Source organism: Salvia splendens, chromosome 3, assembly GCF_004379255.2.
Source record: "Salvia splendens isolate huo1 chromosome 3, SspV2, whole genome shotgun sequence".
NCBI lineage: Eukaryota > Viridiplantae > Streptophyta > Magnoliopsida > Lamiales > Lamiaceae > Salvia > Salvia splendens.
Window position 1 is genome coordinate 33,226,349 of NC_056034.1, and position 128,395 is coordinate 33,354,743.

Consider the following 128,395-nt stretch of genomic DNA (forward strand, 5'->3'; position numbering starts at 1 on the left):
AATCAGCCCAGAAGCGGTCGTTGGTGACAGATGAGGAGTTTGATTCCATCTTGAACCAAGTAGGCCAAGCAGCGGAAGCTACTGCCTCGGAGGCTGAGGGTCTAGACCTCGCTTCGAAGGCAGTAGGCATGAGCGAGGAAACAAAGGGAGTAAGTGAACCAGAAAGCCCGGCATACCAGCTGGAAAAAGAGGAGGACAATACGATTACGGAAGCCAAGGAAACAGGAACAGAGACAGCAGAACCAGAGGTAGAAGCATCCACCCTAGTGGCACCTCAGGTAGTAAAGCCGATTCCCATAAGACGGAAACTGGTAGTGAAGACAAACTCCAAGGCAGAGCCGGCCAAACCGCAAAGGATATCGCAACGTTGTTTGGGTAAGTGGGCAGCTAGTAAGGTGAAGCCGAACACAGAGGCAGATCCCGTGGAGATCTCGAGTGAAGAAGAAAGGACCACTCCCACAAAACCTGGGGAGGAGCCTTTACCTGTTACCGACCTAGAGGATACTGCAATGGAAACCAGAGCGGTATTTCCAACACTGAGTGGCCAAGGTGAAGAGGCTGACGGGATGGCTGAGGGTCTGGACCTCGCATCCAGGTCAGTAGGCCACAAGGAGACCAGTCCTACTATCCAGGATCCACTTTCAACACAAGCTGAGAAGGAACCCGAAGAAGAGAAAGACATAGATGACGGAGAGGAAGTTAGATACCGTGAAGAGAGAAAACGAAAGGGGAAGGCCCATATGAAGAAGAAGCCCAGCAACAAGAAGCCACGTACAGTAAACACTGGCATAGTCATTACTGAGTCAGTTCAGCGAGTCCAGGAACACCGGAGGGAGCGAAGTGATAGCGAATACGCTGCCAGCGAGGAATCAGCCTCCGACAGCGATATCTCTTTGGAGGATGAGGAGTACGCAGAACAACAGCTTCAGAATGATCATCGAGAGTTAGTCCACCCACCGGTAGAGAGACTGAGGTACCGGCGCTGGATAGTGGACCTTACTGATGATCTGGTGGAGGAGATGAAGCTTTTCGACTCGAAGGAGCTACAGAAAGCTTTCGATAGCAAGGATGAAGGGAGTAAGCAGGTGAAGAGCGGAAAGGTACTTCACATTCCTTCTTTAGATGAGTTAGATTAGCGAAGGAGTTTTTCACGACCTTTAGGTTTAAGGTCACCACTGATCTAGATGAGGAATGTATCAGTTTTAGGCTGTTTGGCGGAGAGATACGGATGAGCTTGATTGAGTGGACCGTGCGTCTGGGAATGTGCAGTTTAGAGGAGGCCATAGGGCCTGAGTGAAGAAGTAGGGAGCGGGGAATTGCCCGCAGACATGTGGAATTTGAGCCCCAGGAAGCCTGGGAGGAACTTACTCATCCTGATGCAGGGCAATTCCAGTCCACTATTTCCCGCTCTGTTCATTTCAACAACCCAATTCTGCATCTTGTACAGCTTTACCTGGATTTCAATTTATTGGGGCAGTCGAACTCCGCTGTTAGGACATCGATGACGGAGTTATATCTTCTCTGGTGCGCCAAGCAGGGAAGGAAGTTGCATCTGGGTTTTTGGACCGCCTACCAATGCCATCTAATTGCCACCCACCCAGAGAGGAACCTCACTCTCTGCCATGTCTTGGGAGTGTTCGTCAGAAACAACATCATCATCACGGAGGCCGAAGATTTATCCCACCAGATCATGGTGGATCCTCCTGGTCTTTTTGATACACCTTTGTTCGTCCGAACGAACACCGTTTACATGAGGCAGGGCGCACCCCAATTCTACGCAATGGGAGAAGAAGCTATACTGACTGGGAGATCAGCAGCAGCCAGGGAGGAAACAACGCAAGAGCAGCGTCAAGAAAGGATAGAGAAGGCTGTGGACGAGATAGCGGAGGAAAACAGACAGATGAGATCAGAAATGACACGGTTAGCATCAGTAATGGAAGGGATCCTGAAGGAGTCTGCAGGACAGACGAAGCAGAGTCAGAAGCAAGAAGCTTTGGAGACGATTATTACCAGGCTAGGAGAGGAAAACCACCGGTTGATAGCAGAAATGGCCAGGATGGCGTCCGTGATAGACGAGATATTGATGGAGTTAACACAACGAGGCCAAGAGGAAGCTGTTGAACCAAGTGGCCATGGAGGCCGAGCTAATGAACCACGAGTATCAGAGGAGGTATTAACCAAGACGAAAGCAGCAGAGCAGAAACTAGAGGCGAGACAAGAGGACGGAGATGCCGAGGAGTCGGCCGAGCCTGAAGGAAAACAGTCCGAGAATAAGGAGGAGCAACCGCAAGAACCACCTGCACCACAACCTGCCCCGCGAAGGAGCAGGAGGAACAAGTGACCACCACCCCACCTGACCAGTTAGTTTTCTTTTTATTTTCAGTTTTTAGTTTTTCGTATTTTAATTGTGTTTTGTTTTTTTTAGGTAGTATAATTTCTGTTTGTGCGCAAACCCCATTCATAACACTTAGCCTATTTTATAGTCTAAGTGTGAGAAGTTAAGGGTTTGTCTTTTTGGCGCATGTGTTTGTGTTTTCTATTTTCTTTTTTTTCGTAAGCATGTTGGCTCACACTTAGCCCATTGCATGGCCTAAGTGTGAGAAGTTTTGTATATATATGTGTTTTGTTTGTTGGTTTCTGTTTAGGTTTTCAAACTCTCCCACTTAGCCCATTCCATAGTCTAAGTGTGAGAAGTTTTAGTTTTAATATGTTGGAAAAGAGGGGACGTAATGACCAGTATGATGAATGTGTATATGTGTAGTCTGTGTTTGTGGTTGTGTTAGTGTCCTGTTAGGTATAGTTTTTTTATTTTGTGTGTTGATTGGGCTTAAAACTCAACTGTCTTGAGCTGACGGTGAGGGGAATTGAGGGAAATAAGACATGCTGGAAAACAGAAACCACCCCCCTTAGTACCTCCTAGCCAGGATAGATGATGCGAGTATGAAAGAAAAGCCCATACTTAGAGCCAAACACGAAAGCCCTCTTAAAATGTGAGTTATAAGCTTTAAGTGGAACCACTTTCCACATGTTTAGAAAAGAAAAGAGCGGCTGCCACAAATTGCCTAGGGTGAAGTGACTGCGTGTAGCAACACTGAAGGCAGTAGGAACCCCCCCCCCAAAAAAAACCACCTTTAGAACCTCTTTTCTAACTCTTTATACCCAGATAAATACCCCTAGCCACTGGGACTGTGTGTGTGCAAGGCATGAAGCGAATGAAGCTTACTGGCTAGAAGGGTGTACAAGAAAGCAGAATCCAACTGGACAAGAAAGTTTGGAAGAAAATCGGCCAGGGAGTCATCCCAGGCCCAAAAAGAAGGTATAAGGGTGGCGAAGCCACGAGAAAGAAAAAAAAAGAGAGAAAAGATGAAAGAAAATGGTCAGAAAAAAAAAACTCGGCCACACAAAAAATGAAGAAGGAATAAGGGTGGCGAAGCCACAAAGATGCTACTGACCAATTGGAGACCAAAGCCAGAAGCACCAACTAAGAAAAGCAACTAACCAGAGGCCCAAATGCACACAGTTCCTCCACATCAAATTAAAATAGAAGTTTTTTTTGAACCTTAGAGCCTTAGGAACATCTACCCAAAACACTACAAACCAATAGCCCCGTTACAAGCCTTTAAGCCCTTTAGTAGCTGCACGTGAAATCTAAGTCCGAAGCAATTGTGGTTGAGCACTATGAGAGAACAGTCCTAACATTCCCGGAGAGGTATGAGTGACTGAGTGAACCTAGTGTTTGGCCGAAGGTTTGGGCGATCTTGACGAGCGGATATACTGACTGGGAGAGAAAGGGGGGGTGGCAGAAGTTCAAGGCTGTCTAAGGCCGGATTGCACCTGATCCCGAGGGGAGGGATGGTTGAAAATATAGCCCAATCTTTGTGTTTAGTCTTTCTGTGTTCGTTTATGTGTTTTCTTTTCTGTGCTTGTTTTTGTGTTTTTGTTTTCTCTTTCCGTTGTAGTCTAGGGTCTAGTTTAGGATTGAGTCGGTCAGGGGATTAACCAGGCTAGAATTCGACTTAATTCTTTTCGTTTGTTCTTCACGCTTGAGGACAAGCATGTGGTAAGTGTGAGCAGTTTGATAAGTCGTATTCTAGGCCTTGGTTACTGGTCAGTATGATGTGCAAAATTGATTATATCTGCAAAAACAGTTGCTCAAAGTGTGCAGGTTAAGTGTTCTAGCCAGTAGGGAAGTTCCGGAATGTTCAGGTGAAAAAGGGCGCCAGCATGATCTCATACTGATCAGTATTCGTGCTGAAACGGCTTGAGATGGGGAGGACGGATAGCTGGGACGGATTACCCACAATTGAGGGCAAAGAAGTCAACTTGCAATGAGGATTTACCCTAAAATCAAGGGTAAGCCTCCCTATAAAAGGAAGCCAGGGAGGAGAGAGAAAAGAGACACATTCACTCATTCACCACCATCTTTAGGTAGAGAGTTCTCTCGGTAATACCAGTCTTTCAGCCGTGTCCCGCTTCTTGCCTCGCCGCAGCCATGATCACCTGACGCCCTGATGTTCCCGGAGTAGCAGTCATCCTTATTCCAGCCAGCAAGATCATAGTTTAGGAGTTCCATCGCCCGGAGTGGCAAAACACTTTTATTTCGCTTTCGTAGTTTAATTTACTTGCATTTTCCTTACGTTGGATCTTTGCTGCTTTTGAATTTCACTGCTTTGAAGTATTTTGTTGAATATCCGAACAATGTTTAATGCTATGAAGTTGATTTCTGTTCAGTTTGTCGAGCTACTTTCTTTTCCTTCTGCCTAGTTAGCTTAGATCTAGAGTTTCTGGTCGTTTTGAGTATCGAATCGTGTGTTTCCAGTTAGTAGTTTATTTCTTCGAGTTAGCATAATCTGTTTACTTTTATTTCATAGAGGTTTGTTTCATGCAAGGTGCAGTTATGTGTTTCTTGTCTTCTTCCATGCTGATCAGTAGGCGGGATTTCAGTTTCGATGTTTGATTTTCGATTTGGAATTTTTTATTGTAGATCTGTGTTCGTGAGTTATTAATCTGTGTTTTTATGGTGCTGAATCTGGTTTGTTTTCTGATTTAGTTTGTGTTTGTTGAAGAAGATGATGTCCATATCCAAGTTTGGGACCACTTTGCTTTTTAGATGCTCTTTACTTTTTGTCCTTCACCTTTAGTACACCCTGCAGATCTGTCAGCCTAGTCACCACAACTAACACTTATTCTCTGCTTTTCTGTTTAGCCTTTTATAGAAACCTAGTACTTTCCGCATATTTTCTGTTACACCGCATCCACCATAATTCCACGTACACCACTACATGTCGACCACCATTCACCCTTCCTAGTCAGTAGGACACCATCTTAATTTCCCGTCTAGGTAGAGACTCAACCCAAGCGTGGTAGCTAACCAAACCATCCAGAATATCACCACAATAGTTTTAACGCACCATCTCTGTGAGATTCGACCCCTACCTTCACTATACTACCCAGTAGAAGAGGGTTGAGGAATCTTTGAAACCAGGGTCTAGGCTTAGTTAGGATCTCTATCCTGACCAGTAGGATATATCCTTGCTTGAACGACACCTACACACCCTGCTGCTCTTTCAAATATCCAAAATCCATCTCACAGGGTTAATACTAGAAAACCGAGCAAGAAAAGTGGGGGAGTTTGACAACAATACAGACATGGTGGTAGAAAGTAAATCAATTGGAAGACGAGAACCTAATGAAACATCAATTTGATATGTAAAACCTATCATAGGAATTATTTGAGTGAATATGTAGATAGAAAAAAAAGAGAAGTACTGGGGACTTTTTCACGCCAGATTGAGAGAATGAGATTAGTAATTTAATTCTTCATTCTATTTATTGCTTAATAATAATAAAAGACTCCATACATATTTATAATATTTGTGTTACAAAATGATCTCCTATAAACTAGGAAAGTAAATCAAATTAGGAAAAGTAAATCAAATCATAACAATTAAATAATAAAACATAAAATAAACTAAATAATTATGCAGAGAGATTATCAATTCCCTTCCATAATAAAGTAAAAGTCTAGATCCCTACAATAGCCCACTGCTCAATTTTGGGCTTCATTGAAGAAGGTTCCAGATGTCCAGAAACTTGAAAACCCTATCACTTGGGCGTTGACAAAGATGCTAACTCAAAAATAACAATTGACAAGTTACAATTATATCTGCAAGTTATATCAACAAGTTCATATGACCTATTCGATTTGAAATATCTATTACGTTTAATTAGGGCTAGCAATTTTTGATACGACACGAATTCGCACGAAATTAACACGATACGAACACGCATGTTTAGGATTTGGGTCCTTATAGGGTCAACCCAATAAGAACCCGAAGATAACAGGTTGGGTCGGGTCGGGTTTGGGTTATACGTTAGAAAAAAAAATATTTTTATTAATTAAAAAATTATTAAACTTTAATTTTAGTTATTTTTTTTGATTAAAAAAATATTATACTTTAATTTTAATTAAATAAAAAAATATTATACTTTAATTTTTTTAATTAATAAAATATTAATTATTTTTTATGAATTTTAAAAAAATTATACTTAGATTTTAATAAAAATTAATTTTTTAGTTATTTAATTTTATTATTTAGGTTTAATACTACTCCCTCCGTCCCATTCAAGATGGTCACCTTTCCTTTTTTATTTATCTCAATCAAGATGACAACTTTCTAATTTTGAAAATAACATTCTCTCTCCCCTTTGCTCTCTCTTCATTAAAATATTCAACCACATTTTTCATCTCTACTTTATTTCACCTAACAACACTTTCTAAAATCACGTGCCACTCAAGAATGTGGTCATCTTGAATGGGATGGAAGGAGTACTATACTTTAATTTTATTATTTTGATCAAGAAAATAATTATTATTTTAATTTGGTAATTTTTTATTTTATCATGTAATATCATGTTTAAATCGTAGAATATCATCATGTTTTAGTCGTTATCGTGTCGTGTCAAGCTAACTTATTATCATTAACAGATGATTGACTTTTTTTTGTACACGATAACACGCACGAATCTGACATGAACCCGTTGGGTTGGGACACGATAAGAACCCGATGATTTCGGGTTGGATTGGGTCGATAATGGGTTGACACGATAATGACTCAATCGGCACGATTTGACAGCCCTAAATAATTCATAAAATTAAATATTATTATACTCTGATAATAGTTATACTTATTTTCCTCAAACTAAAATAATAATCAAAATATAACAAAAAACACTATAATCCACTTTAAGATTTCCTGATTAGATGCAATATCTAAATGCAAAAATTTGAATTATTCTCAGCTGTTTAAAGAGAAATAAGAAAAAAACTGTTCCCGGCGTCCAAAGAAGAAGGAAAAGCAACGGCGCAACAACTCATTCATGCTTACTCCCAAGAGAACTGCAAATGTACGCAGCCTTCATATTTCTACTTCTTCTTAATTGCATCTATGTGTTTTTTAGTCTGATTAACTTTGCCTATATTTGTGAATGTCTGATGCTTATGTGAATGATAAAATGCAAACCAAGATTGTGCTTAATTCTGTTATTTGGGTGTAAAATTGTAACTCGGTAGCAGGAATCACACCAGAAATTTCGTTAATTGGATCGTAACGGGTGCAATTTCGTTTGGGCAGAAGAGCTCACGAAGAAAACTTTGTACTATAATTGTAAACCCTGTTTTACGTTTTGATAATCAGCCTACAATTTAACCTAATATACTGATAGGACTAGCTTTCCAAGGATAATTTTCTGTTTTTGAGCAAGCTTGAGTATAAAAAAGTGGGATGTAAAGGTTAGGAAATATGATTTTTTCTTCCCTCATCAGTGGATGATGTATGGAATTTCCTTTATGCAGTTGGCATTATTGTTTATGACTTCGACGATTGTCCGGACATTATTATCAATGAAATGCACGACACACTGCAGGACTTGGCTTGCTGGTATATACCTGGCCATCAGTGCGAGGTAGATCAATTCTTAACTTCTTGTAATTCATGTTTTCTTGGATTTCAGCACCTTGTGTTGCTCTTCTTTTTTCTAATCCATTTTTCTTTTCTCTTGGTAGAAATTATGCTGAAAGGGGGTATGTGTGTGATTGTTATGACTTGCAAAAGATATTTAGTTATAAATTACTATGTTTTAATGTATTTTATTTCAAATAATACTGTAGATGTAGTTTACTTAAAATATTTTTTTTATATATAACATAAATCATACTACTAAAAAATAGCTTAATATATACAATATGATTTCTTTTTCTTATGTTTATATGATAGTCAGTAACGGTAACTGGTGTTTACGTAACTATATTTATTTATGCTGCATAGGATGCTTAGGTGCCGTTCGGTCGGGATTAAGTTGTGGGACTATTTTAGTTGGAGGGATGTGACAATGACTTATTATCATATGATTATCCATCTAGGACTAAGTTGTGAGATTCAATCTCATGAACCAAACATAATACAAATTCAGTCATGAGAAATGATCTTTCAAACCGAACATGCCTTTAGCGTATTTGAATTCAGAAATATTAGAATGTGGCCTTATAGTTTGTGATGGGTCAAGTTTTGCAATTGATTGGATGGACACAATTTGGATACTCTATTACATGTTTACACTTCATCTTATATTTGTTTAATTTATATGTTTGATTTACATTTTACAGCAATATAGATCAACATCATATAAATCAATAGGCAAAACTATGCTAGTAATTACAAGGCTGTCTTTGTAAACTTTTTTTCATATCAATTCTGTTATTTTATTTTCCGCAAAGGTCTCAACCATCACATATTTATTTAGAGTTATCACCTCAAAAGGAAATTAGTGGTGGTAATCACCATGCAATATCAACAAATCTCTTCTCAAAGGGAGGAAAAGTGCTGTTAAAAACTAGTGAAGGAAAAAGAGTCTGGTTTAGAATACCTGCATGCTGATTTTGGCAGAATGGAGTTAAGCTTATGAAATATATTTTTTATGTCACTTCCAATTTTCAAGAGCTTAAATTCCCCTGCCAAAATCTGCCGCATGCCTTTGACATTTGAGATTTAAAAAAAGAAAAGAACTTCTCTTTATAACAAAGAAAAAGGCATGTTTGGGTGGTTGGTTTTGGTTAAGATCTGATGAAATCTAAGCCAGTTTTATTTTTGTAAAAGGCAGTACAAGAATCTCGTTACAAAAGAGTGCTCATCACTTTTGATCTTTTTTCTTTCAATTTGCAATTCAATTTCAGATTGGCGAATTTCGTTCTAAGCCTTTCCTCAAGATTTTCAACTTACATTCTTGTAAATCTTGTTGCCATTTCCATCCTCATGCATTCCTCTTGTTGACTGGGTTTCTTTTCGTATTGTCTTTGAATCCTAGAGTTTGTCTTTCAGCTTTTGTTATATGGTTCAAGAAAATATTTGCTCTTGAACCAAGATCCTTTTGAGTGCTTTGATTCTTCTTCCACGTGATCTTTTTTTCTTTATATAAAAACATCTGAACTTTATTCTTCAAGGGCTACCCCATTTTTGAAAGATTCTGATCTTTTTCCTGGAGAACTAGGTGAGAATAGTTTCTTCATCATTGTACGTTATTCCTATGGATAACATTACAAATATGTATATATAAGATTCTCATTTGAACATATTCCGCTATATGTATAATAAGTACATGCATATGTTTGCACGTGTGCATGCATTTGAATCGTTAACATAGGGGTGTTAGGAAGGACAGTGGATTTTAACAAACATGAGTATCATCATTATTTAGTTAAATTGAATAAGTAACTAGTATTAATGTGGATTTCTCTTTGTATCTCCAGATACAAGGCTAGTTGTTTATACACCTGGGGATGGCTAACTACCGCACAGTGATGTCCGAATCAGAGATTACTTCACTAAAGGACGCACTTTGTGCTCAGCAGAAGCTTCTGCAGAAACTTTACATTGAGTTGGATGCAGAAAGAGAAGCTTCTGCCACTGCTGCTAGTGAAGCTTTGTCTGTGATATTGCGTCTACAAGGAGAGAAGGCTGCGGTAAAAATGGAGGCGGAGCAGTATAAGAGATTGGCGGAGGAGAGGATGTGTCATGCCGAGGAATCTTTTGCCTTAATTGAAGATATGATCACTGAGAAAGAAATGGAGGTGGCTGAGTTAGATTATCAAGTCCAAACCTATAGGTATCAGTTGATGAGCATGGGTTTCGATGTTCCTTCTGCTGATGATATGAACATTCCTGAAAACCTATTGCATAGAAACGAATGTGTATCCGGAGAAACATGCCTTCACTTGAAATGCAAGAAGGCTCTGCTCGACTTAGAAGGTTCCACTAATGTAGATGTAGATGTAATTTCTAAGCCTGTAGAGGAGGAACAGTCGGGCCAGGAAACAAACGAGTGTTCCTCGTTTGTCTCAGGTTCAGAGAGGAAGGTTGATGGTTCAACTCATGAAGGCATGTTTTCTTATGCCGAGCAGATAAAGGAGTTAGAGGTTTTGGTAAAAGATATGACAGGAGCTAACGTAACAGGCTCTGTTAGTGAAGCCCTGACTCCAGCCATTTCTAAAAAGCCAAGTCTAGCAAATCTATCTTCATATTCAGGAGATTCATCACAAGACACTAAAGCTGTTCATTCCCCTCGTCCTCCAATGGTACATGATGTCTTTGAGGTTCCGCAGGTTGACCAGTTACCCATTTCTTATGAAGCTTGCAAAGCCAGTGAGATCCTTGAGATCCGAGACGAAGCTCAACCATCAAGCAAAGTTTGTCAAGCTAGCCAAGATCTGGCTCACCCCGAATCTGTCAAAAAGATTGCCAAAAACGAACCAGACTGGCTGAAGAAGCTACTGGACTCGACTAACCACGACAAAAATCTATGTAAACCAAGTGATGTTGCTGCTATTGATCGCGGGATTGTCCAATCTACAGCAAGTGCTGATGTTGCTTTTGTCCAACCAAAAACACAAATTAATGTATCTGAATCCAATTTAGATCAACTTCAGAGGAGTCCAGAGATGACGGCTCAATCTACAGAGAGAGAAGAAGAGCTGATACTGTTGAAAGAGATCTGGAAGAAACTAAGTTTGTTACAGGATCAGATTGCCATTCAGAAAGTAAAAGTGAAGAAATCTTTCCCAGCAGAAGAGCCATCCTTGCAACCTCTAGCTGAGGTACTCATTTCTATCATATCTTCACTGGACATTCGCCGTTTCTGAATAAAAATTTTACCTTGTTTTCTGGTCCACTGATGATGCAGATGATGGTCTCCTTTTGGCTTTGATGAAGCAGTGAATCACAGAAATCTGACATTCACATTCAGACATCTCTATGTTAGAATGTCATATCTTTCTCTATTCTACCTCACCAACATCTGATATGTTTGTAAAAGAATCTTCACTTACAGTATTGTAGTCCAAGGCGGGGTGGATATCTGCCCAGCTGAAGAAGCGTATTGCCAGTTCACTTGTACAGATTCAGTAGTATCCACCCTTATTTTTTTTCTACTTACAGAAGAGAGTTCATTTCTATTTTTCACACTTTCTGATGTATACGCCTGTATCTGGAAAGTGTTTTTGTTGTTTTCAGCCACGATATTTGGGTTGCTGTCATACGATGTAATTGTGTAACACCCGTTGCGTTACAAAAGATGCTTGTTTTATACTACTGATGATAGTTTTCCAGTTTCCGAATTGGTTATTCACTATTCTTGCTGCTTTGTTTTTGGTTTTTCTGTTGGTTATGTCAGGTTTAAAAGATTGATATTTCTGTTTGAAAATCTAGTTCATATCTGGTTGAATTTTTTGCCAAAAGCACCCCAAAAAGGCAACTTTAAAGAGAGTCTACAATGTACACAGAATACTAGGAGTAGTATTTTAGTGTTGATCGTTCAATATCTGTTATTTGCAAAAGGTAGAAACTCCAGCCTCAATTCCCCCATATCCTAGTCCGACAGTATTGTTAGGGGTTTTTCAATCAAGATAGGTAATGGCCCGCTAAGGAGATGACCGTAATCCACTGTCCTGTCAGAAGCCAACCTCCCAAGGCCTCACACTTGTGCCTGGGAAATGTTGCAACTATATGACAATAGTGGGAATCAATCCGTGACAATTCTTGCAATTCTGTCCCTCCAGAGTCAACTGCACTCACCTTGTGGGCTGATCGTTCAATATCTTTGTTTCGCCATTATGTTGCAATACATTTTCTTAGGCGAGGACTAATTCATTTACAAATATGATATAAAATGACATTTTTGCTTTTATTAAAAAGTATGAATAAGTTTCTCATATTAATATTGATAACTAATAAGAAGCTAAAATGAGGATTAATTATTTAATGAGAAGGTAAATGGAAATCATTAATCAATCAACTAATGATTAATTAAGTTAAATTGATTATTATGGTTTCTTAAAGAGGCCAATATGGATATTGTGATTGATTAATGAAATAGTTAGTTATTTAATGATCACTACAGAATCCATAGTTAACAGTGATAATGGGGGATTGAACTCTATTTTCCACTATGGCAACAAAGTCATGCAAGTGGCAGGACTATAGTCTATAGTAGTAGTACTTGGTTTATTTTCAGTCACAATAGAAACCAGTTGATTTCAAAAAGCAGTTTACATTGTTGTGCGGAGATTTGTTAATGTTCATTTGGGATCTTACCAGACAAAAAGGTTAGCATAGCACCTACTTCTTAGCTATCGAGATACAAACACGCCTATGCTGGTGAATATTATAAAAATTTCTACCTAAATTTAATTTCTATTCCCTATGTTTATAAAATAATACTCCCTTCATCCCCCAATAATTGTCCACTTTAATTCCGGCATGGATTTTAAGTAATGTAAAAGAAAGTTAGATGAGTTATTTTATTACACAGCTTTGATTAGACATTAATTTTCGATGATTACACAGTTATTTTTACAAAATTGAGAAAGTGAAAAGGTTATTTTATTAATGTTAATAATTAGGAGTGGAAGTGAAAAGAAAAGGCAGAGTTTATGCAAAACAATTTACACAGCTTTGATTAGACATATTTTCGATGATATATGAATTAATTCCATCATACTCGTAACGTTCACAAAAATAGTCTCATTTATGGATGACATGAGTTTTAATAAGAAATTGATCAAGTGAGAAAGAAAGAGAAAAATAGATAAAATATGAGAAAAAAGAGAAAAAATGGTACATTATGATAGAGAAACTTTCTAGTTTAGAAATGAGACTTTTTTTATATTCAAAATGGCAAAATAAGACTACTTTTTGTGGAGACATGGAGTATTTATTAAAGTAGTAATCCGTATATATATTTATCTATACAATTTTTATAAATTAATAAAATAGAATTGTAAACCAATGGGTTATTGGAAGTAGTGCCTCTTAATTAAGCCTTGAAATGTGGTGGGATTGTTAAATACTTGTCCAATAAAAGGATTAAAATCTTGATAAAATTAGATTTAAACCTCTTATACTAATAAAATATCTGACTATTGGAAGGAGGTTAGGTTCTCACTAAATGTGATGATCAATAGAGAGAAAGGCAAGGTAATCTTTGCAGAAGCTAACAACCATTTTATTTATGGACATTTTGTTAGGCTTATAGATTTTTCTGTTGGAAAGACTCACCAAAATCCTCCACAAACACTATAAAGATGACACACCCACCATTGAAAGCTTAAATAGTTTGTACCATAGCTTAGCGGAATAATTATTTTGTATATATAATGTAATTACTCTTAGCTTAGCAAACCTCAAATTCGTGTCATAGGGTGCCAAGCAGATAATGCTTAGTCCAAAATTTATGTTTAAATAAATATATAATGATGTAATCATGGTAATTAACTTGATAGAAATTTATAATTATAGTTAACAACATCTCATTTTATTTACAACTAACATTATTCATATTGTCCATCTCTCTTACTTTACCAATTGTACATTAAAATTCGTGCGAAACAAATGTTTATATATACTTTTAAGGGACAGAATAAGTATTAATGTTATAATAAAATGTTATGAGAATGAGTTAATGAAATGTGAGGTCTTTTATAAAAAATAATAAAAAAGATGTGTGACAAGTACTAGTAGACAGACCGAAAAGGAAACTAGTGACAACTATTGGCAAACGAGGAAATATAAAACTAAGTATTCTCTTCGTCCCATGTTATTTGAGACATTTCATTTCAGCATGAGATTTTTAAAAGTTGTGTTTAGTGGATTTAATAAAGATAAAATAAAATAGGTGAAATAATAAATTAGTAGGATAGAGAAGAAATAGTAAAGTAATAGAGATAAAAAAGTAAGTAAAATTAGCTCTTTTTTTAGCCATAAAATGAAATAACTTAAATAAATTAAGACAATTGTCAACCTATAATATAATTGAAGTAATTTGGGATGTAAAGAGTACTATAAAATAAGTCTCAATTCCAATAATTTTTTAATATTATACCATACCAATAATATTAAGTTAAATTATGTTTTTTGGTATCTATCTTAACAATAATATTGCCAGTCACACAGTGAATCAGTGGCTAACCCATCATGATTCATGATTATATAACCTCTTCCTCGGCCAATATCTATGCTCTAGAAAGCTTAATAGTAACACTAAGTATAATCATTAAAAGGGATCATCCAATTAGAGTGTGTATGTCTTTTATTAGCATCAGCTCAAGCACTACGCCCTACCTTTTTTGATACATAAAAATTTGTAAATATATGCGTTCTTGTAATAGTGATACACTTTCTCCCTTCATTATTACACGTCTAATATTTTTTTATGACTGAGATATTAAGAAATATAACGGGTGGAAATGTTAGTGGAATATGAGTTTCGCTTTTATACAATAGTAGTAGTATTACTTTTATAATAAAATGTCAGTGAAATAAGTTAGTGGAATATAATAATCATATACTCCATTCGTCTACGATTAAGAGTCTCGTTTTTTCATTTTGGTTCATCTGCCAATAAGAATTCAATTCACTTCTACTTTAAATAAGTAGGTTCCACATTCCACTATTCTTTTCCACTTATATTCCATTATGAAACTTATATGAAAAAGTGAGACTTATAATGTTCGACTATTTTTTTAAAGTCTGCACTAAATTCAAATGTGCCTCCTATGCGTAGATGAGACGAGGGAGTACAACAAAAATGGAAGGAATATAAGATACTAAAATAACAAAACGTTTAATCGAATACTCCCTCTATTTTCTAAAATAAAAATTCTTTCTTTTTAATCTATTTTAGAAAAATGAAACTATTCATTTTAGGAAATGAGCTCCATAATCCACTAACACTAACTTTACTATATTTTCTCTTCATCTTTCTTACTTTACGTATTTTCTCTTCATCTTTTTTTATTTTAACAATTTTACATTAAAACTCATACCATTTTCAAAATTTCTATTTTTAGGCAAAGAAAGGAGTATAAAATACTCCTTGTATCTACCATTTAAAGAACTATTTTGTTATGTTGGGTTGTCCACGATTTATAAAACCATTTACTTAATTCCACTTTTTGTATGCGAACTCCACATTCCACCAAGTTTTTTACACACAATCTAATAAAACTAATACTTTAAATGAGCCTCACAATCCACTCACTCTCTCTCTTTTCATTTTTCTTCTCAAAATTAAATAATTTCTTAAAACATGTATCGAATCAAAGATAAGGCTATTTAAATGATGGACGGAGGGAGTAGTATTTATGTTAACCGAACTTTTTTTTTTTTGGAAACGGGTGAGGGAGGATGTTTGTAAGGGGGGTTGAATTTGAACAGGATGAGAAGTTAGGCAATCGAGGGAGAAAAGGGCTTGACTGCTTGATTTTAGCAATTTACTAAACATTAATCAACAAATGCAATGATGATTAGATTATCAACTTGATGCAATTCAAACACAAGTGGATTGAGCAGGCAAAAAGTTTTATCAATTCATTTGTGTGCGTGTCACGTACGGGTATTAAAACAAGTGCGTGTGATATTATTATTCTTCAAAAATATTTCTATGGGAGTTTAATTTTCTTTAAGTATAATTCTACCATATGAGAAAAGATCTGCCCATAATTAATATGGGGGTTTGTGAGCGACTAAATCATACGTACACTACTTTCCTTAATTTTAGAATTTTACAAACAGAATATAATTTCATTGCATCTATCTGCATGTCAGCAATATTATTTATTTTCTTTTATAACTTTTCTTTTTTATCTTTTTAGTTATCGTATTTTTATTTGTTTTATATACTCCATGTTTTCTCCTAGGTTTTTATTACTCCATAACTTTCAAAGTGCCGTCTCTCTCGAGGAGTGCTAGCATAAGGTTAGTTTTTAAGCCTTGGTCTTCATATATGCTTGGAATTTCTTACATAATTTACATGTTTTTTAGTTTTACTTGTTTATATCGTATATGCTTGATTAATTTTTTTAAATAGTTTCATGTTTTAATTGTCTCTTGACTGAATATACTTCTAATGATACCAATTAGGAACCACCAATTAAGAACCTCTGGCTTATCATAAAATTATCAATTTGTGTTTTTTAATTGTTTCTATTATTTTATTTGCTTACATTAATTTTTTGAATGTATTTTCTTAGTGTTTTGAGTGAAAATATGAACGATCAATTATATATTCCTCAAGTTGCAAATGATCGAAAGCCATAAATTGGAATGAAATTTGAATCAGTAGATGATGCGTTTGAATTCTACAATCAGTATGCACGTGAAGCTGGTTTTAGTGCAAGATATAGCAATAGCAGAAAGAATAAGATGACAAACGAAGTTGTTTGGAAACAATTTGTATGCTTTAAAGCTGGTCAAACTGATGAAGCTCGTTCAAAAAATCGACCACCAACTGGTGGTCCGATTCAGATAAGAGCTCGTGGTGAAGTTAGAACTAATTGTAAGGCAAAGATTTCCATTGTCAAGCAACAAATTGGATCTGACTGGAGTGTTAGCGTCTTTATGGAAGGTCATAATCATGGACTCTCTACTCCGTCAAAGGTTCATTTACTCCAATCACACCATAATGTTTATGCTATGAAGGGACTGTTGACTTAACAATTTTCAGAAGCTAATATACTAACCTGTCAACAAATGCAACTACTGGAGATGGAGTCTGGGGGGCTCGAAAGTGTAGGTTGCACAGAAAGAGATATCAGGAATTTAGAGAGAGGATTAAGGGATGAACAAAAGGGGATCGATGCTGAAACTCTTATAGAATTCTTACTTCCGAGAAGGAGAAAAATTCATCATTTTTCTTTGACTATGAGACAGATTCAGATCATATATTCAAAAGATGTTTTTGGGCAGATCCTAAATCAAGGAGGGCTTATGGAGCATTTGTGATGTTGTTGTGTTTTATTCCACTTATAACACTAATAAGTATGGAATGATTTTTACACCTTTCGTAGGGGTTAATCATCATCATCAAACAATAGTTTTGGTTGTGGATTTCTAAGTGATGAGAAGACAGAATCGTATATTTGGTTGCTTAATAAGTTTATGGAAGCTATGCCAAGTGATGCACCAAAAGCAATCATTACTGATCAAGATCCAGCTATGACGAAAGCACTTGCACAAGTACTGCCAGAAACAGTGCATCGTTATTGTTTGTGGCACATATTGAACAAATTTCCAGAGAAGATTTCTCCAGTGACTTTCCGAGATCATTATCAGAGCATAAGGAATGTTATTAAAAATTCAACATCTCCCGAGGAATTTGAGAATGGATGGAAAGAGGTTATTAGATGTGCTAACTTAAAACAAAATAGTTGGATATTGTTAATGTATGAAATGCGGCATAAGTGGGTTCCGACATATTTTAGACATGTATTTTTTGCTGGGATGTCAAGTAGTCAGAGATCAGAGAGTTCACATTCATTTTTTAAAAAGTATATCTCCCACAAGAACTCATTGATAGATTTTATCACACGATTCAATCGGGCACTAAGATGTCAAAGACACAATGAGTTAGTTGCAGACCATGTTGACATGAATGAGCAACCAAAAATCAAAACAAATTGGCCGATGGAAGCTCAAATGGTTATAGTCTACATGAAAAAAATGGACGGAATTTCAAGATGAAATTAGTCAAAGTCATGGTTACTTTGTGCAACAAGCCTATACCAGAGATGATATTGTGATTTATAATGTGATGAGTTTCCAAAGTAGTTCGTCTTCAAAACCAAGGCTACTGATACATGATAAAAATAGTGACCATATCTCATGTAATTGTGGGAAATTTGAGTTTGATTGTATTCCGTGCAGGCATATGCTAGCTTTCTTCAGTGTCAACCAAATTTTTGAACTACCTGACAAGTATATCCTTAAGCGATGGACACGGGAAACAAAGATTGATGTTGCTTATATATTAGATGATGAAAACTGCAATGATGATCCAACAAGATTTTTGATATCACGACGAGCCAAGTTATCTTATAAGGCCCCAACACTAATTGATTATGCATCTTTGACTGACGAGGGGACAAAGTTTTTGGATGAACAACTTGATTACATACATGGTAAAATCAAGGAGATGGGTATTAGTCCAACAACTATACACGGAAGTCAAACAAGGAAGAGCTTAGATATAACCAAAACCATTGGTGATCCTTCTAAGATAAGATCAAAAGGATGTGGTAAGCGAATGTTATCATCAAAAGAGAAGTCAATTTTAAAGACTAGGGCTTGTCGTGGCTGTGGACTATGTGGTGCATCACATGATAAACGTAATTGCCCAAAGTTGCAAGACATGTATGTGAATTATTGTTGAGTTCCATTATTTACATTGCTTAGTTGTTTTAATGACCAATAAATTTAATTTACTATATTTGCTCTCATCTTTATATTTTAGATCAGTTGCAGATGACCATCACGACATTAGTGAATATGCAAATGAAAGAGCTTGATGTCCATAGCTAGTGATTTTTTTTATTCTATTTGCTTAGTGTTGCTAAGACAATATTTTAACCTTTTGATGAGTTTATTGTATTGAAACAGATTTTATAAGAATACATCTTATTTTTTCATAGCACTTCGTGGTATCTAATTAATTTCATCCTTTCAAAGCCTACTGCATTCAAAATCTGAGTCCTTAATGATTTTTCTTCCAAAACTTTCGCAATGCTAGTTTAAAGTAATTGGAAAACTAGTTTTACATTGAGACATTAAATCTCATTTAAATCATTAAATTGAAAAAGTAGCACTATTTTTTAAGATCATCAAAATTAAAGAGTAAAATAAAAAAATGATGTTATTTTATTTGATCAGAAACTAGCCATGAAATAGTCTAGTTTAGGTGAAGAAGAAAGTTAATTAGGAGTAGTATTCATGCGCCAGTAGAAAGATAAAGAATGAGAAGGGTCAAATCCATAAAGGAAAGCTATAAAAGAAAATAAATAATATTGCTGACATGGAGATAGATGAAAGAGAATTATATTCTGTTGATTCTAAAAGTTAGGAAAGCGGCCTACGTGTAATTTAGTTGCTCACAAACGCCCATATTAATTATGCAACATATATTTTCTCTCTACCATATATCCTACATAAAATCTTCAAATATTCACATGGATTGATACTAGGTCTGATAATTTTTCAGACGAGACTGTGTGAAAACCCAATATGAATCTGTACAAAATTAATAGGTTTGGGTAAACCTTATTAGGTTCGTATTCATATTGATTTGATCCATTAGGAACCCGACAATTTGGATTGAATTCGCATTGGGTTGGGTTCAGGCCACTCATTAAAACTTAATATTATCATTTTAATTATGTTTACTCCTTTTACGAATATACTACTCCATCCGTTTCCTAATAATAGTAACTTTGGAAACGGCACATTTTTTAATACAAAATTGGTAAAGTAAGAGAGAAGAAGAGGAAAAATAGTGGAGTAAGTGTTAGTGGATTGAGTCCATTTCCTAAAATGGAAAGTTTCTATTTTTAGGAAAAAAACCAAAAAGGAAAGAGTTTCTATTTTTAGAGAAAAGAGAGTATATATTTCTATTTTTAATTTTTATGTTTGTGTAAATCAAGTTTATAAACTTTTTACTCACGTAATATCAAGTTTTAATTGTGTAAATCAGATTCGTGTAACATAAGATTTTAATAATGCAAATCTAGTTTGGGCTGTTATTAGCTTATTATTGTGTCTTGTCAACCCATATTACATCGTATCGTTAACGGGTTCATGTCATGTACATGTCGTGTTCGTCGTGTTGAGAGTTTCCTAAATAGGCCGAGTTCAGGAGAGTCCTTATTAGGCTGGGTCACAAGTTGACCGATAATGACCCAACCAATTTGATTTGGCACCTAATAGAGGGTGGCGTTTAGATAAAGAAGCTATTTTTATAAAATCGAATAACTAGGGTTTTCCAAACCCTAAACTAAATCACAGCTAGCACTATACTTAATTAGATTGTGCGCTTCAATATTCTTGTGGTAAATATGCATGCAGTAGTAAATCTGTAAATAGGAGTATTGCGTTATATCTTGCTTACTTAATTAATCATGAATGATTGCCTTGTGCACTCTGTCGTTTTAAGTACAAGTGAGTTGGGTAGTTCCAATCTTCCGCCACCCAAATCAAATTAGATTTAATAATTAATTAATGCTCTTAATGGTAGGCTCAAACAGCCAATTAAGAGACAAAGTGCAATTCCACTCATAATTAAGCTCGTTATAAAAAACTTATCCCTGATTAAACAAAGATTAAGCTTCTCATTTGCTGATAGTAACGCATAATATATGAACAATAAAATATACTTTCTCGGGATTTCAACAAAAATGTTTATAAATGATAATAATAATCAAGAAAAAAAAGTCTCGATCATCATGTGTAGTGTATCAAAAATGTTGGTGTAATTTAAAAGAAAAAGAAAAAGAAAAGAATCAATCAGTGTGTTCAATAAGTAAGGTTGAGGGAGAAGAAGTAACATAGTGTTTAAGAAGAGTGATCTCATGCGCCACATCCAGCATACTAGGCCTAGCAGAAGGACTATACTGGGTGCAGATTAGGCCTAACTCTATGAGCTCCAAAACGACGTCGCTCCACACCTTCCTCTCGTGGGAGGTGAGGGCGCGTGGCGCCATCCTTGCTACGGCCTCATCCACCATCGGACCGAGCTTGTTAGGGTAATGGCTCTTCACCCATTCATGCATGCTCGACCCCTCCTGGAACAGAACATCGGTCGGCCTCTTCCCCATCGCTATCTCCAGCACCAGAACTCCGTAACTGTACACATCCCCCTGCGGTGAAGCATGCCTTCCCATCCCATATTCTATTCCACAATACAATTATAATTAGAAAAAAGTTATAGTAAAATATAACAAACTAACTAACTAACTAACCAGGAGCAATGTAGCCAACAGATCCACATAATAGGCCATGAGTGGAGTCGTAGGACGCTGACTCATCGACACAGTTGGCTGCATTCTCATCAACGCCTTTGACAAGTCTGGCTATGCCAAAATCCGCTACTAGAGCGGTCATATCGTGATCGAGGAGTATGTTGCTAGGTTTGAGGTCGCAGTGGACGACCTTCACCGGGGCGTAGTGGTGCAGGTAGGCCATACCCTGCGCCACGTCGCAGCATATGCCTACCAGAAGTGGCAGATCCAATTCCATTCCCTTCTTCATTCCATCTGCAGGATACAGATGGTCCTCCAGGCTCCCGTTGGGCATCAACGGGAGCACGAGGGCCTTGAAGTCGGGGCCGCTGCATGCCGTGATGATCCTGATCAAGTTCCTGTGCCTCGTTCTTTTCAGAACCTGGCACTCCCTCTTGAAACCGCCCCTCATCTCCCCTGCCGTTTTCGGGTTCAGAACCTTGACCGCAATCCTCGTGTTGTCTTCAAGAATGCCTTTGTATACCTGCCCGAATCTGCCCGACCCGATGAGGCTGGAGCTGCTGAATCCGCCTGTTGCTTCACCCAGTTTCCGGCGAGAAATTCTCGGATACTTGATCTCTTCTCTAGCTTCCTCCTCATCCATGACCGCCGCCGCCTTGGCACTGACCACCCGCAGTTGCAGTTTCCTTCTCATTAGTAACGGAAATCCGACGACGCAGAAAATGGGAGTGATTAACAGGGACAGTAAAATCGCCATCAAGAAATGGCGAGCTCGTTTCCTGCGGCAATTTCTCATCCCTTCGATCGAGCCGCAGAGCTTTTCATTTCCAAGGAAGGATTCCACCGTGAGCGACGCGAACGAGCCCTTACTTGTCACGTTCCCACGGAAGCTGTTGTAGGAGAAGTTGAGCAGCTTCAGTGAAGCAGAGGCCTGCAGAGACTCCGGTATCTCCCCGGTCAGGCGATTGGAGGAGACGTCGATTTCCCGGAGATAAGGCAGGCTGCCTATAGCCCCGGGGAACTGCCCCTCCAGCGCGTTGTGAGACGCGTTGAGGGTTTCTAGAGCGATGCAGCTCCCCAGCTGCGAAGGCAGGGCGCCCGACAAGTTGTTGTTTGACACATCAATGGCGAGCACCATGTCCATTTTGCTCAGCTCCAAAGGGATGTGGCCGGTTAAGATGTTGCTAGAGAGGTTCAAATACAGCTTCAAACTGCTTAAACCGGCAACCTCAGCTGGGATCGTCCCGGATATTCTATTGCAGGAGAGATCAAGAATTTCCAAGTTGATGCATTTTCCGAGGCTGGATGGAATGTAACCGGTCAGCTCGTTTTCATAGAGGAGAAGCCTTCTGAGCTGTATCAGGTTGGCGAAGCTCCCCGGGATTGCGCCTTGCAGCTTGTTTTTGGAGAGGTCGAGCAGTCCCAAATGCGGCATGTCGCCTAGGGAGGCCGGGATGGGGCCGGAGAGGGAGTTGTTCGACAGGTAGAGGCGCTCTAGCTTCGCCATCTGGCTTAGCTCGGACGGGATGGTCCCGTTCATGAGGTTGCTCGAGAGGTTGAGCAGGGTGAGGTTGACGAGGTTGGATATCTGAGGAGGGATTTCACCGTGGATGAAGTTCGTATCGAGATTGATCTGAACAAGAGCAGAGAGGTTGCCGATGATAGGAGGCAGAGCGCCTCCGAGGTGGTTCCCGGCCAGGTTGAGCTCCTGCAAGTTGGGGGAGGAGTTGTTGAGAGAGGCGAAAAAGGGTGCGAGGTTGGTGTTTCCGTGGTGGCTGGAGAAATGGTTGTATGATAAGTAGAGGTATTTCAAATGTGGCATTCTGCTTAAGATTGTGGTGGGAAGCTCTCCCTCAAAGTGGTTGGACTCCAAGTCGAGCCACTCGAGTTTCGTTGAGTTTGATAGCGATGGGGGGATTTCTCCGACTAGGCCATTCGACCAAAGTAGAAGATACTTGAGTTCAGAGAGCGCGCATTGAGGGAGTTCCCCGTTGAGGGAGTTGTTGGAGAGGTCAAGGTATTGTAGCGAAGACGAGGCGTTGCAGAAGAGTGAAGCAGGGATTTCACCATCTAGTTTGTTGCTGCCGAGATTGAGGTAAACTAGTTGGTTTAGTGATCCCACTTGGGAAGGGATGTTTCCTTGGAGGGAATTGGATGAGAGGCTGAGCTCTTTGAGGCGGTCGAGGAAGCCTATTTCGGGCGGGATCTGCCCACGGAGGAAGTTGCCGGAGAGGTCTAGGATCTCGAGCTGGGAGAGGACAAAGAGGGCCGGGGAGATGGTGCCCCGAAGAGACTTGTGGCTTAGGTTGAGCTCCACAACTCTGTTTTTGGTCATGTCGCACCCGACCCCCGACCATTCGCAGAGGGGTAGGTCGGAGGCATTCCAATTTGCTAGGGCATGTCCGGGGTCGCTGGTGATCCCGGACATGAAGGAGAGGAGGGGGACGCGCTCATTTAATACTCGAGCATCGTTCGCCGAGTGTAACATGTACAAGACTATGGCTGAGAAGAGAATAGAGAGTTTGGAGAAATCCATGGTAATTAAGATAGGTTTGGATATGGAGGGATTGGTGAAGAGAGAATGTGGCAAGAAATCACGCATCTCAGAGTGTTATAAGGTGGTGTGACAAATGGTTGAGATGTCCAATGCCAAGAAGCAAAGGCCTATTGTAATATTTTATTTATTATTTAAACTTAGATTGATGCCTAACTGCCGTTGAAGGGTGAATGAGTGAGTATGTTTTGGTTGACAATTGAGAATTGAACACGTGGGAACTGAAGCGTTAAACGAGTTTGGGTGGTTTACATGTCATTAGGCCTGATTAGTGGAGAATGAGTTGTTAGATTTGGAGATAAACTAGGTTTTAATCACGCTTAGTCGGGTTTTAGGATAGGATGATGTGGGAAAGCTTTCACTTCTTCATATCTATGTAGATGTAATTTGGTAATTAAATGAATTGACCTGTTTTGCTAGCTGCTCGAGTTAACCATTTCCTTTTGGCAATAAATGAATTGGTCCTAGAATTTTATTTGCAAATGTAGTTTTTATGGTTCCCGCTATGCTATCTCTTTTATATACTATCACTACTTAAAAATAAAAATGTTTTAAGTGGTGAGTTTTAATACAAAATAGGTAAAAGTATAGATAAAGAAAATGATTGAATATTATTAATAAAGAATAAATTTTATTTTATTAAAGAGAACGTTTTTCTTAAATAGAAAATTTCTAATTTTAAGCTACAAGACCAAAATATAAATAGCTGTTAAAGAATTTTCATTAAAACGTGGGATGAATTTTTTCGAATGAGTGGTTTAGTCATAGGAACACAATCCAATGGTGGCCCTATGTATGAGATTCGCCAAGTTTATTTGTGCCTTTTATAATCTTTTCAATTAGACTTAAAGACAATGAATTAGCATACTAATCAAATTAATTAAACTAGACGAAACTAGTACATATTGCCCTACACTAATGTCCAAATAAAAAATACTCCTGCAGTCTCACAAGAATATGCACTATTTCCTTTTTACTCCGTCTCACACACTTCCGAATTTGGAAACTCTTTTCTCTCTAATGAGGTGGGCTCATTTCCCACTATCAATACTTTAATTACTTTTTATCTCTATCTCTCTCTTACTGTACTAATTTTGCATTAAACATGTGTAGAACCCAAAGTGCATGTTCTTTGGGACAGAGGGAGTATATATTAAAATGAAAATACAACATGTCAACATACACTTGAACGGTTGAACCCAAACTATGCATTTTTCGTTTATTCGGAATATAAAAGTGTACTCCGTATTTATCAACGCCGACAGAAGTAAACCCAATACTTTAAAATTGTTTACAAAAACAAATGGGCTAAAGCATTGAGATTGAGGCATGTGTTGGAAAATTAAAATTGAGTAACAATATGTCAATATAGAAAGGCAAGTTGACACCTTAATACTAATCAAAATGACTACTTGATGATTGCAAAGATTTCATCACCAAAAACAAAATTATTCTTGTGGGTTTCGGCCAAGTTATAGACTATGCGCAGTAGAATTTGACCTCAACAAGCATATATTTATATTCTAAATATTTGTGTGTCAAGTCAATTAACTATTCCCGTGCTTAACTAATTAATTAAGTTTATAGTTTTGATAATATTAATAATAATATTATATAGGGCGTCGCGGCTAACCTCCGCTGCTTTTTCTTCACATTTTTCATAGTTTTGAGTTTGCTTGACAATGTAGAAATCAAATATCCATACACAAATCAAATGATAACTTTATGGTTTGACACATATTTTAATGCATAATTGGAAAAGTAAGAGAGAAACCGAAAGAAATTTTTTTTGAAGTATTATTAGTGGAGAAATAGTCTCACCTAGAAAGGAGTTTCCCAATTAGAAAGTTCATACTTTTTAGAGACATGACTAAAAAAGGAAATAGTTCATACTTTTCATGGATGAAGGGAGTATAATTTAAAGATATAATAATTGGAAAATAATTTCATAACTTCAATTTGAAAATATTATTGTATACAATGTCATTCTTTATACGTACAAGTTTTCGTGATTTTAGCAATGTCAACATAATATATTAAACATATAAATCTAATGACATGAGTATGTCAAGTTCTCGAAACCTGGGACCATTGGCCTCAGGCATTAACCAATCTACCGCTTGGACCACTCACACACACAGAATAATAAACTGTGAGTATGTCAACACAATTATACTATTAAAATTGTACTATGAATTTTATTGATATTTTATGATATATATGTTGACAATCAATTGATTATCGAAAAATATGAAAATTTAAATAAATATCAAATTTTATATTGTTAGAAACTGTTAAATTACATTTAATTTGACATATGTTTTGTAAAAAAAATATTTAAATCGAGATAATTATATGGATTTAAAGTTTCGAGATATTTTTTAAAGTAAGATAATGGTTAGTTATAACTAATGCTCCCTCCATCCACCAATAATAGTTCCAAAATGTTATTTTCGCCCGTCCATCTGCGAACAATTATCCCATTTGTTTTTTACCACTTTCAGTATTGGATCACATTTAACTATAGAAGTATAAAAGTAGAATCCACATTCTACTAATTTTTTTCATTCACTTTCCATTACATTTCTTAAAACCCGTATCAAATCAAACTGGGACTATTATTGGCCGACGGAATAAGTAAAATTCAGTTTCCAATAATATCTCAACTGAGTACTAACATTGTTTACAAACCAGGTTGACATCACATAAGATTTAATCTTAGCCGCCTAATTTGAGACCTGACGGACTGAAATTAGTTCTAGTTAGTAATTACTTATCACCCTAATACGACCATATAGAAATATCAAGAATTATTCGGCCTTAAAATTAAGTTTTATAAGAAATATGTCCTAATTCAAAGTTCAAACTCATCCAACTTTTAATTCAAACGACGCAAAACTAATCGAAAGCCTTGGGACACGATATTGGAGTGGTAATTAGAGTTTGTAAAAGAAGCTCAATTTGCAATTATAAATACACAAATTGACCAACTTTTTAAGTAAAGTGCAACTTTTTATATCTAAACAGAAATTTAGATCTCAAGCTGATCTATATATTTATCATAATTATGTTTCATGCGTGACAACTTTGAAGCAAAAAAAATTGAAAACAATCGTTAAAGACAAGGAAAATGTGCCTACTTATCACGATCGATCAAATAGTGCTAGAGGACTAATTAAGCATTAACAGAATAAATTAATCGTAATATCCATATACTGTTGTCGATTAATTAAACGGTGTGGAACTAAAGTAAAGGGCATTAAATTTACTAAATCAATATTAAACAAATGTTCGAATCATTAAGAAATGGAAATAAGACCATGTACATTGGTGCACTTTTTAATTAATCTGAAAAAGTTTATGATTTTGCACTTTGCAGTAAAATGCATGTGAATGTGATATGTGTGGAGTCAAGCCTAAAACCTCACAATCTACTAAAATTGGGAAACTTCTGTGAAGCTGAATGTCAAAATAATTGAATTTAATCAAATTTAATATTAACTTTTTTTAATGTAGCCGGTCCTTTTGGATAAATCTCCTCTTTCGTGCAATATATACCCACATAAAAAAAATAATGGAAAAATATATTTAGAACATTTTATTTTATTAAATCTTTTTATTAGTTTTTGTTTGATTAAGTATTTATAGTTATGCATTTTGTTTCACTAGATTCTTTTATGGTTTTTTATTTCAGTAGGTCATTATACTAATGCATTTTTTTTATTTAAGTTATTCTTTAATTGGATCTTTATTTAATAGACTTCAGAATTTAATTAACTTTGCTTGTGTTGATTAATTTTTTTTCTAATTTATTTTGAAATTAATTTAGTTGATTAAATTCTCAACTCCATTAAATAATTATCCGACCATATTAAATAAAAGTATAAAAACTTCTTTAATCAAAATTCATTAGTATAACAACCTAATAAAACAAAAAAAATAAATATAAACAGACTTAATGGAACAAATAAAAATCATACAAGGGAAGAATAAAACAAAAAAAATTATAGAAAATTAAAATTTATTAGTACCGAGACCTCTAGGTGTGTTTTGCCAAAAATAAAATTTAAAATTCAAATGTGACATTCATGTCTAAACTCTAAACCCTTCATATTTGTGAGTATATTATTCTGAATTAAATTGACGGTTGCGTTAGACAAGCATTTTCAATCATATCATATAGCATATGAGACGAGGGTTGTCAAGAAAAAGACAAAAAAACATTTCAGACTCAGGAAAATGTACAGACTGATAAAAATATTTTCTTGAAATGAGTTTTGTGATATAATCCATTGAAGTCTTTTCATGTGATATAATAACGGCATGATTAATTATTTGGTGTTTGGGCAGTGCAGTGAGAAAACATACTTGATTGGCCACTAAATCTAAACGATTTTCCTTTGAGAAAGTCAACGGAAATTCTTGGTCTGAAGTTAACTAAAAACACATGATACACCTACTTTATAATAGGATTATGTCGGCACCTTTCGGGTTACTTTCCACGATTTTTTTTTATGAAACAAAACTGTTCAAACTATTGAAGAATGGTGAGCTGAACAACAATAACGAACCACGAAAAGCTCATAGAGAAACCTGCCTTAAATGAACTACCTCAAACAACATAGCTCACTCAAACAGAATGAAACAAAAACAAAAAAAAAAAGGTCCGAGGGCAACCAAGGTATACATAGACACGACACAACACAACACCTAAAAGAGAAGACACCCAAAATAAAGTGAAGCTGGCAACCAAGGTATACATAGACACGACACGACACAACACAACACCTAAAAGAGAAGACACCCAAAATAAAGTGAAACCAGACAGAAAAAAATCAAGAAGGAAGTGGACCGCCGTTGAAAAAGTTTGATTACTTGCTTTATATCTACATGGTCATAAATCTAAGACTAAAGTTCTAAAATGGTCCTTAACATATTACATTTTTTTTTATTTTGGTCCAAAACATTATCTTTTGAATTATTCAGTCCCTCACATTTGAAATCGGATCACATTTGGTCCATTTTGGACGGATCCGTCAAATTTTTGACGGTTTTAATTACCGGGTCACAAATCCGTCACTAACTGGGAGAAACTGATCCGTCACTAATCCGTCACTAATCCATCACTAACCCGTCACAAATCCGTATCATATATATAATATCCTCTACCCCAATGACTCTGTTTCATGAAAGGTTCGACCGAGGAATCCTCTGTTTCAAATCGCATTCCATCTATCTTCTCCTCCGGAGACAAGGATCCCGTTAATCTTCTCCGCTGGAGAGGTGTTTTCATCATTGTTGCGTTCAACTTCTTCTGCTCAGCCTCGAGCGCCCTCACCACACTCTCCAAGCACTCCTCTGCATCTCCGGCCAAGCTCCTCGGCATCAAATTCTCCGCCACTTCCGCCGGCGTCATCTCCACCTCCCCCAACAACCTCTCGATCCTCGGAAACAACTCATGCCACTCCACCCCAACGTAGTTCTTCGCCAAAACCTTAAACCCTTCAAAGCTGCAATACGACAGCTCAATGTGCTTATCCATCCTCCATCTCCTTATCAACGCCGAATCCAACTTCTCCACATAGTTGGTCATGAAAACAATGATTCTCTCTCCTCCACAAGCAGACCACAACCCATCTATGAAATTCAACAGCCCAGAAAGAGTAATTTTGCTGCTCTTCGTCTCATTCTCCTCCATTCCCATCAGCACCTGGTTGTTCTCCTTCTCTCTCCTCTTCACTCTCTGCCCCGTGAGGTCGATTGAGCAGTCAATGTCCTCGATCACGATCACTGCCCTGCTGGAGGTCGCGATCAGGAGCTTCTTCAGCTCCGTGTTGTCCTTTACCGCCGTGAGCTCGAGGTCGTAGACGTAATAGCCCAGGAGGTTCGCCATGGCAGCAATCATGGTGGACTTCCCCGTCTCGGACGGGCCGTGGAGGTGGTAGCCCCGCTTCCACGCCCGCCCGATCTTGTTATAAAACGCCTCCCCCTTGCTGAACGCCAAGAGGGCCTCCACCACCTCCCGCTTATTCGATCCCTCACATTTGAAATCGGATCACATTTGTGACGGATTAGGGACGGATTAGTGACGGATTAGTAACGGATTTGTGACGAATCAGTTTCTCCCAGATAGTGATAGATTAGTGACGGATTTGTGACCCGGTAATTAAAACCGTCAAAAATTTGACGGAACCGTCCAAAATGGACCAAATGTGATCCGATTTCAAATGTGAGGGACCGAATAATTCAAAAGATAATGTTTTGGACCAAAAAAAAAAAAAAACGCAATATGTTAAGGACCATCTTGAGACTTTAGTCTAAATCTAAATCCAAAGAAGAAGAAGCACGATAGTGTGTTACCCACCCAATCAAAATTTATAATGAAGCAAGAACCTTAAGACCATCTCCAATAGTACTACTCCCTCCGTCCCGCTTTAGCAGTCCCGGTTGATCAATTTCGGGTGTCCCGCTTTAGGAGTCCCGGTTGAACTCGGTGCATAAAAATTGATGTCCACTACATCAATTTATTTATTACATCATTTAAAGTGGGACCCAACCTCCACTAAATCATTTATTTATTACACACTTAAAAGCAAAAAAGTAAAAAAGTTGTTTGAAAAGTGAGACCCAACCTCCACTACATCATTTATTTATTACACACTTTAATACCCCTTAAAACATGTGCCAGACTCAACCGGGACTGCTAAAGCGGGACGGAGGGAGTATAAGTTAAAACTTATAGTGTTATACAAAAATGCATCTAATGGTACTGCAAAATCATCCTATATTATAGATTTTTAAGTAAAATATACATATCTTTAGATTTACACTAAAATTATACCAAAACACTTTTCTGATTATTATTTATTGCATTCAAATTCCAAAATCATTCTCTATTTACTAAAATAGGAAAAGGGAAGGAAGAGACATAGAAATTCAAGAAAAAACTTACAGAAGAGAAAAGCAGAGGCTATGGAAAGAAGAGGAAAATAAGAAATACTAGTAATAATCTAATTAATTTTATTAATATTTGGTTACTTATTGAGTAGAGGGCTAGCCCATATTATCTTTGACTGTATTAGTATAATAACCGTGATTCATAAAAACTAAACAAATTTTCAACCAAATTTCGAGCGGCAAACAAATTAAACTAAATTAAAAATATTACACATTCAGCAAGATCCTACTTCATTTATTTATAAATGCAATATACAATATCACAAAAATTAACAATAGATTATTTTAAATTCTTTGCAGTTGCCTTGATGAACGACATTATTTTACATATCAAGATAAAAATCTTTAAAAGCCTTAATATAGGATTAAAAATTATTTTAATTTTTTCGAACCACCAACGTATGTGTGGCATGCAAGGAATTATCACGTATATGCAAGTATTGAAGCTTGAAAATCGGAAAGTTGTCTAAAAAAGGGAGAAAATGGTTTGCTACAATATCTATGGTTATAATGTGGAGTGAAATTGGCTATAAAAAGTGTCGTAGTTTTAGACATTTTTCATTGAATGTTGGTCAAAATGGCCGGAAAAGGATCTCTTGTGGTTGTGTTTGTGATTTTGGTGGTGGGAGGTGTGCAGGCTAGGAGGCTTGTTGGAGTTCAGCCTGATGTTTCTAAAAACGAAGGTAACAATGGTGGTGCCAACGATGAAATTGGTGGTGGCGTGGAAGAAAAGGGAGGAGTTGATGGTGGTGTGGGAGCTGGCATTGGTTCCGGTGTAGGATTCGGCAACAACATCAAAGGAGAGAAAAATGCAGGCGGGAAAAAGGGAAGCGACGCTGGTGGTGTTGCTGGAGCTGGCGTGGGTGCTGGTGTTGGGGCTGGAATTGGTGCTGGAGCTGGAGCCAGAGCTGGAACCGGAGTCAGAGCCGGAGTTGGAGAGGGAGCTGGCATGGGTAGTGGAGGCAACAGGAACCGTGGAAGTAAAGATGTAAGTGAGGAAAAACGAGGTGGCACTAGGACTGTCGGAGTTAATGATATTGGTGCGGGTGCTGGTAGGGGAAAAGGTAAGCGTGATGCTACATTATTAGACAGCAAAATCAGTGACATTGGGTCAGGTGGTGGAGCTGGGGCAGGTGGTGGAGCTGGGGCTGGTGGCGGATTTGGGGGCGGCATAGGTGGTGGTATTAGTGGTGGAGCTGGGGCTGGTGGTGGAGCTGGAGCAGGTGGTGGAGCTGGAGATAATGCTGGAGCTGGAGCTGGGGCTGGTGGTGGAGGTAATGCTGGAGCTGGAGCTGGTGGTGGAGCTGGAGGTAATGCTGGAGCTGGAGCTGGTGGTGGAGCTAGAGCTGGGGGAGGAATAAGTGGTGGTATTAGGGGTGGATTTGGTGGAGGTGGAAATGTAGGTGATGGAGCTGGTGCTGGAGCTAATGGTGGAGCTGGAGCTAATGGTGGAGCTGGAGCTAACGGTGGAGCTGGAGCTAACGGTGGAATCAGTGGTGGTGTTAGTGGAGGTGGAGGAATAGGAGGTGGCGCTGGTGCTGGTGGCGCTGGTGCTGGTGGTGCTGGTGCAGGAACTCAGGGCCGTGCTGGTTGATTCAACTGAACAAACCACCGCTCTAAAGAGTTTCACATATTTTTCCCTTTAGTTATGTATTTCCCTAAGTAGTCATTTTATAACCTTTTTTTTTGTTGAGATAAATGCATTTACTTGCAACCTCGATTTGGAACAAAAATTTCAGTTCTATTTCTGATGTAATGTTGTACCAGTGGTAGTAATAAAATGTTCTTGTCAAATCCTGCGACTTAGCCATCTATCTATACAATGATACTATTATAAATATGTTACTATGAAACTATATATATATATAGATGATCAAAATAAAAAATGCATTTAAATCCAGAAATGCAGCCCAAATCTTGGCCTTAGGATTAGATGATCTAATGGTCAATAATTAACCAAAAACACAGAAGGTCATAATTAACCAATTTTAGGTCATATTATAATATTTGAGTTTAATGTAGGTCATGCTTTGTTAGCATGACCTAAAAATTAACTAACTATGACCTAAAAGTGCCCTACGTATGATATTGTTATGCGTTTCTGTATTTAAATCTAGTTTTGCATAGATCAAAACCCTATATACCTATATATATATATATATATATATATATATATATATATATATATATATATATATATATATATATGGTCCCCTTATTCCCACAACACCTTCTTAGTGTAGAACTAGAGACTAAATATTAGCCAATGGATTTTAATCTAGTGGCTGAGATTAGAGATCCTACATCATAAATTTGAATTTCATCCTGTGAATTAAATTGTTCATCCAAAGGGCATGTTAGTCATTTCTTAATGTGGTCAAATATGGTAAAAATGATGGAAGCGTTATTCACAGCATATGGAATTATGGTAAAATCTCTCCCATTCCACTTCCGCCGCGACGTTTCAGCTTCACCCCCATTCTCTTCTCCGCCGTTTCACTACACCATTTATCAACCCTAGTCCTCTGGCTTTCCTCAACACTAGTCATCTACAGATTCTCACCATGGTGGACACGAGGCAGAGCAAATTGAACGGTATTCATTGTCGTAAAAAATAGTTACAGTCTACCAAATCCATTCGAACTAATCTCGTTCATTTTTGTTGTAGATGAGCGGTCGTTGCGTTCCAAAACTGCATCTGATCCCGGTGAGTTTAGTTCTTTCATTAATTTAGTTCAGAATCTGTGATTTGAAAATCGCGTTCCAGAACTTCAAATTAGGTCATTGAATGTGGTAAATTTAGTTCAGATTCTGATTATCGTTTTTCTTATAATCAGTACCAAGACATTCATCTGGAAAAATTACACTGCAACGCCCTCTAAAAACCAAACCTAAGTCTACCCCACACCTGTTTCGACCAAATCTTTCCGGTAAGCTAACCCCAATTCTAGAATTTATATTTTGTTCACAGTTTCAATTGTATTTAGTTCATTAAAGTTCTTGTTTTTAATTGAAACTTGGATAAATTTGTTCGATGAAGTATGTTGGAATAATGTTAATGAACCTATCAACTTATAAGATGAAATATGTTCAGATTCTGAAGTATCTCCAAAATTGTTGTGTTGGGTGAAGGTTTTGTAGTTGTGATATGAATGTATACGATTATAAGCTGAAGTCTTGCCAACATTAGATGAAGAGTTATGCATTTATATTTTGTTCACGGTTTTCAATTTTGTTTAGTCGATTAAAGTTCGTGTTTTTCATTCAAACTTGGGTGAATTTGTTGGCTGAAGTATTTTAGAATGTTGTAATTGAACTGATCAAAGTATAAGATGAAGTATCTTCAGAATCGGCTAGAGTCTGTCCAAAATTGGTGTGTTGGGTGAAGGTTTTGAAGATGTGATCTAAACGTTAACAATTAAAATATGAAGTCTTGTCGACACTAGATGAAGTAGTATGTATTTATATTATGTATTCTGGTTAACGTTTGCTAATGTATTTTTTGTTATGATCTATGTGTCATTTAACTTGATGTTTGGTGATGTATTTTACTAGATGTGGAATGATTATTTGGTAATGTGGACTTGTTATTCGATGAACTGTTGTTTTGTTCTCTTATTGTGATTATTTGATGTTTTTCTGTATTATTTATAGGATGAAAATGAGAATGATTTAGCTGAGTTTATTTAATTATAAAATGAAATCTTTTCTGCATCTGATGAAGTATTTAATTCTGATTTGTGTCAGTTGGTGGATTGTGAATGATTTATGTGTGTGATATATGAAGTTTTTGTATGGTAGAAATGATGAAAACTGGTGGCTCGCCGTTAATATGTGGTGGAAATGATGCACCAGGGAGGAATCAGCAAATGATAATTACACCACAATTAGAAGGTTAGTCGGGCAATCGATTGTTAGACCAAATTTTAGGTTCGCATATTGTATATAATGATGAATTAATTATTTAATTAGCTGAAGTATCTCCTAAAATCCATGTATGCGGTTTGGGAATAAAGTGGTTATACATTATTGTTTATTATCTGATAATTTCAGGATCTTCAAAAGTTGATGGATAACGAGCTAATAAAGAAAGAAGATCAAAACAGAACAACGACAGAGTACAGAAAAAACTAGCAAAGGATTACTGCAGAGCTTGAGGGTCAAATACTGTTCAACTTTGATGAATGCAATATTCAGTCATGAATGCCTCAACAACAAGCGCATCACTACAAGATACTACGTAGAGGAAAGCAAAAACAAGGACATTGATGTTGAAAAGATGATAGCATGTTACCTTAAGAAGAAGTGATATTTCGATATTTGAAATCGGAACAGTTTTTCCCACATAAACTGTAAACCGAATAGTCTAAATCATCATTTGGTTTTAGCTTAAATTAACCAAAACTGGTATATTGTGTAGTACACTTATTAGAGATTTTTATTAGCTTAAAGAATATATTATGAATTTTTTATACTGAGGGCGGCGGAAACATGGTTTTACTATGAATTAAACTGACTACAATATGAAAAAACATTTTATGAGTTCAATAAAACATAAATGATAATATAAAGAGATCACTCTATATTAAAAATTATTCATTCTGTGTAGATATTTATTCATCAAACCATCAGATTAGTTCATCCATCCAAAACGTTATTTGAATAGACTAACTAATTCATTTATTATGAAACTATATTCATCGAAACAGAAAATGTATTCATCTAAGAATAATATAAAGAAGTTAAAAAACTGAGACAATACATCAAGCCATGTTAACATGAAGATTAGAATCGTGTAAATATTAGAATCGTGTGAATATAATGCAATCATATTAACATGTGTGAATATTTTTCAAGATTGAAGTGGGAATAAGAGGGCATTAAAATCGTGTGAAATCATTTCCAAATTAAGTTGTCTGAAATCAAGGTAAACACATTAACTGCCAAGGTTACAATTACAAAATCAGCCCCACACGTTAGTTTTATAATATTATAATACATGTTGACAATATTTAATAATATTTGAGAGAATTAATTATGACCATAAGATTAACAAAATGGGTGGACATGGTTTGTTCTCTAGTTCGGTCATTAAAATTGGTTTGACATTGAATATAATCATATATATATATATATATATATATGTATATATAGAGTAGTGATCTAGAGCAAATGCCCCTTAACCAAATAACTAGAGAACAAATCATAGCCACAAGATCAAAAAAATCAAGGGCTAGTATTAATACATGTCATTTTTTAATTTAAGGAGAAATTAGTTCCCTCAATCACAAATTTACTCCACAATAACAATGCGGTGATATAATGGTCATTGCACATCCAAAATTAGGCTACGTCATTGGCATTTGAAAAAGAAACTGCGTTCTTCTCATCTTCTCCTCTTCCTTCTTTTGCAAAATTAGGCGGAGAGAGGACTACGAGGAGGAGATCTTCGATGTCGTAGGCGACTTCTCTGGTCTCGGCGATCCAGTTGTGGATTCCTTTGTCGATTTCATGCCTGGCGTCGGCGATCTCGAGGATGGATTGCAACTACCGGAGCTTCATTTGGATCACCTCGATTCGGCCGCCGAGCTCGGGGATGTGGCGTGCTTCGTATATTAGGAGCTCGCTGAGGCTGCGTATTACACAGAATACGACGTATTCCGCTATTGTTGGTTGGGGATTGATACAATTCAACTGCCGATTTGATTTTTGAGAAAATGGTTGTGTACTGCAAGTTGACTTTGAGTTGATGCCCAACCATGTTGAATTTTGGACTATATTATTATACTATTGCAAGTTCATATATTCAAGTTTCAGGAATTTGGAATGGTGATTACTAGTTGAGATTGCATTACATGGCAGAATGTTAATTGAATTTTTCAAAACTTTTATACTCTCAGATACCATGCTGATAGTGATATGTTTTGTAAATAAGAGTGAGGTAAAATCATGCTAAGAGTGATGTGTTTTGTAAACAAGAGTGAAATAAAATCACAATAAGAGTGATGTGTTTTGTAAACAAGAATGAAGTAAAATCACAATAAGAGTGATGTGTTTTGTAAACAAGAGTGAAGTAAAATCAGAATAAGAGTGATGTGTTTTGTTAACAAGAGTGAAGTAAAATCAGAATAAGAGTGATGTGTTTTGTTAACAAGAGTGGAGTAAAATCATGCTAAGAGTGATGTGTTTTGTAAACAAGAGTGAAGTAAAATCATGCTAAGAGTGATGTGTTTTGTAAACAAGAGTGGGGTAAAATCAGAATAAGAGTGATGTGTTTTGTTAACAAGAGTGAAATAAAATCAGAATAAGAGTGATGTGTTTTGTAAACAAGAGTGAAGTAAAATGAGAATAAGAGTGATGTGTTTTGTAAACAAGAGTGAAGTAAAATCACAATAAGAGTAATGTGTTTTGTTAACAAGAGTGAAGTAAAATCAGAATAAGAGTGATGTGTTTTGTTAACAAGAGTGAAGTAAAATGAGAATAAGAGTGATGTGTTTTGTAAACAAGAGTTAAGTAAAATCAGAATAAGAGTGATGTGTTTTGTTAACAAGAGTGAAGTAAAATGAAAATAAGAGTGATGTGTTTTGTAAACAAGAGCGAAGTAAAATCACAATAAGAGTAATGTGTTTTGTTAACAATAGTGAAGTAAATCAGAATAAGAGTGATGTGTTTTGTTAATAAGAGTGAAGTAAAATGAGAATAAGAGTGATGTGTTTTGTAAACAAGAGTGAAGTAAAATCACAATAAGAGTGATGTGTTTTGTAAACAAGAGTGAAGTAAAATCACAATAAGAGTGATGTGTTTTGTTAACAAGAGTGAAGTAAAATCAGAATAAGAGTGATGTGTTTTGTTAACAAGAGTGAAGTAAAATCATGCTAAGAGTGATGTGTTTTGTAAACAAGAGTGGAGTAAAATCATGCTAAGAGTGATGTGTTTTGTAAACAAGAGTGAAGTAAAATCAGAATAAGAGTGATGTGTTTTGTAAACAAAAGTGAATTAAAATCAGAATAAGAATGATGTGTTTTGTTAACAAGAGTGAAGTAAAATCAGAATAAGATTGATGTGTTTTGTAAACAAGAGTGAAGTAAAATCACAATAAGAGTGATGTGTTTTGTAAACAAGAGTGAAGTAAAATCACAATAAGAGTGATGTGTTTTGTAAACAAGAGTTCAGTAAAATGAGAATAAGAGTGATGTGTTTTGTAAACAAGAGTTAAGTAAAATGAGAATAAGAGAGATGTGTTTTGTAAACAACAGTGAAGTAAAATCACAATAAGAGTGATGTGTTTTGTAAACAAGAGTGAAGTAAAATCAAAATAAGAGTGATGTGTTTTGTAAACAAGAGTGAAGTAAAATCACAATAAGAGTGATGTGTTTTGTAAACAAGAGTGAAGTAAAATGAGAATAAGAGTGATGTGTTTTGTAAACAAGAGTGAAGTAAAATCACAATAAGAGTGATGTGTTTTGTAAACAAGAGTGAAGTAAAATCACAATAACAGTGATGTGTTTTGTTAACAAGAGTGAAGTAAAATCAGAATAAGAGTGATGTGTTTTGTAAACAAGAGTGAAGTAAAATCATGCTAAGAGTGATGTGTTTTGTAAACAAGAGTGGAGTAAAATCATGCTAAGAGTGATGTGTTTTGTATACAAGAGTGAAGTAAAATCAGAGTAAGAGTGATGTGTTTTGTTAACAAAAGTGAAGTAAAATCAGAATAAGAGTGATGTGTTTTGTTAACAAGAGTGAAGTAAAATCAGAATAAGAGTGATGTGTTTTGTAAACAAGAGTGAAGTAAAATCACAATAAGAGTGATGTGTTTTGTAAACAAGAGTGAAGTAAAATCACAATAAGAGTGATGTGTTTTGTAAACAAGAGTGAAGTAAAATCACAATAAGAGTGATGTGTTTTGTAAACAAGAGGGAAATAAAATCAGAATAAGAGTTATGTGTTTTGTTAATAAGAGTGAAGTAAAATCACAATAAGAGTGATGTGTTTTGTTAACAAGAGTGAAGTAAAATCACAATAAGAGTGAAGTAAAATCAGTAATAATTTGCACAAAGAGTGAGGTAATATTGTTAACAAAACTAGTACTTCAAAATTGGTTAAGTGGCGGATTTTAATTTGAAAATATTGGATTTGGAATTAAATGAATAGAAGTAATAAGTGAGTTTGATTGGGCACGTCAAGGCGTCGATCCAATTCTGAACCTAGCAATGTTTCCAATTTAACTATGGTCCATGCATAGCATAATACCCATCTTTCACAAAAGCATCTACAAGTACTACATATTCAGTCGATAATTAATTATCAATCTAAATTAATTAACTCCCTAAATAGCGCAATGTATGATTTATGATGCAAACATTAGCATATACAGTAAACCCAACTGTAATACATCCCTCATTTACTCGATCGTGTTATGAAAATTTATTAATTATCAAGGATCATTACAATATATTTCCTGTATTTAAGTTCCCCACCTCAGATACAAATATAAACTGCAAGGGGACTTGCTCCACAGTCAAACCCAAATTTTACAGAAAAAATTGAAGAATAAAGAGTACAGGAACTGCCAAGCATTCAACTATTAAATTCACCCTATCCTCTGCAACCAAACACACCTAATTTCATCACAGATCATGGAATCGCGATTTGGATGAAGTGATCAGATTTGGAAGGAAATTTGGAAGGAGATTTGATCGCAGATTTGGAATGAGAAAGAAGAAAACTGCGTAATTGATCGCAGGTTTAAATCTCAAATGTAATTTCCAAAAATACCCTTCTCCTATTTTATATTATTAAACTAAATAATATTTGTTCCATTAAGATGTGTGGCTGAGATTTGTTCTCTAGTTATACACTTAAGATTAGTTATATCTTGATCACTAACATATATATATATATATATATATATATATATATATATAGGGTTTTGATCTATGCAAAACTGGATTTAAATACAGAAACGCAGAACAATATCATAATTAGGGCACTTTTAGGTCATAATTAGGTAATTTGTAGGTCATGCTAACAAAGCATGACCTAAAACGATCTTAGTATGACATTAAATCCAAATATTATAATATGACCTAAAATTGCTTAATTATGACCTTCCGTGTTTTTGGTTAATTATTGACCATTAGATCATCTAATCCTAGGGCTGAGATTTGGTCTGCATTTCTGGATTTAAACACATACTTATTTTGATCATCTCCCTATATATATATATATATATATATATATATATATATATGCAACAGCCAATTCTGGATCTCTTCCTACTTCAACTAAGGAGCTCTAATCACAAAATACAGTTAAAACAATCATCAGAACGCTCTTAAACATTACCCGTTTTTCGTGCACCATGGATCTGCATATCTGTCTCACTGCTCCGTACATGCTCGATTTGCCAAGTCAATAGTAAACAAATTCGATACCTGAAAAACAGAAACGCATTCTAAGCTGAGCCAATAAAGAGTTGGAAAACGAACTCATGCCGGAAACTTACTACTGCAAGAATCACATTCCCATCTGCTTCATCCACAATGACCACTTCACAGCCTCCAGAAACATATCGTTCTTTTTCAGTGCGGTTATAAGGTTTGTATATGTTATCCTGTCAGGTTCAATTCCGTTTCCTCTCATCTCCTTAACCAAACCAACGGCCTCTTCAACCATCCCAGCAATGCCATATGCTTTTATTAATGTGTTATAGCTGCACAAATCAGGGCCAATTCCACGCTCTTTGAGTTCCATTAGCACAGCTGCGACCTCATCAATCCATCCTCGCTCTCCATATATGTTGATCAAGATGTTGTATGTGTAGAGGTCAGCACAACCTATAGATGCCTTCATCCTCTGCAAAACATCTCTAAACTTATCCATTTCCCCTTCTTTCCCGTAGACGTCCAACATGCAGTTGTAGGCTTCAAGAGAAACTGAAAAGCCATCAAAGTGCATTCTCTTCACAGCAGCTGACATATTGCTTAAGTATTTATTTTTCCCATAAGCAGCTATGATCGTGTTGTAAGATATAACATCAACCAAGCCTCGCCTCTTAGCTATCCAAAATACCTTTCTTGCCTTCCCAAACAGCTTGGATTTCCCATAAGCATTCAACATTAAGTTGAAGGTAACGGTGTTTGGTGAAAATCCTTTCTGTAGCATTTCATCGAATAGCCTTGAAAGTTCGTCAACCGGCAACGCACGTGCACAGCAGTTTATCACACAGTTGTACATTTCCTCATCCCAACTTTCATCGTTTTTCAGCACTTTATAGTACAGATCTGCCAATTTTCCAGCCTTGCCACAACGCTGATAAATGCGAAGTATGTCACGAAGAAGATAAACATCAGGCACAATATTCTCCTCTTCAGCCATCAAGTCAACAACCACACAGGCCTCTTCCAGATTCCCCGATTTGACATACATTCTTATAACAATGCTGAAGGCTACCATGTCAAGTTTGACATCTGAACTTTTCAACTCAATATAAAGTCCTTCAGCTTCTGAAAACATGCTCATTTTGCTGTAAATGTCTATCATTGTGCAGGAGATATTCAAGTTTGGCTTGGCAGATTTTGGCATGTGGATAAATATCTTGATGGCGCTCTCCAGGCGTCCCAAATCTTTGCACAAACATATTAAGAGATGGTACAAATTGTCCTCAAATATGAGATCGTCCCACTGCTTCTCTCTTAGAACTTTTAGAGCATCATAAACCAAGCTATTTTTTACGTAAGCCGTTACAAGAATTGCACAAGATGTCTGGTTTTTAAGAACGTGATCATACATGGGTCCTAGCAAAATCAAAGACATCATTTCCACTCTATTAGCCTTCTCATACGTCTGTAGAACAATCCCGAGAATGGAGGACTTTGAACAACCAATATCGATCATGTCATCAACAGTTGCAATAGCACCCTCCTCATCTTCATGTTCAGCTTGCAATCTTATCAATGTATACAAGTTTGAAGTGCTAGGCTTAAAACCTAACCTCTTGAGCTCGTTATAGTAAAGCTTCACCTTCTTATAGCCACCTGCTCGACCCCAACCTTCAATCATCAGCCTATATGTTGTCTCATCAGGTATAACACCAGCATCTTTTAGATCACGGAACAACTGCTCAGCTCCATCCATTTTTGAAACTTTGCCATGCCCAGTGATCATCGTGTTATATGCAATTACGTTAGTAGAAAAACCAGATTCTCTCATTGCATAAAACACTTGCTTAGCCATGCCCAACTTGCCCTGCTGGCAGTAAGCATTGAGCAGAACTAACCTATTATCATGATTTAAAACAACTTCATCTTCTTTTAGGAAACCAATAACCGCTTCAGCTCTTTCATACAATCCCATGCGCGTATAAATTGTAATCATAGCTGAATAAGCAGAATGACACACTATCTTCATCTTCCTCATCTGTAAAAACGTACACTCCGCCTCCTCAACAACCCAACCTTTCCGGTATAGAGCCATCAGCATCCCGAAAGTAGCAGCATTCGGTTGAACCCCGCAGTTGAGCATCATCCTGAACCACCAAGAACCGATTTCCACTAGCCCATTCTTATAACAAGCATATATAAGGGTATTAAATATCTGATAAGTAAGCTTGCAGCCCGACTCGGAAACCATCTCCTTAATCATGACCTCTGCACCATCCCAATCCCCTTTTCTACCCAAAACCCTCAATACCAAATTATAAGCAGTCAAATTCTTCTTCAACTTCCCTTTAACTTTCATCCACTCAAAAAACCTCAAAGCTTTGCTATCATTGCTTCCCTCAAGCAGCTCTAAGATCTGATTGCAACAGTCTAAGCTCAAGTCGGGATCAAGAGCATTGAAATCTAACTCAAACGCAGTTTTAGAATCGAAAGTATTTCCGAATTTTTCTTCACACTTATGCTTTTTAGCATTCCTTTGATCACCCAAATTATTTTTGCTCTTATTCCTCAATGCCTTCCCACCCCTGAAATTCTTCCAGATATTCACCCTCACTCTATCAGAATCCCCATGAAAATTTTGGCCTTCTAAAACCAGATTATCATCACCGGCCACATACTTCTTCACTCTATCCGACCAATCACCGTCCAGCTTGGATTCAGATTTATCCAAAAACTCATTTTCCAACCTAGAAACCGTAATGTGTTTCAATTTACAAAATGGCTTTAAAAAAAGTGCTCCCCCATTTGTAATAAAAATGCCCGAATACACAGTATATGAAGCAAAACTGAGAGAATTAAAAGAACTTAGCTTCCTACTCTCATACGAGCTGTTATCAGGAGAAATTAGGGGCTTCAGGGAGGCCATGGACTAGAATGGCCCCTAATTAATTCTTTGCATTTACTGAGAAATTAACTTTGAGAAGAAGCCTTCAGCTCAAATTTGAAAGCAGAACCTGATTATGAAATTAATTCAGCTTCGAAGAAGTGGATTCAAGCTGGAAAAATCGTACCTTGTAGCAAAAAAAAGTAGACTATAGAGAGGATAATGGAAGCTGAAAGAAGTGGAGGAGGAGAAGCTCTGTTTTATTTAACCATGAAAATATATTCTCTATGCCTTAGGAGATACTATCGGCCACTCTTTTAACCATTTTAGCTCAATATTTTAATTTCAATTTTACTCAAAATAAATAGGTTCAATATTATGTTAGCTTATTCCTCTCACATGTCATTATATAAGTATTATACTTCCTCTATTTTATTAAATATGAAACACTTTTTCATTTGAATTGTCCAATATACTTTTTTAAAATTGAAACAATACTATTTTTATTTTGTTCTCTTTCCACTTAATTCACAAAACAACACTATATAAAATTTTGTGTCAAATGCTTGACATTTTAGTGTAACTAAAAGGAGTATAAAAGTTTGATATGCATTATTACACTACCATTTTCAACTCATATTTCTTAAAATAAATGACGAAGAACTCCTAATTCCAGATGGAAAGAGTACTATGCAGTGTTTTTTTGTACTGTATTATATATTTGTGAGGCGGTGACCATGGCACCATTAATAAGAACTAAAGAGAAGGAGGCGACTTAGATGTGTTGAAGAGAGGGCATATGCACATGAATATGTAGATTCAACTAGAGATGTCCACAATTCTAGAACCGCCGCGGTTCGAAACCGCCAATTCCGGTTTTGGAAATTACCAAACTGGAACCGAACCGCGAGGATGTTTCGCGGTTACGGTCCTTGTGCAATACATATTGAAGAGGTGGACGAAAAGGGCAAGACAAGAAGTTCATAATAATGATTGTGGTTTATGCTCCTTAGATTTGACAATGTCAAAAACTTATCATTTGAAGGAGTTGATACGCCAATCTTTTGACGTCATGAGCTTAAGTGTCCATGACGTTGAAACCGTCAAAATAGCAAAAAAGAGACTCCAAGAGCTTGATGTTGAGATTAGAAATTATGCATCCCTCTTGTGTAAGAACGATAGCCACACCTTGAGAATTGAGGATAATGATGTCCCTCAAAACGGTTCAACTCGGATTCCTGATCCTCTTAAGAGAAAGTCAAAGCGAGCGATTGTTGGTTTCTGGGATTACAAGATACAGCCGGGCGTAATACAACCCAAAAGAAGGAATACAAGAGGGGAAACTGAACTGAAATGAAATTACAATTGAGAAATCGAAACAGTAACCGTGAACAGTTGTTTAGCCGAGTCGAGGAGGCCTCTTTCCGCAAGACGAGATACGCCCCGGTAGTGCTCTCGGTTTGGCGTGTCATCCCCAAAGATAAAACGGTTGCGTCTCTGGTGAAGCAGCACCGCAATCAACAGAGCTCCGGCGAATTGGATGGAGGAGAGAGCAGAGCTTTCGACAGAAAAACAATGCAGAGAGAGGGAGATAGCTTATGATGCAAATGCTTGTGAATAAAGCCCTAAACCCTAAAGCCACCATGCAGGGTCAACCAAGCCATGAAGGCTCATCATGGCGCATTCGTAACCGTCGGCGGTTACAAGCTTGTGGCAGGAATGTGTCTTACGCGTGTGGATTTCTCACGTGGCAGCCGTGTAGGCTTTGACTGTGCCACGCTTGACGATGTGTCAAGCCACTTGGATTGCTGACTCAGCGGCGGTCTAAAAAGATTACTACGGGTCCAGACCCGAGACCAAAGACCACCCAAAGACCAATTGCCAAGATCCAAGATCAAGACCGAGGCCCGCGACCACGACCACGACCACAAGCACAGGCTCGGGATCGGGCTCGGGCGGGCGGCGGCGGCGGCGGCGCGCGCGTGTGCGCGCGTGTGGGCTCTTCCACCCATCTTGGTCCACTATAATTATTAAGTAACATAAAGTCACTTAATTTAAGCACATTAAAAGATGTGTCACTTCTCCAATGTGGGATAATTAACACTAGTTAATTATTCCCTAAGCTCAAACTCCAAGCTTTAATTAAAAGCTAATTATGCCCAACTTTAATCCACTATTTCTCACTCACCGAAAATCAGATTTGAGAATGTGAATATACTATATTTATCTACGTAAAATGTAGATCGACGCTATATCATTTAATTTCACAAAATTAGATGTCTCGTCACTTTTATTATTTGGTCAAAATCAATTGACCGGGCATATGTTATTCCATGATTTCTACAATCCCCCACATGAGTGGAAATAGCCAAATGCATATGCATGCAGACACAAGCTCAACCCTCAAGAGGTATAAGCATAAGGATAGGTAGTTTTTGGCTTTGAACCCTCCATAGTCGACACCATCGGATACACAGGCGGCTTAGTAGCGCGATGCTTTGAACTAATCCCCCACGGCGTGCACCGAGACAATGGTGTTAACGCTTAAACACCTCAACCTCATCCGTTCTCATGTTTTGTGTCCTTTGCGGCCTTGGACACCACTTTGGGTTAATAAGTGTGTTATTTGAAGCGGCCTCACTTTACACTTATATAGGTGATTCCTAATCGAGTATCTTGTGTTACTCGTTCTCCTTGAGAACTCAATCTCCTCGAGATCCTTTAGGAGTCATTAAAAGTCACAGACTTAGCCTCACCACTAGGCAAGCTTTCCAACACTCTATTGCTCTCTAGGGAATAGATATAGTTGAGTGTTTCTCATGAACTCTCATAACTTAGTTGTCCCTTTGAACCAAGTTCTTGGGATCTCCAGTCATCATGGTTGGGTTACCACTATGATAATTCTTTAGTTTGTGGATTTCAAACCCATTCCCTCTAGCAACTTATTCATTTGATCATGGTTTAACCCTTTGGTTAGCGGATCCGCTAGATTATCTATGACTTCACATAGTCAATTGTAATCACCCCTGTTGTGATCAAATGTCTCACGGTGTTATGTCGTCGACGTATATGTCGAGACTTACCATTATAGAAGCCATTGTTTTCCCTTCCAATAGCCGCTTGGCTATCGCAGTGGATCAGCACTGGTGGCACTGGCTTAGACCAACATGGAATATCTTCAAGGAAGTTCTTAAGCCACTCGGCTTCTTCAACAGCCTTATCTAAGGCAATGAACTCCGATTCCATTGTTGATCGGGCTATACATGTCTGTTTTGTGGATTTCCACGATACAGCACCACCCCCAATAGTAAAGACGTATCCACTTGTTGAAAGTGAGTCTCTATTGTCGGATATCCAATTTGCATCACAGTACCCTTCAAGTACCGGGGGGTATCTCGAGAAGTGTAGCTCATGATTTTGAGTATGTTTTAAATATCTCAAAACCCTCACAAGAGTTCTCCAATGCTCCTTGCTTGGATTGCTCGTGTACCGACTCAACTTGTTCACGGCACAAGCAATGTCAGGTCGATTGCAATTAGTCAAGTACATAATGCATCCGATGACCCGTGCATACTCTTCTTGTGCAACGGGCTCGCCTTTGTTCTTGCTTAAGTGAACGTCGAGTTCAATTGGAGTCTTAACCGGCGCGCCATCATAGGCTTTGAATTTATTCAATATCTTCTTAACATAATGTGATTTTGTTAAGATGATTCCATCAGACGTTCTTAGAATCTTCATTCCAAGAATTACATCGGCTAGACCCATGTCTTTCATGTCAAAGTTTCTCTTTAACATGGCCTTTGTATCGTTAATTAATTGAGTGTTGCTACCCAAGATTAACATATCATCAACGTATAGACACACTATAACATGGCCGTTATTAGTGCTCTTGATGTAGACACATTTGTCGCACTCATTGATTTTAAATCCATTTGATAACATCACATTATCAAACTTCAAGTGCCATTGCAATGGCGCTTGTTTCAATCTATATAGAGACTTTACGAGCTTGCATACCTTTTTCTCTTGTCCACGTACTACAAACCCTTCGGGTTGCTCCATATAAATTTCATCTTCTAGTTCACCATATAGAAACGCGGTCTTTACATCCATTTGATGAATCTCAAGATTGTGCAATGAAACAATAACGAGAAGCACTCGGAGAGATGTAATCCTTGTTACAGGTGAATAGGTATCGAAGAAGTCATGTCCTTCCTTTTGTTTAAAACCCTTTACTACTAGTCGGGCTTTATACTTATCCACTGTTCCATCGGCCTTAAATTTCCTTTTAAGTACCCATTTGCAACCTAGAGGTTTCGCACCTTCAGGTAGATCTACCAACACCCATGTGTGGTTTATGAAAATTGAATCAATTTCGCTTTGAACAGCTTCTTTCCAATGTAGTCCATCTGGGCCATCGAAGGCTACTTTTATAGATGTCGGTTCTTCATCTAACATAAAAGCAATGTAGTCAGGACCAAATGTTTTTGGTGTTCTGACCCTACTACCACGTCTTAGTCCTGTATCCTTTGGATCAAGCCTTGCACGCTTGCGCGATTCAGGTTCCTCGCCCGCTGATTTAGAACTAGTGACTTCTACTTCAATTCTTGTCTTAGAATTGGTTAAGACTTTTTCCTTATCTTTGCAAGGAAATGTATGTTCGAGAAATACAACATTCCTTGACTCAATTGTTGTTCCTACTGTAATAGTCGATATTTCAGACTTGTGAACAACAAATCGATATGCACTACTATTAAGTGCATATCCAATGAATATGCAATCAACCGTTTTAGGTCCGATTGTAACTTGTTTGGGCGGAGGAACCATCACCTTTGCCAAACACCCCCACACTTTGAGGTATTTGTAGGATGACTTCCTTCCCTTCCACAACTCATAAGGAGTAACATCTTTTCCTTTGAGAGAGATTTTATTCAAGATATAGTTGGCTGTCAAAACAGCTTCCCTCCACATGTTATGTGGTAATCCTGAAGTCAGAAGCAGTGCATTCATCATCTCTTTTAGAGTTCGATTTTTGCGTTCTGCAACACTATTAGATTGTGGTGAATAGGGAGCAGTTGTTTGATGAATTATACCACTTGCGTTGCATAACTCCTCAAACGGGGCTACATATTCGCCTCCTCTATCGCTTCGAATCGTTTTGATTTTACAACCAAGTTGATTCTCAACTTCGTTCTTATAATTTTTGAACACTTCTATTGCTTCATCTTTACTTCTTAAAAGATAAATGTAGCAATACCTTGTGTAATCATCTATGAAAGTGATACAATATTTTTTACCACCTCTAGTTTGCACCATCTTTAAATCACATACGTCCGTGTGAATTAATTCAAAGGGTTTTGTGCTTCGTTCAACCGAGTGAAACGACAACTTAGTCAGTTTTGCTTCAAGACAAATTTCACATTTATCTTGGGTATCCACTTCGTTAGCCTTTAGTAAATCTAAATTCACTAATCTTTTAATGGCTTTTGAATTTACATGTCCCAATCTACAATGCCACAAATTTGAACATTCAGTCAAGTAAGAGGAAGTAGATGTTTTATTATTATTAGCCAATGGCTTTGCAACACTGCGAGTTGCCACACTGAGCTTGAAAAGTCCATCGGTTACATAACCTTTTCCGAGTGACTTTCCAAACTTGTACAATGTAAACCTATCAGACTCAAATACAAGTTTAAACCCCTTATTAACTAGTATTGATCCTGACACTAGGTTCTTGCGGATGTCCGGGACATGCAGTACATCCTTCAAAGTGATAGTGACGCCAGACGTCATCATGAGAATCACATTGCCAATGCCGAGAACTTCGGACGATGCTTGATTCCCCATGTTGATCTTCCTTCCTTCAACCGCAGTGTAGGAGGCAAACTTGCTCCTATCTGAGCAGACAAGAGCAGTAGCGCCGATGTCGATGTACCAGCCACCCTTGTTATCAACAAGGTGTTAGGATTGGTATACTGAAAAGCATATTTCGAGCATGTTGCACGGATAGAATTGCTTGTATACAATAAACTCTACAATCCACTTTTAACCCAAGGCGAGAAGAAGTAATTTTATCACATTGGTGTTTGCTTATGTATTTATAAGATGTTTCTCAAACATTTAAATGTATAAGAAGCAAATAAGTCTAATTCTTCTGCATAGTAGACTGGTCGTGAACGACGTTCACAGAAGGTGACGCAGTCGGTCCTTTGTAGAAGAGAAATAGAATTTCACAACCTAGATAGGCTTTGGCTACCTATCGTGAAAGGTTGCAGTGTCAGTCCGCATGTTTCCTTACCTTAGGAAATAAATGACACTGGTGTGGTATAGCACTGAAGGATCTAACAGTTGAGATAAGTCTTTCTTGCTATTTACTGAAAGACGAGGTCTCGGTGATTGTTATTTCTTAATCATTGTTGACATAACATTGAGCATACGATATTGATTATGCACTACTTTGATTTATCAAATGGTTCGGATTTTTCGCAATCCAAGAATCCTGATATCTTGGGTAGTGGTGATCTACGTCTAGAGGTGCTAGTATTGTTATTGCAATGAATCGCGTGCTGAGTGAGTCCAGTTTGATAATATCCTCAAGAGGTGTTCGAAAAAGGTTTTATTATTCAGAAACCCGGCCGGTTGGAATTTATTCCAGAATAATAAATAAAGATTTTGAACTAGACAACTCTTGGAAAAAGATATTAATTAATTAAAGTCAAATAGCAGACTTAAATTAATTAATGGATATTTATATCTTAAACACGGGAAATAATAAATTAAAGAGGTAAAGCCCGGATTACTCGTAATTTAGGATTGGACGGGCAGTCAATATTATTATACTATAGTGGATGATAATAATATTCTATTGGACTTGTACTAAATTGGGGCTCAATTTAATTAGTAAAAGCCCAACAGGTTTGGCCCAAGTCCAACCCCCATGGATCCCTAATCTGGCCCATTATAACTCAATATAAAAGGAGATTAGAAAGGAGATTTAGCGTGAAAAAACCTCATAATTTTCGTGCTCCCCTCTAGGAGTGGACGAAAAATCAGTTTTTGAGAAAACTGATATTCTGTCTTCTTTCTAATCAAGCCCTTTTTGAATCTGATAAGCTTTGCCCACCCAAAGGCCAGATTCTGAGTTCGGGATACAAATTAGAAGATTCGTGGTTGAGTACGAAGATCTTCATGTGGAGAAGGCGCAAGCAATCGTCGATTCTTTAGAGAATCAGATCGATAATTCTAAACCGTAGGAAATTCATGAACTAGGTTTTAATTCCTTTTACATGAATTGTATGCGTTCTTGTATGCCATTGATTGTTTAACATGTAGATAATTAATCCCATAATCGGTCAAATAGATCCATATGTATGATTTATTTGTGAATGCATGACTTCTGCTGTGCAACGGGCACCAAACCCCAGCACAAGGTTAACTTCTTCAGTGACCACAAAAATGAGGTCGTTTTCATCCCAGTCTTTGAACTCCTTCTCAACGACATGGGCCGCCGGCTTCTTCTTCTTGCTGCGGCACTCCTTGGTAAAGTGGCCAGTTTTGCTACACTTGAAGCATTCGCCTTCAACTTTCTTTGCAGGCTGCTTTCCCTTCCCTTTATCCTTTTGACTTGGGCGAGGGCGTTTGTTGGAGGGACCTCCCCGTTCCAACAGATTGACTTTGGCTTCAAGTGGGCTAAAGCCCTTGGCCTTTTGGTCACTTTTGCGCACATCAGCCTCAATGCGCAATTTCACGATCAAGTCTTCAAGGATCATCTGCTTTCGCTTGTGTTTGAGATAGCTCTTGAAGTCCTTCCAACTAGGAGGAAGCTTGTCGATTTAAGGAGAATCAATTCTGTCGATTTAAGGAATCAATTCGTGAACTAGTGTTTTGATTAACAAATTTGTTTTGTTGGTAATCATTACACATAATTAAGTTTTAATTGACAATTCTCCACAACATGTACCTGAATCATTTTGCATTCATAAAACCGTAATGATTACATTAAATCAATGATTGTGCATGAATCAAATCGCGGTGATTGCTTGTTGCTGTTTCGACGACCTGGATTTATCGGATGTCCGCACGGCTTTGTGCGAGAGCGATTTGGATCAGACTGTAGCGACGCTGGGCAGGGCGAGAAACTGGACAAGTTGCGGTGCCGGGCAGATTGCTACTGCCTACAGCAGCGACGTTCCGAAAGGCAACGTCGAGCACTCCAGCAACAGTTGCGGTCCGAGTGGGAGCTCATTGGTGGCGTCTCCAGGGCTCGTGTGGGCGGTTCCCAAGCTCGTGGCGCTGCGTTGAAAATTTTTCAAATTAGTTAGGGTTCCTCAACCTTATGAACTAATTTGGAGAAAATATTCAAAATTAGTTAGGGTTTTCATAATCCTAGGAATTAGTTTTGAATATATTTCAAGATATAATTTAGAATAAGATTTGACATATCTTAAATGGATTATCTAAAATTTATTTTTAATTAAATTATGGATTAATTTGGATTTTATCCTTATTTTATGGATTTAGATATATTTAATTATATCTAGAGAAATCCTAGATAAATTTGGATGAATAATTAAATTTATTTCTGTCATATGGATTTAGATAGAAATCGAAACAGTAACCGTGAACAGTTGTTTAGCCGAGTCGAGGAGGCCTCTTTCTGCAAGACGAGATACGCCCCGGTAGTGCTCTCGGTTTGGCGTGTCGTCCCCAAAGATAAAACGGATACGTCTCTGGTAAAGCAGCACCGCAATCAACAGAGCTCCAGCGAACTGGATGGAGGAGAGGGCAGAGCTTTCAACAGAAAAACAATGCAAAGAGAGGGAGAGAGCTTATGATGCAAATGCTTGTGAATAATGTGTCTAATGCAGTGGAATGACTAGCCTATTTATAGGCTAAGCCACCATGCAGGGTTAACGAAGCCATGAAGGCTCATCATGGCGCATTCGTAACCGTCGGCGGTTACAAGCTTGTGGCAGGAGTGTGCCTTACGCGTGTGGAGCGTGTGGATTTCTCACGTGGCAGTCGTGTAGGCTTTGACTGTGCCACGCTTGACGATGTGTCAAGCCACTTGGATTGCTGACTCAGCGGTGGTCTAAAAAGATTACTACGGGTCCAGACCCGAGCTCAAAGACCACCCAAAGACCAATTGCCAAGATCCAAGTCAAAGTCCAAGTCCAAGATCGAGATCGAGACCGAGACCGAGGCCCGCGAGTACGAGCACGAGCATGAGCACGAGCACGGGCACGGGCTCAGGCTCGGGCGGGCAGCGCGCGTGTGGGCTCGTTCACCCATCTTGATCAACTATAATTATTAAGTAACATAAAGTCACTTAATTTAAGCACATTAAAAGATGTGTCACTTCTCCAATATGAGATAATTAACACTAGTTAATTATTCCCTAAACTCAAACTCCAATCACAAATTCTTTGAAAGATCACTTAATTTAAGCACAAATTCTCGAATGAAGAGTGTCATAGAGAAGCGAAAGAAGGGCTAATATTTGAAGGGGAAAAAACCTTTGCAACAATTTCATGGCATAAATCCCACGAACCAAACACCAATGTGGAGTACAAATTTTCAAATGAATCCAAGCCACCAAAATATGGTATGTGTACGTATATACCATAGTATTTGATTTCTTTGATGATATAATTTTATGATACATCATCATATATGACAATGTTCAATTTGGTTATGCCTAACCAATCTCATTTACTTCATTATTGACTCAGGTATATTTTTTATAGTAAAACGATATATTATCCTAGGTTTATAATATGCTTTAGTTTATCTCTTTACATACCCTTGTTGGTTTTTGCTCTGGAGGAATATCAAAGTGTGGCAAGTGTACCTCAAATCATGTTCCCCGGTGATTGTCCCCCTTTAATTTATCTCAAGTTGATAAAGATAATTTGAATTGAAAAAAAAATTTGATTTCGCTCCCATTGTTGGATTACAAAGAAAACATTTTGAAAAAGAGTTTATGATCATTATAAGCTTGAACTATTCTATTATTTGTATCTTTTATTTGTGAAAATATTTAATGTGTTAACTATTGAATACTTTTGATATGATTAAACTTTTTTTTTGTTGGTGATCAGTTTGAGTAAGTAGTTTTTATTTATTTTTATTTTATTTTAATTGTTATGTACTGCGACGAGCATTTATTCTATTTTGTTTCTATAGTTTTTATGGTATATTGACAAATTTTTAATGTAATAAAAATATTTTTTGGATCATGTTATTATTACTAAGTACTCCTATCTTTATATTTTAACATAGAATACAACAATTATTAAGTTAACATGCTATAGACAAATAAAATAAGAATTATACTATATTTATCATTCATATTTAACGTGCTGCAGAAAATGAAAATAAGAAGTATATTAGTCTATCAAAATTTTAATATATTCATCGTTTTAACATTGATTCATGTAAGATAAGATTTCTAATTTTCATAATCAATTTCTTATGAATAATTCCAAAATAATGACAACACAAGCTTTAATTAAAATTGATAAATTTATCTTTGTTTGTGTTGTAGTTGATCAAGATGAAAGACTCCTCCTCAACTACTATTGAGGAAAGACATGAAAATTTGAAGATATTATCTAAAACTAAGAAAAGAAAAATATCTAAAATTTAGAATCATTTATATATATATAAAAAAATTAATTATGAGAGTTTATTTTCGAAAGCCTTGTGGCCCGAATAGCCCGATAGGTTAGCCCCAAACCCGGTGGATTAGAGTTAAGTTTGAAAATTTACTACCTGAATAGCCCGCACCTAGAGTTGTTAACTGGGCCAGGCTGGCCCAGCTCAGCTTGGCCCAAGCCCGGTCCACTAGTGAAATAAAGCGGGCCTGGGCTTGGCTCATTGGTTGAAATGAGCTCCAAATGGCCCATTTTGTAAACACAGACCCAGGACTATCTGAAGCCCAGTCTAGGTTTGGCCCGGGCCTAGGCCCATATGAGGCCCACCTTATATAATTAGTGCTTTTTAATGTAATTAGGTAATTAACTATTAATTATCTAATTAGCCGCTGGCGATGGCACAATAATATCTTGAAGTAAGACATTATTCGCCAGTCAAGCCGGCGAGTGAGAGCAGAAGCTCAGCTGCTGCGTTCCTCTGCTACCGCAGTCCATGTGGTCGTTAACTTATAATAGATGATGGTCGCCGTTGATGGGTGATGAAACCAGAGTGCTTTGCCTGAATGACGACGCACGCACCAGTCGTATGGCGGTCGAGAAAGAGACGACGACTGCCTAGAGTTCGTCAATTGTGAATGTGGGGAAACAGTGAGATAATGTGTTTGAGAGGGAAGATAAGGGGTATAATTGTAAATGTGCATCCATTTCTTGATGTAATAATTGAATCGAGAATTGAATATCACCTCATTCGGCCGTTTTATTTATGGCGTTATATGAAAGGAACAGTGCAGGCTTTGCCTTAACTAGTTTTACCACCTGTGCTATGCACGGGCGAAATTATCTTCAGAAAAAAATAAAATATATATTGTTGAATTTTTTGCAATTCAAGAATAAAAACTATTGAAATATTGCATAAATATGATTATTAACATTTCAAAAAACATACTTTTACTTCTACATATATCAATCTATCGATCCACTATAACGGAAAGACATGAGGGAAAGAAATACAAACATCCTTCAAGAATGTTTGCTTTTATAGAGAAAAAAGTAAACAGTTATTGAATTAAATAATAAAAACTATTGAATATTTTGTAAAAATTGATTATTAACATTTCAAAAACATACTTTTACTTATACACCTATCAATCTATCAATCCACAACAACGGAAAGACATGAGGGAAAAAAATATAAACAGAATAGGATATACAAACAAAAGATTGCGAAATACTAAATACTAAAGTAAATAAATAAAACAGTTTGAAAATTAAATAGTTCATTATAAATTCAAACAACAAAATACAGAATTCAAATATCTTCTTAACAAAAACGTTACAAACATCTCTCTAACACCAGTACTTCATACATTTTGAAAGACTTCTTTGTATACAACGTTAATAGTAGAATCACTTGTACTATCAATCTCATCGCCACAAACTAAAATCTTCAATCCTTCACGACTTGTGACTCTAGATATAACAACATAAAGTTATCCATGACAGAAGACCGGTTTTTTAAAAAATAATCCAACATGGGTCAATGATTGGCCTTGACTTTTGTTAATGGTCATTGCATATGACACAGCGAGAGGAAATTGGCGTCGTTGGAATTTGAAAGGTAGCCTTGGATCAGATGGTATCAATGAAATTCGCGGAATCAAAACCTTATCACCAAAATTATGCCCACCCAAGACACGGGCCTCCAAAACATAATCACCTAAATGGGTAATTATCAATCTGGTGTCATTACACAAACCATTAGAATGATCTATGTTTCTTAACAACATCACATGAGTTCCAACTTTCAACATCAATTCATGATTAGGGGTACCTGAACATTTCAAATTATTCAAAAATTCAACGGAATGAATCTCAGCAGAACCATTCGAAGTGCAATATGAATTTGAAATGCTATCAGAGCTCAAATATACCCCCCCCCCTTGAGACTTATCCATTGAAATCATGAATTGGTTAACCTCATCAACAACATCAAGCATGGGAGAAAGTATAGCACGATCATGCAAACAATTGCTCAACTCTTCAGAATCCATATAGGAAGGGTATATGTTTTCAACAATGGTTTTAAGAGGATCTCCAGCATTAGACAAAACAATGTCAGAGGAAAGATCAATTACGACTTCACCATCATTCGGACCACCAACAACTCCATCACCTATAGAAGCAACCCAAGACGAAAATTCCTTCAACTTAAAAGCTTCAACAGAAGATTCGACACTCAAAAGTCTCATGTTTTTGGTCAACCTCAACACTGTACAACTCCTCCAAAGATATGATGAGTTAATGGTGGCATTCACAACATTTTGCCAACTCCTTTTAGGAACAACATGTAAAATTTGCCTAAAATCACCACCAAAAACTATAGTTTTCCCACCAAACGGTTTGTCCATACTCATTATACATACGAAGAATATCTCTAAAAGTCCTATCAACGGCTTCTATGCAATGTTTGTGAATCATAGGTGCTTCATCTCATATGATAAGTTCCGACTATATGATAAGCTTAGCAAGAACACTTCCTTGTTTTATATTGCACATAGAATCTTCATTAACATTGATAGGAATCTTAAACCGTGAGTGAGCAGTTCTACCCCCAAGTAACAATAAAGAAGCCATGCCACTGGATGCCACATTTAACACAATACCTCCTGTCGAACGAATCCCTGTTGACAAACACCTCCATATAAATGTTTTTCCAAGACCTCCATAACCATAAACAAAAAACATTTTTCCTTTAGTAGAATTCATAGAGGACATTATGGTATCATGAACATGAAGTTGCTCATTAGCGAACTTTGAAAGAAATTCAAAGTGTTCTCTTCCTAAAGCTTCACGATCATAAGACAACTCATCGCTGATCAATGTATTCTGAAATGTTTCAGAATACTGCGATTCTGGATACGACATACCATGATAGTCACGCATACTTTTACCAACGTTCATTAACAATTTCTCAATGTCAGCCAACACAAAATTCTGAATTTCATCATCACTCAACACCAAATCTGGAGTAGGAAAAATATGTATGTAATTTTTTGTTTATAAAACATAAAAATTTAAAAAATACAACAAAAATATTTCAGTTCAAAAAGAAGCCTCAACAATTCCACTGACAATAGACTTACAAATAGCAATCTCAATGAATGGGCAGATGACCAAAAAGAAGCCTCAACAATTCCATCAATATACTCCTTATTGTCATCCAACAATCCTAAAGCGAAGCACGTATCTCTAAATGTATCATGTCGAACACCATTAACAAATCTAAGATCCTCATAGCATGTAGCTCCCTTAACGACATTCAACAAACATCTCAAGTAATACATATCACCAGATCCGGGAGCAACATAAAACAACCTCCCAACCGAATAACGTTGTTTTTTAGGTTGCCAATGATCCTTCTTCCACACAAACTTGGTTGGAAACTCACTATATGTCAAAGTTCTCCCTTCAGAATATACCTTATTTGCCTCCATCCAACCTAAGAACTTACTCTCATGAATCTTCCTACGATTCAAGACGTTATCCAAAGAATCGGCCTCATAAAAAATGACATGTTGTTCATTAGGAAGATGAAAACTCAACCGTTCAACCGAAGGATCCTTGTATTGAATCTAAAACCCAAAAGTTCTCCAAGCAGCTTCACATGCTGATATATATCTACACTCATAATACAAACTAACTTCATCGAGATTTTTTTCAACGCCATCAACACCAAATTGGAAAAAAGTCGTCGTCACCTATCATAACCCTAATGTACATATTTGAACAAATACTTGATTGAATGGGACTGATTGCACCGCTCAACATTAATATGACCACCATATTTCACAAGGAGAAACCGATTGTGAGGCACAATATTTGTTATCCAAAGAAACACCATCCTTCAACCGAACCCGACCATTATCTCTACGCATATAAATGGGATAACCATCATCATCAAATATTGTATCAGCAACAAATTTCTTGGGATAATACTTAGTACAACGTCCATCACGCTTGCAAGTGGATGATTTTCTAACCACACCACACGGACCATGCATCATAAGTTCCCTAACGCACTCATAATAATAAGGATCAATCAATGGATTAGGAATTTTAGCAAATATAATTTCATCAATGCTTCGAGGATGAGGTTGCTTATCTTCATTGCTTAAAAAAAGCAAAATATTTGCATGAGGCAATCCACGTTTCTGAAACTCAATGGTGTAAATAACTGCATCACAAAAAATAAAAAGAATATGGCTAAATTATAAAATAATATCCTTAAATTCATATTTAATAAGACTTTAAAAAATATAAAAATGAACCTGCTTTAACAGCTCCAGATATTTTCATAGTCTTAACATCCCTTATGAAACATCCAACTTCACTTTAAACATCCTACTAACGATATCATGGCGATCATCTAATTTTAGACCCCTAGACCCAACAAACCTCTGAATCTCAGGTCACTTAGGATTGCAGGTAAATGTTATAAAAAAAATTGGATATCCAATCCATCTACATATAGCCATCGCATCTTGATAATTCTGAATCATATACCAGGCACCACCAACAAAACTAGAAGGCAATATATAACACGTTTTCCATGTCTGGAACTATCGGTTTCACCACGTAGAACGACCTACTCTAACCCGCTATAGATTTCAGTACGCAATTTCATTTGTTGTGTTCAAACAAACGTTAATCGCCCAGATTCAATCATAGTGTATGCATCCACAATAAATTGTTGATACAGTCGCTTACATACAAAATAATAGAACACTCAGCAACTCTATCATGCATGTGGTATGAAAAAAATTCTTCAGGGCTAACCCTCTTTCTATTGCTGGATGAGGATGTAGAAGAGTCAGAAAAACCTATAAATTTTGTATAACCATCCTCCCCATATGGAAACAACAACGGATATTGCAATGCAAGATAAGAAGGATGAAATTCACTAATACGTTGAAGATTTCCTGACTGTATTTCAACAATAATGTCTTTATCACCAAATGCATGGTCAAAATCGCCAACCACAAGCATGGCTACCTCAGAAACAGAAGGTATGTTATAAGTCCTTCGATCCCTACCTCTTTTACCAAGCAACCTCAATTTCACAATTGGTGGACTATCTTGATTGATCATTTCTTTAGCCAAACAAAATGACTTCACCAACACATTATACTCATCCAACATAAATTGTAGGTCACATAGCCCTTACCAGTTACTTAAAAAAAAGTTAAAGGTGAATTACAAACAACTCAAATCAAAATCAAAATGTAAGAAAAGGTCAACTTAATATTTGAAAAAATACCTCTACAATATCATCACCAAAGAGTAAATCAGACAACTTCACATTAGAATTCAGAACTTGTGATCCAATGTTCAGAGGAACATGCTTCTCAACAATTTCTAGGTTATTGCAAACTTTGTTAACATAATATGGATATCTGCGATAATCATCCTTGCTATTCTTGCTTTGAACCTTAAACAACACCTCTTGACCCAAAAGCAGCTCCTCAATTTTCCTAGGAATATATTCCATAGCAGAATTCTGTAATACAACAAAAGCCACTCATGATTAAAGCATACAAACCTATAATCCTGATATATATTAATTTGACTGATTTGAATTGATTCTTTTATTACTTCCATATTACTTCCAATCAAATCAATCACCCTTTTTCCAATAAGTTGAACAACTTCTCTATCCCACAACAAAAGGGATGCATTGCTTGTATCATCAACAACGTTGACAACAAACCTGAACCTAAATAAGAGAAATAAGATGTTAAACAACAACTATTTCAGACAAAAAACAGAAGGCATAAGAATACCTTTTCACGGCAACATCAAAATTCTTGATGCAGAAATCACACCTAAACTTCTTGTCATCCAACACTCTAACTTTCTTAACACGGTTTTACATGCTAGATAATACTACTCTCCAAAATGAGACTCAATTGATTCAACTTTGCCAAAAATCCAGTAGCAGCCATCCTATTTACCAAGATCAGAAATAAACTATTCCATCATTAAAAAGAAAGAATATTGTATACAGTTGTTGATCAGTATTTATAAACAAATAATTTATAAAGGATATCTTTCAATACCTCCAAACAAACAACATCACTAATAGACTTGACAGCAAAATCATCAAACTCCCTACTATGCTTGACTCCAGTTTGATCCACTGACCCTTGTGCAATGAAGGTATATCAGTATAGTCTCAAAGATCAAAAGCATCAGACCTACAAAAGTGTATAATATTCAGAAAAATAGACAGTAATATAGACTTTGAAAAATACCATACCTGTTCCTAAACTCCTTGACTTCAGCTACATCAGCATTGATTAGAATCTTGGATGCTTGATAATGAGTGGATACACACCAATCTCACCTGAAAATATGACAAACAAACATTATAAATTAAGTTTCAAAATATCAAAGAGAGTATATAAATAAGATGGAAATACAACCTTTGAAAACATTAGGCTAACAAAACTGAACAATGATTATAGGAACAGTCCCTTCAGCGTTTTTCAATTGAGACAAATAAGAATCCACATTGGAATCCCAAATTGTACACAATATCTTATTATGGCCGTTCAGAATGAAATAGAGTCAGTTTCAAAAACAGAATCTAATATAAAAAATGAAATGCAGGGGCAGTGAGACTTACAACTCATCACTTATTTCAACCTCAATCAACCTATATCTATTCTGCTTCAAATCTCTTCCAGGGGGAGTAATTACACCAATAATATCTGCCAAATTAAAAATGTAAAACTAAATAAATGAACCAAAAGATTGTAAATTAAAATGTTGCAACAGAATATATAATAGAACTTATACCAAAAAAATGTCTGATCTTCATTCTCATTGCTTGATATATCAGCAAATGGTTTAAAAGAAAACAAATTTGCTGGAAAACCAACATCTCTGATTTCATACATCTCTGTTCTGAAATTAATAATCAGTCTAAAGGTGATTAGTAGCTTTGTTTCTAAGGGTGTAAACCCTAACAAAGAATTTTTTTATATAATAGATGTCTCTTTCATAAAGTTTGTGTTTCAGATTCTATAGCACTTTTTTGGGAAATATTGCTTGAATGAATGTACCCTGAGTATTAAAGAAATAAGCTGTCAGATATGTGTGAAATGATAAATAGAAGATTAGATGTCTTCCTCTTTATTTAACAGATACATAATTTTAGTAATTTAACAAAGTTAACTAAACATTTATATGCTTTTAGTCATTCATACCTTTGAATCATGAAGAACACATTCTGAATTGATATCTTTGTTGTCATCATGTAGACCTCCAAAGACACGAACACAACGAACTTTTATGATAGAGTTTGTAATGGCAGTATGAAGATTCTGCACCAAGGTAACATAGGGAGCCATAGTTCAACAACAACCTGTTTGAGACAAAAATATAGATTTTAGTAAAATTTACAAAAATTTTAATTAAAAATATCTCTATTCTTATGCAGGTTCAAAAGATTCCAAAAATGGGAGGAGAAGGAAAGGAGAACATAATACTTCCAAAGAGGTCAGTTAAAATAAACTTAACCTAAGATACAATTTCAGAGTATGACCAATTATGTAGTAAAGAAGCTTTGCAATAACAGTACAACCTATATAATGAAAGAAACAACATATAAGATTAGCATGAATATATGATTACTAATAGAATTAGCTAATGGTTAGCCATTGTAATTAAATAGATAAATACCAAAACAGGAACATTCTAAATAACTTCTTTTGCAGATACTGATGATTCCACATTTGGAGCTTTTCAACAATAATGAAAAATGACATCTAAGAAGTGTCGAGAGAACAAAGCTTCCAAACAGGTCAGTTAAACAATATTATACTGCATCTAGTTCAAAGGTGTATAAACATAAAGTATAAGCATGTAAGTTACTCTAAACTCCACTAAAATGCAGATATATCCAGAGAGTATAGAGAGAGTATAAACTATACTAAAAAGACTAAACAATGGTGCTGCAACATATCTTTAATGACTAATGCATATAGCATGTAAGATTCATCTATAGATGATATTAGAGGAATGTATAGAAGAATTACACTAAACTAAACTAAACTGCAGATACATCAAAGAATATCCAGAGAGTATAAACTAAAATAAAAAAAGTAAAGAATGGTGATGCAAAGAGAACTGGAAGTATGATGGTACGAAAAGATGAAAGATGATTATTATTAGAGAAATCAGAGAGAATAGACTTAGATGAAAGAGTCAGATACCAAAAGAAGAATGAAAGTTTATGATGGTGTGAAGTATGTTGCAGGGTGAGTAAAGAAGAAGTAGAAGAGGATATATATATGAGTTCATTTGCATAAGACAGCAGAATAAAAAGAAATCAGATTTGGAAAACAAACATAATCATTGGTACGACCTTTCAAATAACAAATAATAGAAAATAAAAGATAATAACAAAAATTTAACTAAAAAATGTGCAAAAACGAATCAAAAACAATGCTCAAGTTTTGAAATAGGTTATTTATTAGAACTGCTATATAGGAATATAAATAATGTGAATTTCCATGCATTGTGTATTAAATACAGATCCCATTAATTGGCCCTACAGACAACCCTATGAATGACTAATATATTGTGTTCCCCTATTAATATTTGCCCTATTTTGCAGGAATACCAACAAAAAATAGAAGAAAACCTAAAGAGAGAACAACCACCTCTTATTTTCACGGTAGAGGAGAGAGAATCTGCAACAAATACAAAAAGAGACACCTAGAGGATGCACGCTGAAAGAGCAGGTTTGTGCATGTGTCGTTTCAAGCAAAGGGTGTATCCTACTGATCAGTATGGAAGTCCCTGCTAAACCTGAACCTGGTATCAATAATTCCTCAACCCTCTTCTACTGGGTAGTATAGTGAAGGTAGGGGTCGAATCCCACAGAGATGGTGACGGTTGGAGTCATTGCGGTGATATTCTGGAAAGGTTTGGTTAGCTACCACGCTTTGGGTTGAGACTTATCTAGACTGGAATTTAAGGTGGTACTCTACTGAATAGGAGGTGGGAAAGGTGTTGGACAGGCGGCTGTGTACGTGTGAGTGGGGAACATGATGTTTGGCTAATAAATGTGGAAGGTACGAGTTTACTATAAAAGGCTAAACGGAATATCAAAGGAAAAGAGGTAGTTAGTTGACTAGACCTGCAGATCTGAAAAGTAACAGCTGAAAAGTAAGGACAAAAATAAAAAGTTGTTAAAAAGTAAAAGTGGTCCCAAACTTGGGTGTGGATGTTATCTTCTTCAACATGAATAAACTCAGATCAACAATCTCAGATTTCATGAACGAGAAACACATATTAACAAACTTCATAGCTCAGATCTACAATTAAAACTTCGAATCAAAAGATCGAACACTAAAACTACAATTTTGCTTACTGGTCAACATGCAGGGTGGCAGAAATCACGTAAACTGGGTTTTCACACTTAACTAATTCAGATCTAAAATCTAACAGTTATCTAGACTTGCAAACTCAGAGAAATTAACTACAGAAGTTAAAACATGCGATTCCACACTGGAAATTACCGTAACAGCTAGATCTAAGCTATCTAGGCAGAAAGAAGCGAAAACAAACATGAACCGATGCTGGAAAACAACTTCATAGCATTTAGAAAACGTTTGGATCACAACCAAGACTTCAAAATAAGCAAAATACTGGAAATGCGAAAGATCCAACGTAGAGAAAACAAACAAGATTAACTAGAAAGCAAATAAAGATTGTTTTTGCCACTCCGGGTGATGGAACTGCTAACTACGATCGTGCTGACTGGAACAAGAGAATGGAACTCCGGCGAACTGATGATCTTCAAGTGACCATGGCTGTGGTGAGGAACGAGACTCTGGACTGGGCTGAAGGACTGAACTACCGAGAGAATTCTACCTAAGAGTGATGATGATGAATTCGTGCATTCTCTCTCTCTCCAAGTGTCTTCCTTTTATAGGGAGGCTTACCCTTGATTTTAGGGTAAAACCTCATGGCGAGATGACTTCTTTGCCCTTAATTGTGGTTGATCAGTCCCAGCTATCCTTCTTCTCCATCTCGAGCCATTTTTGCATGCATACTGGTCAGTATGTAATCGTTCTGACGCCCTTTTTACCTGAAGTATCTGAAGCTTTGCCTACTGGCTAGAAACAATTGAGCAACTGTTCACACTTACCACATGCTTGTCCTCAAGCGTGAAGAACAAACAAAAAGAAGTAAGTCGAATTCTAGCCTGGTTACTCCCCTGACCGACTCTATCCTACCCTAGACTCTAACTATGACGCAAAGAAAAACACATAATAAAGACAAACACATAAAAGAAAACTAAAACACTTAGACACATTAACACAGTAATTGGGCTATATTTTCAATCATCCCTCCCCTCGGGATCAGGTGCAATACGGCCTTAGACAGCCTTGAACTTCCGTCGCCCCCCCTTTCTTCCCCAGTCAGTATATCCGCTTGTCAGGATCGCCCACACCTCTCGGCCAAACACTAGGTTCACTCAGTCACTCATACCTTCAGGGGGAATGTTAGGATTGCATTCTCTCATATTGCTCGACCACAATTGCTTCGGACTTAGATTTCACGTGCAGCTACTGAAGGGCTTAAAGGCTTGAAACGGGGCTATTGGTTTATAGTGTTTTGGGTGGATGTTCCTAAGGCTCTAAGGTTCAAAAACTTCTATTTTATTTGATGTGGGGGAACTGTGTGCATTTGGGCTCTTGGTTGTTGCTTCTCTTGGCTGGTGCTTCTGGCTTTGATCTCCAACTGGTCAGTAGCTTCTTGTGGCTTCGCCACCCTTATGCCTTCTTCATTTTTTTGTGGCCAAGTTTTTCTGACCATTTTCCTTCATCTTTTCTCTCTTCTTTTTTTTTCTTTCCCCCTTTTTGTTTCTTTCCCCCTTTTTGTTTCTTTGTGGCTTCGCTACCCTTATACCTTCTTCTTCTTTTTTGGACCTGGAATATCTCCCTGGTCGATTTTCTTCCAAACTTTCATGCCCAGCTGGTTCCTGCCTTCTTATACACCTTTCTGGCCAGTAAGCTCCAATCGTCTCATGCCTTGCACACACAATCCCAGTGGCTAGGGGTGTATATCTGGTATCAAGAGTTAAGAAAATGGGTTCTAAAGGTGTTTTTTTTTTCTTTTTTTGGGAGGGGGGTTTCCTACTGCCTTCAGTGTTCGCTACCCGTGGTCACTTCATCTTAGGCAGTTTGTGGCAGCCGCTCTTTTCTTTTCAATATATGTGGAAAGTGGTTCCACTTAAAGCTTATAACTCACATTTTAAGAGGGCTTTCGTGTTTGGCTCTAAGGATGGGCTTTTCCCTCATACTTGCGTCATCTATCCTGGCTAGGAGGTACTAAGGGGGGTGGTTTCTGTTTTCCAGCATGTCTTATCTCTCTCAATTCTCCTCACCGTCAGCTCAAGACAGTTGAGTTTTAAGCCCAATCAAAAAAAAAAAAAAAACTAGACCTAACAAGACACTAACACAAGCACTTAAACACAGATAACACATATGTACAAATGTCATACTGGCCAGTGCATTCCCCCTCCCACTTCACAATGTCTATCCTCAGATGGGGCTGTGAAGTGGAAAAAGGTAATGGCCAGTATGGTTAACGCACAGAAATACCAAAACTCAACAAAAACATACTTATACTATAGGCTAAGTGGGAGAGTTTAAAAATCTAAACAGAAACCAATAAAACGAAACATGTATATACAACAAACTCCTCACACTTAGACTATAAATAGGCTAAGTGTGAGTTGGCCTGCATACAAGAAAGGAAAACAGAAAAAAAACACAAACACATGCGCCAAAAATAGCAAACCCTTTACTTCTCACACTTAGACTATTGCGTAGGCTAAGTGTTATGAAAGGGGTTTGCGCACGTACTACACAGATTATACTACCTAAAAAAACAAAACACAATTAAAATACGAAAAACTAAAAACCGAAAATAAAAAGAAAACTAACTGGTCAGGTGGGGTGGTGGTCACTTGTTCCTCCTCCTCCTTCGCGGGGCAGGTTGTGGTGCAGGTGGTTCTTCCGGTTGCTCCTCCTCATTCACAGACTGCTTGTTCCCAGATTCTGCCGACTCTTCGGCGTCTCCTTCCTCTTGTTCCGCCTCTTCTTTCTGCTCTGCTTCTTTCGTCTCGGTTAATACCTCATCTGATACTCGTGGTTCATTAGTTCGGCCTCCATGGCCACTCGGTCCAGATTCACGGACCAACTTTCCGGTTCCCAACTCTTTCAAGATTCCTTCCATCACAGTTGCCAAACGGCTTAACTCCGCTCTTGCTCTTCGATTCTCTTCCGCCAACTCTTCCACTGTCTTCTCTAGCCTTTCCTGTCTCTGCTCCTGATCTTGTGTTCCCGGATGTGCTACAGATCTCCCAGTCGGTATAGCTTCTTCTCCCATTGCGTAGAAACGTGGTACGCCCTGCCTCATGTAAACGGTGTTTGTTCGGACGAACAAAGGTGTATCAAAGAGACCAGGAGGATCCACCATGATCTGGTCGGATAAGTCTTTGGCCTCCGTGATGATGATGTTGTTTCTGACGAACACTCCCAAGATATGGCAGAGATAGAGGTTTCTCGCTGGGTGGGTGGCAATTAGATGGCATTGGTAGGCGGTCCAAAAACCCAGATGTAACTTCCTTCCATGCTTGGCGCACCAGAGAAGGTATAACTCTGTCATCGATGTCCTAACAGCGGAGTTCGACTGCCCCAACAAATTGAAGTCCAAGTGAAGCTGGACTAGGCGTAGGATTGGGTTATTGAAATGGGTTGAGCGAGAGAGAGTGGATGCAAATTCTCCATAGGCTGGGTGAGTTAACTCCTCCCATGCCGCCTGGGGCTCAAATTCCACATGTCTGCGGGGAAATCCCCGCTCCCTACTTCTCCACTCAGGCCCTATGGCCTCCTCCAAACTGCACATTCCCAGACGCACGGTCCACTCAATCAGATTCATCCGTATCTCTCCGCCAAACAACCTAAAACTGATACATTCCTCATCTAGATCAGTGGTGACCTTAAACCTAAAGGTCGAGAAAAACTCCTTTGCTAATCTAACCGGGACACTCGGATCTCCCTTCTCCAACAACCATTCGAATCCTAACGCGTGCAAATAAGAGAGAAACTGCTCGCGGGCACCCAACTCATCTAAAGAAGGAATATGAAGTACCTTTCCGCTCTTCACTTGCTTACTCCCTTCATCCTTGCTATCGAAAACTCTTTGTAGCTCCTTCGAGTCGAAAATCTTCATCTCCTCCGCTATCTCGTTAGTGAAGTCCACTGTCCACCTCCGGTACCTTAATCTCTCTACCGGTGGGTGGACTAATTCCCGATGATCATCCAGAAGCTGTTGTTCGGCATACTCCTCATCCTCCAAATAGATATCGCTGTCGGAGGCTGATTCCTCGCTGGCAGCGTATTCGCTATCACTTTGTTCCCTCCGGTGTTCCTGGACTCGCTGAACTGACTCAGTAATGACTATGCTAGTGTTCACTGTACGTGGCTTCTTGTTGCTGGGCTTCTTCTTCATAGGGGCCTTCCCCTTTCGTTTTCTCTCTTCACGGTATATAACTTCCTCTCCGTCATCCTTGTCTTTCTCTTCTTCGGGTTCCTTCTCATCTTGTGTCGAAAGTGGATCCTGGGTAGTAGGACTGGTCTCCTTGTGGCCTACTGACCTGGATGCGAGGTCCAGACCCTCAGCCATCCCGTCAGCCTCTTCACTTTGGCCACTCAGTGTTGGAGAGACCGCTTCGGTTTCCATTGCAGTATCCTCTAGGTCAGTAACAGGTAAAGACTCCTCCCCAGGTTTTGTGGGAGTGGTCCTCTCTTCTTCACTCAAGATCTCCACGGGATCTGCCTCTGTGTTCGGCTTCGCCTTACTAGGTGCCCACTTCCCTAAGCATCGTTGAGATACCCTTTGCGGCTTTGGCTATCTAGCCTTAGGTTCGCCCTTCAACACCAACTTCCTCTTGACGGCCTTCGGTTTTGTCACCGGAGGTGCCACTGGGTTGGGTACTTCTGGTCTTGCTTCTGTTTCTTTTGCTTTCGTTTCCTGTGCTTGAATAGATGTATCACCCCTCTCTGCTTCTGGCTGGGGTGATTCCGGCATAATCTCTTCCTCCCTAGCTTGGCTTTCCGAGCGGTTTCCTTCTTCGGCTTCTTCACTCTCTCCTACTGCTCGTGATGCGAGGTCTAGCCCCTCAGCCACCACGGCAGTGTCATCTTCCATCCGATTGACATCATCTAAAATAGCCTGAAATTCCTCATCGGTCATTAGGTCTTGCTTCTTGGCTAATTCGTTCAGATCTATCTCCTCCCTCGCCACTTTTCGGGGAACGACTCCCGCCGTCAGCGTTTCCTCTGACTCTACTGCTCCCTGTAGGCTCCCCTGTTCCTGACCTTTCCTCGCTTCACGTTCTTCCGAGTCGGAATCGTAATGAGCTGAAATGGGGTCAATCTCCATTGAATCACTGTGTTGTGGAGTTTCTGAGGGTTCCGAGGACTTAGGTGGTGGGGTAGTCGATGGAGCTTCTCTTTCTGGTGGAATTCCGGAGGAAGTCGCAATCGGGGTGGGGAGTGTTGCTGTAGATGGCACAATCGGTTCTGAAGGATTTTCTCCGATTACTCTTTCTTGTCCCCCGATTTGACTCAAACCGGCCAGCGCCGCCAACCAATCCATATTGGGGTCCCACTGTCGAAGAAACGCCGCCATTGCTTCCAAGGAGACCATTGTTGGCGCTTGAGGAGTCGGCTCCGATGGTTGCGGTTGCGGTTGTGGGCTCGGCGGCCGTTCTTCCCACGGCGGTGGTGATTCTGGTTTTTCTTCCCTACGGGTTGAAGTGGGTTTGATTTTTGTTGCGAATGCTTTCCTTCCCATGGCTTAGATCTGTGTAGTTCTGGGTATGAAGTGGGGGTTGGTGTTTGTGGGGTGATGGTGGAAATTTTGCAAAGAGAAAAGTTGCAGAGTGAAATTGTGAAGTGAAAATGGGGGAGACGGCTGGTTATGGGTTGGAATAGGGCAGTTGTGGGTTTGCAACCGGTTATAGGCGGTTCCAAACCGCATCGTTTCGAGGGAGAGGCGGTTGAGAATACTGACTCCTGATTGGTCGGCGTGTCCACTCTCTCGGCTCACGCACCCCTTCCAGCCGCTGCCACCCTGCAAAAGCTGCAAAAAGTCCACAAATTCAAATTCGTCCCTTAATGAATTCCCCCTATATTTCCTAGATTAGAAATAAAGTAAAAATGACACTTAAATAAAATAGGAGTTTCACCAAAATGGTATTCTGATGGTCAGTACGTACTCCCAATTAATATTTGAGGTTTGAAAAATATTTTTGGTTTTTCTTAAAACTAACTAGCATGCAAAGGTTCAAACCAATTAACTACCAAATATGTACCATATTTACATCTTCCTTAGGAAAATTGGAATTCTACTTAGCCAGCATATGTAAGTTACGCTGAAAAGAGCTAGCCCAGTGGAATTCCAATCCCTATCCTACCGGTCAGTATGAACCCTGAGTGTGTGGTCGCAGTGGAATCTCATCCACCACAGCCACATCACTGTTGTCCCTAAATACTTTTAGCCTATGCCCATTCACAATAAAAGATTCAGAGTTAGGAAGACTCCCTGAAATTTCTACTGCTCCATTGGAACGGAGTGAGGTGATGACATAGGGCCCTGTCCATTTCGGTTTGAGTTTCCCAGGCATGAGCTTCAGTCTCGACTGGAAGAGTAGTACTTTCTGCCCAACATGGAGATCCTTGGTCCTCAGATTCCTGTCGTGCCATAGTTTGGTTCGCTCCTTGTACCACATGGCTGAGTCAACGACTCCAATCTAAATTCCTCAAGCTCCTGCAACTGCAGCTTCCTTTCCTGTTCACAGGCTGTAGCATCCATATTCACTTGTTGTACTGCCCAGTATGCCCGGTGTTCAATTCCCACTGGTAAGTGGCACATCTTTCCAAAAACAATCTGGTACGGGGACATCCCTATGGGGATCTTGTAGGTTGTCCGATATGCCCATAAAGCATCTTCTAACCTTACACTACAGTCCTTCCTAGAAGGATTGACAGTCTTCTCCAAAATCTTCTTTATCTCGCGGTTAGAAATCTCCGCTTGACCGTTTGCTTGTGGATGGTAGGGGCTTGATAGTCTGTGGTGCACACCGTATTTTTCATTAAGGCTTCAATTGTGCGATTACAGAAGTGTGTACCTTGATCCGATATGATCGCCCTTGGCACTCCGAATCGGCTGAAAATGTGACTCTTTAGAAACTTGGCCACCTCCCTTGCTTCACACGTGCGTGTGGACTTGGCTTTTACCCACTTGGAGACGTAATCCACTGCAACCAGGATATACAAATTGCCATAGGACGAAGGAAACGGACCCATGAAGTCCATTCCCCAAATGTCAAACAATTCACATACAATTACCGGAACTTGGGGCATCTCGTCTTTCGCAGATATCCCACCGGTCAGTTGACAGCGCTCACAACTTCTGTAGAACTCGTACGCATCCTTGTTGAGGGTTGGCCAATAAAAGCCACTATCCAGAATCTCCCTTGCCGTCTTCTTGGATCCGAAATGTCCTCCACATGCTAACGAGTGGCAATGGATCAGAACGTCCCTTTGCTCCCAGTCAGGAACGCACCTCCTTATCACTTGATCGGATCCCACTCTCCAAAGATATGGGTCGTCCCAAAAGTAGTATTTTGCTTCACTCTTGATCTTCATTCTTTGGGCCTTAGTAATACTCGGTACTTCTGGAAGCTCTCCAGTCACTAGGTAGTTGGCTAGGTCTGCATACCATGGTTCTTGCCATACCTTTTCTTTTCCTTTTCATGTATCGTACTGGCCAGTAAGATTCATCACTTCTTCCCAGTCAATCTTCCTGACCTCAAAAATTACCTCACATAAATGCTCTTCTGGAAACTTGTCGTGCACCTCTTCACTTTTTTCCATCTTGCGCTATTCTACTTAAATGGTCCGCCACCTTGTTCTCGACTCATCTCTTATCTTCCACTGCCCAATCAAATTCTTGTAACAAGAGGACCCATCGGATCAAGCGGGGTTTGGATTCCTTCTTGGCAATCAGATACTTAATCGCTGCATAATCAGTATAAACGATGACCTTGGATCCCAACAAATATGGCCGGAACTTTTCGAAAGAATACACCACTGCCAGCATCTCTTTTTCAGTGGTATCATAATTCCGCTGGGCTTGATTCAGTGTCTTAGATGCATAAAAAATTACGTACCTCTTCCCATCGATCTTCTGACCCAGTACGGCTCTCACTGCATAATCGCTGGCGTCGCACATCACTTCGAAAGGGTAGTCCCAGTCAGGAGCCCGTATGATAGGTGCGGATATCAGCTTTTCCTTGAGAAGGTTGAAAGCGGCCTTGCATTGCTCATCAAAGACGAACTCCACTTCATTCTGAAGAAGTCGGGTAAGGGGTTGGGCGATCTTGGAGAAATCCTTGATAAATCTTTGATAAAACCCGGCGTGCCCTAGAAAACCCCTTATCCCCTTCTGATCAGTAGGGAACGGTAATTTGGATATAACATCCACCTTGGCTCGATCCACCTGGATTCCCCTCTTTGAAACCACGTGTCCTAGAACAATCCCCTCAGTGACCATAAAATGACACTTCTCAAAATTCAAAACCAGACATTTTGTTTGACACCTTTCTAGAACTATGTCCAAATGATGAAGGCAAGAGTCGAAAGAGTCTCCGTAGACCGTGAAGTCATCCATGAATATCTCTATGCAGTCCTCAATCAAATCGGAGGATATGCTCATCATACATCGTTGAAAGGTACCTGGAGCGTTACATAGGCCGAAAGGCATGCGTCTGTATGCATAGGGAATGGGCAAGTGAATGTAGTCTTATCCTGGTCCATCCGCTGTATCCATCCAAAAAGCAAAAGTACTTCTTACCAGCTAGCCTCTCCAACATTTGGTCGATGAAAGGCAAAGGGAAATGGTCCTTCCTCGTTGCATTGTTCAGCTTTCGGTAATCGATGCACATTCGCCAACCCGTGACTAGCCTCGTCGGGATCAGCTCATTCCTCTCATTTTGAACGACTTGGATTCCCGACTTCTTTGGAACCATGTGGATCGGGCTGACCCACACACTTTCCGGCACTGAATAGATAATCCCTAGCGACAACAATTTCAAGATTTCCTTCAATATTTCTTCTCGCATGTTGGGGTTTACCTTTCTTTGGGTATCTCGATGTGCCTTTGCTCTATCTTCCAGCCTAATGTGGTGCATGCAGACATTGGGGCTTATTCCCACTAAATCTGTAAGGCTCCATCCAATCGCTTTCTTGTTCTTGCTCAGCACAGTCAGTAGCCTCGCCTCTTGTTCCTTTGTAAGGCTGCTGCTGATGATCACTGGATATGAGTTCTCCTCTCTGAGGAAAGCATACTTCAGATTCGATGGCAGTTTCTTCAGCTCGACTTGGGGTGGAAGTGTGTCTTCGGGTAGAGGGTTTCTTTCAGCTTCTCTTTCTTTTTCTAATTCTCCCCCTGGGGGTTCCTCTATACTGACTGGTAGCTTGGCCCCTGCGGCTCCAATAAATTCTGATTTCTGGCAGAAGTCCTTATTTGCTCCCTCTATCTCTTCATCGGTCAACCCTTGGCTACTGATCAGATCACACCATGCAGCGGCTTCTACGTCAGCTTGCTCATACACATCTAAAGCTTGGAGTTTCTCCTGCAATAGTTCGGTCTCAAGAAAATCTTGGACTAAGAGGTCAATCACATCAACATAGCATACATTTTCAGAATCAATAGGCTTTTTCATGGCCTCATTGATATCAAAAGTAAACTTCTCCCCATGAAAATCAATGCAAATTGTTCCCTCAGCCATGTCTACTATTGTCTTGGCCGTCCTCAAAAATGGCCTTCCTAACAATATGCCACTAGATTCCCTAGCCTCGGACTCACTCATTTTGATCACATAAAAGTCAGCAGGGTAGGTAAAATCATGCACTCTAACCAACACATTCTCTAAAACACCCTCAGGACTTATGCATGACCTATCAACCAGTTGGATCAACACCCTAGTACTCGACAATCTAACTCCCTTCAATCGGTTATAGATTGACAAAGGCATGACATTAATAGAAGCTCCAAGATCACACATTGCATGCTCGACTTTCACATCTCCTATAGTTATAGGCAAAGTGAACATACCTGGATCGGCCCTCTTGGGCGGTAGCTTCTCCTGCACAATTGCAGACGCGATCCCTTCTACCATGATCTTCCCATCCTCCTGGGCTTTCCCTGCTATGAATTTCTGAATGAATTTCCCAAGTGGGGGTAGCTTCACGGCTTGGAGGAATGGTATGGTGACATCCAATTTCCCAAAAATCGACAAGTAGTCCACCGGGTTCTCCTTTTTTCTTTTTGTAACAAAGCCGAAAGGGAATGGTTTCTCCCCCTTTTTCTCCTCTACCGGTCCCTCAGCAACCTTCTTGGAATCTTCGCTTTATGTTCCTTCTGGGCATTTTGCATCCTCTGCATGACTTCGTTGTGGGATTGCAACTCGCCCTTGATACCTTGCTGCGACGCGAGCAATTCTCCCATCATGTCCTCCATGGACCTCCTCATCACTACTCGAACCTAAGTCAGACAAAGCCGTCGACAAGCCGGATCGAGTGGTTACGAGTATAGATCCTCGCTGAAGTATCTTCGGCCTCCACTGGTCAGGAGGCGAGTTGCTTCTCATAAATTGAAATAAAAAGAAAGAGAAAAAGTTATCCACAATATATACGCCAAAGTATCACGCACAATAGCTACTAATAACGCCATCCTTCCCCCGCAACGGCGCCATTTGAAAGAGCAGGTTTGTGCAGGTGTCGTTTCAAGCAAAGGGTGTATCCTACTGATCAGTATGGAAGACCCTGCTAAACTTAAACCTGGTATCAATAATTTATTAACCCTCTTCTACTGGGTAGTATAGTGAAGGTAGGGGTCGAATCCCACAGAGATGGTGACGGTTGGAGTCATTGCGGTGATATTCTGGAAAGGTTTGGTTAACTACCACGCTTTGGGTTGAGACTTATCTAGACTGGAATTTAAGGTGGTACTCTACTGACTAGGAGGTGGGAAAGGTGTTGGACAGGCGGTTGTGTACGTGTGAGTGGGGAACATGATGTTTGGCTAATAAATGTGGAAGGTACGAGTTTACTATAAAAGGCTAAACGGAATATCAGAGGAAAAGAGGTAGTTAGGTGACTAGACCTGTAGATCTGAAAAGTAACAGCTGAAAAGTAAGGACAAAAGTAAAAAGTTGTTAAAAAGTAAGAGTGGTCCCAAACTTGGGTGTGGATGTTATCTTTTTCAACATGAATAAACTCAGATCAACAATCTCAGATTTCATGAACGAACACTGAAACTGCAATTATGCTTACTGGTCAACATGCAGGGTGGCAGAAATCACGTAAATTGGGTTTTCGCACTTAACTAATTCAGATCTAAAATCTAACAGCTATCTAGACTTGCAAACTCAGAGAAATTAACTACAGAAGTTAAAACATGCGATTCCACACTGGAAATTACCGTAACAGCTAGATCTAAGCTATCTAGGCAGAAAGAAGCGAAAACAAACATGAACCGATGCTGGAAAACAACTTCATAGCATTTAGAAAACGTTTGGATCACAACCAAGACTTCAAAATAAGTAAAATACTGGAAATGCGAAAGATCCAACGTAGAGAAAACAAACAAGATTAACTAGAAAGTAAATAAAGATTGTTTTTGCCACTCCGGGCGATGGATCTGCTAACTACGATCGTGCTGACTGGAACGAGAGAATGGAACTCCGGCGAACTGATGATCTTCAAGTGACCATGGCTGTGGCGAGGAACGAGACTCTGTACTGGGCTGAAGGACTGAACTACCGAGAGAATTCTACCTAAGAGTGATGATGATGAATTCGTGCCTTCTCTCTCTCCAAGTGGCTTCCTTTTATAGGGAGGCTTACCCTTGATTTTAGGGTAAAACCTCGTGGCGAGATGACTTCTTTGCCCTTAATTGTGGTTGATCAGTCCCAGCTATCCTTCTTCTCCATCTCGAGCCATTTTTGCATGCATACTGGTCAGTATGTAATCGTTCTGACGCCCTTTTCACCTGAAGTATCTGAAGCTTTGCCTACTGGCTAGAACACTTAACCTGCACACTTTGAGCAACTATTTTGCAGATATAATCAATTATGCACATCATACTGACTAGTAACCAAGGCCTAGAATACGACTTATCACACGCCTATAAACCTCTTCAAATCTGCAACCTAAATCAGAATATGTCAAAAATAAGAGGAAGAAGAAAGGATACAAAATACATCTCATATGGAAGGAGAAGGAGAGAGAATAGAAGAATCAATCATTACAGAAAGAAGTGATAAGGTCTATTTCATTCATCGGTTTAGGGGTAAAATGTTGCGAATCTTCTTTTCTTTCCGCTTCTAGTTTAGTTTTTCCTTTCCTTGTTTCTAGTTTAGTTTTCCAGTTCCAAAGATAGCTTAGTTAGAGAGATGGTCAGTTAGAAAGAGAGCGACCGAAGGGAGCGCGACAGAGTCGTCAATATCTGTTCGGCGCCGTCTCAATTTTCCGACCAAGAGTTTCACGGCTGGATTCACTTTCTTACTTTCCAGTTTTAGCTGCTTAAGTTCAATTCTTCGTTGTTTCGTAGTTAAAGAATAGTTCTTGTTTTTGTATTCCGCATGATCACAATTCTGTTTTAAAGCATTGAGTATAAAAATCGTAGTTATTTTGTTTTCGTCATCTTGTTTATTGTTCCAGTTTAATCCAGCTTTAAAGTCTCTGATCCATTGTTTAATCATGATGAATGGCAAAGTGTTTTGTGTTTTCGTAGCAAGCCTAGGTAGTTAAGTCCTTTTCCAGCATGATGAGTTACTTGATCCAGTAGTTAGTTTACATTCCGTCTAGCGTAACCCAGTAGTTTTAAACTCCCAACTCAAAGTGAGGCAGCAACCGACCCATGTTCACTACTCACACACTCAACGCATCGGTTTCTCTGTGGGATCGACCCCGTACTTGCCGCTTTACTGTTACAGTAGTGCAAGTTTGGGAGTTATAAATATTTCTTTCGGTGGAGCGAGAGAGAACGTCTTGATTAAGTGGCAACGACATTTGCTTACTGATCCACTCGGTTCGGTTATCTTCCATATAGCTTGATCCAATCATCGCGTCTAACTCCATCCCACCAAAAATGGCGGTTGCAATGGAGACATGGTGTTATTACATAGGTGCAAATAGTTTTATTTCCTTCTTTTCTAATTTGTTCTTCTTTACTTTTATGAGAAGGTACCACCGGGGAGGACACTGGAATCATCCTCTCATATACAGAGATACAAACGCTCATTGGCGAGTCCAGGAAGCCGGTGTTGTTACCACCCGTTACAGAGCCGCATTAGAAGCAGTAGCCGCAGAACAGCTGACCAGTGAGGAAGAGGGAGAACAACCCACGCCACCTAAACCACCACCATTTGAATAAGCAGAAGCAGATATGGCCCTCGTCGATAATGATTCAGTAATTGGCTCCCTGCATGCCCACGATGAGAAGGAGCCCACCCATGCCATCGCTATTACTCCAGGAATGCGGACGATCGCAATCAAACCAGGGCTGCTAGCCGTATTGTCAAATTTTTATGGCATCTCGAAGGAGTGTCCTTACGCCTTTCTGGAAGAATTTTGCAGATATTGTGATATTCAGCCCGTGCCGGCTGGATCCACATACGAAGATTATAGGCTCAAGGCTATACCCTTCATCTTGAATGGCGACGCAGGAGTCTGGCTATCGAGGTTGCCAGAGGGATCAATCAGAACACGGGCTGAGTTTCGCATGATATTCTTAGACCGCTTCTTCCCAGCGTCGAAGACGAGCGCCCTGAAGAGAGAGATCACAGAGGCAAGACAGGAGTATGATGAACCTCTGGGGAAATACTGGGATAGATTTCAGGGGCTGCTTCAAGCGTGCCCCAACCACAAGATGGGAGATCGTGAGGTCTATTCAACCTTCTACGGCGGACTCACAGTGGACAACAAGAACGATCTCAACCTAGCAGCTCAAGGGGATTTCTCAAAAACCCCATTCAGTCAAGCGAAGAGTATTCTGGAGAGGCTAATCGAAGCGAAGAGATCATATGAAACCTCCCATGGCCAATACAGACGAGGGGCCGTGCACGCAGCGGAGGAAAGAAGTGACGAGAAGCTAGAGGCTCAATTTGAGCAGATGGAGAAGAAGCTGCTAGAGGCAGTAGAAAAATCCAGAGCGCCTCCACCGCCTGCACCCAAGGAGAAGCCTTATGTGCCGCCACCGCCAGAGGAGCACCATTACTATTATTGCGAGTTCCCTCCTGAAGCGGAGCCACAACCGCAGGTGAATGCCATCGGTCATTAGAACGCAAGTGGCAACTGGATCCAGGGAAAGCAGAGGGATGCTCCGTGGAGAGACCATCCCAATTTCAGGTGGAGTGATCAGAACCAAAGCCAACTGCCTCAACCATCGATACAACAGATACAATCCTCTAAAGGGCAGCCCAATTGGCCCGCTCGGAACCAAAAGAGATCAAACAACGAAGGGAACAGAAGCAGAGTGGTCAAGCGAACTGGTCAGGTGGACCACAAGGCTGTTGGTCAAGCGGCCGTAAAGGGAACTGGTCTAGTGGAGGACAGCATAACTGGTCAAGCAGACAGCAGGAGTGAAACTGGGGATACAGACATCAAGGCCCCCAGTCAAGCAACCAAGGGAGACAACCGAACAACCAAGTGGTTAGCTATGTCCCACCACATCAAAGAGGCAACCAACAACATAACCAGCCACAGTACCAGCCAGAGCACTATGGGAGAAATGATGGTTCCGCACCATCCTAATGATGCGATGCGAGAAATTCTGGAGGCTCAGAAGGAGCAAAGGGCAGCGCTGGACATGCTTACGAAGCAATTATCTCAAGTTGTCATGTCGCTGGGAGAGCTGAGAGGGAACGAAGGGAAAATCCCTGCAACTGTGCAGCAGCCTGGGCGTGAGAACATAAGTGAAGTCTCCCTGAGGTCAGGAAAGGTATACCAGAGCCCCAGCCCACCTGCGGTGTCCCCAGTGTCTATGCCTGGACAGAGCCACCAAGAAGAAGGAGAGTCCAATGGAGCTGATCAAGCCAAAGGAAGAGATAAAGGGAAAGCGAAAGTGGACGGCGAGACCTCAGGAGAGAGTCAAGGAGAAGAAGCCGAGAAGGTCAAGTCGTACCCATACCGCGGAATGTTGACCAGGAAGAAAGACGCCACAATCGATGTGGCCAGTATGTTCAAAGACGTGGAAGTCAAGGTGCCACTCTTGACGGCGTTAAAGATGCCCCCTATCAGCAAGTTTATCAAGGACTACCTGGCGGGGAAGGTAAATGAAGATGGGAGAATGATCAAAGATGAGAATGTCTCTGCAGTAATCCAGCGGAGCAACCTCCCCTCAAAGAAGACCGACCCAGGGATGTTCACACTCCCGATTTCAATTGGGGATATTCAAGTGGAGCACGCCATGTGCGAATTAGGGGCATCTATCAACGTTCTATCGTATGCTATTTATAAGAAGCTGGGAGAGGCTAAGCTAGTCGACACCGACATCATTATACAGCTAGCCGACAGATCTTGCATTCACCCGAAGGGAATTCTGGAAGATGTAATCGTGAAGGTGAACAATTTTCTGTACCTAGCCGACTTCTTCGTCATCAAGATGACAGAGCCAGCAGTTAAGAAGTCCAGCGGAGTTCTGTTGGGAAGACCGTTCCTGTCAACAGCCAGCACTTTAATAGACGTCCGCAATGGGATGATCAATTTGGATTTCAACGGAGAACAGTTTACGTTCAACATCAACGAAGCAATGAAGATGCCGACAGACAATGAAAATGGGTATTTAGTGGATGTCACCAAGCCGCTGGTACAGGAGTATCTGGAAGAGGAGTTCTTACAATGGCAGTTCACAGACTCCGCCGCGGACAAGGAAGTTGAGAGAGAAGTCATCGAATGGTATGAAGCCATGAACGTCGGTGAAATGGATGATCAAGCCATCGCGAAAGCGGTGATGGATTTTTCCGACCGGCCATGACCAGCTGGGTCAAGCGGGAAAGCTCAAGTGTCTAGCCTCGAGAAGCTGCCTGATCAAGGCAAGCCACTGAGAAGAGAAACAGAAGAGAATCCTCTGCCTACTGAAACGACAACACCCGCGAAGGAATTGAAGCCCTTTCTAGCACATTTGAAGTACGCCTATTTGGGGGAAGACGAAACGAAGCCCGTTATTATCAACAGTTAGTTTACCCAGGGGCAGGAAGACATATTGCTGGAAGTGCTGAGAAAGAATTAGAAGGCCATCGGGTGGAAGCTGACAGATCTGGTGGGGATCAGTCCAGATTTATGCATGCATCATATCAGGCTGGAAGAAGGAGCTAAGCCCCATCGTGACCAGCAGCACAAACTCAACCCTAATATGAGGGAAGAGGTACTCAAAGAGATAGTCAAGCTGGTATCCATAGGGATCATCTACTCCATCCCGGATAGCAACTGGGTCAGTCCGGTCCATATGGTGTCGAAGAAGGGAGGAATACAGGTCGTGAAAAATGAGAAGAATGAGTTGATTCCAACAAGACCAGTCACCGGATGGAGGATGTGCATTGATTACAAGAAGCTAAACGCTGCCACAAAGAAGGATCACTTCCCTCTGCCATTCATTGACCAGATGCTTGAGAAATTGGCGGGGAAACAATATTTCAGTTTCCTTGATGGGTACAGTGGATACTTTCAGATCGCGGTGAATCCGGAGGATCAAGAAAAGACCACTTTCACCTGCCCTTTCGGCACCTACGCCTACAGAAGGATGTCGTTTGGCCTCTGCAACGCCCCAGGCACTTTCCAAAGATGCATGATGAGCATCTTCTCTTATTTGTTGGAGGACTGTATAGAGATCTTCATGGACGACTTTACCGTCTATGGGGACACATTTGATCAAGGGCTACATAGCCTAAACAGAGTGCTGGAAAGGTGCCAGCAAAAGGACTTGGTTTTAAATTTTGAAAAATGCCATTTCATGGTCACTGAAGGAATAGTCCTGGGCCACGTGGTGTCAAGAAGAGGGATAGAAGTGGATCAAGCCAAAGTGGCGGTTATAGCGAAGCTCCCATACCCGACGAATCAAAGATCTGAGCCTTCCTGGGTCATGCGGGCTTTTACAGGAGATTTATCAAGGATTTAGCGAAGATAGCCTAGCCCTTGACAAGGCTGCTCGAAAATGATGTGGGGTTCGAGGTTTCTGATGATTGCAAGGCCACCTTCCAGCTATTGAAAGACAGACTGATTAGCTCTTCGATTATCCGCGCCCCCGACTGGAGTCGGCCCTTCGAGGTGATATGCGATGCAAGTGATTATGTAGTAAGGGTAGTCTTGGGTCAAAAGATCGATGGGAAAAGTTATGTTATCTTCTACGCTTCAAAGACTCTAAATCAAGCACAGAAGAATTACGATACGACCGAGAAGGAGATGCTGTCAGTAGTCTATGCCTTTGAGAAGTTCAGACCCTACCTGCTGGGCTCAAAGGTGATTGTCTACACCGATCAATCGGCGATCAAATACCTTCTGGCGAAGAAAGAGTGAAAACCGCGGCTGATTAGATGGGTACTCCTGCTACAAGAGTTTGACTGTGAGGCAGTTGACAAGAAGGGGAGCGAGAATAGAGTGGCTGATCACTTAAGTCTAATTATGCATGAAGACAATGGGGAAGCCATTCCCGACGCTTTCCCTGAGGAGCACTTGTACCTGATCAAGTCAACGTCCAGCCTTCAGTGGATCAACCGAGCTGAGCGGATTGATCAAGCTGACCAAGGGGGAGAGATCCAACACAGGCAAAAGGAGCCATGGTTTGCAGACATGGCCAACTATCTGGTGACGGGCGAGCTGCCCAGAAATGATGAAGTCACAAGGGCACAGAAGCAGAAGCTCAAGAGCGACTCCCGATACTTCTATTGGGATTATCCGTATTTGTGGAAGATGGGGGCGGATCAAGTCATCTGACGCTGCATACCAGATTGGAAACAAGAGGACGTGTTGGTCCACTGCCACACACTAGCTTGTGGTGGTCATTTCGGTCCAAAGAAGACAACAAGGAAGGTACTTGACAGTGGTTTTTACTGGCTCTCCATACATAAAGACGCGTACGAGTTCTGCAAGAGATGCCCAAGATGCCAGCTGACTGGAGGAATTTTTGCAAGAGACGAGATGCCACAGATCCCCATTATAGTATGTGAGATATTCGATGTATGGGGAATGAATTTCATGGGACCCTTCCCATCTTCTGAAGGCAATCTCTATATTCTGGTGGTAGTGGACTATGTGTCCAAATGGATAGAGGCGAAGGCGACGAGGAAGTGTGAGTCCAGGGAGGTAGCCAAGTTCTTAAAATCAAACATCTTTATCCGGTACGGGGTACCGCGAGCCATCATCTCTGATCAAGGGACTCATTTCGTCAACAGAACCATCGAAGCTTTGATGAGGAAATATGGCGTCCACCACCGACTGTCCACACCTTACCACCCTCAGTCAAATGGCTAGGCTGAAGTATCTAACAGGGAGATCAAGGCGATCTTGGAAAAAATGGTGAACCCCACGAGGAAAGATCTTGGAAAGATTGGTGAACCTCAGTCAAATGGCTAGGCTGAAGACGCGCTTTGGGCGTACAGGACCGCTTTCAAGACGCCGATCAGAATGTCCCCTTACCGGCTGGTATTCGGGAAGATGTGCCATTTGCCTGTGGGAGTCGAGCATCAAGCATTCTGGGCGATCAAAGAGATGAATCTGAATGTCGAGTCTGGTGCTGAAGAAAGGAGATTGCAGCTGCAAGAGCTTGAGGAGCTCCGCCTTGACTCTTACGACTCTGCCATATGCTATAAAGAGAAGACAAAAATGTGGCATGACAAGAACTTCGCAAGAAGGAGCTCAAGGTGGGCCAGAAAGTACTACTCTTCCAGTCAATACTCAAGCTGATGCCTGGGAAGTTGAGGTCAAGGTGGATAGGCCCCTATACCATCATCGGCATAAGAGCCAATGGAGCAATCGAACTCCAAGGAAGCGATCCTGATTCGCCTTCCTTTTTGGTGAATGGGCATAAGGTGAAGCCATATAGAGATGGAACGGAGGTGTGTGTGGTGGACGACATTCCACTACTCATGCCTAACTCTCACCAGTGAAGCAAGTATAAGGAGTGACTGAGTACTCTTTGGGTAGTCTGCTTGATCAAGCAACTAATTTCTAAACCTACAAAACTGATCAAGTGACGTCCTAGGGGAACTCGGTCAAGTCCTTGGTAATTAGTGTAAATATTTTTCGTGTGTTAGTTTTTTTTAATTGGAAAAAGGGGGCAACTGATCAAGTGGTTATTAATTGAGTATTCATCTGGAACTACATGTCCACTTGATTAGTTGGAATTTGGATTTAATTGGTGAGTTACAGTGATTTGATTGATCAAGGCAGAGGACGCGCTCATTTTAAAAAGTGCGGAAAGACGAAACATCGGAGAAGGCAAACTATTGCATTGAAAAGTCGTACTAGAGGAAGTAGCGTATCAAGGAAGCCAAGCCAGCTATCGCTCTGAAAAGGCATGCCGGTACTCGAAGAGTCACACGGATACCAACAGTCTGCATTGGCTTTAAAAGGGAGTTCTCTGCACTGTACTTTACTTTTTCTCCCAACTACCTACAGTACGCTTGTTTGCTCTCATCCATTTCACTCAAGTTTCAGAACCCTAGCCAGAGCACCACCACTTCCACACACAGACAGAGAAAACAACCCCCCCCCCAGAAATCAGAACGATGAAGATTACACAAATCACCACATCATCCAGTGAGGAGGCTCCCGCGCCAGCAGTAGTGGCCGTGGACCTTCCACGCCAACCACGGCGGTCCCACCGCCAATCCATTCTACCCCGTGAAGTGGACCCCATTTTCCAGAGGCGACAAGAGCGCCTCCTCCGCAGCTTACCCACCGGGACAGATTCTGCAGCGGCTTATGCCACCGTTAAAGTACAATTAGGAATTTCCTGGTCTGACAATCCCGCTCCAACTCCCACATCCCAAAATCCCCCACCTTCTCCCACCAAAACAAAATCTACCCACGGTCCTAAACCTACTCCCGTCTTCCCGCTGGTACAGTATAGTGGGGACGACTCCGACGAAGAGGAAGGGGAGGAGGGCCTTGCACAACCTGTCGCCGCTTACACCCAAGGCGTATCTACCCCGCAGCGGGAAGGAGCGGAGTTAGAGCCGCTCATCGGCCATCCTGGCCAGGCTAGCCCCGGACCAGAAGAAGGCACACCCGCCTAAACATCCCGTCACCTGTGAGTGGCGGAGGTTCTAACTCTGCCCCGTTTCAAGGGCCTCCACAAGTAGAGGTGGTGGAGATCGATGATGACGACCTGGAGGACTTTCCGCCTCCTCTTGGCGATATTCTACTACAACAAAGGGAGGCGGAATAGAACTTCATTCCGAGTGTGGAGGATAAACCAGAGAGGGAGGAGCAGCCACTGCATCATCGGACACGCCGTATGAGTATGGACCGGCTTCTAGAGGAAGCGGAGGCCCTAAGGGCCAATAAGCCGAGGAGGGGGGAGGAGACAGAACAAAGGCCCCACGTCGTGCGGTGCCTGCTGGTGACAGCCATGCACAGAGAGAGAGGAAGAGAAAGGGGAAGGAAATTGTTCTTCCTCCTCCTAAGAAAAGCCACCCTGCTAACCAGGGCATAGTGATCAGAGACGCCGACCAGCCTGCCACCCCACTGCCGCAAGAAGGAGATGAGGGCAGTGACACTTAGGGGCGTGCGCTCCGCTGGACCCGGACGTCCAGGAGGCAACAAGGAAGGCCTGCAACACTCTCTACCGCTGCCTACTCCAAACCAACTGTGGCCCTAACCGCAGACCTCCTCCAACAGATGCTAGAGTTTGACAATCCCAAGTGGCAGGAGGAGATCAACCAGCGGGTGACCACCTAGAAGCGGCTGAAGGCCAGGAAGAAACTCCACCAGCCCTCCCTGGAGACAATACGAGTGCAGGAGCGTTTCGCCGAGTACATTACCGGCATTGGATTCGAATGGCTCCTAGTGGTGGATGAGACCCCCGTCCCGGAGGTCTTGGCCAAAGAGTTTTTCACTTCTTTCCGGTTTACCGGCAGTACAGACTTGGAGGCCAGGAGCGTCTCTTTCCGGGTGTTTGGGCGTGGCCAAAAGATGAGCTTAAACGAGTTCTCCATTAGGATGGGGCTCTATACAGAAGCCCAGGTAGCCAGCGGGGAGTGGTTCGGGCGTGATATCGGCCTCCCGCACCTGAAGCCCGTCTTCGATCAGCAGGCCGTCTGGAAGGCCCTGAGCCACGAGAGAGCGCCAGCTTTTAAAGCCTCTAAGTCCAGGGGTACTCACATCGCCGACCCAGCCCTACGCCTTGCCCAGGTCTACCTAGGCTGCAACTTGCTGGGTCAAGCCAATACCATGGCTATTATAACCCTGGCGGAGCTCTACTTCATGTGGAGTATGAGAGAGCAGAGGAAAGTCCATCTGGGCTTTTGGCTGGCCTACTCCATCAACCAGATTGCTACACGGCCTGCCCGCCACCTGAATGTCTGCCATCTTCTAGGAGCGTACCTGAGGAGAAATTGGACCCTGGAGTTCCAAGAAAGCGTGGAGCGCCCTCGTCGATGCCCCAAACCAGAATTATTTGACCTGGATTTCTTGGTTAGAATACAGGTACTTGAGAAGACGCGCGGTGGGAAGCTTCGCTTCTACGTTACCGGCCAGAGGGAGCAACAAAAGGGCCAACAGGAGGAGAGGCAGAAGCAGAGGCCAGCTGAACGCACAACGAGCCCGACCAAGCAACATAGACCACAACTGGCTGTGGTGGCCACCCAGAGGACTGAGCCAGAGGGGGCTGCTAAAGCTAAAGATGGATGGAAGCTCCGTATGGAGAAAATGATGCAGTAGCTCGTGGAGAATTCCCAAGCCCAACTGTTTCTGATGACTAGGGTTGGGACGGCGATGGAGAGGATGCTGGAAGCGGTCCGCGACCCAGCCAGCACCTTGGCGCAACATCCCAGCGTGAGGCGCCCACCACCTCCCTCAACAAGCTCACCTCAAGGACGGCGCACCTTCACTCCTACCAGGCCATCCTCTGCTCCACATGCTCAGCCACACCGGAAGAATTAGTATATCCACCCTGACTCAACTCGTTTCAAACTTCAAGAATTTTTGTTTTTTAATTTGAATATTTGGTCTGTATAAATACTTTGATTCATCTCGCACTTAGACCTTTGTCGTGTCTAAGTGTGAGAAGTTTATGCATTCTCTGCTCGTTTTTTACTGCCTATGTGTTTTTGTTCATGTTTTTCTATTTTTCGACATGCTTTGTTTTTTGGCACTATCTCCTACTTAGCCCAGTGTCTGGCCTAAGTGTGAGAAGTTTTCCTTGATTTGTTTAATTTGTGTCGTTGCCTAACCCTTTTTCCACTGCATCAAGTCGCTCGAGGGCGAGCTAATATGCAGTGGGAGGGGGGAGGGTTAGCCTAATTGAATCATTCATGTCAATTTATAAAAATGCAAAACAATCAGTTAGTGATAATTAGGGCAGTATGCATGCAATTGGATAAATGAAAGATATGAATGCCTGGAAAAGAGTAAGAAAAAGGATACAGTATGTTTGCATGTGAAACTTGTTTGCCTAACTTGATCAGTTTGAACGACGCAAGTATGATGAAAATGCTTAATTTTAAAACCTTCTATGAAAGCCTCTCTATATGTGAATTATAATCCAAAGTAGAACACTTTCTACTATTTTTACAAAGAAAAAAATTACGAGAGGCTACTTTTTGATATTTAGATGAAAATTGCACAAATAGTAAGGACTAAAGGCATTAGGACTTAACTAACTGAGTCATTTCTTCTTTCGTTTCACGAACCTGCCTCGTCAAAGCAAGGCACCCCCTAGTTAACCACGTTGAGCCCATACACACTTTTACCCGTCTTTTGAAACCGAAACCCACATCTTTGTACATCTTTACAAACACGTGAGGAAAAGGGGTCAAGAGATGAATTATTTCAAAACAAAAAGGGATAGCAATAGAATAGCCAAATTAAAAGGGTAGCCGGGTTGAGCAAGTTAGTCAATCAGGTTGATCAAGTCAGAAATCAGTTCAAAAAAAAAAGAAAAAAAAATGTTGGAAATATTTGGAAAAAGTGAGAGAAAAAGAGAAGTTTGAAAAAGAAAGGACAGGAAAACTTTTGTGACCTGACCCAGTAAGTCAAAAGCTAGGAAATAAGCCAAAAGTTAAAGGCTAAAGGTCGCGGCTTGACCAAGAGAAATATCCAGTGGCAAGGTAATAATTCAGCCTGATCCAGTAAAATTGTTCAGATCTTTGGTCTCTTGACTCATGTGTTTTTCTTTTTTCTTTTTACAGTTTATATTTTAATTTTTAAACTTAGAACCCCTAGGACCCTACCCTAACTCATTTACTCCCCTTAAGCCCCATTACAACCGAAACAAAGGCCTTAAGGAACTATCTTGTGCAGTCTGATTCGAGGTATTAAATTTGTTGCAATACAGAGTGAACAGTCCTAACATCTCTAGAGAGAAATGAGTAACTGAGTGAATCCAACAGTTGGTTTAAATTGAGCAATCTTGACAAACTGACACCTTGATCAAGTGAACGCGAAAGAGAAGAAACATAAGCTGCTGGCGAATGGATTGACCTCGACCTCGGGTATGATTGTTGGAAATTTATTCAGTCTAATGCATCTATGTGAATATGTGTTTTTGTTTTGAGTCTTGCTTTCCTCTTCTCGTTTTCTTTCACTTTCTTGAAACGAGTAAACCATGCCTGAAATTTGCCTTATCTTTTTCTTTTATTTTTTTTATACTTGAAGACAAGTATGTTTTAAGTGTGAGCAGTTTGATAAGGCTTATTTCATGCATCAGTTTAGGGGTAAAATGTTGCTACTTGATCAGTTTATCGCGCAAAGCGAGTGTTAATTATGCAGGAATGCCGCTTGACCAAGGGCAACAAGGCAAAGCTGATCAAGCTGGTACAGAAGGCGAAAAAGGCCAAAAAACGGGTGGGTTGATCAAGGGAGTAATCAAGCAGTTAGCTTGGGGACCACTTCGTTCCAGAAGAAAGACACGTGAGGCTGATGCGCTGGATGGCGATCATCAAACGGTTATCAAGGACGACATTCTAGAAGAAGGGCACGTATCAATCGATGAGGCGCTCAATCCCAGCAAGGACGAATATTCACTGCTAAAGACGTTACCCTAGCTGGAGATTGTTGCGACGAGCTTATAAATAGAGGATACACCATCCTAATTAGGAATCTTCTTTTCTTTCTGCTTCTAGTTTAGTTTTTCCTTTCCTTGTTTCTAGTTTAGTTTTCCAGTTCCAAAGATAGCTTAGTTAGAGAGATGGTCAGTTAGAAAGAGAGCGACCGAAGGGAGCGCGACAGAGTCTTCAATATCTGTTCGGCGCCGTCTCAAGTTTTCGACCGAGAGTTTCTCAGCTGGATTTTCTTTCTTACTTTTCAGTTTTAGCTGCTTAAGTTCAATTCTTCGTTGTTTCGTAGTTTAAGAATAGTTCTTGTTTTTGTATTCCGCATGATCACAGTTCTGTTTTAAAGCATTGAGTATAAAAATCGGAGTTATTTTGTTTTCGTCATCTTGTTTACTGTTCCAGCTTAGTCCAGCTTTAAAGTGTCTGATCCAGTGTTTAATCATGATGAATGGAAAAGTGTTTTGTGTTTTCGTAGCAAGCCTAGGTAGTTAAGTCCTTTTCCAGCATGATGAGTTACTTGATCCAGTAGTTAGTTTACATTCCGACTAGCGTAACCCAGTAGTTTTAAACTCCCAACTCAAAGCGTGGCAGCAGCTGACCCCTGTTCACTACTCACACACTCAACGCACCGGTTTCTCTGTGGGATCGACCCCGTACTTGCCGCTTTACTGTTAAAGTAGTGCAAGTTTGGGAGTTATAAATATTTCTTTCGGTGGAGCGAGAGAGAACGCCTTGATCAAGTGGCAACGACATTTGCTAACTGATCCACTCGGTTCGGTTATCTTCCATATAGCTTGATCCAATCATCGCGTCTAACTCCATCCCACCAAGAAGGCACAAAAGGTGCTGCACTCCTGAACCCTTCTTGATTCTACACTCTAAAAAGTAAATAACAGAAGAGGAAGAAGGCATTACTCTGAAAAGGTAATAAATTTTATAGATTAAGCTTTAAAAAATATATTATCTTGAGATTAATATATTTATCAACAGATGATTTTATTTGCAGGATTTTAATAACAAAAACTTTTGAAGAACCAAGAGAAGTATTATACAAAATCATATCAGAATTATTCCAACAGAAAAGGTACAATTCTTAATTATTACTATACTATTTCAGTTAAACACAGATCAAGTTCAACAATAGTTTTTTCCAAAAAAATTATCAACTATATTCTTTTCAGATTAACATACTAATAGACAAATGATTTCATTTGCAGGATATATAATCAAAAATAATTACAAGACCAAAGAAGGATTTTACAAACTAATATCAGAATTTGTCCAGAAAAGGTATTATTCTTATTTATTAATCTACACAGTTATGTTCAAGATTAGATGTATTATTCTTATATATTAATCTACACAGTTATTAAGTGCAATATTAGATTCTGAAATTAGATAATTTTAAGAGAGGTATGGACTTCTATTGTTTTTATTAGATGCACATGAATCATAAAAATACTAAAACATTATAGATGACTTGTCTGCAATACAATCTAATCATAAATCCATTTCTGCTCATCACTTCCAATAACATTATTCATGAATTTAGTTCATACTTTTTATTGATTGTTGATTGTTGATATTCTAATCATTATCTCTTTGCTATTTCTCTTAATTAATGTTATATCATAATCAAACTTGCATACATTTCATGTATGACTTTTAATCCAATATTTCGGATTTGTAATAAGTCTAGATGACTTCCAAGACTAATTAATTTTGTTGATGCTTTCCATTTAGTGTTAATATACTGCTCATTCACTCTTCAATATTTTACATTTTGCTATATGATTATCAAACTTGCATAGATTTCATGTATATCTCTAGATGACTTTCAATATACACATGTACATAGAGTTCATATTTCCAGTTCATATTTTAGTGGTAAAAATGCAGTTATATAATTTTCAGTTCTTATTTTAGTTGTACAAACTCAGTTATATAATTTTATCCTATTGTTCATGTTATAAATGTATGAAAACTAATCTAATTTTTTTATGTTTGTTCAGGTTTCGAGTTGCATTGGAACTTGGAGTATTTTTTAATCTCAATTCATATTCAAATATGTATATAAGTAATTTTCTATAATACCTATTTAATTTTATCCTATTGTTCATGTTATAAATGTATGAAAACTAATCTATTATTTTTATGTTTGTACAGGTTTCGAGTTGCATTGGAAGTTGGAGTATTTTTTTTATCTCAATTCCTATTCAAATATGTATATATGTAATTTTCTATAATACCTATTTATTTTTAATTGAATAGGTTTAAGTACACATACCAATGAAACCTATAGATAAAAAAATTGAAAAAAAAACATAATAGAAACATTGGAAACATAAATTACTTTTACATTGAGTGTAAAAACAGTAACAAACCTGCATGAAATAAGACAAATATATATATATATATATATAAAACAACTTCATTTTTCCGCCCAAAACAGTGCCACGTGTCAATCCAAAAAACTGAAACTTTATATATGTATAGATTAGCGGGCTCGTGAGTAATGAAACCAATAACCTAACCCATTGCTTAAGCCCATTTATGGCCATTTCTGCCAAGGTGAATGGGTCCAAACTATTTTATGTCATTTTTCTAAAACAAGGGCGAAAAAGAAGCGCATCACTTATCTTGGGACGGATGGAGTATTAGTTTTATACTCCCTTCGTTCCATAGTAGTGGAGGCATTTCTTTTCGGCAAGGAGATTAAGAAAAATGTGTGTAATATATTAAATAAAAAGATAATAAAGTATGAGAGAAGATAAAGAAAGAGAGAGAGAAAAGTAAGTGAGAAGAAATGTGTTGACTTTTACTAAAAAGGAAATGATTCCATTACTATGGAACGTACCAAAATGGCAAAATGACTCTACTACTATGGAACGAAGGGAGTAATAAAGAGGGAACATCTTTTTTTGCTCCACGAACTTTGTCAAACTATCATTTTAGTTCCGTGAAATTTGAAAATATCATTTGAGGTCTGTCAACTACGAGTTAATATCAATCGAAGTACTTTTTTACTATTTCCAAAATTTTCTGGACGAAAATACCATCAATACCTTGAAGAGTGCATATTTTAAATAAACTTATCACATACTCATATTGTCACGACCCAACTTTGCTAATTATAGCAAGGTTCGATATACCGTGACTGGGGGTGGATATTAAGAATGTGGGCTGAGTACGAAAAGACGGATTTAATGGTTGAACTTTCTGTCTGTAGAGTATAAATGGTGAATACATGAATAGAATGGCTCGATCACAATGACTCGAGTCGGGGACCATACTGGCTAGTTATCAGACTCTTTAGAGACATAAAGGATTTCATTTGCTTCAATACACAGCGGAAGGAACTTCTTTCTTTTCTTTGCCATATGTGTACATCTTGTGCCGTAGAGATGGTGTTCTCCTACGGTCACCTTAACATTCATGTGCCGGGAAAGTGGCCACTTTCCACGGACACCGGATCGGCCAACCTTACCGATGACACACAGTCCACGTGTGTACTAGTCCGAGTAGGGACTCTCCCCTTGCTAGACCCGAATTCTATTTCTTACTTTTTTTGGCATAGCACATTTGGTATAAACAAACAGATAGACATCATTACATAAAATAATATCCTTTATGGCAAGACAACATCATTTGGATAAATAAATATTATCTCAAATATACTTCATATTTTTATCCACATTTGTATGTAGGATAGAAAAGTTCACCTCGTATGCTTCCGAACTCTGTAAAACAATATTAACTCACTTGGAGTTAAATTCTTTGCGATGGACCTTGTCCAATAAAAGATAATAAACTATTTAGCTTCAAGGAAATAACAATAGCGGATGATATGCTCTTAGGATATGCATCCTATTTTCCTTCTATCTTTCGTAAACTCATTCACTTTAATTAAATTCGAAGATTTAATTATTGGTATTAATTAATCGAGAGATTAATTAATTTAATAAATTTGAGGATTTACTTAAAAACCTTACAAACTCACTTAAATTAAATCAAGAGAATTTTATCTCAAGCAATTAATTTAATCCTAATATTACAATTAATTAATCACAAATGAAGAATTAATTGATTAGTTCAAAAAAAACTAACCCATCGAGCACTAGCAAAGTTAACCAATAAAGTATACGGCCCAAATCAATTATATATTTGAAATGGCCCAACAACAAAGGAACTAAAAAAAATTAGTCCAAGTGCTTAAATGATTCAAAAGAGGCTCTCATCTCAGAAACTCTATACGTGAAATCCACCTCTCTCTATCTGCTCAACATCTCTTTCTAACTCTATCTCTCTCTCTCTCTTTTTCGCCTAGTAAGACATAGCCTCGGATTTCTTCATGATCGAAGGTCCAAACAATGTCCGATCATCTTGAAATTTTAACCAAAGGTAGATGACTCATAAATCATCATTCCTACTGAAGGAGATCAAACTTTAACGGTTCGATCTTCTGTTATTAAACTTTTAAGTGGATGTCGTTTCAACAGTAACAACGTCGGTTTTGTACACGATTGGAGGTACAAATATTGTCCGGTCGTTCTGAAATTTTAAAGTAAGGTAAACAACTCTTCTAACTTCACTTTGACTGAAGGAAATTACATTTGAACGGTTAGATTTTCCGTTATAAATTTCCAAAGCTGCTTATCTTCCAAAGAGAACATTTTAGGAGTTTTTCCTACTTTCTAATTATGTTATTGATTCTAAGACTTTGCATATGTTGTATGTAAATTAGGCTCAGCATAGAATAAAATGGTTTCATACATGAATTTGAAAAGAAAGAGTTGAAAGATGGTTTATGAAACAAGCTTAGTTGTGATTCTATGTTATATATGAATTCATGCTATCATGACAGGCTTGATAAAATCATACTTGAAAAGATTTAACTTGTGGTTTGATAATAATTACCTCAAAAGAATGATACAGAATTATTTAAATGTGCTCATATTTGAAATTCTCCTTCTTGAAGAATGCTTGCTTGAAAACTTGCTAGGAAAGGTGGAAAACTTTTTCTGTCTACTCGTTTAAAATTTTAGGTGAAAAGGGATTTTAGGTGTGTAGGATCTTGGTAGAAAAAAAAAAGCTGAGAGTGCGTTGAAGAAGTGTGAAACTGGATTTTGGTGTGTGTAGTAAAGCTATGTGTTGGAGAAGTTATGAAACTAAAATCTTTACAACTCTCCTTCCTTATACTAATTTCAGCCGACACCCGCGTGAAACGAAAATAATTGAAAGACTGATGAAATCTTTTAATTCAATGCTCTTCCTGATTTTGGGGATATGTCCCCCTTGAGCCTGATTCTTGTCTGCAGATTTTGCAGAAAATAACTCACCTTTACGTACGCATATATATACTTTAATTATAAAATGTGATATATATATATACACATAGGTGATGACTTCGGGTCGTTTTCAGTGAATAGTGCCGCACTATTCATATGTTGACTATGGTTAAAGATAGTAAAAGTTATTTTTTTGTTACTGTATTATTATTGCACTGTCATTTCTGACTTGTTCCGTTATTTGTAGGAAGTGGGTTTCCTGAAGATAGAATACTAACTTTGCGAAGAATTTTAGCTCATTTTTGTAACATCGTAAATTAAATACAATTAGTAAATTTCTCATTTGAAGAGAAATGACTATATTTTGTAAATGGACATTTAATATCCATCTGATTTATAAATGTACATGAACAATTATTTTATCGCTTCATGTATCTTCTCGCACATCAAAGTTCTTGATCAAAATTAGTTTCACATTGGAGCTTAACTATAAATTAAAACTCATCAAGGATTTTAATACAACGAAATATAGGAGTTTAAAATACTACTTGTTTTAATACATTCATTTACTCTATAAACGTTTAATGACGTTAATTTGAGCGGGGTATTACACATATTTTTTATAAATATCTTTACTATATATTTTTGACGAATTTTCTAAATATAATTTGACCTTTAATATTATCACTTAATTTTGTGACATGCAAGAAAAGTTCCTTCTTCAACTTTTTATAATTAAAGAATTTTAAAATATTTTTAAGGTATGGATACTCGTAAAAATTAATGTCATAGTCAATAGACGATACTTGAATATTGATATATTGTTAAAATTCTTTAATTATAAACAGTTAAAGAATGAACTTTTCTTGCATGTCACAAAATTAAGTGATAGTATTGAAGGTCAAATCATATTTAAAAAATTCGTCAAAAATATATAGTAAAGATATTTATAAAAAAATATGAGTATGTGATAAGTTTATTAAAAGTATATACCCTTCAAGGTATTGAGGTTATTTTCGTCCGAAAAAACTTGAAAATGGTAAAAAAAATGTACTTCGATTGATATTAACTCATAGTTGACGGACTCAAATTATATTTCAAAGTTCACGGACCTAAAATGATAGTTTGACAAAGTTCATGCACCATAAAAGATGGGTCTTCTATAATAAAATGTGAGTGGAAAAAGGTTAGTGGAATGCGAGGCCTATAACTATTTATGGAATATTCCAATCGGGCCTCTTAAAGTGGATACCCAAAAACGGTAAACCGGGACTCCTAAAGTGGGACCGAGAGTAATATTTTTAAAATACATAAATAAAGAAATTTAAACAAAGCCCAGCCCGGTCCGGCCCAGACCCACTTGGGTCGGGCAACAAAATTAATAAAAGCCTGGGCCAGCCCCAGTCTGCCTCAGACATGGGCCTAGGCCTCGATATAGGCGGGCCTCACTGGGCCTGTGCTGGCCCAGCCCACTTGACAACTCTACCCACACCTAAATAGCCCGACAGTCCTAATAGATTGGCCCAAATCCGAACGAGTTAACTCAATTGACATCCTGAAATGAAATAATAATTTGCATAACCATAATATTTAAATATTATAGTGACATCTAAGGCATAATTTATGAAATTACCTCTTTTAAATATATAAAGACCACAAAATTATGAATGAAAAAAATCTGAAATGAAATAAGAAAAATAAATTTAAAAAAAGGATAAGAATAGGAGAAGCTAAACGATAATTTAAACATTTTTTAATTAAAAAAATTCATCATAATATAAAAGATGTCTACATGTATTTTTCTCACAAGAATACCTAATACTAGTATACACCTTCACATATCAAATTATATTCTATTCTATTCATCCCCAAAAATAATTTATTTTGTCATTTCTCATTTCGATCTTAAAATATTCAACGCACATTTACATGTCTCTTACTATTAATCCTACACGAATTAGTGTTTTTTTATTTCTCTCATCTATTTTCTCTATTAAAACAGATGTCATTCTCATAATCTCATTTTCAGAAAAATAAACTAAAATAAAATAAATAAAGTTATATCTACATAGCTAATTAGACTTCAGGAGATCGAGTCTCTCCAAGATCTCTGCACCCTAGAAAATTCTTAGTATCAAAGCAATAATATAGTCTATGTACACAAACATGTCCAGGTGCATACATCAAAAGATTTTTGTATTTACACGTTATTATTGTAGTAAGTTTCGTCTATCTGGTTAAAAATGAAAATGTTTTTTTAGATGATTTTATTAAAAAGAGTGAACTGCACAAAAGGGCCCTAATTTTTCGCCTTGTAACAGCAGAGGCCCCTAACATTTAAAAATTTCGTCACAGGGATCTAACAAAATATATAATCACAAATCGTGTGTATTTTGCCATTTTCCGGACGAAAATGCCCAAATGGGCTGAAGGGCAGTTTAGACTTTTTACGTACTACACCTGCACCCTATGCTGCACATAGTCTGCATGTGCAGGGGCTGTTAGGGGTGGGTATGTACGGTATACCTTACCGAGACCATCATACCGTATACCTTACAGAAAATTCGATATGAGAAAAAATCATACCTTTACCTTACCAAAATTTTCGATATACCGAACTTCGGTATACCTTTTTTTCGGTAAGACAGATTTCAATATTGATACCATACCTTATTGATAAGGCTCATTTCATGCATCGGTTTAAGGGTGAAATACATGCTACTTGATCGGTTTATCGCGCAAAACAAGTGTTAAATGTGCAGAAATACCACTTAACCAAGGCAGCAAGGCCGAACTGATCAAGCAAGTACAAAAGGCGATAAAAGGCCAAGAATCGGGGGAGTTGATCAAGGGGGAGCGATCAAGCAGTTAGGTGGGGACCGCTGGCTTCTAGAAGAAGAACACATGAGGAAATGAGCTGGATATAGCACACCATTCTGTTATCAAGGACGACGTTCTAGAAGGGGACACTTGCTGGAATATGAGACACAAGGACGGAGCTGAGTCACGAATCTGTTACCAAAAAGCGTCGTCATTCTAGAAGAACAGCACGTAGCAATCAATGAGTCGCTCACTCTCATAATAAGCGAATATTCCCTGTCAAGATCGTTATCCAGCTGGCGGCCGAATCGAGCTTATAAATAGAGGGTGTGCCACCACAAGAAGGCATCCGAGACTTTACTTTCCGTCTAGTTTAGCTTATCTTAGTTATTTAGTGTAGTTCAGCTCTCTAGCTTAGTTTAGTTCAGCTCTCTAGCTTAGTTTAGTTCAGTTCTCTAGCTTAGTTAGACAGCTTAGTTTAAAGGGCGACCGAAAGGGAGCGCCGCAGAATACTCATTTCTGTTAGCGTTATCTTAAGTTTCCCGCTGAGATTTTTCTCAGTTTTTACCGCTTTCTTAGATTCCAAAGTGTTAGCTTAGTTTAAATTTCACGTTGTACTCAGCTTTTAGTTTAATCAAAGTTATTTTCGCTTTTAATCCGCGCATTTACTTTTCTGTTATTACCTGCAATTCACTTGATCCAGTAGTTAAATTTCCATTGATCAAGCTAGCTAGTTTAATTCTGTCTAGATTAAAACCAGTAGTTAAAAACTCCCAAGTTAAAGCGTGGCAGCAGCCAACCCCCCTGTTCACTACTCACACACGCGACACACCAACTTCTCTGTGGGATCGACCCCGAACTTGCCGCTTTACTGTTAAAGTTGTGCAAAATTGGGAGTTATAAATTACTTTGGCAAGGCGGAAAGGGCGAGAGCTAGATTGCATTGATTAAGTGGCAACGACATTTACTAACTGATCCAATCGGTTCGGTTATCATTCCATATAACTTGATCCGCATTCTATTAGTGTTTTCGACCTCTTTCCAAGTCCTTCCACGTATTTTCAGTATGTCATATCTAAATTTGGTATACCAGAGTTTTACGGTATATCGGAATACAATACGACATACCAAAATATAATTATTTTGTAAATAATTCTAAATACAAACACAAATGAAAATAAATTTTCAAAAATACTTAGAAAACATGAAATTTAATCAAACTCAAACTTATTCAATAAAAAAACTGCAACAATTAAACTCCACGCAATCACACAACGTTCAACGATATTTGTTTGGAACTAATTTAACTAAAATCTTATATTTGTTTGAAACTAATTGATTCAACGATATCAAGTTTTCCTAATTGAGTTTATTTGATTTTATATTTACATGATTACCCGACAACTATAATGAGGTAAGATTTGATTTCTACATGTAAATATTTATTTGTTTGGTAAAAGTGTGAATTTACTTGATATAATTGGCATATATTGATATCGGTATATACCGAAAATATGGTATATTTTCGGTATATACCTAAAATTACGGTATATACCGTATTTTCGGTATACCCCGGTATACCTCGGTATATGTAAATTCATACCGTTACCGTACCGAAATAAATAGGTAAGGTATGATACCTTACCGAAAGTTGCGGTATACCGAAAATCTGGTATTTTCGGTATTTTTTCGATACGGTAAGGGCGGTATTTCGATATTTCGGTATTTTTACCCAGCCCTAGGGGCTGTCTTGTCAAACAGAATAGTAATCATAATTCAATTCTCCTATTTCTTTCATCTTTCCCTCCCTCTCCGTTTCATTTTCGTCTGATTTCATATTTCCCTCTCTAAACATAATAAGCGATTTTATTTTATTCGGCATCTGGGAATTTAGGGGATTTAATTTGTTCGGCAGCTGGAATTTGGGGGATTTCATCTGGATTTCACTGAATTTAGGGTATCCACAAGGGTTTAGGCGATATCATCTGGAATTTTATTTTTCAATTGTTGGTTGATTTTTTTGTTGTAGGGTTACTATCGGGCATCTGGAAAACTATTTTGCAATTCTTGGTCGAATTTAATGGTTGTAGGGTTACAGTCGGGGCATGTGGAAAATTTTGCGATTCTTGGTTAGGCGGAATTATGATTTTAGTTTTTGTGCTATGAGTTATGTGCTATGTGCTATCTTTCGGCGAAATAGCATTGCTGATTTGAATTTTGTACTGTCGAATTGAATTCAGGTCGTGTTGCAATGTCTTCTTCTTCTTCTCAATCTTTCGGCTCAAGCTTCAATTGGAATTGGCCTCGTCCCGAAATTGTGAATTGTAATCATGATCTTGAGGCTGAGCTTGTGACATCTAGGACGGCTGCTAACCCGAGTAGGCGTTACTATCGCTGCCCAATATGGAAGGTTAAAACCATGTATTTTGGTCGTTTTTCCATTAATTTTGTTGGCATAAAGATTAATGAGAGAGTATTATGCAGGAAGATGATTGCAAGTTTTTTCGATGGGTTGATGCGAGTCTATCGCCAAGCCAAGACAGTTACTTTCAGAGAGTGAAACTTGAGCGAGACCAATTCGAATATGAACTTCGAGCCAAATCACTACTTGAAGGTGTTCTGCACGAGAAATTGCGCATGAAAACTGTGGGGTTTGAAGCCTTGAAGTTACAACTGGGCATGAAAACTGAAGAGTGTGACGCATTGGCGCTAACAATTGGTAAAACGGCAACAACTCTCCGACGGTTAAAATTCACAATCTTGTTCTTATGTATTGTAATTTTTCTACTGTTATAACAAAGTTATGTCGTGTTCACTCCGTCATTATCTTCTGATGTTGATTGATTACGCTTTGCTTTGTTTTCATCTATGCCTGAAATCACGAATGAGGTTACTCAACTATGACTGAAATCACAAACCATGTACACAAATGAATACAAACCGACGAAGTACTCTATCAAATGCCTGATGTTGATTGACCACGTTTTGTTTTCATCTATGCCTGAAATCATGAATGAAGTTACTCAACTATGACTGAAATCACAAACCATGTACAGAAATGAATACAAACCGACGAAGTACTCTTTCAAATGCCTGATGATGATTGATTACGTTTTGTTTCAACTATGCCTGAAATCACGAATGAAGTTACCCAACTATGACTGAAATCACATACTATGTAAAAAATGGATACAAACCGACGAAGTAGAGTAATTTGTCATGATATCATTTCCACCAAAATACTAGAGTAATTTGTTACAAACTAGTCTGTAACATACATAACATATATCATATCATCACTGCCACCAAAATATAAAAACTCGTAGTTAGCATACACATCATATCAACACTGCCACAAAAAATTGTTCACCCATCCCAAACAAACACAAAGTTTTAAGATTAAGTAAGGCCCCGTCAATCTTGATCACTGCGGCGGCCGCATCTCTGAGGCTGAGCCCTGGTCCGAGTTCTTGGTCCAGGATTCGAAACATTAGGCTGCAACAATTAATAGTATAGTAAGTATATATGAGAAAGCACTGTGTACAATTAGATAATATAGTTGCAGATGCTTATTGCATAGTACCTCTTGGCGTCGGTGATTGTTTGACGATTCAGGCAAAGTACTCTCACCACGTTCACGCGACCCGCTGTGCTGCGAGGTCTCCCCAACCTGAGCGTGGGCATCTGTCCGAGGATCATTGCTGCATGTCCTCCTATTATGACCTTCTAGATCGCACCGACGACATTTCATCACGAAGGTGCGACGCAATGACTCACCTCCGTCCGTATGAAGACGAATCTGGGGCTTCTCACGTCTCAGTTTCTTTGGCCTACCACGCTGTCGCTTTGACCTCGGGGGCGCCAGTTCCACCGCACCATCAGAAGTAGTCTTGGGCCAATTGTCCACCCCATTGATGGGGTAAAGGACATTCTCGTACAGCATGATCATTGTTGACTTCAAATAATAACGGGAAACGAATCGCGTCACGTCGTCGTCATTCTTGTTGATTGTTGCGATAGCATGCGTGCACGGAATTCCGGTTAGCTGCCACAATCTGCAGGAGCATGTAAGATCACGCATGTTGACAACATATTGGCCAGACGGCCAAGTTACTTGGTACGAAGACTGTCCGTTCCATGTAGCCCTCCACGATGAAGCCCTCGCGTACTACTTATCAACAAGCTCCTTGATAACATGAGGGACTGTGTGATCGTAGCTTTTGATCCACTGGCCTCTGATCTGAATTCTTTCCATTTGGCTTGTCCGAATGTCCTCCAACATGCTGATAATTGCTTTCTCTCGAGCCAATGCAATCTTCGAATTGAATGTCTCACAAATATTGTTGAGGAGCACATCACAACAAGTGTATGGAGAGAAAAAATGTTTTGACCCACTTTTCTTTAGGAGCAACTCCAGAAAGCCACTGATGTGCTTGGGGATACTCGGTCTGCAAAGCATCCATCTTGTCCACATAATGTTCGAGGGTGGTACTCCAGGCAATCTCCCACAACCGGTCTTTGAAATTTTCTCCAACAAATCTCTTCTTGAAATTGTTGTATATGTGCTGAACACAAAAGCGATGCTCGCTCTGTGGGAATTCCTCAACAATCAACTTTGCAAGGCCCTGATGGATGCAACACAACAAAACATTATAACAAAATCACAGTTCCGGTACATAATGTATTGATCAAATCACAGATAAAATTAAATCACATACCATGTACATTATGTAATATTGAAATTACGGCGGCCATACCTTTTGTTGGTCAGACATAAACACATATCGTGGGCCATTTGCATGCAAGTTCAGGTCATCAGACAAGTACTCAACGAACCACTTCCACTGGACATAACTCTCGGCCTCAGTCACAGCCCAAGCAATCGGCCACCAGCCATTGTTGGGATCAATCCCCATTGCTGTCATGAGCTTTCCTTTGTACATCCCTCGCAAGAAACAAGCGTCGAAGAAGATAATTGGCCGACAATACTGCATCCATCCCTTTTTCAATGGTCCTAGACAGCAGTAGAACCTCAGGAATCTCGGACCCACGGCGTCAGAATCCCTCGTATTCTCATAATGTATATGTATGCTCGAATCAGGGTGACCCGTTCCAATTTGGCTTTGTAGTAGAACAAGTTTCTGTATTGGGTTGCCGCAGCGCCGAATATGCCGTCCAGTGCGTGCTCTCTGGCCCGATATGCCTTCATTCTACCTATCTTCAGGCCAAAATCTTCATCGACACACTGCCGTATAGCTGCAAGTGGAATGTGAGGGTTGGCTTTGATCTTCTCCATATAACGCTCACCTAGCCACTTTGACGTCAGCCACTTCGAATCCAACACCTGAGAGCATGTGTGCGCTTGATCGTGTTGCATATTCATCACCACGTAATCATGATCATTGTGTATTTCGTGCTTCCTCAAGTACACATACCACTCACAGCCTTGCCTTTTACAAATCGCACGAAGTTTGTCACCGTCATTTCTTTTCACGTGCACCCGCCTTCTGGTCATTATTGCGTACTGCCTCAACACGTCGTAGAAGAAATCTCTATGCTTAAAAACATCACCAGGCTTCCACATCGGAAGCGCATTACTCTCGAGCTTGATCGGGGTAAACTTTATGCCTCTCTTCTTCAAACCCTCCAAACCCTCCAAGTCCTCAAGGTCATCAATATCTTGTAGCTCGTCCACAACTTCTTCCTCGAAAAGTGGGTTGTCTGTCATGTTCCTCTTGCCCACATAAGGCGAATACTTCATCCGCCGTTTATCCCCTGATCCCCCTAACCCCTGCTGGTCTTCGGCACAACCCGGCTAGTCTTCGCCTTCACCCTGCTGGGCTTCGCCTTCACCCGACTGGTCTACATTCCCTGGCTCCTGTCTCGCATGTTGTTGTTGGAAAATAGATTCATAATATGAGGTGAAAAGCTGCTCATCTCGGCACATGTGTGCCAACGAGATAAAATGGTACATCTCATCATCTTCATCATCAGTCGGCGGTCCCTCGTTATGTAGATGGCAGCCGTCCGGAACGTACTCAAACGATGGAATGTATACCTCCTCTTGAGGTTCTACTCCCGGACTATCATGTACTTCCGGTCCACCTTCTACTTCGGGTCCAGTTTGCACTTTCGGTCCACCCTGCACTTCCGGCCCATCATGCACTTCTTGTCCAGCTTGTTCCACATCACGTTCAAGTCCGGACATTAGCAATTCATCCGGAATCTCCTCGATAATGGGAACTTCCGACTGCAGTTGACATTGAGGTTCGGCTGAAAAATCCAGGGTCGGGTTGTACACACTATCGTCAACATGTTGAACATCTTAACTATAAATAGATTGCCCCATCTGATTTAACATAAAATCACAAATGAACACCATACATACAAGCATAAATCACAACTCTATTACAAAGGTGTGCACTAACCTCTGCCACGCTATCAGGATCTACAATTGCTTCATCTTCATGCTGCCCAATTTGACCAAAAGATGAATCACATATGAATACCAAATATAAATAACAAATCACAAACATATTCCACAGTGATGTACTAACCTCTGCATGGTCTATAACTGCTTCAACCTCAACCTCAGGTTGAATAACGTGTTCACCATGGCTAACTTGTCCAATAACTCCATCGACTGCATCATTCTCTTCAACCTCCACCACAACAGCTTCGGCTTGTTCTGAACTACATGATGCAAATGCTTCCATCAAATTCTTATGTGCTGCATCATCTTCCCTCTTCCATTCGCGACGTTTGTCTTCTAAACTTTTGGTCAAATACTCTTCAAACTCGACATCCCTAGGGTACCACTCAAGCATCAATAATGGTGCCGATGGTTTTCTCTGCTCCTCGTGCTGATGTTTCTTCCTTTTCGGTTTACTCTTCAGCACAATTGGGTCTGGTTCGTCAAGCTCTTCAATGACCACTGTGGGTTTTTTACAAGCATTCACAAATTTTAGAAACTCCCCCGCTTCTTTCTTTCGCTTCTTGAGCAATGCGGCCGTCTCCGTCATCTCCACGAGATAAATGTGAACTAGCTTTGTGCTAGTAGCCGCGACTTCGAGAAAAGGGGCCAGATGTGGATCGTCAGTAATGGGCAGCAATGGACCTCATATTTCCACACCCATACAGCCATAACTGTACCTTGGATGAACGTAATAGAACTCACAGATGGTTTTCCTATTGTACCCCAACCGCAACACCATGCTGGAAAGATCTAAGAGCTCGAATTGGCGAATCCAGCAATAGTCAAAGAATGTCAATTTCCCCCCAACATACTTCTTCTGTCCATTAATTTCGAAGATTGACCCTCCGTGATGAAAAGCGACGGAAAACATTCGGACATGGTCCCCTGTTAGGGTTTGTATAGAGTAATAAAAGTTCCAAATTTAAATCAACAAATTTCACATATAAAGGCCTAAAAATCACAGTCAAAACAATTTCCCAAACGCGACGATATCAAAACAATTTCACAAAACAACCAATTTTCGGAGCCCTAAATCACAGTCAAAATCGCTTGCTTGGAATTTTAAATTTGAACTTACTATATTCATCTTCCGGAACAAAGAAATCCAGCCGAGGATCGCGAATGCTCCATGTTTCTGGGTCTACGTCGATTATCTCCGGTCCTCGACCCCTTCTACCGTATCTAGGTGATGCCGGAGGTGATGGTGATGAAGACGATGGCATTGGCAGCTTCGTTTTGCGCCTTGAAGAACTACGGGCAGAGGACGCTCCAGCGGAACTTCGTCTCCGTTTTGGAGGCATTGATGAAAATGGCGTGAAAGGCAGCGGCGTTTTCCAAGAATTAGTAGAAAATTGTGGTGAGATAGGGTTATGCCAGACGAAAATGATGAAGTGAAAGTGGATTGGAGGAAAAAAAGAAAGAGAAGCAACCGGCTAATTGTTTTGGCGAAATGACAAAATTTTGGAAATTACAATGCAGGTCTGAAGCGTGGGACAATAATAGGGGACAAGGCACATGCTTTTCTGTCACATCAATTGCTTTTCGCCGTCCCATCAACAGTGCATGCAGCAGCCACTGCAGTGGCAGCCATGAAAAGGGCGATTTTGCCCTTCCAAGCCCTGAGGGTGTTATGGTCCGAAAAACACGATTTGTGATTATATATTTTGTTAGATCCCTGTGAAGTGATTTTTAAATGTTAGGGGCCTCTGTTGTTACAAGGAGAAAAGTTAGGGCCCTTTTGTGCAGTTCACTCTATTAAAATTAAAACAAACAACATCATCATTACTTTTTTATATCTTTTACTTTATTTTTTTTTATTAACTCACAACATAAAACTAGACAAAATTTTGAAAAACAAATATTTAATTTATAATGAAACAGAGTGATATACATACATCTACAATTATTGATAGACTTAATTTCCATCAAAAATCATAAGTAGGAGTACTTGATTAAAAATGTTTAGTGATGAATCCCTATTCTGAATTGTAACACACAACCCAAAGCAACACAACATAGGCAGCTCCTGCTGTTGTTGCTGGTCACAACTAGGCATGCACACGGTTCAAAAACCGCCGGTTCCGGTTCAAAACCGGCGGTTCAGGGTTCAACATTTTCATGAACCTGAACCAGCCCGCCAAGGGTTTTGGCGGTTTCGGTTCAAAAAACCGATGGTTCATGGGGCGGTTCAAAACCGCCGGTTCAGGGCCGGTTCGGCGGTTCAGTTTTTTTTTCTTGTTTTGTGTTTATTTCAACGAGACTACAAGTCACAAGTCACAACTTATAAGTTACAATTTATTTACACTTAATGTTGGACTTGAGCCTTTTCGTTGAAAGAGAGTGTATTGGATGATTTTCTTTTATAGCTACATGTTCTTGGATGTGTTGCTCTTTCTTTCAATGTGGGATAAAACTCCTTATTTATAACTATATGATACATCTCCATCATCTTTGTTTATATTAGTTTATATCTTGACTATTTTCCATTATTATAACTTAACAACAAATATAATTTCATAAAGTATTATTCTTTAATTCTTTATCATTATCGATTTGTTTGTGTATAAGTTTATGTGTATGTTAACTAATAAATACCATGATACGCATTAAGAGAATAATTATTATACAAATTGTATTAATCTAGCGATAACTATAATATGAATAATTATTTATCTATATACAAATCATATTACTCAATAATTGTTTATTCTTATCTATCAAGAATATATTCACAAATAATAATTTTATTTATATAAATTATACTACATCTATTAGAATAACAACTATTATACAAAATCATACTATTAGTCTAGTACTGATATATAAATATATAAACTATATTATACCACTAAACAAATCATTCTTTAGTTATCAATTTTTATCATTATTATACCAATTATATTAATTGTTATTTTTTTCACATTTTAATCAATATATTGAGAAAAATTAGCAACATACTTACATTTAAATCCAATTATTTGAACACGTCCACATTCTATAAGTATACAAATTATAGCAACATGCAACATTCAAATTTAATTAAACTATTCTAGTTGATGCTATTATCTATAAATTTGTCTTAGAAAAAGAATCATAACAAAAATAAAGATAAAGTTAGTGAATAATAAAATGTAGTAAAAAATAAAGAAATGTAGAAAACAAAAGAAAGTTTTGTATCCCACATTAGAAAAAGATGAATGAATGATCTAAACCTGTAGTTATAAAAGAAAATACTTCAACATATTTTGTCCCACATTCAAAGTGAAACAAAAAATATTGAAGGGTGTCTCTATAAAAGAGAAACAACCAAAATTGGTTTCTTAAAATTCTTAAAAGTGAACACATTTAAATCCAATTATTATTATTATTTGAACACATCCACATTCTATAAATATACAAATTATGAGCAACATGTAACATTCAAATTTAATTGAACTATTATATTTTATTCTATTATTATATATAAATTTGTCTTAGAAAATGAATCATAACAAAAATAAAGATAAAGTTAGTGAATAATAAAATGTAGTAAAAATAAATAAAAGTAGAAAACAAAAGAAAGTTTTGTATCCCACATTTGAAAAAGATGAATGAATGATCTAAACATGTAGTTATCACAGAAAATACTTCAACATATTTTGTCCCACATTGAAAGTGAAACACAAAATATTCAAGGATGTCTCTATCAACAAAGAATGGTTCTTAGAGCATCTCCAATGGCGGACCGGCTAGCTGATTCCCGGCGATAGCCGGTTCGCTCGCCGAACCATTGGAGTCGGCTACCGCCAAATCGGCGCTCGGGTGCTGGCCGATGCGCTCGCCGATCGGCTGGCCGCCATTGTAGGCGGGCGATCGGCGAGCGATCGGCCAGCACTTTTTTTATATTTTCGAAACACTATATGTACGCGATTTACACGTCATTTTTATTCGCACCGCTTGTTTTAACGAGTTTTGTCTCTCACTTAATTTCTGAACAAGAACAACAACGAGGTGTTTCCAGTGACGAGCGAGTCTCAAACTCCCACGGTACCCATGGGAGGTGGATGGGGTCCGATGGTCGGGTACTACAACATGTACCCTTGGCAGCAGATGATGCCCGAGATGGCAGCCGGGGGGTAGTATGCCGGGATGGCAGGGGATGCAGGGCGGGTAGGGGGTACTGGGGATGCAACCCGGGATGCAGATGATGCCGGGATGGGCAGCCGAGATGCAGATGATGCCGGGGTGGCAGTCGGGGATGCAGCCCGGGATGCAGGGGACGCCCGGGGGGACAATGTCTATCGCCCCAGTTTTGATTTTTTGACTGCTTCTTCGTACACATCGACCCCATCGGAGACGCAGTTCACTAGGTGTGAGACTTTCTCCTTAGAGGAGTTGGGGATAGATCTCGAGGATGCGGACACTCCCGTTCAAACGGGGGGGTAGGGCGGGGTCGGGGCGCACCAAAGAAGAAGGAGGGCAAGGGGAAGGGCAAAAGGGTGGTCGGCGAGTCGGATGACGACAGCCCGGCACCGAGGAAGTGGACAGATGCGGAGAACGTCGCGCTGTCCAAGCTTGGGTGAGTGTTTGCGATGATCCCCTCCATTCGAACAATCAGAGGATCGTCAACTTGTTGGCTAAAATATCAGCAGCCTACAAGGCATTTTGCCCGGAGGGGAGGCCACACAGCGGGGAGGAGTGCCGGAAGGGGTGGGACCGAATCAGAGTTGCGGTCTCCCGATTTTCTGGCTTGTACACCAACGCCCTCCGCATGCAGACCAGTGGCCAAACTGACGAGGACTGCAGGAGGATAGCGGAGAAAGTCTTCCTCGTGCCCGAGCTTTATAAGGAGTTCACCTACTTGAACTGCTATGAGGTCCTGATGGACTCCGAGAAGTTTCGGGCAGGAGTTCACAAGATCTTAGCTGAATGGAGGGCGGAAACTGACCCCGTGGAGAAGAGTTTTCTTCACTCAATGCTCGAGAGTATGCGGGTCGATTTGGATGCCGCAGCGGCACGGTTGGGGGGCTCAGACGCGGGCTCAGATGCCACAGAGGTGGGGGTCCCGGATAGCGGCGACAACGACGGCGACGACGGCGACGGCCACGAGGAGTGAGGCGGAGGCTCGTGTGTGGAAGAGGGGTTTTTTTTTAAATTAATGTAATTTTTTTATATTAATGTAATTTTTTTAATTAATGTACTTTTTTAATTTTACTATTATTATTGAATTTTCCCGTATCTGTGTCGTAAATTTAATTCCGTGTTTTGTGTGATTGTTAATTATTTATTTTTTATAATTTTGTTTATTGTGGCTAGTCAGTTGCTTGTCCTGATGATGTGGCATGAGGAGTTTTTAGTGCTAATGATGTGGCAGGAGGAGTTGTGGCTAGCCTATGGCTGGCCTATGACTAGCCTAAAACCATTGTGGATGCTCTTAGAATCATAGGGCCAACAAATAAATATAAGCTATTATAAAATTATTGTATTTATTTATTTGTGAAAATTGATTTTTATATATAAAAATTGATTTTTATAAATAATAAATATATATTTTTTAAATGTTATTTGAACCGGCGATTCGAACCGGCGGTTCGGGTTTTTGAAATTCTTGAACCTGAACCGGCCCACATGAACCGCCAAACCATCTACCGGTTCGGAACCACCGCACTAGTTCCAGTTCCGGTTTGTGAACCGGCGGTTCGAAACCGCCGATTAACCGGCGGTCCGGTTCAGTTTATGCATGCCTAGTCACAACTTACAAGGCTCTGCCTTTTATTTCACGCTATTGTTTATTTAATACTCGAAGAAAAGAAACAAAGATTACTTCTTTAACCATTAATTTAATCAATCATTCGTCTTCGGAGGAAAACTCCACGCCATTGCCTATCTATACATACACCAAGGTATATTCACAAAGATTTTCGCTCACACAACACGGCATATTGGATTACATGGGTTTTCGTGTTCAATTTGCTTTTCTTCTAGTTGTGGATTAGAGCTGATTACGTCTCCATCTCCAGTGTTTTTGGGCATTTTGTTTTAAAAAAGTCTTCTTTTGTTGAGGTCGTTAAGTGGGTTTTTTTACCCCCTTTTGTTAATTTTTTTTGTTTTTGTTGTGGTGTGATTTAGACTTTTCGGTTGCTTGATTGCAGGTGTGCTCGCGAATTGTGATTGAAGTTGGGGATTTGTTGATCGTATGCGGTTGGTGTATTGAGAATTGCGATTCTGGGTTAGTCAGTTTCAATTGAATTTTCGATATTTTGGGATATTTTATGTGCGCAGATCTCTAAGGAGGATTTTTGGATTTCTAGCAAAGGAAATAGATGTGGAATTCAAGTTTATTTGGTTAGATAGATAGTGGTTTGGGATTGATTAGGGTTATCTTGGAGATTTTGTGTGTCCATTTGGGATATTGGTGATAGGATCTTGTTTAGTTCCTCTGCTTTGATTAGTTCGTTGTATCCAAGCGTGTCTGGAGAAGGGGGATTGGTTAGAACAGTTGATTCTTAGGTTATATTTGTCCGATCCTGGTGGGGGCGGGACGATGAGTTCTAATGCATTGGAAGGTGTTGTTCGATTGGGGAAACTTGTGATTCATATTGCTGAGAATGGGCACTCATATGAGCTTGACTGTGAGGAATATACGCTTGTTGAGGCTGTGCAGAAGTTCCTGGAGTCAGTGTGTGGGATACCGTTCAATGATCAGCTTCTGTTGTGCTTGGACATGAAATTGGACTCTCAACGCCCACTATCGACTTATAAACTCCCATCTAGTGAGCGAGAAGTGTTTTTGTTCAATAAAGCGAGGATGCGGAGCAATTCACCTTCCCCCCAGCTGGAGCAATGTGACTTTATTGATATCCCTGATCCCCCAGCGCCGTCCTCGTCTCATAACCCTCACCCTCTGGATGATGCTTCAGATCCTGCACTAAAGGCCTTGCCTTCATACGAGAGGCAATTTAGATATCATTTTCAGTGGGGAGATGCTATTTACAGCCGTACATCAGCTAAAATTGAAATGTGTGAGAGGCTTTTGCAAGAGCAGAAGGTGCAAGAGAGGGCGTTGGAGATTGCAAGGGGTAATTTGGATTATTTCTACAGAATTGTGCTTCAAAACTACAGCGATTTTATGAAATGTTACTCACAGCAGCACCGCCAACATAATAGCCTTTTGGTGAACTTTGGGAGGGATGTGGAAAAATTGAGAGCTATCAGACTTCATCCATCATTGCAAACTTCTAGCCGGAAGTGCCTATTAGATTTTGTGAAAGAAGAGAATCTGCGGAAAACAGTCGAAGATTGCAGTAGTTCCCACAGGCAGTTTGAGAACAAAGTTTCAGAATTTAAACAGGAGTTTGGAGATCTAAAGCACAATACAGAAAATTTATTTTCTGGAAAGGCTTCATTTCTTGTCAAGGATTTGGAATTGACAATAAAAGACCACCAGCAGTTTATTAATGAGCAAAAGAGCATTGTGCAAGCTCTCAGGTCCTCTCTCTATCTCTCTTATATGAGAACACACACACACACACACAACGCATTCTATGTCCCAACTCTTCTACCTATTTGGTTGGTATGGTGTGTTTGCATATAGCAGAGCTATACAAAATATGTATATTGTTGGTTACTTATGTTTTTTTAGTAACTTTAGATGATAGATTGTTTGGTTAATCTGATGCTAGATTGGTTAATCTGATGCTAGAATTTATGGTTTTTGGTCTTGAAGATGAACTTATGATGTACAAGATGTTGAACTGTCCATACAATGCACTAAGAAGGAAAGAAAGAGTAACTAGTGTTTGCAGTCTAATCTAATCTCACCCTTAGATGTCCGCTGTCATGAGTGTTATTAATTTATTAGTAGTTAATAGATGTTTATTGTTTATCAAATTTCTTCATTGTGTTGTGTGCTGTAAAGTAAGAATTTGCTTCAAAAGATATTACGGCTAACTAAAATATTCTATTTGTGGTGCAGTAAGGATGTAAATACCGTAAAGAAGCTTGTGGATGACTGTATTTCCAGCAAGTTGTCGTCTTCATTACGCCCTCATGATGCTGTTTCTGCATTGGGACCAATGTATGATAGCCACGAGAAAAACTACCTTCCAAGGATGCAAGAATGTGATCGTGCAATTTCTAATTTACTCAACTTCTGTAGAGATAAAAAGAACGAGATGAATAATTTTGTTCACAATTACATGCAAAAGATTGCATATATACAGTTTAGCATCAAAGATGTGCGCTACAAGTTCTCTGTGTTCCAGGAGGCGTTGAAGCGTCAGAGTGATCAATTTGAGCACCTAAAAGTTGTGCGTGGGATAGGTCCTGCTTATAGGGCATGCCTTGCTGAAGTAGTGAGAAGAAAAGCTTCAATGAAGATCTATATGGGCAAGGCTGGGCAGTTGGCTGAAAAACTTGCTGCAGAGAGGGAGGATGAAGTTAGGAGACGTGAGGAGTTTCTGAAAGTCCATAATACTTTTATTCCTCGCGACATTTTAGCATCCATGGGGTTGTATGACACCCCTAACCCGTGTGATGTCAATGTTTCCCCTTTCGACACTAATTTGCTCGCTCTAGATTATTCAGATGTAGACCGTTATGCTCCTGAATCACTGGTAGGACCCTCTACTAGGAGTGAGAAACATGGGTCTCCGAGGACATCCCTGTCAATGTCGAATGAGGGTTCTCTCTCATCTGAAGTTGAAGGATTTGGCGTAGACCTCCCAGAGAAGTATGATTTTCAGGAATTTATTGAGGGGTCAGAATTGATGGATATTGCGGGGACTAGCAAGATGGAAGTTGAGAATGCGAAACTTAAAGCTGAACTTGCTTCCAAAATTGCCCTGTTATGTTCAATGAGCACCGAGCTTGATTATGGATCTTTTGATGATGAAAAAATAGAGACCATGTTGAGGAATGCTGCGGAGAAGACATCTGAAGCTTTGCATCTGAAAGATGAGTATGGAAAACACCTCCAATCAATGCTAAAGATAAAGCAAATGCAGTGTGAGTCTTATGAAAAACGGATTCAGGAATTAGAACAAAGGTTGTCTGATCAGTATCTAAGGGGTAAGGTTTCGGTGGATGGGGACGAATCTGCAGTTTCAACTGCAAAGATAAATGATAACAAGTCGGATGTATCAGGTATTGAAGAAGTGCACATGCCCCATGCAATGGAAGAAGTCTCTTGTGCATCGAGCTCATTGAAATCGGGGCTTGTCTCTGATCATAGTAAGGCACAAGAAGGACTAGGGGATAATATGATGGACTCCTCTATTATGTTAAATCCACAGTTGGATTCATCAATGCTAGATCTGCACCGTGATAAAGGACATCTCCATGACAAGGAAAAGAAAGATGCACCGTTGTCTGATGCAGGCATGGCACTTACTGCTAGTAACATGGCGGTCAGCATGTCTCGACCAACAGACTTATTGTCTTATGAAACAGCTGTTCAGCCAGATTTAGGTGCTAAAGAATGTGATAGCCTTGTGATAGAATTGCAAAACGCACTAGCAGAGAAATCAGGTCAATTAGAGAATGCAGAAACTAAGATCCAAGAATTAATGGATGATGTTTCCAAGCTTGGGAGGGAGTTAGAGATCGGTCGAAAGCTGCTCGATGAATCTCAGGTATTACTTACTGAAAATTTGAATTTTGATCTGTTGTTTACTATATTGGCACCTGATGGAAGCGGCAATGGCTTGTGGCCGCAAGTGATCTGTCCATATTTTGTACAGTAGTTTGGTTTGAGAACTTGTCTTTTCTAATAATTCTAGTTAAACTATGCTCAATGAGCAATATTTGCCTACACATGCATTTTCCATCAACGTTGAAAATATGATCAGATTACAATTTCTAAGTCCATCCAGAAACCACTGCCTATCTTGATTTTTAGTTTTCTCTTGATGTCGCTGATTGAAGACGGAGACGAAGATTTCAGCTTGTGGCCAACATGAGTCTTCTTTCTTAAGTAAAAAAGTTGTTTTGCAATACATCCATCTTTTGAATTGGAGAAACAGTGTGAGAACTTAAATATTAAAATATTTATTTTTCAATATCCATTGGGGAAGGGTTCCGGTGTTCCATTTACTCTTTTATTGAAGATATGAGGGCGTTGTCTGATTGTGACTACTATTTCTCTATTGATCTCAGTATCTGTCTCCGTTATTAAAGTTCTACTTATCTTAGGACTACTCTCTATCCTATTGTGTTGCAGATGAATTGCGCTCATTTAGAGAACTGTCTGCATGAGGCGAGAGAGGAGGCTCAAACCCATCTTTGTGCTGCTGATCGTAGGGCTTCAGAGTATAGTGCATTGCGTATCTCTGCCATCAAAACACGCGGTCTTTTTGAAAGAATGAAAAACTGTGTTTTAACATCTGGGGTGGCAACTTTCGCTGATGCTTTGCGTAGTTTAGCTCAGTCTTTAAACAGGTAAGCACTTCTGCTCACTCCTAACATTGGCATGATTATGTTTGCTCAAATGGCTTTAAATTTGCAGTGTTGCCAGTGAAACTGATGATGACGGTACTGCTGAGTTCCGTGACTGCATAAGGGTGCTAGCAGATAAAGTCAGTGCTTTGTCGCGACAACGTACTGAATTGTTCGACAGACACTCCAAAATTGAAGCTGCAAGTGAGAAACTCACTAAGGAACTAGAAGAGAAGAAAGAGTTGGTGAATACTCTTTACATGAAGCATCAACTCGAAAAGCAGGTAACATATGCTTTCTTTGATGCTGTCTCGGTCTCATATCTACATGTCAACAAAAAATATATCCAGAAATAGGACATACATGGAAAACGATTATATGATGGAAAAAGTTTTAATTGCAGGCGAACAAAGAGAAGATATCCTTCGGGCGGTTAGAAGTGCACGAGATAGCTGCATTTGTCCTAAAATCTTCTGTTTACTACGAGGCCATCAACCGCAACTGCCCTTACTACTATCTATCTGCTGAGTCGGTAGCCTTGTTCACTGATCACCTCCCGAGCCGTCCAAGCTATATCGTAGGGCAGGTCGTGCACATTGAGAGAAGAATAGCAAAGTCACCAGCCCCGGCATCACAACAAAGCGAGCATGGAAGAGACCGGGTGGATGTGCTGATGCCGGAGATTGGCAGCCGGCGGTTGGGGCTGAGTTCAGCATCTGCATCAAACCCTTATGGTCTCCCTGTTGGGTGTGAATACTTCATAGTGACCATAGCCATGTTACCTGATACCACAATTCATTCACCTACTTCCTGATCTTGTTGCAAATTGGCAGATGGACATGATGGAAGATACCAAGTGTAAATATATTTTATGATATGCTGCCGAAGATGAACTCTCTTTCATTTAACTTTCATCTTCTCTTGTATAGTTACAATTTGATTCAATCCATCTCTTTGTACATAATGGTTTCGTGGCATCTCTTTTGAACTCTATTTATTTTAACATCTCTTTCCTACCAATTAATATGATGGCGACTTCGGATTTTAGAAATGACATGGATTTTAATGCAAAATTGGTAAAGTAAAAAAATAAAAGAGTAGAAAAATTAGTGTTAATGGATTGTGGGATTTATTTTCTAAAATGGAGGTTTTTATTTTTGGAAAATAGATAAAAAAAGAAAAAAATTTCTACTTTTAAGAAACGAACGAGGAGAGTATCATTTATGAACAATAATTTTATATAGTAAATGAACACACTTATTTAAATTGATAACAACCAATATCAATAAAAATTTTCATTTACCAAATAAATTTTGAGTAGATATGCACCTGAATTAATAAATATAGTAAATGAACACACTTCTTTAATAAATTTTTCTCAACATAGTGAAGATTTGAGCAAGAAGCAATAAATTGTGTCAATTATCATCCATTTACATAACTAAGAAAGTGCGTAATCAAAATAGAAAAAAGGACCTATTCTTGAGCTAATATGTAGGGGATTCTTCACGAACCTGATTCCAGAATCCTTGCAATAAACCTTAACCAAGATTTCCCATTACAGAAACAAAATAAGTGAAGAATCATCACGGAGATTGATATTCTTCACCTTCTGCAATTCCATATAACAAGTTAGAGAACCTTGGAAGAGAAGCAATACGCGGAAGATGAAGAAGCAAGTCGCTAAGCGAGTCTTTTCTAGGTAGCCAAGGCCCGTCTGCAGAACCTACTTCCATAGCTTGCTCGGTCTTCTCATGTGTAGAATGAACAGCATCATTTGCAAGGTCAAAGTAGACATTTTTCGCAGGATCAGTAACTTGGTTACGGTTTTCGCCATCAACAAGAGCACTGGAAGATATGGCAGGATCCTGCAGCAGGCTGCACAGAGAATCTACCTTCTTCATTAGAGATCTCTCGTCCAACCCCGCCAGACAGTGAGTACTATCACTGAGCAAAAGTTGGGAAATGTTCTCGAGCATTTCATGGCATTCAGATGCCTTGGCTGAGGGTAAGCTTCCAGAAGTCACTTGCTCCGAAATACAGTTTCCAATGTGGTTCACAAGATCGGTCACTGACATGGAGGGGCGTAGGCCTGCTACCTTCAACGATTCCCGACTTTTTGATCCTCCAGAATCATGCTCAATACTCTTCCTACTCCCTTCAATTGCTTGTGTATCAATAACTAGTAAAATAAAAAGGGGAAATATTTACATTATTACGAACATTTAGCAGAACTTGAAAATTTATTGAGCTTGCTAGCAAAATTTAGCTTTCAAGAGTTAATAATTGACTTGAGCAGTTGGAAAAAATGAAATGCTAGACATGGCAATTATAGCTGCAAGCTATAATTGGGTATAGGAACCAAGTTACGGATCCATTAAGAGCAAATATCAAACAGGGTAAAAACTTTTCTATACCTGAGCTTGGTGATGCTGCTTCTTTAGCCACATGTTGCACTGTCAGGGGATTCTTTCTGAATTCGGGAGCCCGTAACTGTGGACCAGCCGAGGAAGCCACTTCCTGGAAAGTAGAGATGGGTGATCCCTTGGCAGCATGTGGCTGCTGATTTCCCCCATCCCCTGAAGATTCTTCTGAATTTTCAAATACAGAAGCTTGTGACTTGAAGTAAGGGTCCTCCAGAATTATTTCAGGTTGTTGGCTCAAGACACCAAGACGTGTGTCACACTGAATGAGTTTTTCATAGTGCTTATCTAGCATGCCAGGAGGACATTGTAAAAAATGTTTCCTATAAAAGAGCAGCAATTACTCATCCATGAGGCTACATCCAGCAAGATTGTGAAATTTAATAGAACAGCAGTAGAATTATTAAATTTGCATTTACCTGAAGAATCTATATGCAACACAAGAACTTTGAGATAAATTAAACAGTCATCTTAAGCTCCCGAGCAAGCACAACGCTCAGTAAGCTTTAGAGTATCTTTTCTTATGCAGACGTGCAAATCTTAGTTTTGAGAAAGTTAACAGACGGAGAATAAGTGTTTGTTCACCAGTCAAAAGTACAAGAGAAAAAGGATAATCAAGCATGCATGACAAGGAAGACATGATTCATTTGCTCATAGAGATACAATACAGTCACATGAAATGTTAAAGATTTTGAATCGTGTCACACTCTTTTATACCTAAGAGAAGTAAAGCACCTTAAATGTGAATAAATAAGAGTGAATTTCATGCACAAGCTTGACTATGATAGTGTAAACGAGAGGTAAAAGATGAAATCTACAGGGACTTACTTGTTTTTGCTAGCCTGCCCGTCAGTGAAGTCAGTGGTTGCCTGCCATAGAGTATGTTTTCTGGGTTGTGGATTGGTTTCACGAAAAAAAGTAGGTGGCCGAGCTAGCTGGAAAAAATGATAACAAGGACGGAAGATTATTGAATCACCTACTTTACAGGTGAAGATTAATAGTTTATTACTCGCACATATAAAGAAAAATCATTACCACAATGGTTAAAGTTCCGGGACCATCATCAGGAAATTCAGCCTTCAGAGCAGTTATTTCAGACCACTGAATCTCAATTTTACTCTTGAGACCTCCATCAAGAACTTCCCACACAAGCTTATGCTTTGCAAAATAACACTTTGCCACCAGATCGCCTTCATATTTTGAAACATACTGCCAAAAAATCCAACATAAGCAATTGGCAGGAGGATTAACACATTAAGACGTATATGTAATATCTCGAAGTAGGACACAGTTTCCCCATTTCTATCCAAACACTTCATTAAGTAGCATTTCGAAGATCAGTTCACTTCAAGTTAATAATAATTTATTTACATCTTTATTTCATAATAGCTTACACACTTCATTACTCAACTCCATATATCTTTAGTTAAACGCCTGCATCTTAAAAATGCAGGCTGACTTGACCAGAACAGTGCGGCAGAAATTCAGAAGCTCTACCTCCCAGCTGCCAATTCTCAATAACATGGCTGGAAAATTGGAAGCCTTCATCTTGTCACTAGCATTTGATGCAGCACTCGGCCTCGTATCTTTCTTGCTTCCATGGTCAGTCATCTCAGTAGTATTCTCCAAGATAGAGCTGCTGCTTCTTTTGGAGAGCGTCATCTGGATTAAATCCAGCAATGACGGACTTTTTCTTAGGCGCAAACCCAAAGGACTCGGCTCATCAAGTGGATTGTACTGTGAAGGAGGCCCATTCGACACAGTGCTCAACTGCTGAAAGAGAATGCAATAAACGGTTAATAAGGACACAATCCAACATACTCCCTCCGTCCCCTAAATATAGAAATTCTTTCCCTTTTAGTCCATCCTTGAAAATAGAAACTTTCCCTTTTAGGAAATTTCTTTCGCTCTAATGCGGTGGGACCCATTTTCCACTAACACACTTTTCTTTCTATCTCTTTCACTTTTGCATTAAAACCGTGTCATTTCAAAAGTTCTTATTTTTAAGGGTTGGAGGGAGTATGAGGCAAAATCGAGGAGAATCCCAAATTATTTACAAATGCATGTGGAATGATGATCTTGCATTGACTATAATTCTGTTTAGGAGAATCAAAAGTGGTTAAGTCGACTTTTTCCCCCAAAATCATCAATTTCTAACACTACTACTCAACAAACTAATGGAAAATTATCAAATGGAGGCAATGATCTTTTCTACCAGCCCTTAAAAAGGAATAACAACGACAGCTCTAATCAACTAAAAAATCCAGCTTCACAACACAAAGAAACAAGCTGAAGGCCTTGGAATAGATATACACCCATAAAAAAAGGTCGAATCTTGTAAATGAAGACCTGATTAGAAGGAGTGGCGGATCCCAGACGAGCGCGCTTCGGGAGAGAGCCATACTCTTCTTCGGCGGAATCTTGGAAATTCTCTGAATGCAGCGATCCCATCAGCTGAACCATCAAAAACCCTTCCTGTAACCCCAAGTCTCAATTGAAATCTGGATGGATTCTCCCTTGCAATTGCAAACTAGCCAAATAGATGGATTTTGAGAGGAATAAAAAATTGACTTTGGTTAATGTGAAGAGAGAAGGCGGAATGATTCAACTCAGAAAGTTGGCAAATTGAATTCACTCCAGGATTTATATTTATATATATAAACAAGCCGGAAAGATAAATTTTGAGAGGATAAAAAATTACATAGTCAGATACGGATTATTTCCTTTTATAAAATAAGATATGGTGTTATTTTTATTTTAAGAAACATCTAAAAAAGAAAATAATTAATTACTTTAAATAGGATATTCAAAAAGGAAAATAATGTATTTTTTTATAGATTCACGACTTCACGTCGGCCGTGAAGTCTCAATATGTGAGGTAATTACATGTTTCATACAAAATGTTTTACATTTGTTTCAATTTAGTACAAAAAGTATGAAGTTTACATATTTCATACAAAAAGTTTACTTAGTGTTCCAAAATAATACTTTCTGTTAAGTTCATACTAACACCGTTACTTCCGATTACATCATATATACAAAAAGTTTCATCAATGTTTCAAATTTATACAAAAAGTTTTAAATTAAAACTTTTCATTAGTTATTTCAAACACAGTTATTTTTATTACCCACAAAAATGAAAAACATCGAGAAAAAAAAATCATCACTCTTCACCATCAAATTATTGCATTTTATGGTTGAAGCTTTATCATGTAACCATGGAGAATACAACTAAAAAGATATTGAATTTTTTTTGTAAAAATTAAATATTGACTTATTTACTGTTTGAAGATGAAATATAGACTTATTTTATACTGTGTTCAATAAAGAATACAATAAAAAATAGAGTATATTGAGAGATAAATTTTTGTTTAAACCACGATCAATTGCTGGAAGAATTGATATTGACTATTATTTTTTTAGAGTGATTAATTGTATTAAATCTCTAATTATTCTTTTATTGTGATTATAAGTTGGATAAATTATAAACTAACTAACTGTGTTTAAAATATTTAACAGAATGTATTAATTTAAAACACTAATGTAAATTTTTGTATGAAATATGTAAACTTAATCCTTTTTATACTAAATTAAAGTAAATGTAAAACATTTTTTTATGAAAGATGTAATTACCCCTCAATATGTACGGGTTGCTCTTCAAGAGAGAGTGGATTATTCAACATGAAAGTACTACTTTTCTATGGATTCACATTGGCCGTCAACTGACCAATTGGGCCTTCTACAAAAAGGGCTGTCGACATTTTTTCCCAAAACTTTCCATGGAAATTAATTCTTTTTGGTAAAGTTTTATTAGGTTCGTATTTTTATTGGGTTAACTCATTAGCGACCCGATAAATTCAAGCTAGGTTTGGGTTGGGCACGGTAACCTTATAGAAGTATTACTCCCTCCGTCCATGAAAAATAGTTTCATTTTGCCATTTTGGAATGTCCACAAAAAATAGTCTCATTTCTATAAATAGAATTGTATCTCTCATACCCTACCCACTTTTTCTCTCATCTTCCATACTTTACCTACTTTTTCTCCATATATATTTCACTTTACCTATTTTTTCTCATTTTCTCTTACTTTACCAAATTTCTCATTAAAACTTATGCCGTCCACAAATGAGATTACTTTTTGTGGACGGAGGGAGTATTAGTTAATTATTTTTATAATTTTTAAAAAAATATTTCCCCCGTCTCATTAAAAATGAAACGTTTTTCTTTTTGGGTTGTCCAATTAAAAATGAAACGTTTCCTAAAATGGAAACAACATCATCTCTACTTTTTCACCTCTCTTACTTTATTCTCTCTTCATTAACTCACAAAACAATAATACATAAAGTCGAAAAGCAAATGTTTCATTTCTAATGGGACGGAGGGAGTATTATTTAATTTTATTATGTTCGGTAAATTAGGTTAAAATCATATAGATCGGATTTTTATCATTTTATTTAGGTTAAAAATCAGGTTTGATCGTGTAATATCGGGTTTTAATCACGTAAATCAGGTTTGTATCATTATTATGCCGTATCAACCCGCATTACACCTTGTCGTTAATAGGTTCATGTCGGATGCAGATCGTGTTCGGGTTTGAATGTAACATGTCGATTTGTATTCGATTTGAGAATTTCCTTTACATATCGAGTTCGAATTAGACCTTGTTGGGTTGTTCATTATCAAGTGACCCTATATTGACCCAACTCACACATTTTGTCACCCATAAAATTTATGTTTTGAGTTGGCTCGGATTTTGAGAAGTTGTATGGAGAAAGAAAATAGTGGAATATGAGTTTTATATTCATATATTTGTTTGTAATAGAATGTGGATATAATGAATAAGTTGAATGTGTGGCCCACCTATCCCAAATGAAATAAGTAAATGGGACTTCGAATCACATGTGGGAATTCATGTGGCTTTGGGAACTCAAGTGCCTATCCTAATGCCCTCTAACGTTTGTCAAAATGACCAAGCGATATCGAAATTGTCCAAGTCGCACACACTTAAAAACACGCACTGAAAAAAAATAGTAGAAAGTATTCTACTTTAGGCACAAATTATGAGGTTAAAACAAATGAGTAGTGCTATACTTTTCCGTCATACAAATGTTATTCAACAACCCATTTTTGAATGAGAACTTTACAAAACAATCGAATTCAAGCTCGTTTTAAGGGAAAGTATTTCGCAAAGCCTATGTGTCAAAGCTTGACTAAAAACACATAAACCTTTTTTTAATAATTTTTATTTATTTTTAAAAAACTAACTCCTACTTAAGAAACTGATTTGCACAACTATACAACGAAAAATAACACTACTAAACAACGAAAAACAACACTACTGATTTGCACAACTAAACAACGAAAAGCAACACTACTAAATCCAACAAAACAAAGAAAATGAAAAAGAACCCAACTAAAAACATATAAAAAAACCAACAAGGCTGCAAACGCATGCAAGACCGTCAAGGCCACATATATACAAAACAAGGTCCACAAGGCCACAATTACGAAAAACTTTAAAGTAAAAACATACATCACACACACAACACATGCACAATCAATACAAGAAAGAGTTGGATAGAGATCACCTCCCCCGCCTTTTGCAGGGGGTACGGGCTGATGTAGTAGGTGGTGGTGGAGCTGGTACAGCTCCCCCAGGCTCAACAACGAACTCGGAAGCAGGTTCGGATGTTGGGCACACTACAAGTGAGTTCGAAAAAGTGGGAGAAGCTGCGAATAAATCACCGCCATCACCCCTTGCGATTGTTGGAGGACAAAGGAAACAACAAGAGGATGGGGACCTTTCCATAGTGGAAATGGATGATTTTCTAGGGGACGAGACTGTCGAAAAAGAACAAAAATGGAAAGGGAAGCAATTGTCGAACCAAGGAAAAAGAAGGCTGCCTAAAGGGCAGGTCTCAGACCCCGACCGCGCCGACCAATGATACTTACTCCCACAGACAGTGACATTGAAGGGAGTTCATCCACCGATAGCTCCTCCAGTTTTGAGGAGGAGCGGCACCTTCGTGCACCCGAAATTGCGCCCCTTAAGCTATCGGACAGGTTTGATAAATTTTTTATGGAGTTCAACATGGAAGACTTAGGATCTCTCACTAAATTTGATGATCCCAAGCTGACGAAAAACTACGAGAAGCGGAATAAAGAACACAAGTCCTACAAATCTGGTAGTAAGGTACGTTTCGAACATCCTATACCCTCGATGAATTACAGGTGCATGATGAATTTCTTAAATATATGGAATGAGAGGGTTTACTTGGTTACTGTTTTTAGAGTCACTTGATCTCCCACAGACATTGATCGATGAAATCCTGAGGCATGTGCATAGAAGTATATGCTCTTTTTTCCCATAATTTTCCTCTATGCTTCATTCAAGTCACTTTCGACATGTATACTAGGCAGCCCACATTCTAATTTTTTACCTTACCATTCTCAATTTCCCTCATTGTATACAACCCCAACCGCACACTCCACTCATGAAGACTCATGTGGTAGTAGTTGTTAAACAGCCTAAAATGCATACTGGGTGTATATAAATCAGTGGTTGTCTCAAAACAAAATACGTTGTAGAATTCATCGACCAATGCCTATTGGAGATCATGTCACTCTAAAAACAGTAACCAAGTAAACCCTCTCATTTCAATATATCCAAGAAATTCATCATGCACCAATAATTCATCACGAGAAATCCCAAGTCTTCCATGTTGAATTCCATGGAAAATTTGTCAAGCATGTCCGGTAGCTCAGGGGATGCAATTTTAGATGCACGAAAGTACCGCTCCTCCTAAGAACTAGATGAGCTATCGGTGGATGAACTCTCTTCATGTCATTGTCCAAGAAGTATGTATCTATAGCACACCTTACTCAGTTAATTTTAACTGAATAAATGATGTCACATTTCGGTTCGATCAAAACAACAAAAACCAAAAACATGTTCCTCTATTTTATTTTTTCTAGAACTATACAAGCAACACCCACTATTCTGATTGTTAAACCTGTTAACACAACCTTTAACTACTATACACAATAAAAAAAATAACGATAACCTATTTCGATAAATATTTACAATCTGATACAATCCTATAGGATCTCCCAATTATTTAGTTATCTTTTGATTCACCAAATCTTTCCATACACTGTTATCTTGTTCGCGAAGTTAGGGCAGTAGTATCTAGTATTATAAATAGGATAGATTGTTATCATTTTATTCAATGAATGAATTAGAAGTTTCCATATGATATTACTGTGATATATTTCTCAACCCATAAATGTTCTTCAAGAAAAGTCCGACGGGAAGACTCCCACGCGCCGCACACGAAGAAACCCTACCCCCAAGCTGCCCGACGAGAAGACTATCCTGCGCACAGCCTCCAAACACCCTCCGCCGGCCCTCGAATAGGGCATCGGACTTCAGCCACTTCCGAGCGACAGCCCTAACCTCCGTTAAGGGAAGACGTCCCTAAACAACTGGTGCTTTCATTCGTGCTCATTCTCCATCTTCTTTCATCCATAACCCAAATCTCACCAATCAAAAATCAAATAGACCTTCTTCACCGGAATTTTTTTTTACCATGGAACCCCCTCCTTCTTTGCAAAGAAGACGCACTCCAACTTCATTCTTTTCCTTATTAGTTATGCGTATTCACCACCAATTTCAGCCCCCGCCCTAGATGAACCCTGTTATTGCAAAACTTGATCGCCTATTGGACATGATGGAATCCCGTATTGACACAGCAGATCGGTGCATGGACAACCTTTGTCGGAAACAATACTGCAGCCCGCACCAATCTAGGCGGTCGCGCAACATTCCCGACGGCTATTTCTGCCGCCATCCGGAGGATGCGGCCAATCGCTGCATCGGCGACCCTCGTGCATCTTCGCTGCAGAAGCTACCGCCACTTCCAACTCTAGCCCCGCCGTACGCGCAGTGAACCCGCCGCAGCTATCTGTCCCACAGTCAGCCACCGCGTCGAACACGGCCTTACACCGCCGAGCCGTCACCATATATCAGCCAAGATACCTACGGCCTGCAACCGTATTCTTGGGACCGGAACCCGCCTAGAGTGCTTCACGAGACCTACCAGCCGCTGTACGAGCGCTCTAATTCCAGCCGGTATGTCACCCACAGAATGCCCACCGGCCACCGAGCAACGCCTTCACCTCTAGGGATCAATTCGTAGAGCAGGAGCAGCCACTCCGACAGCCGCATTGTGTGCGCCAAAGCCCTAACCATGGTTGGTTTTTTCCAGAATCGCACCAGCAGTAGTTTCTTTCTGTGAAAAAGCAGACTTGCTGGGATCCGCCCTCCCAAACGTCTGCTCGCCGTATTGGAGAGATTCACTCTCCCTCGCTGCCAGAACCTCCGCCACAGCCGACTCCACCAGACCTGCTGTGCCAGCAGCCCCAAAACCGGAACCAGCACCCCACGTTCCCAACCTCCCATAACCCCCACACGACCGCAGCTCGTGCTCGACCAGAAGCCACAGTTGCGGTCAGATGGTCTGCTAAAGCAGCCAAGTACAACATCGACTATTACCTCCCGCCCTACGCCGCACCGAGCCCTTGCCAGCTCTTACTATCGCTGTCCGTGAAAGCTCCATTATGTACCTCTCCTCATCAACCGCAAGCGGGTGTCTCAAGCTCAAGGAAAAAGGAGTGGGACATCGATTTGCAAGATGGTGAAAAGAAAAGGGAGGAGAAGTTGATCGTACTCAATAGTTTGTGGAATCAAAGAGAGAAAGATAAAGAGAATGACTATATGGCCAAAAGAGAAGAAGGAGTCAACAACATTTTTTTGAAGCTGCTCGAGAAAGAGAATATTGTCGAAGCCCTTCGATCTAGTTTAGTGACAAAAAAATGATTTCATTGTGTTGACTGAGAAGCCGAGCAAGAGAGAGAGGAAGGAGATTCAAAACCTTGTTGATGATAATAAGGCTGGATTTGATATGAAAAAGCAGACGGTCAAGTGGAAATGGAAGAGAAGCGAAGATTGTTCGAGGATGAGCTTAAATTAAAAGCGGAAGAATTGGGTAAGATAAGAGATGCTCACACCTGTTCGCAAGCACTTGCTTGTGTCTATGTGGATTTGAATGTCAGTGATGTTCCAAGTATGAATCCTCGATCATTGTCGCTCGACGCCGATGCAAGGTTGATTCCTCCGGGAAATGACACGTCGTGTTTGAGCATTCATGGATGTGTGGCAGAGATTTTCATTTTAGCGTTGAATTGTCACGACAACAATGTGGTGTGGGTGTCCGCCATGTCTTTTTTTTCCAAATACCTTAGCGGTGGGGGGTTAGGCAGACCCCCAACCTGTCCATATCGACCAAAAGGTAAAAGTCTCAAACATACATAGTCCAAGCCCGAAAGTGACTTGAACTAGAAAATCAAACTAGGACAGCCCCACAAGTCGGGCGCTATCTATCTATCAAACTAGCCGAAGCTATGTAACAAGGAACCAAAACATACATACACGTGGCTGGCCCAAAAGTGACCAACTCATAAGGAAGAACAAAGTATACAAATCATATGATAAAAACCAAGTAGATCATCTAACTCGGTACCTGAATCTGAAGTTCGGATAGCCCAACTGGTCCATCCTCACAAGTGCCTTCAAGTACCGAGGTGTTGTATCTGCATCGAAGAATGTGAGGGCAGGGGTCTGGACCCCCCTATCTGCTAAGAAATACGCTGCTCTATTGCCCTCCCGATGAATGTGAGAGAAGCGCGTCTGCAGTTGAGAGAGCAAAAGACGGATGTGAACCATGTGATGTCGAACGTCCGCTGCTCCCCTCCGGCCTGAAGTGAACACCGCGACCACTGATGCTGTATCCAACTCGACCCAAACCTGTGATGAGAACTCCATAGCCATCGCCAGACCGTGAAGAAGAGCAAGAAGCTCCGCCTCAAAGCCCGACGCGGCTACAAGGGGCGTGCAAAAGGCCCTCAAGAGAGAACCATCTGAACAACGAACCACTCCCCCACCACCAGCCTGTCTAGTCGAGGTAGAAAAGGCCTCGTCTATGTTCAACTTCACCCAAGGAGCGTCAGGTGGATGCCAAAGAACACTCAGGGACCTCAGAACTCGCCGGCGAGGAGGAGCATTGGGTATGAAATCGACAGCCGAGGTGCAACCACGCCAATGAAGGGGGACTAGCACACCCGCCGCCACCAAAGTCTGCATCTGATGAATCACTTGCCAAATCACGTGGGAGGCACGAAAAGAAATGCCGCGGTGCCAGCAGCTATTTTTCTCCGTCCAAATGAACTAGTAGACCAAGCAAGGAATAATGAAGTTGATGTGCAAAGTGGGAGCCATGTGAGAGGACCTCCACCAGAAACCTAATCTAAGTGCAATGTCAGTGCACGTGTGAATGTGTGTGCGTATATCAGGAAACCAGCCATCAAAGTTGTCCCAAACATACCTCGCCGACTGACTAGACACAAACAAATGCTGTAAAGACTCTACAGAAGAAGAGACACAACACAGACACTTGGTGATTTTGGATGGAAATAATAAAGGGGGGCGTTCAACTCTTCGGTGTGTGTTTGATCCAGGAGGAACGCCTCACCAAAGCTTTTGCTTTCAACTCTCATTGTTGCTTCGTGGTTTCCACCTTAAGGACAAGGTGGATTTCGGCCGTGGGGAAGTTGATACATTTCTGTGGGATCTCCCAATTATTTAGTTATCTTTTGATTCACCAAATCTTTCCATATATTGGTATCTTGTTCGAGAAGTTAGGGTAGTAGTATCTAGTATTATAAATATGATAGTTTGTTATCATTTTATTCAATGAATGAATTAGAAGTTTCTATATGATATTACCGTGATATATTTTTCAACCCATAAATCTTCTTCAAGCAAAGTCTGACGGGAAAACTCCCGCGTGCTGGGCACGAAGAAATCCTACCCTCAAGCTGCCCGATGGGAAGACTATCCCTCGCACAGCCACCAAACACCCTCCACCGACCCTCGAATAGGGCGTCGGACTTCAGCAGCTTCCGAGCGACAGCCCCTAGCCTCCGTTAAGGGAAAACGTCCCTTAACACAACCTCACTAACAATAGATGGTTACATAACCTTACATCACCAAACCAACTATATACAACCAAAAGTTTAACCTAAGCATGCCACGTGAGAACTCCGACTTTACCAGCAAAAAAGGGGTAGCGACTTGACACGTGCAGCTGCCCAGCAAGCGAGATCACTCGTTTCTATACTCTACAAGAGGGAGAAGAGATGGGGGTGAGCTTTAGAAAACTCGTAGTGTAAATGCATTCTAGATATCATATCTTTAAAACTTCAATCAATATCACTAGTACGGATAAATCAAATTATAATCTAGAAAACATACAACATCTGTTCATTTTTTTTACATTCCATAAACAAATATAATTCGTTCTAAAACTTTATATTCTTTTCCCAAACAATTCTGACAAACTGTACAACAAACACAATCATATTAATCACATAATACTTTGAATAATAACCATTTACTACTTATCAATCAAAACCACGTAACACGATATAACATACAACTATCACTTTCTTTCATCAATCAACATAATTATACTTTGAGAAACAACATAACTATTTAAATTGTAAGGCACAAAATATCGTTTCTCAATCAGATATCACATTTAGCCCCCAAGTTATGCTTAGTGATAGACACGGGTACACGGACACTATAAGTAGCCCGATTAGGGCATCTGTCATATACGTTTTTATCAGATACTGTACATCTCTCATATGGCCAATCGTAAGGCATCTGTCACATATTACCCGTATAGGGCACATATCATCTATCAACATATCATATAGGCCATCACTTCAGTTATCCAGAAGACGAATGATCAAACATGTGTGCAGTACTGCTGACCTATGGCATGCCAACTATACCCTGTGACTCACTCAAGCAATGGGGCGTAACGCGTATGTTTCATATTCATTTCCACATTGCTCAACACATATATTCTTAAATCAATTGCATATCATATACCACACTAATTCACAATTTCAAAATATAATTCCAACATCTCACATTTGAAGATCTCCATTCATATTAGATAAAATGGTACAATCCACACGGTTACATTTAAACTCTGTTGCACCAATATACAGAACATAATAATATTTATCAAAGTTAAGGACGTTAATCTCTAGAATACGCGTACACTATCTGTACACGTCAACAAAAACTCTTTTACTTGCTTACTCAACCCTGGCTCTGGCCTTTTCCCCTATCACTGGTGCTCGCACCTACAGGTTCGCCTAAGTTTTCAAGCAACCACATTTCCGATCCATAAATAAACTCTATAACACAAGTAAAACCAAATCATCACATCTATCTATTTCCATTTCTATACTATTTCCATCATCACAAAACAAGTTATTAAAAATATATATACACGTTAAAGTATCTCTAACTACTTTTATGCCGAAAATGAGAACAATAATTCGATATTACAATTCAACAACTCCGAAAAAAGAAAGCTATAATTGGCTGTCCCAAAAATATAAATCTCATAGTTCCATTTTTTTTCCCATAAAACAAACGTATTTAATTTTGTAAATATGGGACAACCACTTCATTTTAAGTTAAACTCAAAATTTTGACATCTTGAAGCTACAACTGTAACCAATATCTTTTTGATAATAAGTACATCGATTTAACATCACTACTATACTTAGAAACAAGATTATGAAGTTATGGAAGAATCTAAACTCTAATTTCAACTACTTTGCAAAGTTAAGTGGAGGTGGTTTGCAACTTAGACTTCAGAATTGAGAGAAAGTAGGAGAGGTTGAGAGTTGGGATTGGTGGTGTGTGCTACATGTATCATGTGGAGTCGCTGAAGCTATCTCGGTGGTAACAAGGTGGCTGAACAGAGGTAGCGCAGAAGTGGAGATGGAGTACAGAAAGAGATGGTAGAGACGGCGAGAGAGAGAGAAATGATAGAGAGTTGACTATTATTCTAAATTTTCTTGTTTTCTTTTGACCCCTATAAGCCACGTCTCTCTCTACACCAATTCATCAACACCCTATTCTTTTTCTTTCATTTTTTTTTCTTTATCTAATTCTTCCCTTATTTTCTATTTTTCCTATCTCCATTTCTTTTATTTCTAACATAAAACTAATAAAAGCATATATAAAACCAATAATTGAAATACTCCCTCCGTCTATGAATATAAGTCCTATTTTTCCATTTTGGTTCGTCTATGAATAGGAGTTCCGGTTCATAATTACCATAAATGGTAAAGAAACCCTACATTCCACTAACTCATTCCACTCACATATTATTTAAAACTAATATATACAAGTGGGACTACTATTCCACTAACTTTCTTTCACCCACTTTTTATAACATTTCTTAAAACACATGGCGGATAGAAATGAGACTCATATTCGTGAACGGAGAGAGTATCTAATTTCTAATTCTAAACTTCTAAAAGTTTGGGATATTACAATATCCTGGTAGGGGCCTGAGGCTTGCCCTTTGGGTATCCTTCTTCTTCCGTGGTTCGGCAGGTTGCTTCCCTTTCCGTTATCACTCTCTTTTGACAATCTCACCCCTAGAAAATCATTCATTTCCACCGTGGTCAGAAGTATGGTGGCGGGAATTGAGGAGTCACCCTGTAATTTTTGAAAAGGAGGAGAAATTACTGATAGAGAAAAGAGGATGCAATGTATGGTGAAAAGTGTGAGTGAAATTAGGGATTAGAGAAATTTTTGTGAAAGTGAAAAGATAAGTTAAATACAATCCCCTC

At 39.0% G+C, this 128,395-nt stretch overlaps 9 protein-coding genes, 1 long non-coding RNA gene and 1 pseudogene across 22 annotated transcripts; 4 read left to right on the forward strand and 7 right to left on the reverse strand.

Annotated features, from left to right (window-relative positions):
* Positions 1-7,286: 7,286 nt before the first annotated feature.
* Positions 7,287-11,644, forward strand: LOC121795728. 2 transcript variants are annotated; one of them, XM_042194323.1, is made up of 4 exons: positions 7,287-7,407; positions 7,856-7,965; positions 9,806-11,149; positions 11,236-11,644. In XM_042194323.1, the coding sequence occupies exons 3-4, from the start codon at positions 9,836-9,838 to the stop codon at positions 11,257-11,259; spliced, it is 1,338 nt and encodes a 445-aa protein (XP_042050257.1). In that variant the 5' UTR covers positions 7,287-7,407; positions 7,856-7,965; positions 9,806-9,835; the 3' UTR covers positions 11,260-11,644. The 2 variants fall into 2 exon arrangements, with proteins under 2 accessions (XP_042050257.1, XP_042050258.1); XM_042194324.1 differs by lacking the exons at positions 7,287-7,407; positions 7,856-7,965 and adding an exon at positions 8,870-9,546.
* Positions 11,645-20,867: 9,223 nt separating this feature from the next.
* On the reverse strand, positions 20,868-24,074 carry LOC121795724 (putative leucine-rich repeat receptor-like serine/threonine-protein kinase At2g24130). The gene is made up of 2 exons (XM_042194317.1): positions 21,335-24,074; positions 20,868-21,264 (listed from the first exon to the last, which is right to left on the reverse strand). Exons 1-2 carry the CDS (start codon positions 23,934-23,936, stop codon positions 20,876-20,878), a joined length of 2,991 nt encoding a protein of 996 aa, XP_042050251.1. The 5' UTR covers positions 23,937-24,074; the 3' UTR covers positions 20,868-20,875.
* A 4,948-nt stretch (positions 24,075-29,022) lies between these two features.
* LOC121796888 (AAA-ATPase At3g28580-like) lies at positions 29,023-31,164 on the reverse strand. Its single transcript, XM_042195657.1, has 2 exons — positions 31,150-31,164; positions 29,023-29,913 (listed from the first exon to the last, which is right to left on the reverse strand). Exons 1-2 carry the CDS (start codon positions 31,162-31,164, stop codon positions 29,023-29,025), a joined length of 906 nt encoding a protein of 301 aa, XP_042051591.1.
* Positions 31,165-31,422: 258 nt separating this feature from the next.
* On the forward strand, positions 31,423-32,439 carry LOC121796889 (glycine-rich cell wall structural protein-like). Its single transcript, XM_042195658.1, has one exon. It carries the CDS (start codon positions 31,423-31,425, stop codon positions 32,437-32,439), a length of 1,017 nt encoding a protein of 338 aa, XP_042051592.1.
* A 3,675-nt stretch (positions 32,440-36,114) lies between these two features.
* Positions 36,115-43,384, reverse strand: LOC121795725 (pentatricopeptide repeat-containing protein At4g30825, chloroplastic-like). 4 transcript variants are annotated; one of them, XR_006049617.1, is made up of 3 exons: positions 40,351-43,384; positions 40,191-40,279; positions 36,115-36,573 (listed from the first exon to the last, which is right to left on the reverse strand). XR_006049617.1 is itself a non-coding variant. In XM_042194318.1 (2 exons), exon 1 carries the CDS (start codon positions 43,149-43,151, stop codon positions 40,362-40,364), a length of 2,790 nt encoding a protein of 929 aa, XP_042050252.1. In that variant the 5' UTR covers positions 43,152-43,384; the 3' UTR covers positions 40,050-40,279; positions 40,351-40,361. The 4 variants fall into 4 exon arrangements, 1 of the variants encoding a protein (XP_042050252.1); XR_006049616.1 differs by lacking the exon at positions 36,115-36,573 and adding an exon at positions 39,246-39,447; XR_006049615.1 differs by lacking the exon at positions 36,115-36,573 and adding an exon at positions 39,246-39,570.
* A 12,190-nt stretch (positions 43,385-55,574) lies between these two features.
* On the reverse strand, positions 55,575-58,912 carry LOC121796891 (annotated as a pseudogene).
* A 124-nt stretch (positions 58,913-59,036) lies between these two features.
* LOC121795730 lies at positions 59,037-62,659 on the reverse strand. 4 transcript variants are annotated; one of them, XR_006049621.1, is made up of 9 exons: positions 62,491-62,659; positions 61,033-61,190; positions 60,450-60,534; positions 60,247-60,361; positions 60,081-60,167; positions 59,881-60,018; positions 59,605-59,767; positions 59,417-59,537; positions 59,037-59,321 (listed from the first exon to the last, which is right to left on the reverse strand). It is a non-coding gene; the product is annotated as an uncharacterized LOC121795730 (long non-coding RNA). The 4 variants fall into 4 exon arrangements; XR_006049622.1 differs by lacking the exon at positions 60,247-60,361 and having other exon boundaries at positions 59,881-59,960; XR_006049619.1 differs by lacking the exon at positions 60,247-60,361 and having other exon boundaries at positions 59,881-59,966.
* Positions 62,660-67,677: 5,018 nt separating this feature from the next.
* LOC121795729 (MAP7 domain-containing protein 1-like) lies at positions 67,678-92,706 on the reverse strand. Of its 3 annotated transcripts, XM_042194325.1 has the most exons (3): positions 92,109-92,706; positions 90,914-90,979; positions 67,678-68,992 (listed from the first exon to the last, which is right to left on the reverse strand). In XM_042194325.1, exon 3 carries the CDS (start codon positions 68,702-68,704, stop codon positions 67,757-67,759), a length of 948 nt encoding a protein of 315 aa, XP_042050259.1. In that variant the 5' UTR covers positions 68,705-68,992; positions 90,914-90,979; positions 92,109-92,706; the 3' UTR covers positions 67,678-67,756. The 3 variants fall into 3 exon arrangements, 2 of the variants coding, with proteins under 2 accessions (XP_042050259.1, XP_042050261.1); XM_042194327.1 differs by lacking the exon at positions 90,914-90,979; XR_006049618.1 differs by lacking the exon at positions 67,678-68,992 and having other exon boundaries at positions 90,399-90,931.
* On the forward strand, positions 81,601-82,082 carry LOC121796892. The gene is made up of 2 exons (XM_042195660.1): positions 81,601-81,836; positions 81,902-82,082. The coding sequence occupies exons 1-2, from the start codon at positions 81,601-81,603 to the stop codon at positions 82,080-82,082; spliced, it is 417 nt and encodes a 138-aa protein (XP_042051594.1).
* A 14,868-nt stretch (positions 92,707-107,574) lies between the features above and the next one.
* LOC121795731 (autophagy-related protein 11-like) lies at positions 107,575-113,151 on the forward strand. 3 transcript variants are annotated; one of them, XM_042194329.1, is made up of 6 exons: positions 107,575-107,656; positions 107,906-109,241; positions 109,729-111,385; positions 111,973-112,190; positions 112,258-112,471; positions 112,591-113,151. In XM_042194329.1, the coding sequence occupies exons 2-6, from the start codon at positions 108,298-108,300 to the stop codon at positions 112,999-113,001; spliced, it is 3,444 nt and encodes a 1,147-aa protein (XP_042050263.1). In that variant the 5' UTR covers positions 107,575-107,656; positions 107,906-108,297; the 3' UTR covers positions 113,002-113,151. The 3 variants fall into 3 exon arrangements, with proteins under 3 accessions (XP_042050263.1, XP_042050262.1, XP_042050264.1); XM_042194328.1 differs by lacking the exon at positions 107,575-107,656 and adding an exon at positions 107,665-107,816; XM_042194330.1 differs by lacking the exon at positions 107,575-107,656 and adding an exon at positions 107,665-107,816 and having other exon boundaries at positions 112,579-112,720.
* Positions 113,152-113,550: 399 nt separating this feature from the next.
* Positions 113,551-117,224, reverse strand: LOC121797354. 2 transcript variants are annotated; one of them, XM_042196110.1, is made up of 6 exons: positions 116,960-117,224; positions 116,108-116,380; positions 115,646-115,819; positions 115,439-115,545; positions 114,605-114,933; positions 113,551-114,369 (listed from the first exon to the last, which is right to left on the reverse strand). In XM_042196110.1, the coding sequence occupies exons 1-6, from the start codon at positions 117,071-117,073 to the stop codon at positions 113,774-113,776; spliced, it is 1,593 nt and encodes a 530-aa protein (XP_042052044.1). In that variant the 5' UTR covers positions 117,074-117,224; the 3' UTR covers positions 113,551-113,773. The 2 variants fall into 2 exon arrangements, with proteins under 2 accessions (XP_042052044.1, XP_042052043.1); XM_042196109.1 differs by having other exon boundaries at positions 116,108-116,383.
* Positions 117,225-128,395: the final 11,171 nt, after the last annotated feature.

Coding starts and splice junctions, on each gene's coding strand:
- LOC121795728 (XM_042194323.1), top strand. CDS start 9,836: ATGGCTAACTACCGCACAGTGATGTCCGAATCAGAGATTACTTCACTA. Junction 11,150..11,235: donor CCTTGCAACCTCTAGCTGAG/GTACTCATTTCT, acceptor CTGATGATGCAG/ATGATGGTCTCCTTTTGGCT.
- LOC121795724 (XM_042194317.1), bottom strand. CDS start 23,936: ATGCGTGATTTCTTGCCACATTCTCTCTTCACCAATCCCTCCATATCC. Junction 21,265..21,334: donor TGTTGGCTACATTGCTCCTG/GTTAGTTAGTTA, acceptor ATTGTGGAATAG/AATATGGGATGGGAAGGCAT.
- LOC121796889 (XM_042195658.1), top strand. CDS start 31,423: ATGGCCGGAAAAGGATCTCTTGTGGTTGTGTTTGTGATTTTGGTGGTG.
- LOC121795725 (XM_042194318.1), bottom strand. CDS start 43,151: ATGGCCTCCCTGAAGCCCCTAATTTCTCCTGATAACAGCTCGTATGAG.
- LOC121795729 (XM_042194327.1), bottom strand. CDS start 68,704: ATGGGAAGGAAAGCATTCGCAACAAAAATCAAACCCACTTCAACCCGT.
- LOC121796892 (XM_042195660.1), top strand. CDS start 81,601: ATGTCCCCTTACCGGCTGGTATTCGGGAAGATGTGCCATTTGCCTGTG. Junction 81,837..81,901: donor TTCGCAAGAAGGAGCTCAAG/GTGGGCCAGAAA, acceptor GTTGAGGTCAAG/GTGGATAGGCCCCTATACCA.
- LOC121795731 (XM_042194329.1), top strand. CDS start 108,298: ATGAGTTCTAATGCATTGGAAGGTGTTGTTCGATTGGGGAAACTTGTG. Junction 109,242..109,728: donor AGCATTGTGCAAGCTCTCAG/GTCCTCTCTCTA, acceptor TTTGTGGTGCAG/TAAGGATGTAAATACCGTAA. Junction 112,472..112,590: donor AGCATCAACTCGAAAAGCAG/GTAACATATGCT, acceptor TTTTAATTGCAG/GCGAACAAAGAGAAGATATC.
- LOC121797354 (XM_042196109.1), bottom strand. CDS start 117,073: ATGGTTCAGCTGATGGGATCGCTGCATTCAGAGAATTTCCAAGATTCC. Junction 115,820..116,107: donor TGAGAATTGGCAGCTGGGAG/GTAGAGCTTCTG, acceptor ATTTTTTGGCAG/TATGTTTCAAAATATGAAGG. Junction 114,934..115,438: donor GGGCAGGCTAGCAAAAACAA/GTAAGTCCCTGT, acceptor GCTCTTTTATAG/GAAACATTTTTTACAATGTC.